The 144179-nt window shown below is 36.4% G+C and overlaps 1 protein-coding gene across 4 annotated transcripts; it reads right to left on the minus strand.

The window, feature by feature from the left end:
- Positions 1-17839: 17839 nt before the first annotated feature.
- LOC131038409 (uncharacterized) lies at positions 17840-119764 on the minus strand. 4 transcript variants are annotated; one of them, XM_057970838.2, is made up of 8 exons: positions 119273-119757; positions 94327-94459; positions 94039-94175; positions 93788-93862; positions 52557-52673; positions 52309-52410; positions 51459-51744; positions 17840-18215 (listed from the first exon to the last, which is right to left on the minus strand). In XM_057970838.2, the coding sequence occupies exons 1-8, from the start codon at positions 119552-119554 to the stop codon at positions 18136-18138; spliced, it is 1212 nt and encodes a 403-aa protein (XP_057826821.1). In that variant the 5' UTR covers positions 119555-119757; the 3' UTR covers positions 17840-18135. The 4 variants fall into 4 exon arrangements, with proteins under 4 accessions (XP_057826821.1, XP_057826820.1, XP_057826819.1 ...); XM_057970837.2 differs by lacking the exon at positions 17840-18215 and having other exon boundaries at positions 51226-51744; positions 94327-94444; positions 119273-119763; XM_057970836.2 differs by lacking the exon at positions 17840-18215 and having other exon boundaries at positions 51226-51744; positions 119273-119760.
- Positions 119765-144179: the final 24415 nt, after the last annotated feature.

Genomic DNA, 144179 nt, shown 5'->3' on the forward strand with positions numbered 1-144179 from the left:
AGTTTATGATTTATAGGGTGTACAAAAGAGGGACCAATGAAGGCTACATCATTGACCATTTGTTTGAAATAAGAGTCCAACGAGTCACATCAAATGGGATAACATGGGCATAAAAGAATTTGGCAATGGAAGACTATTGCATTCTGTGCTTGCACATTAAACATACTTGTAATTGTCCCTAGCCTCTCAACACCACTAATATTCCTCTTTCCTCTTGTGACAATATTACTAGTAGCACTACCAGCCATGGATGTCATGAGCATAGGTGATTGTCCACTAGCAAAAGAATGTGTCGGTATTGTTACACCTTGAGACCTCATTTCCATCTCCATGTGCAATCTATGAGCTTGTAACTTCTCATCCTCCTTTATATCTAGACAAAATTTAACACCACAACATGTAACAACCAATAAATGAGACTGTACCCTTATGTAGCTCCTTCTAAAAGTTGTCTTGCTAATGTGACACAACTACACCCTACTCCCCCTTGAATTTTTACTTTTGGTATCTACAATTGTCACAAGTTGGAGATGATATTTTTTTTTTGTTAAAAGGGTCCTTTGCATATTTTTCAAGACTTCTAAAGGGCACTCAAATGGATTTGGTGGCTGTCTATCTCCACCCCAACACTTCCACACTTTGACGAGGATGAAACTCTTGCATTTGTTTGAGTTTTCTCCTCTTCATTGTCACTACCGTCATTCTCACTACTGCTCACGTTGGTTTTGTGAGATTTAATGAAACTTTAAATTAAAAAATGAAAAAAATAAAATAAAAGGATAGAATGACTTACCTTTGTCAAGAAATTGTTTGCCCACTACCAAATATGCCTTGGATTCAACCTCTCTACACCTTGTCCTTCAACCTTGCTAAAATTTTGTGTTTCTCTTTCAACTTCAAACCCTACTGCTGCAATATTTTTTTAACAAACAATGAACGTAAAATGAACTCAAATGCATTGAAAAGGGGTTGGTATTCCCATTTAGGATAACCTAAGTTGTGGGGGCCCACCAAAAGAAATAAAAAAATATTTTTTTTAGAAGTGGCTGGAAAAAGGGGGACAGCCTATCGTTCCCTCTATGATTTACAGCTGTGCTCATGTTTTCGGGGCGTTCCCTGGTGTTTGGGCGAATTTGGGGACTGCTAAGGGACATCCTTGACCCATCCTCCCATCCTCTGGACGTTCTGAAAGGGCCAGGGAGGTATTAAAAAGGCTTGGGGAGGCATCCTAGTGTAACACTAAAAATAATAGAATAAAAGAAATGTGCTTTGCAAGTAGGAGCAATCAGTTATTATCTTAGGATCTATTTGGCTTTCACTAGAAGCATGCATGTGATGGATGCTTAGAGCCACCCATCATTTTAGGGTTAAATTGAATTTTACTAGTAGCATGTGAATGGCAGGAATATGGTTAAATAAGTGTTAGGTGCTAGTGTCATAAGTATGGGATGCATGTCTTGTCATCACAACTGGCAAGGAATTGGAAAAAGGAAAGAGAGATGTAGTATGAGATGAACTAGCTTTTCCTCTTTTGAACTAGTCATGATACAATGAAAGGGGTGATATTTTTGGTGAACCCCGAGGCAGAAAAAATTGATAATGTATGGTCACATTATTCTGGTTGCTAGTTGGTTACCATATGCGTACATGATATATGGTTTGGTGATAACTAGGGTGTCTATGTGTAGCTAAGTTTGTGTAATCCCCCCACTCCCCCAGTACAACCCTACCCCTTTGATAGGCCAGTTGAATCCGTTCGGTTAGAGTGGGTAGAGATTCCCTATTTACTTTAGTTGAGATTATCTTGTACCTTTGCATCCAAACCAAGAACTGATGCAAACTTACAAAGGACTTGTTTAGAGTTGATGATCGACCATTAGCTACCTGTTGTTTAAGTTGTTGGCTTTAGAACTTATTGTATGTGTTTATTATTCTAAATGTGATTTTTTGATGTATTGTTGTTTCAAACTCTCATTATAGATTGAAAGTTGTGGGATATCTTGTTGTAATTAAATGCTTGAGTTGATACATGTTATGACTATCATCTCTTAGGATGTACACATTTTTATGACTTGTAAATGTAAGCACTTCTAAGACAAAATGCGATCCTTCATGTCTTTATGTGTAAAATGAATTACTTTGCAACATTCTGTATTGGTTGATAGAATAAAGGTGATGTTCTTAATGTGTTAAATGATTTACTTCGTAGCATTCTTTATTGATTATTAGAAGAAAGATGGTGTTCTTATTGGGTCTTTACATTGGTAGATTAGTATTAATGAGTAAAGTTGCTTGGCCAATTAAGATTAGTGTTTAGAGTGTAATGAAGTGATAGTAAAATAAAAATAAAAATTAGTAGTAACTAGACAAAGTTATTACAATTACATAATTTTGGTTGACAATAAGTTGAGACGGTAAGGCTGCTCTACAAATGCAGTATGAAAGACTGGTAGATGGACTTAGATGTAGTGAAGTATGGTGGTGAAGCCGGTACTTGGACACATAGCAACGATTACAACAATTAGTGATCTAGATGTTGCTATTTGGTTCTAGATTGTTCCCTTCATGATAATAGCCAACCATGGTCGGTGTCTTTGGCATTGTAAAGGCTGAGAGCCTATATATATGTAGATATTTGTTGGCATGATTGAGACATAGAAGTTGCTGTGGAAAAACCTAAGTTGTCGATCTTTTTAGTGGCATACATATTCTGATTCTAGTCAAGAGAGTTCCATCTATTGTACTAATTTTACTTAAGTTAAACAGACCTGTGTTAGATTTAATGTAATCTTATTTATGCTACATGTGTTATTTTTCTGGTTTATTCATGACCGTCTTTTAATGCTCATTGCTTGTTTATGTTTTCAAATCCATCTTTCATAAAGACAATCTGCAAGTTTTATTGATTGTGAGGGTTTAAGGGCATGCAACTAAATTGTTTAAATGGAACTAATAAACAAAATTAATATTGCAATATTTCTTTCATGTGCGATCTTTTGAAGATGCATGTGATTATTAAATGTCAATGAAAAAGGTTGGGGGTTGTTATGTTGTTGGTTGAAATTTTTTTACACCCGGGGGATGTACAAAATTGTGGTTTTAGCCACAGTGTGTAAGTATGATACTCTCCTAATTTAGGGAAGGATCCCCCTATCTACAAATTAAGTTAATTTAATATGGGTGGGACAACAATCTTTCTTCTTCTTTCAAGAAAAACTATACTCTTTTATCTTCATAGAAAAGTAATAGCAATTGGAAATAAATAACAACAAATATAGAAATGACAGTTTTTTATAGGATTTTTGGAACATAAAGGGAAGTAAAGTCTCCATGAAGGCACAAAGACTACCATCACTTCCCCGGGACGGGAAAACATAAAGAAAGCTCAAAGTCTTCAACTATCTATTCTCCTATCAACCTTTTTAGATGATTTTCTAGGAACCAAGTACAATATGTAGCATCTCAAAGTCTAAATAATGATGCACTTCACCTTACATGCACAAATCTTAAAAATAGAAGCAACACAAAGTCTACAAGCTATCTTCCTTCTTGAACAATATTGAATTTAAATCTCTCTTGAACAATAGAACAAAAGTCACAATCAACTCCAGAAAATATCATCACATAACAACTTGAATGGGCACAAAGTCTCAACACCACTTGCCTCTTTTATTGAAAACAATCTGATTTACATCTAAGCTCAAAGTCTTAGAGTGCACATACAAACTGGCAGAATTTTGTTGCATTGCCAAAAGATATAAAATTACAATAGATTCCCCCAAGTATTTATAGGAGAGGAGCCTTGAGAAAAAGGTGGGAGGATCCTAACTAACTTGAAAAATTCTCTCAACCACCATGACTTATTCCAACTACATTCCTAATTGAACTCAACTTGTAGTCGCTTTACATGTAATTACAAAAGTGCAAGTGATGAGTTAACTTGCAATTGCAAAGTTATTTTTTTACATGTAACTTGTCAAAACAAAATTACAAATGCATAATTAAAAATATTCTATGTGTTCAAAGACATGACTCTAACTGCATCATCCTTTGTCTGTAATGATCTTCATGCTGCTTCAGGATGCTAGAACTTGAAGTATTCTGGATCGGTGAAGACATCTTGAACTAGAACAGGAATTTGCATCCTTAATGATCTTTGTGTCCTTGGCCAACTAACTTCAACCTTATCTTATTGCTTGGGGTAATACTGGCTTTTCAGGAGGGAAAGGGCTACCTTCCTCTTTTCATGTCATGACCATCTCTGTCTTGAAAGCATTCTATGCTTTCAACCATGAATTGTTGTTGCATCTCTTCTTTGTATCATCCTCCAATCTTGAAATCTACTTGCAAAATAAGGCTCATGCCTTAATCCATTGATTTGACAAATCGTGTGTACGAACAAGACTGACATGGGAAGGGATAAATTGATGCAAAAATGGGCTCACAAGTGAATTTCAGGTTTTGGAAGCTGCATTACATGTGTGGGAAAAACAAGAGCATTAACTTGCAAATGCAGAGAACAAACATGCAACTTCATATTTGTAATGGGTAAATACACATTTGCACTTGTAATTGGACCTTTAAAACTCATTTTCAAGTGTTTTTTTAGTGCATTTTGGACCAATTTCGGATCTTGGGGAATGTTTTACAAGTATACAAGTGGGGAAGAACAAATGTGCAATCGGGCTTTTGAAACCCGAATGCAAGTATACTTGTAAAAAGGAAAATGAAGTAGTGAGTGAAAAATGAGATTTTGACATGTAGGAAATGGTGAAAAAGGTATGTACGGACGATGGCAATGAATATGAGTGAAAATAAAAATATTTTGGGAAGATCATCTTTATGAAAATGGGAAGAACTTTCAACTTGTAATCAAGTTTTAAAAACCCAATTTTGAAAGGATGAACATTTTTCCAACTTTGAAATTTGGAATTTCAACAAAAGATGGTTAAGACTTTTCAACTAAAGGGGTAGATCAACTATTTTCATCTCACTTGCAATCAAGTTTTTAAATCTTGAATGCAAGCAAAGAGGGAAAATGGGGAAAGACAATGCAATTTGCAAATTGCTTTGCAAACTGAACTAAGGGGAAAACCTCTCACAAAACCGATTTTAGGCAAGAGGAAAACAAAACCAACATATATACAACTTGATCAAGGAAACTAAAACAAACTAAAACAAACTAAAACAAGAAATGAAAGCAAGAATGAGAGAAGAAAACATACCTTAATCAACAAAAATGACCCCCCAAGAACAAGAAGCAATCCTTGAAAGAAGAGAATGAATCTCTTAAATAGACAAAAGAAGATGATTCAATTCCTAGCCATGTTTTTCAAAAATTTCATATGTAGCAAAAACGCCTAACAAATGCATGAAAAATCGGTCAAATGAAGCTTCCAATCCCCACGCTTAGGTAAGAGAAGCCAAAACGACTTAGAAGAAGGAGGATTCGTGGCACTTCCAAGAGGTAAATCGTGGCATTTGAAGAACACGTGTTTGCTATTTTAACGCCTTTGAACCAGCAAAAATGACTACCATATGGCACAAAAAGAGTTTCAAAATGCATGAAATAGCTTAAGATTCATAATGCCTTCCCCCTCCTAAAATATTTCGACAAAAATTGATTAAATCCTTCAACAAATTCGACTTCAATAGCTGGTCGGGTTCTTGGAGAAGGGCAACAAGTTTAAAATTTGCAAAGAACATATGAAATCGGGTTTCTAAAACCCATTTGCAAGTTTTAATATGTTCACTTTTCATGCATTTAAGGCAAAATCAGGTTTGTAAGAGAAAACTACAAGTTTAAAATACATGTAATAGGGAAATAAAACTCCCTTTACAAGTTTTAAACACCTCAACAAAAGACTAGTAAATGGAAAATAAAACTTGCAACTTAAAGAAAATTTCCCACTTGTAGTTAGGGAGAAAAAACCCAGAATTCAAGGAAAAACATAGCAAACGAACTCAAAACATGATGAAATTTGAAACGTGGTTTGAGGATGGACCGAGGATTAGTCCAGTTCAGGGGTAGGGCAAAATTCTACCTCGGGAAGCATGCCATAAGAGTAAAATCTTCAACCTGTAGTGACTGCTTTGAAACCGAAATTGCATAAAAAGCTAGAAAAATGAAGACCAAAACTCAACAAAATTTGGACAATGATGGCAAAGACACCCTCCAATGATTTGACACTAACAAATATGAGTTTTGTACCTCGTAAAACATGCCTTGGAGACAAAAATGATACATTTTAAGCAAAAAATTGTAAGAATTGTTACATTTTTGAAAATCCAAAAATGAGGACAACATATATACGGCATGTTTTCTGTCTTATGGAAGTAGTTCTCTTGCCTTTATTTTTCACCAACTCTTTCCAAATGTTTGTATACGGGATTATACTGATAGGAAGGTTCCTTTAAGAAGGAGATATTCACGTGGACCTTGAAGCATTTGGAAGAAAAGAAGTTCAGTAGTTAATTTTCCAATCGAAAAGTTTTGGGGATGTTATAAAAGGCATGTTTCCTGTCTTATGGAAGTAGTTTTCTCTCTTTTATTTTTGACCAACTGTTTCTAAATGTTTGTACACGGGATTATACTGATATGAAGCAGACATTCACGTGGACCTTGAAGCATTTAGAAAAAGAAAGGTTTAGTTAATTTTCCAAAATCGTTTACTATGAGTTGGACATTTAATGTGCTATTTTGCAGTGTACACCCAAACATCCATTTGGAACATTCTGGGGATGGGAGAGGATGACATCCTCCAGTCCTTATTTTCCATTAAACTGGAACATACAGCAATAAGAGGAGCCTCCATATTTTAACCTAATGTTGGTGACGCCCACACTTGCACACTTTAAGCTGAAAAAAACAAAACAGTGGAAAGCTTCTCATGATTGAGAGTAAAAAGGAGAGTTAGGAATCTAGGAAGCCTTCCAGATTTAGTGAAGCTAAATTGATATTGATATCTGCTAAAATTTGTCACATGGTAAACATATATTCTTTAGCATCCATTTCCTATACAAAAGCAAGAATGTGGACATGATGGTATTGCAGGTTAGCAAAAAGGAACAGGTTTTAAAAGAGTCATATTTGAAAGTTGGGGACCGCGTGAATGGGAAGGATAGTTGTGATCTCATCTTATAGCTGGTGGTCGGCAGTTTATCTGAATGTCAGACAAGAGCCTTGTTCTAGATGGGGGTTGAATCGATTAAACTCCTTACCCTTTGCTTGTGGAAGGAAATATATTGAACTGTTCAAACCTAATATTTTTGATTAAATGATGTCTTCAATGTACTTACAAAACTACAAATTTATATCAAGAATTTATTTGTTAAATGGTGTTTTCAACTAATACAAATTTATATTGGTGGAACTGTTCAAACCTAATTTTTTTGGTTAAATTATGTCTTCAATGTGTTTACAAAACTACAAATTTATATCAAGAATTTATTTGTTAAATGGTATTCTCAACCAATACAAATTTATATTAGATTAAAATCACCAATATCATAATTAAATCTGTTTCACTTTAAGATTGTATGAGATATTTATATTTGCAATAAACATGTTCAAATATTCACATTTTTTAATTTTATAGTATTTTTTATATTATTTTAATTTATCTATGTTTTAAATATATAAATATTGATTTTCTCACTGTCTCTCAAATTAATTAATTTTTTTTTTTTTAAGGAGCTTGCAGAATTTTGAGACAGCCAAAAAGTAGCATTAAGATCCTTCAAATTCTTATAGACAAAATATAATAAAAATTCCCTAGATCCATATGAGAATGCATTACTTTTGTAGACATTTAAATTTTTCAAGTAAAACTTTGTCCTTGAAAATAAAATAACTAGCAATTGCACCTTGGTGTGCAATGGGTATGCCGAAGAGGTGTGGGTGGTCAACTAGGAATATATTTATTCTATTAGTTGCATACATTTGTGCAACATGAGTTCAATTGGCAAGCCATTTAGAAAATATTCTTTGTGCAACAAAGGTAACAATGACCTTTCACACGATTAGTGAAGTCTTTTTCTTTGTGCCCCCATTCTTGATGCATTGGTGATTTCATCTTGTATGTCATTCTGCTTATCATGATACCTTGTGTGCACATTGGTATGCAATGGAACATTGAATGTGAATGACACTTACAATGCAAACAAATTTTTTGTTTAATGTTGGTTCAATTAATGTCTTACGTAAAAGCTTGTGGCATTATATTATTGAAATGTCTAAAAAGGAGGAAGAGGGAGACATAGGGAAACAAATGTATGGAAATAGAGTGGGGACATGTCTAGAGATAGGGGGACAAATGAAGATATCGGTAGAAATTAAGTTAGAAGGAGAGAGGAAGAGGGACAAAAATAGATGCAAAGAGGCATTAGGAGAGATAAAGATAGAGATATATAGGGAGATAGAGAGATATAAAGGAAGAGGGATATGGATATATATAGGGAGGGGGAGGGGGGGAGATAGAAAGTAATATAGATGGTGAGGTAGGGTGATGAAGAAATAGAGATATAAAGAGATATAAGGATATAGAGAGAGAGAAGGGGAGAGAAAGGGAGTGACAGAGATAGATAGAGAGAAATACAAACAAAGAGAAGTAGAGATAAAGAGGGAGATTTGAGAAAGATATATGGAAAGAGAAAGATAGAGATAGAGATACATGGGAAGAGAAAGGGAGAGACATGAAGAGATAGGATATAATAAGGGATATAGAGGGAGGTAGAGATTGGGTGAGACAAAGAGTGGGAGGGAGAGATAAAGAGAGAGACAATGAGATAGATAGAGAGGCATACAAACATATAGAAGCAGAGATAGACAAATAGAGATTGAGAGAAATAGAGGGAGATAGAGAAGAACATAGAAATGAGGTGAGATAGAGATATATGGGAAGATAAAGTGAGAGAGGTAGAAATCAAGATATAGATAAGGGAGAGGGGGAGAGAGAGAGAGAGAGAGAGAGAGAGAGAGAGAGAGAGAGAGAGAGATGTAAGGAGATAGAGGTAGAGCAGGGTATGAAAAGATAGAGATAGATAGGGAGGGTTAGCATTATCATAATGTCATCAAAATACCATAAGCAATATGATCCATCATGAATAATGATCAAATATAGATCCATCATCATATCCAATACAATCATGAAATAGGGTTAGTACATACCATGATACCATCAAATCATCATAAAATAGACTAAGCTAGATCAATATATTCCTTTGATGTACAAAAAGACAACATGAATTAGTGAGGGGTACTACAAACCTACATAAAATCTACAAGGGCCATGAGGAAGCTCACCTCCCAACCATTGGCTTGCTCACAAGCCACCCCCAACCAAGAGGCCTTTAAAAGAATTGGGCACACTCAAGCAACTATGGCATGCCTCGCTATGAGGCCCAGAGGACTAAAACAATAAAAGCAATTGAAATGTGAATTTTTTTTTTAATAGATTACATTATACACATGCAAAGAGATACATTCTATAAAATAAATAATGATGCACAATTAACAACAAGCAATCATCCTCAAGGCCCCATAATGATGTAACTCAAGGTTGACATCATCCAATTAACCCAACAAAGAACTACTAATCAAAATACAACATTGTTCTATTACATAAGTACATGATACATATTAAATTGATTGAGTATAAACATATTAACATCAACTACATTACAATGGATCCACAATGATATAATCTCCAAGAGTCCCATGATGGGATGGATACATGAATCTAGTACAATAATAACAGTCTTCAATTTTCTCATGAGCCTTCTCAAACATGATGCAAGTCGAGCCAAAACCCAATGGGTACGAATAGAAATCCACCCAGCCATGTGGTACCATAAGGTCCACCCCCTATGCTAGGAGGTATCAGCCAAACCCATAAGGCAAAAACAAATATACAAGGGTACAACATGACTCACAAGAGCACCATCACACTATAAGCACAAGAGGCTCACCAGATATTCAACCAAACAAAACACACATGAGGCTCACAAGAGTAACATCATAGGAGACACAAAAGTAAAACAACCAACTTCCAGAGGCCCAAAGAAATCCACAGAAGGATAAAAAAACATAAGTTAATCGACCACTTCTAGAAGCTCAAAGAAATCCACAAAAGGACTAAAGATGCAAGTTACCACTAGGTAGAAATAGGGAAGAGTTTCATCACTGGGTTGTCATGAGTTACCCTGATAGGTCTTCACTAGGTCCCGACCCCCATCCTGGGTTACCCTGGTGACCTCTCCCGACCCCCGACCCCCGACCCCCATACAAACACTAGAGGACCACACTAACCTCTCGAAGGGACAAGATTGGTGGATGCCATTTTAGGCCTTTTCTACTCATACAAGCGTTTGTGGGAAAAAAGAGGCAACAGTTTATCTTTATTAATGTGATCTAACTACCCACCCAAGTTCATTAATTAGGTTTTCACTTGATAACCAAACTCTCATTGAGTTACCTTGGTGACCACTTTGGGTCTCAACCCTCACTGAAAGCTACTCTCCCCTATCTTGCACCCATGAATTAAAAAAAATCACAAGTCCATGACACCCAAAACATGAGGTGACAAGGTTCCAACCATAGCAAGGCTTACCCCACTTGCTAGAAAATGGTAACAATCAATATGGTTTGAAATGCAACAAGGAACAATAGAACCTATTCAGGACACCAATCTCACAACATTTGATGACGAAGGGATAACATACACAGAAAACAACTCAATCATTGGTCTAGCCTCTAGAATCTAAAAGCATTAAACAACATAACCATGGATTCACAATGAAATACAAGATCCGAAAGCAAAAGCAAGGTCTCATGAAACCAAATACAAAAGAGTTCATTCAAATCTACCTCAAATCTACCAAAGAGACCATAACAACACATGAACATCAAAAAGCTCCAAATCACCATTGATTCCACAAATCCATTAGCGCATTTTACCGACATCATATTATTTCACAAACATTGTAATCCATTCCTACAAATTTGCTTTCATTATATTTGATCAATGGCACATAAAATGGAGATTACCTAAGTTCATAAGAAAACATATGTATTTACATAGTTCTAAGAAGAACTTAACCACATGATTAGTAAGTGATAATAAGAGATAACATAAGAATAAACCTAAATACATTTACTTTCTCACAAATATATCTAATTTCTAATTAAGTCTATATTTAACATATATATATATATATATATATATATATATATATATAACTAATCTTTATACTCGAATCTAAATATCTAATTTAATCCTTTATTCTATCTAATCAAAATAAGCTTCAATATCCAGATAATGATTATATAAATATCCATCTCATCATTCTACATATATTAAAGCATCCATATTTACATGATCATAAATTGATTATATATATATATCAAACATAATATAAACAAAACTTGTTTTTTTTGTTTTTTTGTTTATAAACACAAACTATATTAAATTTTAGGTAGATAGCAAAATGATATCCCAGATACTGTGGAGTAGCGGCTCCACAGCCGTGGAGAGACCCACGAACTGTGGGTGGGGGTCCCCACAACCATGGGCTCCCACGACGTGGGTGAAGCCCCACACAACCACACATTTTTAAAAATAAAATAAAAACATAAATTTATATATGTACTTACATGTTAATAGCATAAACAATAATATATATACTAAAACCAACAAACATGATTCACAACATACATCTCAGGTATGAAAAGGATAAGTAATCGAAATCACGATTCCAAAAGTACAAATTCAACATTACAATTTGATCCAACCTCCCTTTTTTTCAAATTTAAAGCCCATTTAAAATTTACTACACCAAGCTTAGATGATATCAATTTTTTTACTTTAAAGGAAGATTTTCAGAAAGATAAAATGCATGTACACAAAGGTTTCCAATCCCCTACCTAGAAACGTACTTCTGGAAAAGATTATTGCAGAAGAGCCAACAATTCCAAAAACCAACACACACAACAACCAGAGAAGAAAACCAGGACCCTCAAATTTCAATCTCTGCTAAAATTTGTTGGCACTATGGATGAATTGATTATGTGGTTAAATCATTCTGAAGATCAAATCATTGGAGATAGGAACAAGGAAGTTATGACAAGAAGAAGATTGGCAAATGAAGAGGTATGTCTTATTTCTCGAATTGAACTGACATCTGTTATTGAAGATTGTAAAGATAAACATTGGTTAAAGGCTATGAAAGATGACTTAGATCAGATAGAGAAGAATGAGACTTGGACTTTAGTTCCCCGGCCTAAAAATAAGAATGTTATTGGAACTAAATGGGTTTTTAGGAATAAATTAAATGAGGATGGTCAAGTTGTAAGAAACAAGGTTAGATTGGTTTGTAAAGAATATTCTCAAATGGAATGAATTGATTACGGTGAGATATTTGCACCTGTAGCTAGAATTGAAGCTGTTAGACCATTTCTTGCCTATGCAGCTTACAAGAACTATAAGGTCTATCAAATGGATGTTAAATGTGCATTCTTGAATGGTGAAATTGAGGAAGATGTATACATTGAGAAGCTTGATCGATTTTCACTGACAGATGATAAAGATATGGTTTGCAGGTTAAGAGAAGCATTATATGGATTGAAACAAGCTCCTAGAGCTTGGTATGTAAGGTTGGATAAATATCTTTTGAAGCTTGGTTTTACTAAAGGCGATGCTAACATTAATTTATATTATAAGATCACTGATGATGATATTCTGATTATTGAAGTATTTGTTGATGATATCATTTTTGGAGGTGAAGATAAACTGTGCATGGAACTCTCTAATAATATGAAGAATGAATTTGAAATGTTCATGATTGGTGAGATGAGATTTTTCTTAGGTTTGCATATTACTCAAACTGACAAAGGCATTTTTATCTGTTAAACTAAGTATCTAAGGGAATTGTTGAAGAAGTTTGGTATGGATAATTTCAAACTGGTAAGTACTCCTATGGTGACAAGTGAGAAATTATCTATCAAAGACACATCTGCATTGGTAAATTCAACAAGGTATAAGTCTATGATTGGTGGCTTGTTATATCTAACTCAGACTAGACTAGATATTGTGAATGCAGTAAGTATTGTTTCAAGATATCAAAGTAATCCTAAAGAAAATCATGAATGTGCAGTAAAGAGGATATTCCATTATTTGCAAGGAACAATAGAATATGTCTTATGCTATTTTAGAGATGATAACTTCACTTTATGTGCATATAAATATTCAGATTAGGCAGGAGATATTGATGACAGGAAGAGCACTTTTGGTGGAGCTTTCTTTATTGGAAAGAAATTGGTTTCATGGATCAACAAAAAACAGTCATGCATTTCTTTATCTACTGCAGAAGTTGAATATGTTGCAGCAACAACTAATTGCATTCAAGTCTTATGGATGAAGCAAATGTTGAAGGATATCAAGGTAAATTGTAGTGAACCAGTAGTTATCTATTGTGACAACTTTGCAACTATTGACATGTCTAAGAATCTGGTATTTCATTCTAAAACTAAACACATATCAATAAAATATAACTTTCTGAAGGACAAGGTGGAAAAAAAGGAAGTCAAATTGGTTTATGTAAACACTAAAGAGAAGATTGCAGATATATTCACTAAACCACTGTCTAAGGAATCCTTTGAGTATTTGAGAGACAAGTTAGGGGTATCTACCCCTTCGACAGAAACTTAATTGATGGAGTAGGTCATCAGTCTGATATGCATCATCAACTTTATCCTTTTCTCTGGGTTGTTGTAATGGTGCTACTACTCAGGGGGAGTAGTCAAATTTGAGATTTAGAGGCTTATATTCTTGTTTTGATATTTTTGTCAGATTTTTGTCATTGATGTCAAAGGGGGAGAGATAGTGATGTGAAAAATAAATTTAAAACTTTACAAAGATTTTATTCACAGGGGGAGAGTTATTGATATTCAGAGCTATATGCAAGAGATTGTTGGTTGTCTTCCACAAGGGGAGACTTGTTTGGCATTTCTTGGTACTTAGATGTTTTTCACATCTAGTGTTGCCATCAATGCCAAAGGGGGAGATTGTTGGCAATATGGATGAATTGATTATGTGTTGCATTGATGTTTTGTCATTGATGTCAACACTATCTGTTATGGTTGGTTACCGGTAGAAGATCTTGTGTTACCGGTAAGGGTTTAAGGTTTTACCGACAAAACTTACATTGAGAATCTTTAACAAGATGTGCAAGTGGCGTTGGTGTAGCTTCAAGATGGAATTCAGGATGCGGAAGGTGATCCTTGATCGTGCCTCAACTGATTGGAGACATTGCTTTGGCGTGGTGGACCCAGATTAGGTCCGATACCTATCTAGGTTATGGACCGGTATCATGTTAATGTGTTCTCTACACGTTATCGGGATGTTCTATGGTTTGGTTATTGTTATTTTGGTCTAAAGCCGACATGGCATATCATTGTAATATAGATGTATGTAATGATCTTATTGTAATATCTTTTAGGTGGCCGACCTAATTGGTTTAGGCCTTAGGGTTTGTATAAATTGATGTAAGATCTCATTGTAGATCTTGTGTCGTGGTCATGGAATGAAATATCATATACGAAGGAGATTTGGTCGATCATAGGTGATTGAATTGGGTTTAAGTAAGAGGTCAAAGGCCTCCGGTATTGAGCTTAATCGGGACTGTAATCAGGCATGGATTCTTCTGGATTGTTGTCCAATTACCTTGAGGTGGTTATAACCCCTCTATAATCAATGAGACTCTTTTGTAATGAGCAGTACGCTCTAGGCAGTGTGCCTTCCTGCATGTGTAGGCCCCTCAATGTATCACATACTTTCTGGAGAAGTATCATTTGACTGTGGGTAGGCTTCCCACCATGGTTTTTCCCTTTACCGGGTTTTCCACGTACAAATCATGGTGTTATGTGGTATGGTTGCATTGTGTTAATTCTCTATTTCATTCTTAAGTTTGATTGCTTACCGGTATCTGTTTCTGCTATTTCGGTATTCAATGTTTATGTGCTCCGATTAAAAGTTATAAAGTGGTTTGATAAATATAATCTGTTGACAACTGATTCACCCCCCCTCCCCCTTCCCCTCCCCCTCAATCTCAGTTGTCCATTGATTATCCTAACAATTAAAATCTACCTTGACGAGAGCTTCCTCCAAAATCCAGCCAAGAAACAAAACCCCCCGAAAAACCCAATTCCATTCACAAATCCCTTCGCCAATTTTTATGTTTTTTGAAAACCAACATTTGGAGAGAAAACTTCATGGCAGACCTCCCTTTTCCAAAAAAGCCAGTCAATAAGAATAATAATGCCCCTTTACAAATAGTAGCCCCCACAATAAATTGCATGCAAAGAATCTTATTAATTAATTCCATTATTTACTTTATTTCTTTGTAACTGCCAACATGAAATTCAATGAATTTAATTTTAAACCCACAAAATAATAATTATGTTACTAATGGATTATTTCATGAAGATAATTACAACACTCCAATAAAAATTTAATCTCCTTTTAAATAACAAAATAAATATTTGAATTTCTTTAATAAATAACTCTTTTGAAATAATTAAATGATTTAAATAATTTAAATCTTTAAGTTCCACAATTTTAATTTATTAATTAATTAATCAAGGACATTCAAACATCATTAAAAATATGATAATCTTTCTCACAAAATATTATATAATTATAAAACTATACAGAGGAGCAACAAACTACGACAAATCAAAACACGAAGGACCAATAGAGATGACGAGTGACATGACCGAACAAACAAGATACCAGGATACCTGACACAGGTATCGTTCCATAGGAACGATGATACAACGAGGTTTGACTAATAACTCCGGTTTTTCACTTTACCATTGGGTCATAGAGCACACTTAGACCCAAAGATTCGGGTGGAGTCGATGCTCAGTACCTGCAATCCCGCATCACCGAGAAACACACACACACACACACACACACACACACACATATATATATCCAACATGAACAAGCACACCGATGGAGGAGAGTCGTGATAGTTTGCATCCCTCCAAAGTAGGTGACGGGAGATCATCCCCTCGAACCCCATACAGACTCATACCCATACAAGAAGATGAACACAAGAAATATTTCATACATAGAGAAGATATGTCAATCCAAGGTTAGTATATATGCATATAATCTAGCATGTAACCATCCTTCAAGATAAATTGCATAACCAACATGATAAAAACCATCACATAAGAGAGTATCATCCAGTCACATAAACCACCGCAAAAAACAACCAGAGTCAAACTAAGTTAGACAGAGTTTGATCGAGGGAGGGGCACTACAAACTACACAAAAACAATATACCATTTCACAACTCACACACACAACATGAACACCAAAAAACCTAAGGATAGACACACACACGAATATTCACAAGACTCACAAAGGAGGAGATGAGGTGACATCTTTTGCAATGAGAAAATGGTTATTTCATAATCATAAATTTTAATAATCTTTCTTCTCCATAAAACTCTTTATATTAAATCACATTTTTTTCCTTTTATCCAATTATTCTCAAATATAAGAAATTGGCACTCATAGCCAAGATTCTCCTTCTCAAAGGAAGAAGCTTTCCAGATTGAAGATTCTTTACTCACTCAACTCCATACTTGAGATTCTCTCATCAAGTGAGATATCGTATCTCATACAACCCTACCCAATCTAATGCACATCACAAAAAGGAGAAAAACAACACAAATAAAGATGAAATAACCACATTTCTAAAAATATACTCATGCACAATAACAAGTAATAAAAGAAAGCTTGGGAGTCTACCTCTCCAAGTCTTCCAAAGGATGAAATGAGTTGATGAAGATCTCCAAGAATCAACTCCACTCTACTTTTAATTCCTCTCTCACCACTCATTTTAAGAAAAATAAAAATAAAAATGTCACAAGAACCTCCCTCCTCATCCTCAAAGGGATGATAATTGGAATTCTTTTGAATTCTTGGAGTTAAACTTGTCACTCTCCCATTTGATCTCAAGCCACGTTTCCCCACAAGTGTTCACACATGTGCAAGAACTTGAGAAAATGGAGTGTACCTTTACACTCTTGCCATGGAAGTCTTACAAGATCAGCTCACACGTGTGAAACCTTGTTGACTTTTTGAAGATCATAAATGAGATTTGGAGAATGAGAGTGTAATGTGACAATACAACTAACACACACCTCCAAACCTTAAATTAGGGTGATATATAGGCCATTGTCAAATATAAGGGGTCAAAAACGTACCTCACACATAGGGACCCACCTTAATGCTCCCAAACATATAGAAGACATAAAATAAGATATTTTAAGGCCTTTTAAAAACTCATAAAAATTAAATCCAAAATTGGCAAATTTGAATGCCAACACAGCACACATTCAAATCCTAATGGCCTTAGGACACAACAAATATTAATTAAACATTCACAAATCACATTACAAACATTTCATGACAAAGAGACCACAGTCCCTCCGAATGGACTAGAGTCTAATATTATGGGTATAGCCACATTGAGGTTCCCCAAATACTTTTGATTCCATTGGCCATTGAATAAATGTAGACTCTTAAATTCACACATGAATATATCCCTAAAATATCATAGTAAAAGAAACACAATTAAAAAATGCTTGTTCACATCTATGTCCATAATTTAATTTCCATTACCTAGCTCAATGAGACTTCTCAATAACATGCCATTATTTCAATTTCAGTTAAATAAAACCCTCAAGATTCGTAATCATATTAATTGTATAAAGATATTCATTATGTTCATACAAGGTAACCATGAATAAGAATTACACAGTTCATTTAGAAATCTAAACATCTTAATTTGTCATTGCATTATAATTTAACCAAGAATAAGTATATTTAATCCAAGATAAGTAACAAATTTATCGAGTTTCCACACTAGTCCAAATTACAATGAGAATATAAGTGTCTTAAAAATGAGTCTTATAGGTAGGTGACATCCTCCCCCTAAATTTAAGCTATATTGATTTAATTAAATAAGTTTCGATTATAATTTTTATACATGTCCTCATCTTCTTGCATAACTCCTTTCTCAACACATTGTTTTCAAAGGAATTTAATTTGAATAAATCTCTTACATCATTACATACCGTGTATGTCTAGGATTGTGAGTGGAGAAACGCATATTTCGTTGGCCCCTTCTACCTCTAGTGCCTGCCAATCAATCACATATATGAAATCAAAAATATTTCTTAAGAAAAGAAACATAAAATACAATATCAATGTGTGTGGGGGAGAGAGAGAAAGAGAAGGTATCATAACTAGCCTATAAGACATACAATCTTTTCTAAGATCTCAAATGGTCTAATATATTATAAAGAGTTTGGTAAACTTGCCAAATTTTAATGAACTTTTCTATGGATGAACACAAAGAAGCACCTTGTCACCTACTATGAACTCTCTTAGAGTTCATTTTATATCTACATAACTTTTAGAGAAATCCATAAATTCCTTCAACCTCTCCCTATTTTACCTATTGTCATATTCATGGAGCAAGTTTTGTCCAATGATAAGTCAGTTTTCTAACCCATCCCATGTCATTGATGTCTTGCACTTTCTACCATAAAATCCTTCAAAGTTGCCATCTAAATGGAGGAATGGTAAGATTTATGGTTAGGAAAATCCATTAATGACAAATATTCTTCCCACCTAGTGAATTGATCCACTAGATACATTCTAAGCTTATCCTTTATTATTTTGTTTTCTCTCTTGATTTGATCATTTATTTGTATGTGTTAAGTAGTAATTAAGTTGAATTTGGTTTCAAGGGCTACCAAAAAAGTAGTCTAAAACCTAGAAGTAGTTTATCCCTATTAGATATAATTACTCCAAGTATACAATGCAATATAATTATCTCCTATATGGATCTTCTCATCAAAATGTGAGCATCAACATTAGCATTTCTGAGTATGAAGTGCATAACACTAATTAATTTGTTTTCTATCACTAAAATGTTTTCATGATTATTGTGTGTCATGGGAAAACTTATCACAAAATACATTGAAATTATTGACCATTTGTGTCATGGTAAATTATGTCATGGGTACAATATTTTTCTAGGATGGAAATGATCAACCTTAACTTGCTAGTAGTCCAAACAAATTTTCATGAAGTTAGCTACCTCCTTCATTCCCAACTGGAACTATAGAGCTTTAAAATCCACACACCTTGGCTCCCCGGGATGTGCTTGCTAGGATATTATATGACTTTTTTCAAGGAAATCCTAACTCTTAAAACACCTTGTTTGGGTACAAATATTTTCCTTGGTATTAGAGGATACCATTGTCCCTTAGGTTATAATCTAGATAAATTATCATTTCCTACAATTACAACTTCATTTTCTAATAAAAAAGGATGTTTCTCGTGTATTTGTCTAATGGTTTCATGTAACTAAAACCTTACTTGCATGATTGTTGCTATGCTGGCCCTACAACTTAAGGCATTTTCAAACTACTTCTCCTTCCCCTCAACATAGAAAATTTAAACCTGATGCATGGGCATCAACCTCATGTGTTTTCTCCCACATTCTCCATCTTTGAACACTTCCTTTTGGCTGTTGGCATTTGCATGAAGATTTCATTAATGATATGTTATGTTGTCATTGATGTCAATTGAACTGGTAATGGTATTTATGATATTGTTGTTATTGTTGTTATTGTCTTGTAACCGGTAGGAAGAGCTTTGAGGAAGATGTTGTAAACCGGTATATAAGTATGTGAGTTGAACCGGTAACCGGTGTATAAGGTTAAAGCCTTTCTATGTTATGTAACCGGTAAACCCTAACCGATTAAGTTTGCTGAAATGGTTATGTTGGTTTATTATTTGATGATGAGCGGTAATGATGATGACACGTTTGGTCATTGTAAAGATAAGTTCAGATTGTTTTGGCGTGTTTGTTTGATTGTCTAGGGAATGAGAAAAATGGATTGCATCTAATTCAAAGCGCGTGATGAGTTACAAGTCTGATGAAGCGGTGATCATGGAGCAGTTAGAATTTTCTTGAAGAGTGTGTATAGATTGCTATGTAAATCCAATAGTCACACTTGAACCGATTTGTTTGTAATCTCTATGAGAGAATTAGGTTTTTGTTGTGTTACCGACCTAATTGATTTGTATTTAAGGTCGATGAAGTTGTTTTGTAAAAGGTGTTGGCAAGAGTTGGCAGAAATCAGTTGAGTGTGTGGTTGCCTAACCAGAGAATGAATCTACAGTTTCAGTAAAGGCAGATTGAAGCTTAAAAGGATTTGATCAAGCAAATGTAGTGTTATTCAGATAGATCAAGAAAAACATGTTGTCTTCTAACAATTATAACAGAATTGAAATCCCCTAACCGGGTAAGCTCTAACAAGCTTGGTTACTTCTTAAATCCTCTAACAAGGTGGTCCATTAGCTTGGATTCTCAAATCCTCTACTGAGGTTACTCCTAACAAGGTATTTGCTTTTTATCAAGCCATTTGTAAATCCCTTAACCGGGTGATTCCTAATAGGATCATTTCTTAACATGACTTATTGTAAAAGCTTTAACAGGCTTGGCTCCTAACAGGGTGAACTTCAGAAGAGTTCAGATAGCTATCTTGTGAGTCTCATCTCACCGTGGTTTGTACCTATTTGGGTTTTCCACGTATAAACATTTATGTCATGAGGTGAATGTTTTTATTGGTTATGATCTTATTTGTTGATTTGATTAACTTTTGATAAGGCATGATAATTGGAAGCATTGAGAGATGGAGCGTGTTGATATATGATTAAGCATTTGGATGTTTACAAGATTAAAGTTGTTTACTGTTAAGTTGATATAACAATTAATCGGTTGATGTTGATTATTCTTATGAGTATTGATCTTGACAGTGAAATTTTATTGATAAGTTTACTTTGTGAGTTTGAGTTTGAGTTTGGGAAGTTTGTATCATTTTTTCAGTTTACTGATTCACCACTCCCCCTCTGAGTAATCTACCAGATACTTATTCTTTCATCATACCATCAATTGGTATTAGAGCATCTCAGGTCCTCTTAAATCTAAAAGCCTAACAGCTTGAGGAAAATATCTTGTAGATCATGACGAAGAAGGAAGGTCCAAAGTTCAACAAAGATAACTATAGGATATGAAGCGACAGAATGAAGATTTACATTAAGAGTCTGGGAAGTCAGTATTGGGATCATGTAGAAACTAAGTACATTGTAGCTACTGGAAATCTAACTGATGATTAGAAGAAAGAACAACAAGAAAATCATCAAGCATTGGAGGCTATTATCAGTTCCCTGTCTGATGTTGAATATGTAGATGTTCATGGTCTTGAAACTGCATATGAAGTATGGAAAAAACTTGAAGATATTTATAGCAGTGATGAACATGTTAAGATTGCTGAAGAGGAGAGCGTAAGAGGAAAGTTTGATGACATGAGAATGTCTGAATGTGAGAATATCCAACAGTATGATCAAAGGATAAAATAGATGGTGAAATAAAGAGTGCAAGAGGGAAAGTGGAAGATGCCACAGTGATCAGTAAGGTACTGAGAACCCTGCTACCGGTCTATGCTATCCGAGTTGCAACTATTCAGGAGCTGAATTCCATTGACAAAACTAAGCTAACTCTTGACTCTATCATTGGCAAACTTACTGCTTTTGAATTAAACTGTTATGATGGTAGTGTATAGAAATCAGAATCTGCATTTAGAGCTTTTGTCTCTAACCCATCTGTGAGAAAAAATAGAGATACTTGTCATGGCTATGAATCTAGATCCAACAGAGATGCTGATGATGAAGACAGCCTAGTGGAGCTTGAAGCATTTTGGAAAAACGACTGCCTAGAGGCACTGGGAAATATAGAGGTAAACTACCTTTAAAATGTTTTGCATGCAACAAGATTGGTCATATAGAAGCTAATTGTCCTAATGGTGAAAATGAACTCAAGAGAGACAAATTCAAGAAGTATAAGGGCAAAGGCAAGAGAGATTGTCTTATAGCGGTTGATAGTGGTATCACTAATGAAGAATCTGATGATGACGCTAGTAAAGATATTGTGTTTGTAGCTATTAAGGAAGAGATATCAGACCAGAAGGCATTAGTGTCCAGGACGGATAACTCTGATGATTGGATCATTGATAGTGGTTGTTCACATCATATGACCGGTGATCGGAGAAAATTTCTTTCCTTGAAGGAATTTGATGGCGATGTTGTCACATTTGGCAATGACTCACCCTGTATGGTTAAAGGTAAGGGAGTTATTTTTCTTAATGGAAAGAGCAGTGCTGACGATGTCTATTGGGTTGAAGGTGTAAAGCACAATCTTCTCGGTGTGGCACAACTTAATGACAAAGGATACCCACTGGATTTTAGGAATGGTATGTGCAAAATCTTTGATAATAAAGGTGAATTGATTGCAACTAGGAAACAAACCAGAGGTAATTTTTTCATCTTAATCCAAAAGTTAGCAACTATTTGATTGCAAAGATAGATGATAGCTGGCTTTAGCAAATGATATTTTGTCATATAAGCTTTGATAACATTGTTAAAGTGAGCAAGTCCAACAAAGTAAGAGGTCTGCCTCAACTAGACAAACCGGTTAATGCTCTTTGCAAAGAATGTCAGTTAGGAAAGACGACTTCTTCAACTTTCAAGAGCAAGTTGGTGCAGGAGCACCTAGGACTTAGACTATCTAGTTTTTTCAATTTTGGCTTGTACTGACCCTAGCCAAGTTAGTAGTGAATAAGGACTCCAGGAGGGTCCAAGAGTTAGTGTTTTGAGTCAATGCAGGCCTAGTTAGAGTTCATTCTTCTTAGGTTTGCATTTTTGTGTAAATAGTGGATTTGAGTAGGTAATTGACCTTCTTGATGGTCAAAAGTGTCAAAAATTGGTATAGGAACTAGGGAGGGTTAAATTAGTCTTAGCAAAGTTTAAAAATTCATGTGTAATGACTTAGAATGGGTCTTATAGGTTGGAAAGATCAAAAAGTGTAAAAGTGCAAAGTTGCAAAAAGTTGTCATGACAACTTTTGTCTTGAATTGGTTAGCGATGGAGTTAGGGATTGTCCAACACCCTAGGATGGCTCCACACATGGGAAAGATATAAGTACCCTCTCTTGCATGGTTACCAAGGTTGGAGAAGGTGTCATGTAAGTTCAACAATCTGAAACTACTCATTTTCAGACTAGTTGGCAACATTTTGACTTGATTTTACTCATTTTGTAATTGAAAATGGATTGAATCCATTGATCCAGCAATGGATTGAGTTTCTCGAGTGTGTTATAGTGTTGTTGGTTCAATTTTAAAGATTTTTAGATACTGTTCATTTGTGTTTTCTTGCTTTAGTTTGCAAACAACCAGTTTTGGCTTGTATATAGCAGTTTTTTTGTAAATATGGTTGCCCCATGAGTTCCACACGTGCTGCCATCACGGATTGTTGGGATAAGGAGGGAAACCACCTGTACAGTGTACATATGCAGGGGAAAGTTCCAGAGAAGAGTTTAAGCATGATCGTCACCTTGTTCTAGGCAAGTCCAAGAGCAACCCGACTAGAGGAAATAAGGTGAAAACATGGTGTAAAGTGCAGGGGTGAGTACCAAATAACTATCCAAGATTTTGGAGAGGTCCAAGGAGTTGGGACAAAGTTTCCAATGCAAGGAGAATCCTTGACAAGTTAATTTAATGCTCAAACCCCAACTTGACCATTCACTGTCAGCTAGAGGCCTAGAAAACCCTTCAAAACCCTCATTTTGGGGTTAGCACATTGAATGGTGGGTTAAGAAGCCAAAACCACAAAAAATATCTTGAGGTTAGATGAACCATTGAAGAAAAACTAAACTTGTTTGGGGTTCTTATGGACCATTTTCACTCAAGCCCTAAAAAACCGGTTTTAGGAGGCCTAATTGGGCTAATTCCTTGTAGCCCTTTTCTAGGCAAGATTTTGGAATGGGTAAGAAACCTATTGATTGCAAACCTCAAATGGAGCCTAAATGCATTCAAAACATGAAAGAAGACACCTCCACACCTCTACATCATATCACAATGGTAGGAGGTCAGTTAGACAACTTGAAGCCAAGAAGCCATAATTGAGCACATGGGAAGCACTGTGAATTAGTAGGGTTCCTAGCCAAAACACTTGAAGCAAACACCTTAGAAAGGTCAAGAATCAAGCCCTAGAAGAGACTGAGAAGGACTTGGAGGTCTAGAGAGAAACTAGGCCTGGTGAGTTGGTGGAATTGAGCAACACCAGCTGGATGAAGTGTTGAGCAAACTAGGTGAACCCCATCAAAGTTCATGAGTCCTTTTTGGAAGACACTATGGCAAAATCTTGGCACCAACCTCTCTTTCGGATCAGCCTACCATCCTCAAACAGATGGGCAGACCGAAGTGGTGAATAGAAGCTTGGGAAACTTATTAAGGTGCCTTACTAAGGAATATGGTCAGACATGGGATCAAGTAATCTCACAAGTTGAATATGCATATAATGACACCATGAATAGGACTATCGGCAAGGGCCCTTTTGAAGTGGTCTATGGTGTGCACCCAAGAGGCATTTTGGAGTTGAGAGACTTAGGAAGTGCAGCAACAAGAAGTGGATATGCAGAGGACTTTGCTCAATCAATGAAGGAGGTCCATGAATCAGTTAAGCAAGCATTGATGGAGAATACAAGCAAACTCAAACAAAAAGTTGATGAAAGGAGGAAGAACCTACAATTTCAAGTGGGAGATCTTGTCATGGTGCACCTAAACAAAGCAAGGCTACAACAAGGAGTGCCAAACAAGTTGCAAATGAGAAGGATAGGTCCATGTGCCATTCTAGCAAAGTATGGAGAAAATGCATACAAGGTGGATCTACCTAGTGACATAGGATTGTCACCGGTTTTTAACATAGTAGACTTAGTTGCATACAAGGGACCAATTCAAGGTTCAAATTGCAATCACTCAAAGGTTTCAGATGATGTGAACAACCTTCAGTTAGCAGCCAAACCAAATCCAAAGGTCGAGAAGGTGTTGAGTTCAAGGATCGCCAAGAAGACAAGGCATCAAGCCTATTGGGAGCACCTAACCAAATGGCATGGTATGGATGATGCTGAAGCTACATTGGTGCTTGAGACAAAGTTTAAGAAGCTTGGAATTGATCATAATCTGATTCCCAAGAAGGTGAAATGATCTTCTTTTGTTTGGGAGAATGGTGCAGGAGCACCTAGGACTTAGACTATCTAGTTTTTTTAATTTTGGCTTGTACCGACCCTAGCCAAGTCAATAGTGAATAAGAACTCCAAGAGGGTTTTGAGTCAATGTAGCCCTAGTTTGAGTTCATTCTTCTTAGGTTTGCATTTTTGTGTAAATAGTGGATATGAGTAGGTAATTGACTTTCTTGATGGTCAAAAGTGTCAAAAATAGGTATAGGCATTAGGGAGGGTTAAATTAGTCTGAGGCAAGTTTAAAAAGTCATGTGTGATGACTTAGAATGGGTCTTATAGGTTGGAAAGATAAAAAAGTGCAAAAGTGCAAAGTTGCAAAAAGTTGTCATGACAACTTTTGTCCTGAATTGGTTAGCAATGGAGTTAGGGATTGTCCAACTCCCTAGGATGGATCCACACATGGGAAAGCTATAAGTACCCTCTCTTTCATGATTACCAAGGTTGGACAAGGTGTCATGTAAGTTCAACAATCTGAAACTACTCATTTTCAGACTAGTTGGCAACATTTTGGCTTGATTTTACTCATTTTATAATTGAAAATGGATTGAATCCATTGATCTAGCAATGGATTGAGTTTCTCTAGTGTGTTACATTATTGTTGGTTCAATTTAAAGCTTTGTGGATACTGTTTATTTGTGTTTTCTTGCTTTAGTTTGCAAACAACCAGTTTTGGCTTGTATATAACAGTTTTTTGTAAATATGGTTGCCCCATGAGTTCCACACGTGCTGTCATCATGGCTTGTTGGGACATGGAGGGCAACCACCTGTACATTGTACATATGTAGGGGCAAGTGCTGGAGAAGAGTTTAAGCATGACCGTCAACTTGTTCTAGGCGAGTCCAGGAGCAACCCGGCTAGAGGAAATAAGGTGAAAACATGGTGTAAAGTGCAGGGGTGAGTAACAAATCACTATCCAAGATTTTGGAGAGGTCCAAGGAGTTGGGAAAGAGTTGACAATGCAAGGAGAAGCCATGAAAAGTTAATTTAATGCTCAAACCTCAACTTGACCATTCACTGTTGGCTAGAGGCCTAGAAAACCCTTCAAAACCCTCATTTTGGGGTTAGCACATTGAATGGTGGGTTAAGAAGCCAAAACCACAAAAATATCATGAGGTTAGATGAACCATTGAAGAAAAACCAAACTTGTTTGGGGGTCTTTTGGACTGTTTTCACTCAAGCTCTAAAAAACCGGTTTTAGGAGGCTTAATTGGGCTAATTCCTTGTAGCCCTTTTCTAGGCAAGATTTTGGAATGGGTAAGAAACCTATTGATTGAAAACCTCAAATGGACCCTAAATGCATTCAAAACATGAAAGAAGATACCTCCACACCTCTTTATCATCTCACAATGGTAGGAGGTCAGTTAGACAACTTGAAGCCAAGAAGCCATAATTGAGCACATGTGAAGCACTGTGAATTGGTAGGGTTCCTAGCCAAAAAACTTGAAGCAAACACCTTAGAAAGGTCGAGAATAAAGCCCTAGAAGAGACTGAGAAGGACTTGGAGGTCTAGAGAGCAACTAGGCCTGGTGAGTTGGTGGAATTGAGCAACACCAACTGGGTGAAGTGTTGAGCAAACTAGGTGAATCCCATCACAAGTCCTTCTCAGCAGAGCACTTGTTAGATTTGGTTCATACAGATCTATGTGGACCAATAAGAACAAGAAGCATTCAAGGTGACAGATATTTCATGATCTTCACTGATGATTGTTCAAGGATGATGTGGGTCACATTCTTAAAGGATAAGAATGAAGCTTTTGGTAAGTTCAAGGCTTTCAGGGCCTTAGCTGAGAAAGAGAGTGGCAAAAAGATAAAATGTCTGAGAACAGATCAAGGCGGTGAATTTACTTCTGATGAATTCACTAAGTATTGTGATGAGAATGGTATCAAACGACAATTTTCTGCACCAAGGACACTACAACAGAATGGTATCGTAGAGAGGAACAACCAATCAGTGGTTGAAGCTTCTAGGACAATGTTGATACATGGAGGTGTAGCGAAAACATTTTGGAGAGAAGCTGTAAGTACAACTGTCTACACAATGAACCAAGTTCTGGTGAAAAGAGGTAAGGACAAGACCCCTTATGAATATTGGTATGGAAGATCACCCGATGTTAGCTATTTTAAGATATTTGGTAGAAATGTTTTACTAAAAGAGGTGATTACATTAGCAAGTTTGAAGCTAAGAGTGATGAAGGCATATTTCTTGGTTATTCCACCAAGAGTAAGGCCTATAAATGCTTCAACAACCGGACACAAATAATTATTGAGAGTGCTGATGTTCGAGTAGAGAATGTCCTAAAGTATTAGAAGGAACCAATTCAAAGAAAAAGGATGAAGATCCTTGCATTTTGCTTTTGGAACTTGAAACTGTTAAATCAAAAACCGGTAAAGCAAATTCCGAAGCACTTGTTCAACCGGAACAAATAAATTCAGAAGAAGATGATAATGAAGAAGCTAAACCTGAAGAGAATGATCATGTTATTCCTAGGTATGTAAGACTGAACCACAGTCCTGAACAAATAAGAATGTTATAGGTACTAAATGGGTATTCAAAAACAAGTTAAATGAAGATGGTGTTGTAGATCGCAACAAGGCAAGATTAGTCTACAAGGGTTATGCGCAAGAATAAGGAGAAAATTATGGAGAAACTTTTCACCAATAGCAAGACTGGAAGGTGTCAGAACTTTACTTGCATTTGCAGCCCATAAGAAGTTCAAGGTATACCAGATGGATATTAAGTCTTAATTTTTGAATGGGATATTGGAAGAAGAGGTATACATAGAGCAGCCAGATGGTTATGCTTTGAAAGATGAGAAAGACATGGTATGCAGATTGCATAAAGCTTTGTATGGATTAAAGCAGGCACCCAGAGCATGGTATGAATGACTTCATACACACCTGATGAAGGTAGGCTTTGCAAGAGCCAATGATGATAGTAATATTTATCTCAAGTCTGAAGGAGATGAAATACTGGTCAGTGAAGTATTTGTTGATGATATTATTTTTGGAGGTAATGATGTCATAAGAAACAGTTTTGTAGATGAAATGAAAAATGAGTTTGAAATGTTTTTAGTAGGGGAAATAAAAAATTTCATAGGCTTGCAAATACAACAAATGAATAATAGTATTTTCATTACACAATCTAAGTATGTGAAAGAGGTTTTGAAGAATTTTGGCATGAGTGACTATAAACCAGTTGGAACACCAATGGTTACAGGTTGTAAGTTGTCCAAGGAAGATGAATCTAAGTTTGTTGATGAAAAGGAATACAGGTCAATGATTGGAAAATTACACTATGTTGTTCACAACAGACCAGACATTGCCCATGCGGTTGGCATAGTTGCTAGATTCCACAAGAATCCTAAGGAGGCACATCTGATAGCAACCAAGAGAATTTTTAGATATCTGAAAGGTACTGTTGACTATGGATTATGGTATCCATATGGAGAAAACTTTGATTTGAAAGCATACACAGATGGTGATTGGGCAAGAAATGTTGATGACCGGAAAAGCACTACTAGTGGAGCATTCTTTCTAGGAGGAAGGCTTGTTTCATGGAGTAGTAAGAAGTAGAGTTGTACTTCACAATCTACTGTTGAAGCTGAGTATGTTGCAGCTTATATGAATTGCACACAGGCTATTTGGATGAGGCACATTTTGGAAGGTTTTAAGATGAAAATATCAGAACCTATAAAGATGTTATGTGATAATACAAATGCCATAAATATTTCTAAGAATCATGTTTTGCACACACGAACCAAGCACATTGAATTGAAGTATTGGTTTTTGAGGGAAAAAGTTCAAAGTAAAGTTGTTATCTTAGAGCATGTTTCTACCAAGGTGCAACTTGCAGATATCTTTACCAAACATCTGCCTAAGACTACATTTGAGTGTCTTAGAAGTCAATTAGGGGTTGTACCCCTTCACTTGCAAATCTTAGAAGGATTGATGTAGAAGTGGATGTATTCCACAGGGGGAGCATCAAGTTTGCGTATGTTGTTGATGCACAGTGAAAATTTGCAATTACATTTTCAATTTGGCATTGTTGTCAAAGAGGGAGAAGAATTATGTGATTATGGCAAAGGGAAACCAACGACAAGCTGAAGACAGACAAAGCATGGTGAATACTTGGTAATGTAAACCAGGATTCCTATTCACCATTTACAGCAGCAATCAGAGGCGTTGATATTTGTATTGCCATCAATGCCAAAGGGGGAGATTGTTGGCATTTGCATGAATATTGCATTAATGATATGTTATGTTGTCATTGATGTCAACGAACCGGTAATGGTATTTATGATATTGTTGATATTGTTGTTATTGTTGTTATTGTCTTGTAACCGGTAGGAAGATCTTTGAGGAAGATGTTGTAAACCGGTATATAAGTATGTGAGTTGAACCGGTAATTGGTGTATAGGGTTAAACCCTTTCTATGTTATGTAATCGGTAAACCCTACCAGTTGTTTTTGTTAAACCCTAACCAATTAAGTTTGCTAAAATGGTTATGTTGGTTTATTATCTGATGATGAGCGATAATGATGATGACACGTGTGGTCATTGTAAAAATAAGTTCAGATTGTTTTGACGCATTTGTTTGATTGTCTAGGGAATGAGCAAAATGGATTGCATCTAATGCAAAGCGTGTGATGAGTTACAAGTCGGGTGAAGCGGTGATCATGGAGCGGTTGGAATTTTCTTGAAGAATGTGTATAGATTGCTATGTAAATCCAACGATCACACTTGAACCGATTTGTTTGTAATCTCTATGAGAAAATTAGGTTTTTGTTGTGTTACCGACCTAATTGATTTGTATTTAAGGTCGATGAAGTTGTTTTGTAAAAGGTGTTGGCAAGTGTTGGCAAAAATCAGTTGAGTGTGTGGTTGCCTAACCGGAGAATGAATCTGTAGTTTCAGTAAAGGCAGATTGGAGCTTAAAAGGATCTGATCAAGCAAATGTAGTGTTATTCATACATATGAAGAAAAACATGTTGTCTTCTAACAATTACAACAGAATTGAAATCCCCTAACCGGGTAAGCTCTAACAAGCTTGGTTACTTCTTAAATCCTCTAACAAGGTGGTTCATTAGCTTGGATTCTCAAATCCTCTACCAAGGTTACTCCTAACAAGGTATTTTCTTTTTATCAAGGCATTTGTAAATCCCTTAACCGGATGATTCCTAACAAGATCAGTTCTTAACAAGACTTATTGTAAAATCTTTAACATGCTTGGCTCCTAACAGGGCAAACTTTAGAAGAGTTCAGATTGCTATCTTGTGAGTCTCATCTCACCGTGGTTTTTACCTATTTGGGTTTTCCACGTATAAACATTTGTGTCATGCGGTGAATGTTTTTATTGGTTATGATCTTATTTGTTGATTTGATTAACTTCTGATAAGGCATGATAACTGGAAGCATTGGGAGATGGAGTGTATTGATATATGATTAAGCATTTGGATGTTTATAAGATTAAAGTTGTTTACTGTTAAGTTTCTTATAACATTTAACCGGTTGATGTTGAGTATTCTTCTGAGTATTGATCTTGATAGTGATATTTTATTGATAAGTTTACTTTGTGAGTTTGAGTTTGGGATGGAGAGAGGCAAATTAGAGGACAAATTGGGTAGGAGATGAAGACGTAGGCAAAGGAAGTGAGAAGGGGGTGCAAATAAATGAAGGAATAGAAATTTGTAATCATTCTTTTTTCCATATTGTAGAATAAGACAAACATTTTTATTTTCTTGATCATGATTGTCTTAACTAGAAGTTAGTGGTGTCATTATTTTGGTATCAGAGCCAACGAGAGATAGAGAGAGCAAGGATTGGAAAGAATGCCACCAAGAAGGATGCAATGAGGAGGTGCCAAAGGAGGTGGTTGAAGAGATCATGAAGAATTATTGTAGAACTTTATGGCAAGAATATATTCTATGGAGCATGCACAAAGGAGAGGAGCAGTAGTTGGTGATGTTAGTGACTTTGAAGAAGAAGAGAAACTGCAAGCTATCGTTGATGTTCAAGAAGAATTGAAAGGAGTTGAAGAAAGGTTGCAAAAAGTAGTTATGGGTGTTGGAGCCAAACCAAGGATAGAGGTTCCCACATATTTAAGAAGCCTCATTGGAGAAGATTCCATTGATAGGAACAATGATCTTGACAAGTAATTTGAGTACGAGCAAGTGGCAAAAGAGTGAAGAGTTGCTACACCCTTAATCCTAGAGTATACATATGGTTATGAGTAGTCAGGTTGTAGCTGCCTTAACTTCTAATTACGTCATGTAATCATTATTACATTGCTATTTAGTTAGTTAGGTCAGCCTTAGGTCTATATAGTCATATTTAGGTTTGCCAAGCTGATATAGTAGGCATAAGTAGGGTATATGTAGGAGGTAGTGTGTCTTATTTTATGATCATATTGTGAAGTGCGTTCTCATTAGAGATATTTAGGAAATTGCCCCCTCAAAGTTACTTATTATTTTCTGCTATTATATATAATTCTCAACATATTTCATATTTTATTCCTCATGTGTGCAAGTTATTTCATTACAAGTGGTTTCAGAGCATGATCTTGGCACCATGAAGGCAAGGCATTCTTCTTCAAAATGGAGGTCATTTTGGAAATTGCATATCTTTAAAATTTTTGCAATTTTTTTTTTATAATTTTTGAAGGGTTATTGAAGAATATATTGAAGAACATTTAGTCCAATTTTTAGAAAAAATTATGCAAAATTGAGCAAGTTATTGCAAAATTAGGATTCTATTCTAATTGTTTGTAAACATCCTATCTCAAATATTTCAATGGATTTAGTCCTAATTTTTTAAGGGTTTTTGGGGATTTAATTGAAAATTCTATAGTCCAAGTTTTAGAGATATTGGAGCAAAAGTAAGGGATTTATCACATAATTAGGTTTTCTAATAATTTTACTCTTAAGGTTGCAAATCTAGCTATTTCATGGAGATATTTCTAGGTAAGCGTTATTTTGACCCTAGAAAGTTACAATAAAAGTTTCCTATCATTTAAATTTCATTCATGCAATTTAACGTAAAAAAAGTTGTATCACGACGAGGCCTTCTATAAGAGGTGTAGACACCTAAAAATTAACATTTAATTAATTCAAGTCTATCAACATAATTAATTGACTTAATTGTGTTATCCTTATTCTTCTCAGTGTTAATTAAATCTAATCTAATTAATTCTATCACTATTGTCCAATAATTAATTTACCAAATAAATTAATTATTCCCCTATTCTTCTAAAGTTGCCTCCAATAATTATTTCTTCTAAACCCACTCAAATAATTAATTTTAATTAATTAACCTATTCATGTGATTCCTACAAATCACTTTTCCTAACCCCACTCAACCTAATTAATCCTTCTAGAATCTCTCATAATCATGCTTATCATTATTCTCCAATTTTTAATTCCCACTCATGTCACATCAACATTGAGTCTCTCAAAGACAATGTCAAATTTCTTTGAATCGCTCAATGCATCCTTATTTTGGAATTTTTAATTCCTCATTTTGAATTCAAATTTCCTTTCCCCACTCTTCTCAAGGAATTTTATATTCCTATTTATTTTCCCAAGGCACCCTTGATCCATGCCTTCTATCTCAATCAATCTCAACCCTCCATAAGAAAATCAATATTGACCCTTCCTTGGCCTCCTCCAATCTATAAGTTGGAGATCATTTACTCCTCAAAACAGAGATCTTCTTGATAGCATCCTCATTCTGCTTCTATCGTTTTCTATCTTCTATTAGAGCATGCCATCATAATGTCTTCATTATCCTCTATCCAATCCTCTTCTAATCCAAATACTCATCTGTCTATCACAATCCAATCCAAATATTGATCCAACAATCTTGTTGAAGCAAATGAGAGCCAACCACATCAAGCAATCTAGGAGCAAATCATCATCAAGTTGGAGGCATTTGGGCGCACTTCAACTTCATCCAAGCTCCATTGAGGAAGAAGGTGAAAGCAAGGTATAATTGGGTTTTATTGCATTGTTTGTGTTTCATGCTTTATTGCTTGTTTATTTGCAATCTAAACATCTTATTTTCCTTCTAAAGCTCTTTCCCCTCTTCAAGAGGCAAAATAGTTTTTCAACATCGAGAAAATATCTTGATAAGGATGGGGGAAAAAGTGAGGATATTATCCCTAATGAAGAAGCAAGCAAGGTTAAAGAATGCATATCATCAATGAAGGGGGATATATATCGACTACAAGGAGATGTGAAGAACCTAGGAGCAGATTTATTTGAGATAAAGAGCATGCTAACTTCTTATATGAATGGGTCAAGAAAGGAAGTCTCAAACAACCAAGGAAAATCATACAAGTCAATGAGTTTTGATTCAAATTTTAATACTCATTTGGGATCTAGGAACTGGATAACAAAACTTGATATGTGCAAGTTTGATGGCAATGTTCCTCTAACATGGATAAATCAAATGGATATTTTTTTTTATGTGCATCAAATACCAAGTGGACAAAAGGTGACTATGGAATCTTTATATATAGAGATAGAGTAATTCATTTGGTATTGATGTATATGTACTCAACAACAGGAAAAGGGTCTCACAATCTCATGGTCAATTTTAATAAAGAAGCTACAAGCGTGCTATATAGAAATAGTGGAACCAACAACTTCTTCAAGAGACTAGCTAACATTCATCAATCAGGATTTGTAGAGGATTACATTAATTTTTTTTAAAAATATATCCATTGGAGTGGATATAGTTGCAAAGGAGAACTTGAATGAATTATTTTTTGGAGGCCTCAAAGATCACATTCAACATGAGGTACACATGTTTAATCCTACCTCTACAAATGACTCTATTCTCTTAGCATGCATGGTAGAAGAGAAATATTTAATTTCTAGAAAGAAAGGGGTTAGTGGGATAAGAGAGAATGGGTTATCAATGTCTCATCCTCAATCCACTAGATTAACACCACAACAAATTGAGGAGAAGATAGTAACATGTTTATGTTTTAATTGTGATAGCAAACACAGTCAATGATTAAATGCACTGAAAATATGTTCTATATTGAAGCTCCATGTGAGGAAGAAGATGAAGAACCGATATTAGAAAGTGACAAGAGACTAGATGAGGAATTAAATGATTCTCAAGTAATTATTTTGTGCCATGCACTTGCTGGTTTTATTGCTCCAACAACACTCAAAATAATGGGTTTCTTAAAGAAGGATAAAGTGATAGAGTTGATAGACTCATATAGTACTCATAACATCATCAAAAAATAGTTGGCTATGTGTCTGAATTGTTTTATTTATCTAGCTCTAGAGTTTCAAGTTTTTATTGCAGATGGTGGTACAATTAGTTATTCCAGAAAATGCCCCGACTTTAAGTTATCCATGAGAGATTATAATCTTGATAGCCCAGTGTATGCTATCTCCATGGGTGCAACATATATTGTTTTGGGAGTACAATGACGTGACAATGGCTTACTACTTGGGGAACAATTGACATGAACTTTCAAGAATTATTCATGAGATGATAATCAAAATGAAAGAAACTGGAGCTAAGAGGGTTGTGTGCAGAATCCTCACAAATGACAAGTTCTCATCAAATGCAAAAATTGCTTAAGAAAGGAGCTAATAGATTTGTGGTCCAATTATGTTCATTGGGATCCTATCAACTAAACACCCCTATCAATCCATATTTACAAGAAATTATAGATCATAACTTAGTGGTTTTTGGAGAGACTCCTACTAAGAGGGATCATGATAATTCGATACAACTAGTGCCAGGAAGCTAACCACCCAACATTAGACCCAATCGGTACCCATATATACATAAATGTAAAATCGAACAGATTGTTCAAGAGATGTTAAAAGTAGGAATTATTAGGCATAGCCATAGTGCTTACTCCTTCCCATTTGTAATGGTGTGTAAGAAGGATGACACATGACACATGTGCCCCGACTATAGAGTGCTCAACATGTGCACCATCAAAGACAAGTTTCCTATACTAGTCATTGATGGTTTATTAGATGAATTGAATGGAGCTATGTTTTTTACGAAGTTAGATCTTAGATTGGGTTATCACCAAATTATAATTAAAGAAGAAGACATTCCCAAGACAACATTTAGGACTCATGAGGGTCATTATGAGTTTTTGGTGATGTCTTTTGGTCTTACTAATGCACCATCTGCATTTCAAAGTTTGATGAACTCCATCTTTAAGAAATTTTTGATGAAGTTTGTTTGGTGTTCTTTGATGATATATTAATTTATAACAAGACATGGGAGGAACATTTGATAAATAATGATGAACAACTAATACTCTAACCGGTATTGAGAGGGGGGGGTGAATCAGTGTGGTCAAAGACTTGCTTTAATAATTTGACACTCTCTGAACACATATAACCGGTTGTCTATATCATTGTACTTAACCATAGCAATACCGGTTAACAGAAATACTTCAGACAGCTAAACCGGTAAAACAAAAGTACTTCAAATAGCATCCAACAATTTTCAAATCTAGATACCTATTTTACCAGTTTAATCATGCATGAGTTGCATTAGTAATAACACAACCATTAGCTCTGCATGCATATACAACTGAACAAAAACTACTCAATCATCACATGAAAAATACACAACCCATGACACAAATTTTTCACGTGGAAACCCAAAATGCAAAAACCACGATGGGGATGAATACCCACAAGCTTGTTTTTGAACTCTTTTGAAGTCCGCTTTGTTAGGAACCTAGTCCGGTTAAAGACTTTACAATAAGGTTATGTTAGGAACCAATCCTGTTAGGGATCACCCGGTTAAGGGATGGCTATAAACCATGTTAAAGGTTACCTCGCTAGAGGATTTAAAGAACTCAATGAGCTTGAGTCACCTAGTTAGAGGATTTGCAACAATCCTATTAAAGCTACCTGGTCAAGGGATTTTCCTTCTGTTGAAATGGTTAGAAGACAAAAGGTAAGACTTTGATTTGATAACAACACTACTTTGCTAAGGCAAATCCTTTTTAGTTCCTCTCTTCTGCAATCACACTCTGCAGACTCCTCACTTTTGGTTTGGCAAGTATCAAAACATGCGGACACACACAACTTTTTCCAACACAAACAATAGCAAACATCATCGAACTTATAGACAACAATTAGGTCGGTAGCATAAACCCTAAATCCTAAACATTTAGGTTTTTTAGTTACAAGTGGTCCAATCCTGACTGTTAAGATGCATTGCATAGAATAAGACAATCTGAGAAAGATCTCAAGTTATTCTGCATCGTCCAATCTTCACCGCAACTGGAAAATAGTAACCCATCACGTGTTCTTCACATACCTCTAAGAAAAACGCACATTCCCGAGGTAGACATTCAATGCATTCGATATTCACCGCAAGATCCTCGAAGAAATCCTTCACGTACACATAGCTGATGTGGCATCCTGATCCTTATCCTTGTTCTTAACTAACTTAACACAAAACATCATCGGTTGCGTCGCACAAGCCAAACCAGAAACCCTAGGGCTGAACTGAGACTACCAACCAGTAGTCAAACTGTGAACCCCGACACTGGTTCACTCCATCCTGGTTGACTATAGTCGCTTCCAGTCATCATATCGGTTCATACCGGTTCACCTGCTTGAGTACCATATACCTGTTCACTTATTGACATCAATGACAACATACATTATCACTGCTTCATCATATGCCAACAATCTCCCCCTTTGGCATTGATGGCAATACTCAGTGAATCACTGCTCAGTAAAATATATACATCGGTTGACACTCTACCTATGAAACTTAAAATATCACCATCACCTGGATTGATTAGTGTGTACATGCTCAATCATCTTCAATATATATTATCCCCCTTTGACAATAATGCCAAAGTGGAGGCACAAGCTTCCAAGCTCCACTATGCTGCTCCCCCTATGGAGTAGCATCCTTCAACACATCAATCCTGTAAGATCTGACATGGTAGTAGCTGACTGATGTGGAGCACACAACTTTAGTTTACTTCATGAAGGGGCAGAACCCCTAATTCACCTCTCAAATAGGTAAATGTAGTCTTCGGTAAGGGCTTAGTGAATATGTCTGCTAGCTGCTCCTTACTGGAAACATGTTCTAATACAACCTCTTTATTCTGAACCTTTTCTCTCAAGAAATGATACTTGAGCTCAATATTCCTGGTCCCAGCATGCAATACCGATTTTTTGGAAATATTGATTGCACTAGTATTATCATAGAAAATACTCACCAGTTCAGATACAATCACTTTGAAGCCATCCAGTACATGCTTCATCCAGATTGCCTAAGTGCAGTTCATAAATGTTGCCACATACTCCGCTTCAGCTGTAGACTGGGAAATACAAAACTGCTTCTTGCTTGTCCATGAGACTAGTATTCCACCAAGGAAGAACACACCACCAGTTGTGCTCTTCCGGTCGTCCACATTACCTGCCCAATATGCATCAGTAAAAACATTGAGATCAAAGTCACCATTGTATGGATACCACAATCCATGATCAACTGTCCCTTTCAGATATCTAAGAATCCTCTTTACCACTACCAAGTGGGATTCTCTTGGATTCTTCTGAAAACAGGCCACTATGCCCACTGCATGAGCAATATTCGGTATGTTGTGCACCACATAGTGCAGCTTACCGATCATTGACCGATACTCCTTCTCATTCACCATCAATGAATCATCCTCCTTAGTCAATTTGTAGCTAGTCAACATCGGTGTTCCAACCGGTTTGTTCTCCTCCATGCCAAAGGTCTTCAATACCTCTTTGATATACTTGGACTGGGTAATGAAGATACCCTCCTTCATCTGCTGAATTTGTAGACCAATGAAGAACTTTATCTCTCCAATCAGAGACATCTCAAACTCTTTCTTCATTTCATCTGCAAATGCATGACTCATTTCATCATCTCCTCCGAAGATTATGTCATCTACAAATACTTCACAGATCAGTATCTGATCACCTTCAGATTTCAGGTAGATGTTGTTGTCCTCACTTGTTCTCTGAAATCATATCTTCACAAGATGAGATTGTAACTGCTCAAACCATGCCCTTGGTGCTTGTTTCAATCCATACAAGGCCTTGTGTAATCTACACACCATGTCACTATCCTCTGACAAAGCAAACCCATCCGGTTGCTCAATATGCACTTCTTCTTCTAGGATTACATTCAAGAATACAGACTTCACATCCATCTGGTATACCTTGAATCCTTTGAATGCTGCAAATTCAAGTAGCATTCAGACACCTTCCAGTCTAGCCACTGGGGAAAAAGTTTCTCCATAGTCTTCTCCTTCTTCCTGAGCATATCCTTTGCATACAATTATTGCCTTGTTTCTTACCACTGTGCCTTCTTCATTCAGCTTATTCCTAAAGACCCATTTGGTACCTATGACATTCCTATGCTCTGGTTTGGGTACCAAGGACCATGTTGCATTCTTCTCTATCTGGTCCATCTCCTCTTCCATTGCCTTTATCTAGTCTTCATCGGTAAGTTCCTCTCTAGTGGTCTTAGGCTCAAATTCTGAAATCATGCAAGAGTTTTCTTTCACCTTTCTCCTTGTGAGTATCCCTGCATCTTTGTCTCCAATGATCTGATTTAGATCATGATGCAGTTTTACATACCTAGGAATGACCCTAGCTGGTTCCACTTGCTTTTCCTCTTCTTCTCCCACTTCATCTTATTCTTCTCCTACTGCGGCTTCTACCGGTATAGAAACATTGAGGTCTTTGTAGTGTTTGTCACTTGTTTCTTTGGTAACCGATTCCCAAAAGGCTAAACCCGTTTCCTCTTCTGTTTGATTGTTGTCGGTTTCCTCAGGCTTCTCAGGGGATTCATCAACCCTGACATTGATACTCTCAACAATTTTCTGAGTCCTATCGTTGTAGCACTTGAGAGCTTTGCTTTTAGTGGAATATCCCAGAAATATTCCTTCATCACACTTAGCATCGAACTTGCTCAAATGCTCACCTATCCTGATATAGCACTTGCTGCCAAATACTTTGAAATAACTTACATTAGGAGTTCTCCCATTCTAGTACTCATAAGGGGTTTTGTCTTTACCTTTCTTAATGAGTACGCAGTTCATTGTATAGACTTCAGTGCTTACCACTTCTCTCCAAAATGTGTGAGCTACCTTTCCTTGGATCAACATAGTTATGGCCGCTTCCACTATAGTCCTGTTATTCCTCTTTGCTATGTCTTTCTGCTGTGGTGTCCTTGGGGCAGACAACTGCCTCTTGATGTCGTTCTCTTCACAATACTTGTTGAATTCATCAGAAGCGAATTCACCTCCCTGATCGGTTCTAAGGAATTTTATTCTTTTGTCGCTCTCCTTCTCAACCAATGCTCTAAAGGCTTTGAACTTTCCAAACGCCTCAGACTTGTCTTTCAAGAATGTGACCCACATCATTCTTGAGCAGTCATCCGTAAGAATCACGAAATACCAATCTCCCTGAATACTTCTTGTTTTCATTGGACCACACAGATCGGTGTGGACTAGATCAAGTAAGTTCTCTGTTGAAAAAGACTTACCTTTGAATGTTGAGGAAGACATCTTCCCAAGTTGACATTCTCTGCACAAGGCATTCTCCGGTTTGTTCAGCAAAGGCAATCCTCTTACTGGCCTTTACTATATTATCAAAGTTTATATGATAGAGTCTCCTATGCCATATCCAACTGTCATCAAACTTCGCCATCAGACACTGACTGATCTGGGCATTCAGCTGAAACAGGTTTCCTTTGGTCTGTTTACCACTGGCAATAAGTTCACCACTCTTTCCGATTATTTTGCAGACCCCACCTTTGAACTCCAGAATAAGTCCTTTGTCATTCAGCTGAGCAACACTCAAAAGGTTGTTCTTAAGGCCTTCCACCCAGTAGACATCATCCACACTACTCTTTCCATTCAGTGAGATGGATCCTTTTCCTTTTACCATGGAGGGTGCATCGTTGCCAAAGTGGACAACACCTCCATCATATTCTTCCAGAGTCAGAAATTTTCTCTGGTCAACAGTCATGTGGTGAGAACACCCGCTATCAATGATCCACTCATTAGAGTTGTCAATGTGAGAGACAAGGGCTTTCTGGTCAGACACCTCTTCCTTGACAGCTACAAACATTATGTCCTCACTCTCTACATCCTCAGATTCTTCATCGGTAACCTTCATCCACTGCAACAAGACAATTTCTCCTACCTCCTTCCTCCTTTATATTTTCTAAACCTTTCCGGTTTATCCTTATTGTCATTGTTAGGACAGTTAACAACTATATGTCCTATCTTATTGCAGGATAAACACTTCAAAGGAAGCTTACCTCTGTATTTTCCGGTGCCTTTTGGAAGTCTCTTAGCGAGAAGAGCTTCAAAATCCATCAGAATATCCTCATCATCCATATCTCTGCTTGGCCTGGATTCATAACTAGTGCTAACCTCTTTTCCTCTCCTAGTAGGTACGGAGGAAGCAGATGCTCTGAAAGATTACTCAGTCTTCTGAATTCTACCATCATAGCCATTCAATCCATATGCAATCAATTTAGCAATAATAGAGTCTAAGGATACCTTTGTTTTGTCGATACACGTTAGCTCTTGGATAGCGACAACCTTGATTGCATAGACCGGTAACAATGATCTCAAAACTTTACTGACAACTGTGGCATCGTCAATTGTTCCACCATTGCTCTTGATTCTCCAACCACAGTCTTGATCCTTATGCCATATTGCTAAATGGTCTCACCTTCAACCATCCTCATGTCTTCAAATTTTCCTCTGAGGCTTTCTTCCTTAGCTCGCTTGACATGCTCATCACCGCCATAAATGGTTTCCAATGTGTCCCAAACATCCTTAGGATTGTCCTTATCTTGTACATCAATGAACTCAATATCGGATAGGCTGCTAATAAGGGCTTCCACGACTTGCCCATTTTATTGAATCTCTCTTTTCTGATCATCGGTCAGAGTGGCAGTAGGGATTACATACGCATTCTCAACATAGCTTCAGTGTTGGGAACCCAAACTCTTGATATAAATCTTCATTCTGTCCTTCCATATTTTGAAGTTGTCCCTATTGAACTTAGGACCTTCCCTCTTCATCATTAAAGCAAGATCTTTTGCCTCAAGCGGTTAAGCTTATATCACCGATGACCTGGAGGTGCTCTGATATAAATTGATGAATAACTAATACTCTAACCGGTACTGAGAGGGGGGGATGAATCAGTGTGGTCAAAGACTTGCTTTAATATTTTGACACTCTCTGAACATAGATAACCGGTTGTCTATATCACTGTACTTAACCATAGCAATACCGGTTAACAGAAATACTTCAGACAACTAAACCGGTAAAACAAAAGTCCTTCAAATAGCATCCAACAATTTTCAAATCTAGATACCTATTTTACCAGTTTAATCATGCATGAGTTGCATTAGTAATATCACAACCATTAGCTCTGCATGCATATACAATTGAACAAAAACTACTCAATCATCACATGAAAAATACACAACCCATGACACAGATTTTTCACGTGGAAACCCAAATGGGAAAAACCATAGTGGGGATGAATACCCACAAGCTTGTTTTTGAACTCTTTTGAAGTCCGCTCTATTAGGAGCCTAGTTCGGTTAAAGACTTTACTATAAGGTTTTGTTAGGAACCGATCCTGTTAGGGATCACCGGGTTAAGGGATGACTATAAACCCTGTTAAAGGTTACCTCGCTAGAGGATTTAAAGAACTCAATGAGCTTGAGTCACCTGGTTAGAGGATTCACAACAAGCCTGTTAAAGATACCCGGTCAAGGGATTTTCCTTCTGTTGAAATGGTTAGAAGACAACAGGTAAGACTTTGATTTGATAACAACACTACTTTGCTAAGGCAAATCCTTTTCAGTTCCTCTCTTCTGCAAGCACACTCTGCAGACTCCTCACTTCTAGTTTGGCAAGTATCAAAACATGTGGACACACACAAATTTTGCCAACACAAACAATAGCAAACATCATCGACCTTATAGACAACAATTAGATCAGTAGCATAAACACTAAATCCTAAACATTTAGGTTTTCAGTTACAAGTAGTCCAATCCTGACCATTAAGATGCATTGCATAGAATAAGATAATCTGAGAAAGATCTCAAGTTATTCTGCATCGTCCAATCTTCACCGCAACTGGAAAACAATAACCCATCATGCATTTTTTACGTACCTCTAAGAAAAACGCACATTCCCGAGGTAGACATTCAATGCATTCGATCTTCACCGCAAGATCCTTGAAGAAATCCTTCACATACACATAGATGATGTGGCATCTTGATCCTTATCCTTGTTCTTAACTAACTCATCACAAAACATCATCGGTTGCACCGAACCGGAAACCCTAGGGCTGAACTGCGACTACCAACCGGTAGTCAAACTGTGAACCCCGACACCGGTTCACTCCATCCAGGTTGACTATAGCCGCTTCCAGTCATCATACCGGTTCATACCGGTTCACCTGCTTGAGTACCATATACCTGTTAACTTATTGACATCAATGACAACATACATTATCATTGCTCCATCATATGCCAACAACATTTACATCATGTTGATATAGTTCTACAAGTTCTTCAAGATCACCAACTATATGCTAAGCTTTCCAATAGCACTTTTGGTCTCAAGGAGGTGGAGTACTTGGGACACATAGTTTCACATGAAGGAGTAAAATTGGATCCTCAAAAAAATAAGGCTATTATGAAAAGGCCTATTCCCAAAACCATCAAGAAATTAAGGGGTTTTTTGGGGTTTATCGGGTACTATAGAATATTTGTGAAGAACTATGGTCGTATAATAGCACCACTTACAATTGTATTGAAGAAGAATTCATTTCAATGGAATGAGCTAGCTAATGTAGCATTTGGTAAATTGAAAGAGGCCACGTGCACTACTCCAATTCTTGCTACTCCCAAATTTAACAAGGATTTCGTTGTGGAATGCAATTCTTTAGGTAATGGTATTGCAACAATTATCATGTAGGACAGTTGGCCCATTGCTTTTCAGAGTTGTCAATTAAAGGGTAAGAATCAACTCAAACCTGTTTTTGAGAAGAAGATGTTATCTATTCTACATGCAGTCAACTAATGGAGGCCATATCTAATGGGAAGACACTTTAAAGTTAAGAGAGATTATGATAGCCTAAAATATTTTTTGGAACAAATACTGTCTTCAAAAGAGCAACAAAAATGAGCCACTAAGATGTTGTAGTATGACTTTGAGATCATATACAAGAAATAAAAGAAACAAATTATGGCAGATGTATTATCTAGGAAGGATGAAAAAGATGAAGCTATATTGTGTGTCATTTCAATATTACAAGTGAATTGGGTAGAAGAAGCTAAAGAAGAGTGGAAAAATGATGTTGCTACAAGCAATCTCATTCAACAATTACAGAGTGATCTCAATAGTTCAAATGAGTTTATTTAGAAGGGAGATGCCTTGTGGTATAAAGAGCAATTATACCTATGCAAGAATTCCACTCTCAAACAAAAGATTCTCACAAAACTTCATGAGTCTCAAATAGGCAGTGATTTAGGATTTTTGAAGACATATCATTGAGTCAAGCAAGACTTCTTTTGGGAAGGACTAAAAGGGGATGTTCAAAAATTTGTGGTTGAATGTTTGGTTTGTCAAATAAATAAAGGAGAGATAGTTAAGGTACTAAGTCTCTTGTAGTCCTTAGTTATTCCTAGCAAGTGTTGGAAAGAGGTATCTATGGATTTTATTACAAGTCTCCCAAGATCTCAAGGTAATGGTGGGTGGCCTCACTAAATATGCCCATTTTATTGCATTATCACATCCTTTTACAACACGTATATTGGCAAAAACATTTTTGGAGAATATACAAATCCTACATGGTATAGTTATTGGCCGTGTTCCTATCTTACTAGTAACTTTTGGACAAATTTATTCTCATGTTTTGGAAATCAATTGGCTCATAGTTCTTCATAGAATCCTCAATCTGATGGACAAACTAAGGTTATTAACAAATATTTGTAAGGATATTTACATTGTTTCACTTTAGGTAAGCAATCAAAATGGATAGATTGGCTACCACTAGCAGAATGGTGGTATAATACTTCTTTCCATAGCCCATAAAAATGACTCCTTTTATGGCACCATATATATATCAACCTCCTTCCATCAAATTATCATTAAGGGTGTCAACAAAAGTTCAAGCCGTGGAGAACCACATGCTTTATCAACAAGTACTTTCAAAACTCAAGGAGAATTTGGCCATGGCACAAAATCAAATGAAGCAACAAAACATCATATTGAAATAAGATTTGAAGTGGGGGATTGGGTATTCTTGAGATTGCAACCTTATAAGTGATTATCATTGAAGCACCAAATAGAGAATAATAAGTTGTCACCAAAATATTATGGCCCATATCAGATCATGCAAAAGATAGGTAGTGTTGCCCACAAGTTGGAGTTTCCACCAACAAGTAAGATGCATCTAGTTTTTCATGTTTCTTGTTTGAAGAAAGTAATATGGAATAACATCCCTACAAAGACAATATCGCTAGAGCTTGATGAAGAAGAAATAATCATATTAGAACTAGATTTCATTCTCTAAACATGTACAAAAAAGTTAAGGACAAGAATACTAAATGAATACCTCATTCAATGGAAAAATCTACTAATTGAAGATGCCACATGGGAAGATGAAGAGTTCATTCTCAAGAATCTACACTTAGTTAGCATTAGGAACAATGCTTCTTTGAAGAGGGGGGTCATGTTATGCCCTTAATCCTAGAGTATACATATGGTTATGAGTAGTCAGATTTTGACTACCTTAACTCCTAATTAAGTCATACTCATTATTACATTGCTTTTTAGTTAGTTAGGTTGGTCTTAGGCTTATATAGTCATATTTAGGTTGGCCAAGGTGATATACTAGGCATAAATATGGTATATAAAAGAGGAAGTCTATCTTATTTTAGGATCACATTGTGCAGTGTGTTCTCATTAGAGATATTAGGAGGTCTACCCCCTCGAAGTGGCTTATTATTTAATGCTATTATATATCATTCTCAATACATTTCATATTTTGTTTCTCATTTGTGCAAGCTATTTCATTACAAGAGTCAAGTTTGCTTGTACAAGAATCAAAGGCCACACTACTATGTGGTGGGATTATGTCCAGTTAGAAAGACGAAAGAAAAATAAGGAAACAATAACTTCTTGGGATAGGATGGTTGCCAAACTGAAGGCTAAGTTCCTTCCAGAAGATTACCAAACCAATATATTCAGAAGGTTGCTAAATCTCAAGCAAAAGGAGATGTCTATGAAAGAATATACAGACGGGTTCTACAAGTTGGTGATTAGATCAAGACATAGTGAAGAAGATATGGAGAAGGTAGCTAGATACCTTAATGGATTGAGATACATGTTGCCAGATGAGTTGATAATTTTCTATTAAAGCAGAGGAGAAGCTTATGAGAAAGAAAAATAAGCAAGGAAGAGGTAGAGGACGAGGCTATAGAGGAAGAGGAAAATTCGATAATCAAGATGAAGGGAGTAGTAGTTCCAATGGAGAAGTCAATCTGAAAATAGGAGCCTATCAAAACAGACGAGGAAGACCATTTGGAAGAGGCGGTTATCAGGGGAGAGGAATAGATTTCTTTGGGAAGTGTTTTAGATGTAACAAGTATGTTGGTCATAAATGTTGGAGTGTCTTGAGTTTCCACAAGAAGGTCACACAAGGCCTAAAAGAAGCAATCAAATTATGAAAGTAGACTAAGAAAGTGTGGGATCACCTTCTTATCACAATAAGGAACTTGAGACAAGAGAGTCTTTGTTGTTAAAAAGAGTTTTGTTGAAGTAACCAAAGAATAGACAACCAAACAAAGAAGAGATTTATTCAAGACAAAGTTCAAGGCTAAAGATAAGTGCTGCAAACTTATTATAGGCAATGGTAGTATTGAAAATATTGTGGCTATTGAAATGGTGGAAAGAATAGGCCTTAAGAGAACTAAACATCCTACACCTCACAAAGTTTCTTGGTTACAAAAGGAGCATTTGTTGTTGGTAGATGAGAAATCCTTAATAAAATTTCAAATAGGTAGCTATAAGGATAGTGTTATGTGTGATATTATGTCTATGGATGTGTGTCACGTGCTGCTATGTAGACCTTGGAAATTTGACGAGAAAGCCATACATGATGGAAGAAGTAACAATTATACTTTTGAGAAGGATGGTATCAAGCATACCTTGTTACCTTTGCAACAACAAGAAGAGAACAACAATAACAACAACAACAACATGGTAATGTTTGTAAGTGGGAAAGAGTTTCTACATGCCATGAAGGATGAAGAAGTGGGATTTGCTTTGGTAATCAAGGCTAAGATTGTGCTTACCTCTCTTAAGTTGGATGATTTTCCTAATGAGATACATGATATATGAAAGAGCACATGGACATTGTGGTAGTTAATTTTCCTAATGAGTTGCCACCCGTGAGGAGTATTAGTCACCATATAGATTTGATTCTAGGAGCTAGCCTTCCAAACAAGGTTGCAAATAGATTGACTCCTAGGGAGAATGAGGTGATTAGGGAGTAGGTTAAAAAATTACTTCAGAAAGGATTGATAAGAGAGTCTTATCCCTCGTGTTGTTCCTACAATACTAGTACTTAAGAAAGAAGGTGAATGAAGAATGCGCACAGACTCTAGAGCTATTAAAAAAATTATTATCATATATAGGTTCCTATCCCAAGGATGGATGACTTAATGGACTGTTTGAGTGGTTCTATGTGGCTATCATTAGATTAGGATCAGACTTGGGGATGAGTAGAAGACAATATTTAAAACTAATGATGGACTTTATGAATGATTGATCATGCCCTTTGGGCTCACAAATGCAACTAATACTTTTATGAGACTTATGAATGGTCTTATGAAACTGTTTGTTATAGTGTATCTTGATGATATATTGGTTTTTAGCAAGTCGAAGGAAGAACATCTATAGCACTCAAGGCTAGTTATGAAAAAGGTTGCATGAAGAGAAGGTACCGCTCAATCTTAAAATTGTGTTTATGAAGATTGAATTGATTTATTTGGGTTTTGTAGTGTCTAGGGATGGATTGAAAATGGATAAGGAGAAGATTTAGGCCATTATTGATTGGCCTACACCCAAGAGTGCATATGAGGTAAGGATATTTTATGGACTTGCCAGTTTCTATAGGAAATTTATTAAGAATTTAAGTCATATAGTTGCTACTATACTTGAAACAATCAAGGGTCACAATATGAAGTTTGAATGGACTCAAGATGCTGAAAGGAGTTTCAAATTTCTCAAACAAAAAGTCTATGAACAACTTATACTTGTATTACTTGATTTTAGCAAAGTATTCTAGGTTGAATGTGATGCTAGTGGCTTAGCAATAGGGGTTATTCTCAATCAATAAGGAAAACAATTGCTTATGCTAAGAAGAAAAAGTCACTTAGAAAGAAACTAAATGATGCTAAGAGGAAATCAACCCATGACCTTGAATTTTATGCATTGGTACAATCTTTGAAGAAGTAGAGGCACTACTTGCTTCCGAAGGAGTATGTTGTCTACAAAGATAAGCATGCAATACAATTCATTCACAACCACCAGCACAAGCTGAATCAGAGGTATGCAAAATGGGTAGAATAACTTCAAAGTTTTGATTTTATATTGAAGCATAATAGTGGGCAAGAAAATAAGGATTTTGATGTTTTGAGTCGAAGAAGTTTATTATAATGTGAGATTTAGGCTAACAATATTGGGTTTGAGAGCTTGCCGAAGGATCTATATGTGGATGATCTTGATTTCAAAGATGCATATGAAGTTTGCAACAATCCTATTAACAGGTAGAGGACCATGGACTAATTTTATCTTGCAAGAAGGTTTCCTATTCAAAATTAATCAATTGTGCATACCTAGGGGGGTGAATGAGAGAATATTTTGATGAAAAAACATTATGTTAGCTTAGTAGGATATTTTGGATATGATAAGACTTACCTATAATTGAGTACACATTATTGGCCAAGGATCCAAGCTGATGTAAAGAAGCATGTGGATCGATGCAGGGTATGCCAACATGCAAAGGTAGCTATTAAAACACTGGTTTGTACCAACCAATACCTGTTCCACATAGACCATGGGATTATGTAAGTATGAATTTTGTTGTGGGTTTTCCTAGGACTCAAATAAGAAATGATTCTATATTCATAGTTGTATATAGGTTCTCTAAAATGTTTTATTTCATTCCTTGCAAGAAGACTAGTGATGTAGAATATACCACTAATCTTTTTCAAAGAAGTGGTGAGATTACATGGTATACCCAAGAGTATAGTATTTCATAGAGACACTAAGTTTGTGGGTCACTTTTGGATAATTCTTTGGAAGAAGTTGTGTACACATCTTAGTTTTAGTTTAGCTTACCATCCCCAAACGAATGGTCGAAATGAGGTAGTCAACTTAAGTTTGAGTAATATGTTGAGGTGTCTTGTTGGGAACACACTTAAGAATTAGGATATGGTCTTAGCACAACCTTGGTTTGCTTATAATGATTCTCAAAATAGGAGTATAGGTTTCAAACCATTCTATATATTCTATGGCATGCTCCTAGGGGTTGTATTTGAGCTCAGAGATCTTGGTAATTTCAAGAGGAGAAGTGTAGACGGAGAAGACTTTGTTAAAGTCATTCATACAGTATGCTGATAAGAAGATGATGGAACTTAATTTTTAGGAGGGTGATCTTGATTTAGCTCATCTTAAGAAAGAAAGATTTCCTACAGGTGAATACAACAAACTTAAAATGAAAAATATAGGTCCTTGGAAGGTTCTCAGGATTTTTTTAGCTAAAGCCTAGATGAGATCGACCTTCCTCGAGGCATGAGTATCTCACCTATCTTTGAACAGTGTAGCTGATTTAAATTACTACAAGGGTGATGAAGATGAAGTTACAACACAGGTAGAGCTGAATTCCAATTGGGAACAACAAGTGACCAAGCTAGCTCAATTGGATATTGAGTGTATTTTGGAGAAGTATTTGTTCAAGAAGACCCACAGAAAGGAGTATTTCAAGTATTTGGTGAAATGGCAGCATCATCCTTTGGAGGATGCCACTTGGTTGTTTGTAGTTGATATCTCTCAATATGGTCATTTTATTGATGACCTCATGAGCCGAAGCTCATGATTTCTTTTGTCTCTAGGGGAGCCTGATGTAGGGGCATTGACCTTACTTGTTTTTTCCTACATTCTCTATCTCTAAACATTTCCTTTTGGCAAGATTTGGTTAATGAATTGATGGGGAAGTTATTTGATTTGGTGTGGGCAATAGTGGAGGAAGGGTCAAGGATAGTTTGTTTAGAGGATAGATCAGGCAAGACATGAAGACGCAAGTAGAGGAAGAGAGAAGGGGGCGTGAATAAATTAATGAATAAAAATTTGCAATCGTTCTTTTTTCCATTTATTGAAAAACATGACGTACATTTTGGTTTTCTTGATCTTGAATGTCTTTGTTGGAAGTTAGTGGTGTTATTAAAACATCACGTAATAACTTAGGAGTTCTAACCATCTTCTCTATCATGCATTTACATAATATTATGTGAATATATTTTGAAATCCCTTATGGTATGTATTCAATTTGAATGGTCTTCCCACAAGATAGTGCATCTAGGAGTTTAATGCATGTGCAATTGCTATGAGTTCTTGATCATAAGTAGGATAGTTGAATTCATGATCCTTCAATTTATTGGACTAAAATGTGATTACACAACCATCCCACATCAAAATTCCTCCCAATCCATCCAATGAAGTAGATCTATCCACACTACAAATTTTTACTTTAGATTTGGCACTTGCAAAATTATTGTGGTGGTAAGGGCTTGTTTCAATAGTTGGAAAGCAATTTGATACCTTTTGATCTACTCAAATCTTTTTTCTTTCCATTGGAGAAATTTTATAGGTTAGCTAATCTATAAAAATTCTCTACAAATCTTTGGTAGGACTTGGAAAAATCTGTAATACACTTTCAAAATATCTTTTAGGGTAGGATACTTGACAATTGCTTGGATCCTATGGCAGATATTATATGTCGTAGATGGTGTATCTTGAATTGAAAGGACATTTGGGTTAATTTTCTATAAATTTTATGCTCCCAATATCTACAGTACCATGAAATGCTTCTTATGCTCCCATGGCTCCTTGGAATAAATTAGAATATCATCTAAGAACACTAGTACATTTTTTTGTAAATAGTTATAGAAACATGATTCATAAAACTCATAAAGGCAAATGGTGCATTTGTCAAACCAATTGTACCTCTGATAACTCATAGTCTCCAATCTAGTTTGAAATATTTCTTTGGGATATCCTCGTTCTTAATCCTAGGTTGGTTATAACTAGATAAATTGGTCTTTTCCATTTTGAACAAAATTGTGGCCCCTTTCATTTGGTCAAATAGATCATCAATTATGGGAAGAGGGTATCTATTTGTAATCACCTTATTTGACATCTAGCAATCAATGCACAACCTTGGTCCATCTCTTTTGTTAATTAAGATCACTGAGATGGCCCATGGTGATGCCTAGATCAACCTAGGTTTTTCTCCACTAAATCCTACAACTACATTTTATACTCTTATAATTAAGTAGTATTCATTTGCTATGGAGAAGAGCCTTTAAGATAGACTCATCTTGTGGAATAAGATCAATTGAGAAATCATTTGTTGCTTTTGGGGCAAGCCTAAGAATTTCTTAAGAAAGTCATCTCAAAATTCTTGCACAATTGGATGATCTTCAACATTGGCTATTGTATCTTCACTTCCCCTCTCAATCTTGACTAAGAAAAACATGCTTCCCTTCCTTATAGCCCTCCTGATCTACATAGCTATTATCATTCTAGCTACTAATGGCCTTTGGATACCCGAAAGCACTACAAGCATTCAATCATTTTGTTAAAAAGAAAAAGCATGAATTTTGTTTTCTAAACCAATCCTTCTCGAGAATCATGCCATACATTTACTCAATTTTTGTAACAGCTAGATCAACTTGTGCTTCCCTTAAGCTGGAATATATTCTTTAAGTTTTACCAGACCAAACTCTACCTCATCTTTTCTCACCTTAAATTTTTATAATTAACATTGCATCTAATTAACACATTTGGAGAAACAAAGCTATCAATTGGTCGTAAATCTGAAAAAACAGAAATAGGTTGTCCAAGAAAAGTACTTTGAAGTTCAATGGGGGAAGCTTGATTATCTGCTGCTGTATTGATTCTAGCTCGAGCCTTCGTTGTTCTATTAGGATTTTCTGGACATTCATTCTTATGATGATCTCCGCCACAAGTCCAACATCCCCTAGCTGGTCCTTCACGCCTATTCACTGTTGCACAGATTCTGGTTGGTGGCTTGGTGGTTGTATCTGGTTTGTTTGGGCACTTATTCCTATAATGATCTCCCCCACAATTCCAACATCCTCCAGCTGGTCCTATAGTACTGCTGTTCCTCCTGAAATCCTGCATTTTATCAAATATCTGGGATTAAAAGATATTTTGTCAATTATCCGCACTCTTAATGCTTTTACAAAAAAATCAGGTTACCACGTGTCTAACAAAACTACTACCATAAAAACAATAGATTCAACAATTACAAATGTAAGAGGTGATAGTCTTCAATGTAACAAAGACTTCTTAAATCTCCTCTAATGCAAGTTTTACATCTGAATTTCAGCAGAAGCATATATGCACATCTGATCCAGAACTAACCATCGATTCAGCCTTACTGCTCTTGATTGACATGTATTATCAACTTGCTTCCTTATAATTCTTGAAATCTACCGGTGGTGAGAAAATAAATATTACAAGCATGCATCTAGCCATTAAGATGGAAAAGAAACTTTACTTAAACAAACATCCCATGTTTTGGTATGTTGTTTAATCTAGCTCCATTAGTTATTACAGCAGCAGTCATAAACGGAAAAGTTAACGGTTATAGAGATTCCAACATACCTAGAAGGCACAAGCCCAACTGTAGTATAGAGTAAAGGTCATCAACATAATAACTTATAAGTAATTACAAACCCGGTTATCTGCAAATTCATCTCCTATGGAAGCACCAGCTAAATCAGCTTCCGAAAGGACTTCAGGATTTCTTTTGTGTTTCTCATAAGTTCCGTACTGTTTCTGAAACAACAAATTCAAATATTTTTGTTTCAAATTGAAGATCAAATATTAATGAATCAAACTTTATTCTAGAATGCCTTCCTGAGGATGGACAAAACAATAGTGTAAGCAAAGAGATTTTTTCTTTAAGAAAACAAACAACATACAACTAGCGATGGCCAATCAGATGTGTGCTGGGTCCCTGCACTTTCACGTGATGAAGATTCACAACAAACATCGAATATAGAAATAAGAACGGCTGCATCAAGAGCTGCATAACGTAGCTGTACCAAAATATTGATATCAGAATATGCAAATTCCATTATAATAAAGAGAATAGACAAAGAAATAGCAGTAATATCCACAGCTGATCACAATGATAAAAACATTTTAGCCTGTCTATAGAGTATAGACTCTATACATTTATAATAACAGTAAGTGGATAAGGTATATAAGTTGAATCTGGTCTCAGAGACGAAAATAAAGTAACAAAGAATTAACGTTCACAACCAAGCAATCAATTTCCATGACAAGCAAAGGCATTAATAGAGAAGTACTGATTGTTTAGGCAGTGATTTTACACTTATTTAAATTCCATGATTCATCATCATAAAGAGGGACTTTTTTTTATAACATTACAAACTTTGCTCAATAAAGATGGGGAATCCATTGGTGGGAAGGGAGAGAACATAAAATGAGACAAAAGAGGAATAAAATTAAAATAAAACAAAAAAAAAAAGAACTCCTAAAAAATTTATTACATGTGCCACTTTAAACCATAAACTCAAAAGTTTACAACTTAGTGCTAATAATGGTTTAATCAATTCAAGTAAAATTATTGAACTATTATTATAAAGTTGGAACTGTTGTTGTAAAAATGTTTATTTGAAAGATGGTGTTACAATATCAAAGGGATGTAAGTAAATCCAAAGGAAAAAAGTGAAAGAAAGGATGTAAAGAAATAATAAACTAAAAGTTGACAGGAAAAATGTACCAAAAAATTGAACAAAAGAAACAGTTGAAAATCAAAATATGAATCTGATATACATGACATTATCAAATTAGAGATACAATTATAGAAACTAAAGGTGTATGCAATATAATAATATTATAATCAGTTGAAAGTATTAATACGATATTCTGATTAGAATAGAATACATGTAAATATAATATGGTAAGTGTGAAAGAGATAGTGGGAAGCAAAAGCATAAATCCAGTAAATTAAATATTGCAGAATAAACTATTTGTAAAGAAATAATGGGAAGAATAAAATAGAATAACAGAATAACACATAAGACATCGATTTATGTGGTAAAACCTTGACAAAATGTCGAGGAAACATCCATGGGGCAAAGTATTGGTATTCTTATTCTTCAGAGAAAACTATTACAATCCACAGCTGCTGCTATAATAATTGCATTTCTCAACTCTTCTTTGCCTTCAGGCAACAAATATATATATATATAATTTTAAAAGATAAAAACTAATTTTTTAAAAAAGATATGGTTTGTTTATTGTTTTATTGTTATATTGTTGTCAAAATCCAACAATTTCTACCTTGACAACAATTTACCTGATACCTATTCATGCCCATTCACCACCTTTTCTACAAGCCAAGAGAAACCAAACTCCACCTTAACTTCTTTAATGGTATCTTTAGCCCTTTCTCACTCATACGACCCAATTGATTGTGTCATAAACGAGCCCTTTCTTGCTCATACGACCCAACTGACTATGCCATAAATGAGTAAGCTCATTAGATATTATTGTTGCTTCATTTATCTTAGTACTCCTTTCTAACTTGTAAAGGTTTCTAGCTTTTGTAGCTTCCATGACAACTACATTGCCTTTGGACACTTTCAGTACCACCTTGACAAGAGAAATTATAACCACCAGAATCCAAAACTCCCAAGGAAACTAAATTATTTTCAGTTCAGGTACATGTCTTACCTCTATTAACGTCTTTACAACACCATCAAACATCTTACTTTTAATGCTACCAATCCCAACACTCTTACAAGAAGCATTATTTAACCAGAATCAAACAACCATTCCTCATGATTCTGCAAGATTTCTTGAATGGATAAGTAGGAGGTATTTTCCACAGCAAGTCAAACTATGATATTGCTATCAGGGTTCAACTGTGTAGTTTTTGAGTCAAACTCATTGACCCATGTTTCACGAGTGGTGGTTCACAAGAACCCATCTCTCATGAGAATGAATGGTCCACCTAGATTAACGAAAATATGATTTATGATCATGATTAATCATTGTCTTATTACATAAAAAATATTAATAAAAATTTAGTGGAAAAAAATCATTGTCTTATTACTTGTTTAGAATTATAGTTTGATGGGGGTTTGGGAGCAACACCAAAACGAGGTTGAGGGTAGCACCCCTAGCAGGGGTTTGGGTAAGAGAGAGATATAGAAATAGGTCTAGATCTCGAGGGAACAAGAAGAGAATGAGATTGAGAGAGGAGTTAGAGGAAGAGTGATAGGCCTTAAGTTGAAGGGAAACAAAGAGAGTGAGATAGAGAGAGCGAAAGAATATTGATAGGAGGTTGCTAATTACTGAAATTTGATTGTGTAAATTTTTTTAAATCTTCTAAAACCTAGAATTTGCATTCCTAAATATCTGAAACCACTCTCAAACATCCTACCAATATCTACATGAAATATAACATCAAGTATAAGTCAAATTTCAATATGTGACATATTTAAATGTTATATTTCATGTATAAATCTGATGAAGAGAATGAAACTAGCTTGAAGACAAGGATGCCATTTTCACATATTTTCCACCATTTTTGCTTATGGTTCAAATTTCTAAGTTGGGGCTATGGGAGACTCCTAGGCATCCCTGAGACAGCCAAGAGACTCCTAGGAGTCCCTGAGATGTCTAGACGTCCTGGTGTCTCTAGATGTCCCAGTGGCGGTGGTGGGATGGTGGGGGTACCCCATCCTTGTCCCCTCGTCTCAGAAACACAATTGTTAGTATTGCCCTTGTTTGGTTGTCAATCAATCCATTTTTTATTAGCTAGTCTAACCTCTCCCCTCTTCAATAGAAGCTTGAACTGGCAATTACATTATAAACAATAAAATAGATAGATAAATAAATAAAAAGAAAGAATCCTAAAGAAAATAAATCAAACTACCATGAAAAAGAATTTTAAAAAAAAGAATGGTGATTTAAAAACTATGAAAACAAACTAAAGAGGGAAGAAGTCACAACTTCCCATTGACCTGCAAGTGGGAGAGGAAAAAGTTGATGTAGGAGCATCTAGGTCCAACATCAACCAAAAACATCTCAATTTTTTCCACTTGTCTTTCCTTTGTTTTTGTTGATTTTTGGTGTTATGCTTCATGGCCAAGTTAGGGAATTTTGAAGGTTTATTGGGTTTGCAAATCAATTGTTTTGCTGAAATAGTTCACCTATTTGATCAATCATCGATGAGAAAATTGTAGATAGTTGATGTTGCGATCATGCAGCTCTAGCATGGACTTCAAAATCCAATTCAATGCCATGCACCACTGTACAAGCATTCCATGTTCATTTTTTTTCTTAGGACTGTTAGTTTGGTTCGAGTTAGTTTTTTTGTATAATTAGCATGCTTTTGTTTAATCAAATAATGCTAATAAAATGTAATATGCATCTTCTTTCTTTAAGATAGTTAACCACAGTTCTCTTCTACCACCATAGCTTTCCATGTGTTTTGTAATGTTGAGAATATAATTGTAATAGGTAGAATTGCTATCCTAAATTGGAGTCTTCGGACTATTTTTTGCAGTCATGATTTGTTCTTTGAGGCTGTAGATTCTATATATACTCAACCTTTTGTAATTTTTTGTTAAGTCGAAATAAAGAAAATCTTTGTTAAAAAATAGAGCATCTTTCTTTGAAACAGAGCAATCTGTAGTTATTCAAATTCATGTATTTTCAATTTTTACAATGTCAATTATGAGGGTCCAATAAATAAATTTATTTGATATTTGATTGTTGTTGCTATTATTACTTTCTCTCAGTTTGGTATTGTTTTGTTTATCAGCTGGTTCAGGTTTAGGGCTCCTTTCAGAATTTACAATTGGTATCAAAGCAGGTAATTTTGTTTTGGGTTGAAGTTTTGTTGTTGGAATTTCGCAAAAGTTAATCACATCAAATTCTAACCAAATGCCAGTTCTAGAATTTGATGGAAATGAGTATGATTATTGGTGCATAAAAATGATGACCTTTTTGATAGGAAAATATATGTGGGAGATTGTTGAATTAGGTTACCAAGAGCCAGCTGAATGGAATACCCTTTCCGCCAATGATAGAACAACCAAGAAGGAGGCCAGGAAGAAGAATGCTCAAGCTTTGTTTCACATTTAAATAGCTCTTGATAAGAGCTCATTTCCAAGAATTTCAGCTACAACAACAACCAAAGATGCCTAGAAGACTCTACAAGAAGCATTCCAAGGTAGTGCACAAGAAAAAAATGTCAAGCTACAAACATTGAAGAGAGAATTTGAAGCTGCAAGAAGCTGAAAGTATAAGTGACTATTGTGTTAGAGTTAAAGATGTGGTCAATAAAATGCCTACACTAGGGGAAACTATGAGAATGAGGTTTTGATCAAAAAGGTGTTGAGAACTTTGACACCAAAATGGAATCATGTTGCCACAATCATAGAAGAAAGTAAGGATTTGACAAACTTTCAATTTGATCAACTAGTTGGATCTTTGATGTTTCATGAAGAGAGATTGAGAGATTCTTTTGAAAGTGTTGAGAAAGCGTTTTCCTCCAAATTACAAATCACAAAAAATAAAGATGACAACAACACCAAAAGCAATCAAGGCCAAGATTAAGTTCAAAATCAAAATACTTTGAGAGGAAATAGAGGTAGAGGTGGCTCAAGAGGAAGATGTGGTTCTAGAGGAAGGGGTAGAGAAAAATTTGATAAGAGAAATGTTCAATGTTATCATTGTAATAGGTATGAGCACTTTGAAAGAGATTGCAGATTGAAAGAAAGTAAAAGTGTTAATTATGCACTCAAGAAGGTGACGAGAATCCTCTAGATCATTTATTTTTATCTTATGCCAAAGGTGAAAACAATAGTAAAGATGTTTGGTATTTAGATTTTGTATGCTCTAACCATATGATAGGAAATGAGAAGTTGTTTTCAACAAAGGATGAAAGTTTCAAATCCAAGATTCAGCTTGGTGATGACAAATCATTGGAGGTTGTTGCAAAAGGAGCTATGGAGGTCCACACAAAAGAGGGTATGATACTATGAAGAGTATTCAAGATATTTATTACACTCCATAGTTGAAGCATAATTTGTTAAGTGTTGGGGAATTATATGAGAAGAACTATAAAGTTGTATTTGACAATAAGAATTGTACCATCTATGATAAGGATCGAGGCAACGGGGTGGTCACTGTTGTGCCTATGACAAAGAACATGATACTCCCTTTAAAGTTTGGTGAACATAACAATAGCCTTGCCAATACGGCATATGAGGATACAAGTTGGTTATGGCATCTCAGGTATGCACGTTTAAATTTTCATAGTTTGAAGCTTCTAACATCACAAACATTAGTTTCTGGTTTGCCCAAGGTTGAAGAACACAAGGAGATTTATGAAGGATGTGCTAAAGGCAAGCATGCAAGGAAAAAATTTCAAAGGCCAATGCATGGAGGGCCCATCAACCACTTCAACTTTTTCATTTGGATATTTGTGGTCCTATGCAAACAAAGAGTTTGGGTATTTCATCATATTTTATCACTTTTATTGATGATTACTCATGAAAATGTTGGGTGTATTTTTTGAAGGCCAAAGATTAAGCCCTTGATACATTCAAGAGATTCAAAGCCCTTGTGGAAATTAAGAGAATTTTGTTCAAAAGCTCTCCAGAGTTATTGTGATATGAATAGCATCATGTGGCAACTCACCATTGCATACACACCTCAATAGAATGGGGTAGTTGAAAGGAAAAATCGTACAGTGGTTGAAATGGCAAGGATCGTGTTACAAACCAAGGGATTGAGCAATTATTATTGCGGAGATCAGTTGCTATAGTAGTGTATATCCTCAATTGAAGCCCCATTAGTGCACTAAAAAAGATGACTCCTTATGAAGCATGGCATGAGAAAAGACCTAATATTAATCATTTCAAAGTTTTTGGTTATTTGGCCAACGTACATGTACCTGATCATAATAGACAAAAGTTAGATGCAAAAAGTGAGTCATGCATTTTTGTTGGTCATAGTGAGAAAAGAAAGGCTTATAGATTGTATAATACCCTCACTAATAAGCTTATTGTCTCAAGAGATGTAGTTTTTTATGAAGAGGGAGTTTATGGTCATCAGAAAGGCCATGTTGAGAAACCAAAATCTGTTTTGAATGATGTTTTTATTGATGATATTGATCATGAGCAGCCCACTAATGTTTCTTTTTCAAGTGCTACAAATCCACCAAGGAGCCCCTTATCTAGTTCTTCAATTCAAAAAGCAAGTCAAACTTCAACTCCCAGTTCTACAAGGAAGGTAAGAAGATTGAGTAATATTTATCAAAGGAGTGCAAATCAAACACATGAAGAAACTCTAATAGGTGAGACAGTGAATTTTTCTTTATTTACTAAGACTGATTTTGAGCCATCATGTTTTGAAGATGCACGTACTAATGAGGTTTGGATGCAAGCAATAAAAGAAGAGATGGATTCCATTCACAAGAATGACACTTGGGAGCTTACATAGCTTCCACATAACAACAAGAAGATTGGCACCAAATGGTTCTACAAGACTAAGTTTAACAGTGATGAGAGTGTTGAAAGGCATAAGACAAGATTAGTCTTCACACAGAAGTATGACATTGATTATGAAGAGAATTTGCACTAGAGTAGCAAGACAAGAGACTATTAGAATCTTGATTTCATTAGCAGCTGAAAAGATTTGGAGCATGCGTCATATGGATGTGAAAAGTGCCTTCTTGAATGGGTACTTAGAAGAGGAAGTATATGTGGAACAACAACAAGGTTTTGAAGTGGAAGGAAAAAAGCATCATGTCTACAAGCTGAAGAAGGATTTGCATGGCCTCAAGCAAGCACCAAGAGCATGGTATGCTAGGATTGATGGATACTTTCAGGAAAATGGCTTCTAGAGAAGTGAGAGTGAACCTACCCTTTACTACAAACAATAAGGTAATCATTTTTTTTAATTATAAGTTTTTATGTTGATGATTTGATGTATATGGGTAGTAGTTCTAAGATGAAAGATGAATTCAAAGCTTATATGATGAATGAATTTGAAATGAAAGATCTAGGTCTCATGAAATATTTTCCCGGAATGAAGGTTTATCAAAGTAAGGATGAATTTTTTTTTTCAAACAAAGTAAGCAAAGGATATGCTTAAGAAATCTGATATGAGTGATTGTAACCCATCCTCCAATCCAAGTGTTCATGGAGTTGTGTTGTGTAGAGATGATGGTGCTGAATTAGTTGATGAGACAACTTATAGAAGTATTGTTGGGATTTTGATGTTTCTAACCCACACAAAGCTTGATATTGCATATTCAGTTTCACTTGTTTCAAAATACATGACAAATCCATCATAAATACACATGAAGGCAACCAGGAGAATTTTGAGGTCTGTGAAAGGCACTCGAAATTCTGGTATCCATTACTACTCTTCTAAAAGGTTCGGTCTTGTTTTCTTTAATGATTCGGATTGGGGAGGTAGTATGGTTGATCGCAAGTCTACATCTAGAAATTGTTTCTCATTTGGTTTTGTTTTGATTACTTGGAGCTCAAAAAAATAAAGCATTGTTGCCCTCTCATCCACAGAAGTAGAATATGTTGCAATTACTCAGCAGGTACACAAGTTCTTTGGCTTAGAAAATATTTAGAAGAAATTGGAGAGATGCAGATTCAAACTATAGTGGTTTTTTGTGACAATGTAAGTGCCATCAAATTAACAAAGAATCCGACCCATCATAGTAGAACAAAGCATTTTGATTTGAAATATCACTTCATTAGGGATTTGGTGCAGAAGAAGGAAGTTGATTTCAAACATATTAGCACTTAAGCTAGCAAACATCTTCACCAAGGTAGTTGCAAAAGCTCAGTTTTTGGCACTTCGAAATAAGATTGTGAGCCCTCTCAGCATCAAGGGGAAGTATGTAGACAATTGATGTTGCAATCATGCAACTCCAGAATAGACTTCAAACTCTAGTTCATTGCCATGCACCATTGTATAAGCAGTCCATGTTTAGTTTTTCCCTTAGGACCATTGGTTTAGTTCTTGTTTGTTTTTAATAATTAGCACGCTTTTGTTTAATCGAATATTGCAAATAAAATGCAGTATGCCTCCTCTTTCTCTAAGATAGTTAGCTACAATTATCTTTTCTCATCGTAGCTTTCCATGTGTTTTTTAATGCTGAGTATATACTTGCAATAATTAGAACTGCTATCCTAAATTAGAGTCTTTTGATTGTTTTCTGTAGTCACGATTTGTTCTTCGAGGCTGCAAATTCTACATATACACAACCTTTTGTAATTTTTTGTTAAGTTGCAATAAAGAAAATCTCTATTAAAAAATAAAGCATCTCGCTTTAAAATAAAGCAATCTGTTGTTATTCAAATTCATGTATTTTCAATTTTTATGGTGTCAATTATGAGGGTTCAATAAGTAAATTTATTTTATCTTTGATTACTGCTGCTATTATTACTTTCTCTTTGCTTGGTATCATTTTGTTTATCAGCTGGTTCAGGTTTAGGGCTCCCTTTAGAATTTACAAAAATCAATTGTCATGAAGCTTTGACAATACAAACATCTGTCAAATAGTCGACTATCAAAAACATAGTTTTAGCAAGCTTCTCAATTTCCAAAGTCTTTGGTTTGTTGAAGTGGCTCACTAGTTTGAAGTTCTGCCAAATTACTGATCGTGGAAACACAAATGATGTTATAAAGCCTTTGTTGATGCATTCCTTAGTTTGAAAACTCATGGAATCATTGAAGAAATAGAGTAAGAAACGGAACAAATGGTTTGAGAAGTGATTTGATCGAGGTCAAGTTAGCCAAATCGCTGAATCTCCAAATAGGCAAAATAGCTAAGGGAGAGAGCTTCAAAGGTTTGTGAAAGTCTTAGTTTGCCATAAGATCGAAGTGCCAAAATATTTCAAAGGTTCACGAATTCATTGGAACATTGAAGTTAGCATGGACTAAAAGCCCGATAAGGCTGAAGACGGGTGTTGACTAGGAGCAACAAATCTTGATTGTACAAGGACCCAACAAATAGAGAATCAAGGTGCTATGATAGGGGCATGGGTGGATGCATGTAAGAGGGAATTATAATGGCAAAGGTGCTGAATCAAGAGGATGATAGAGGGAGTGATGTGTGGCTTGACATGTCAAGACATGGAGCTCATGTTAGAGGGCACGACTATTAGATGACAACTGTACATACAAATTGGAGAGCAATTGTTTTGGACATGACTTCTTCCACATGTGTGAGAGTCAAGGAGATAGTATTCGTTGGAGTCAAAGATTTGAGTAGCAATGAGAAGAAAAATAATGTAGAAGATTGAGAAAGTTGAGAAGAGGGTGATGACTGGGAGAGTCTCTCGTAGAGTTTGTTGTTAAAGAAGGGGCAAAGGTTCACCTAAGAATGAAGACGACCATGCAAAAAAGGGAGAGAGTGAGGAGCAAGAGAATGAGCATGCATGTGATGTAATGTAATATATTTCTTGAAGCATATTAGTAAAAGAAAAATGTTTTGACTTTGTGCATGCGTTATCTCGTGTCTTGTGGGTTGAGTAGGCTATGTGACTAGATGTTCTCGTAAGACTACCTAGCCATGACTACATTAGATGGTATTAAAGGAGTTTCTCATTGGAGTGTGCTGGGTGAACTTACAATATGCGTTCTTACTTTTTGACTAATTTTGACACTTAGCTGAACATTTTGAAAAACCCTTCACTTTCTGACAGCTATAACTTTTAAACCCTTAAGAGTTTGAAGATGATCTAAACTAGTGATTTGTAACATCTTGTTTATAGATTATAAATATATAAATTTTTCAAATTTTTTTTTAATAAAATTTTATTGATTTTTCCATCTCCCTCAAAAATTAGTTTTTTATAGCAAATGACATTTTTTAAGAGTGATGTGCATCCCGAAACGCATAATTTTTTTTCTATAAATGATAAAAACTTAATTCTTTTTAATTTTGGTTTGTAACATCAGTACCCAGGGCATGCAGTTGGCTTGATAGTGATATGTTGAATATTTTTCATTTTATTAAGTTTTGAAGTTTGACTAATTATAATTTAGATATAGGTGTATGTTTGAACACATGACTTGTTCTATATATATCAAAATTCAATTTTTTTTTGTTAGAAATAAGGCATCAATACCCCTAGTGCATAGATATTTTTCAAAGTTTTTTTGAATTATTTTACTATTTTTCCTAATGCATTGAACAAAGAAGTTCATGTTTGGTGAAAAACCTACACTAATAAGAAATAAAATAAAAATATATTAATGAAATTAAATAAATTAAAAATTATACTATTTGGAAAGCTTATAACAAGGACTAAATACTTAAAAAAACAAAACTTATAAAGGAACTCATTTGACCCCCCAAAAGCTAATGTAAAATTGGTTTTTTATTAGCATTTGATAGATGCAAAGGAGACTCTTTTGCAAGTATGATTTAGAAGTAGAGAGCTTCTATCCAAGAAATTTTGATCTAAGAGCCTTTGATCTAACTCTCTTCAATTAATTACTTCAAATGGGACCTCTTAAAACTTAAATAATTATATTTTTTTTAAAATGTATGATTTCAACAAAAATCAGGATGTACCAAAAAGTGGGAACCAACATTGTGAGTTCACCCTGCTAAGGAGTAGGATGTGTCAAGGTGAGTTGCTGAGATGTGTTGAGTGTGTTGTGTGGGTGTGTTTTAGGAGCCTTGTAATTCTCAGGTTGTAGGCTATCCTCCAACAAGGTTGAAGTTGGGTAAAAGGTGTAGAGTTACGCCACTGAGAGAAAGTGGGTAGAGGAAGCAAGGGAGTGTGAAAGTAAGCTATGTGCTTGAATGTGCATGAGATAGCACAAAGGAAAAACATGGGTTTTTTTAGTGAGTGTTAAGAATTTCAATGCTGGTGAGGAGGGAAAGGATGTACAAATCCATAATTAGTAAGATGAAAATGATGTTGAAGGATGTTATAAATATTCAAGTAGTACTAGAAAAGGAAGGAAGAGGAAACGATGGGTAAGAGTCAGTCCCATTCATTTTCTAACAAAAGCTTATCTGTAGATGGATTTATGTGTGCAAGAAAGAACGAAGTACTTGAACCTGTATGTCTAGAGGAAGAAGAAGAGATGGTAGCATGTCTTTTCGAAGGCATAAAGGATGTGGAGATTAGGAGGTGGGGTTGTAGAAAAATGCCTCAATGAAGGCATATAGGTGTTGAAGGCTAAAGATGTGCATGGAGAATCTATTGCAAAAGTAGTCAAAGAAGGGGGTGATAGTGCAAGAGCATTTGATTGTCTTTTAGAGGATGTGAAGGCATTAGAAGAGGATAGAGTGGCTATGAGTGGAGACAGAAACGCTACAATAGACAGTGTGGAGGAAGATTTTGTAGCAGAAGATGGAGGGATGTACATAGATGAGGTGGCACAAGTGGAAAGATTACTAAAGAATATTTTTGGTGGGGAAGGCTTGAGCATAGTGAGTTGAATCCTACTATAAGAATAAGAGGAATCAAGGAAGGTGGGAAGATGAGGAGTATTGAGTGCAAAATCACTTGGAGGAGCATGTTGGACTATGGTGGGTTCAATCCCACAAGAGGAAAGAGGAATGAGGATCTGATTAGGTGAATGATGGTAATTGTCCTAGCCAAATGTAGGAAGAGGCAAGGGAAGAATATTTTTGATGAATCTGCTTTATAAATGGAATTCATTGTAGGTTGTTTGCAACCTAGAAGGATGGTTCTACTATTTGACTCCATTTTGTGAGCTATTCTCACAAACTTCTTGCTCGACATGTTTGATGTAGGAGCATCCAAGTTCATATGCAATCCAACATCAATAAAAAAATATCTCAATTTTTTCTAGTTATATTTGCTTTGTCTTTCATTGGTTTTTGGTGTTTTTCTTCAGGAGAAATTTAGGATGCAAGTTGTTCAAGTTATGGAATTTTGGATCTTTTCTTAGTTTGCAAGCCAGTCTATTCATTGAAATAGTTCATCATCAAAATAGTTTACCCTTTTGATTGAGAATCGATGAGAAAATCAAGGGAGAGAGCTTTAAAGGTTTGTGAAAGTCTCAGTTCGATGAAAGATTGAAGTGTCGAAATAGTTTGAAGGTTTTTGAATGCATCCAAACACTTTAAATATGACAAGGATTAAAACATCGATAAGGCCAAAGATGGATGCCAACTAGGAGCGATAATTATCAATTGTACAAGAATCCAATAAAAATAGAATTGGAGTACTATGACAAGGGCATGGGTGGCTATATGTCAATGGTTAATATAATGACAAAGACAATGAATCAAGATGACAATTGAGATAGTAACATGTGGCATGACCTATCAGGATGTTGAGTTCATGTCAAAGGACACAATTGCTACATTATGGTTATACATGCAAATTGGAGAGAAATTATTTTGGGTGTGACTTCTTCCACACATATGAGAGTCTAATAGATAATATTGGGTGGAGTTTGAGATTTGAGCAACGACTACAAGAAGATGAATGACATGGAATATTGAGGATATTGAGAAGAGGATGATGGTTGGGAGAATCTCTCATAGAGTTCATCATTAGAGAAGGGGTAGAGGCTCGCTAGAGAAAGAAGGCGATCGTGAGAAAAAGGGTGAGGTGAGGAGTGAGAGAATGCCTATGAAAAGAAGGCCATGCCTATAATGTAATGAGATCTATTTCCTAAGGCATATGAATAAAAGAAAAATGCTATGATGCATGTGTTGTCTCATGTCATGTGGGTCAAGTAGGCTAGATGACTACGTAGTCTAGTAAGACTCCCTTGCCACAATTGTACCAACACCTTCATTGAAGAAGTAATGCATATTCTTGACTAGGAAGGGCCATGCCATTAACTATAAATCTACTAGCAATAGTAATTTGTGATATAATAATACCGAAATTCTCTGAGTAACACCACTATTCACAAGAAGATAATTCCAAGAACTGCATATTTAACAGAGAATAAGAACACAACTCTTGGCAATCATATCCCAAAAATAGTATGTCTCATACCAGAGACATGTTTCAATACTTATGTACCATTTAAAAGGATCAACTTTTGCAAAATAGCAATCTATGTAACCAAAACTTGCTTAGTAAGAGCTTTTGAAAACACTCATAAAATAAATAAAAATGGGGGAAAATAATTGTCATCTTCAAGCAACATGCGAGCTTGTAGTTCAAAAAATTACATGCATGTAAGAAATATACCCCAGATTTATAAATGTTCTCTAGTATATCTTCATTTACTCTAAGAAGTGCATGGTAGACAACCAAGTTGCTTGAAAGGTTAAGGGTTGATGATACCAGATCCTAACCACATGGTCTTGAGGGGTTTACAACACTTATCTTTAACTACCTCAATCAACTCACCAATTACATTGGAATGCTTTCCAAGTTGTGTCCTAGGCTATTATTTTACTAGTAAGTTCTAGGCTAGGGAAGACCCAAGTGTGAACCTTTGGGATAGTGGAGTAGTAATAGCTAGTCATTGGACTGTGCCATTGATCCATTCCTAGACTATTGCTAGGGATTAGCTAACGCTTGGTTAATGGAGGTGAATAATTTCCATGGGATACATTGGATGTGTTGCATGAACAATTGTGCAGGTATTTACCCTACCACACAAGCTACAATAATTGAAACTAATTTTTGTTTCGAGAGGGTGTGCTAGAAATCATCTATAGCATGGGGGTGATAGGTTTTATGCATTACTTGAGTTATGAAGAAAATAGCTAATGATATGACTAATGTCACAAGGTCATATATGTTAAAAGCTATTTCTTCATATGTGGACAAACTCATTGTCAGTGGCCTAAAGGTGATTATAGTTGGAATTCACTAGGCTTGGTAGGCTCACTACTTGAGTATTCTCTCTTGAGTCCATTTGACCCTTAGGATGAAGAGTGGAACCCAGATTAGTATGAAATACATTGAATCCTCTTCCTAATTAAGACTTGATCAATCCAATAATCACTTCAGCGTACAACGTTGGCCTTTACAAGATTGACCTAGGATAGCTTGTTGGGTCCACTTGGTTGGGGTGGATTGGGTAGTGGTTCACTTAGTTGGGTTTGTTGCACTCCCCGAGGACACAAAAAGGGAACCTCGATAGCTAGGATGATAACATGATTATTTCAATTTATATTCTCCATGAGGTATTTGAAGTGATCCTTTATTCTGGTTTTTTAATTTCATGGTTTTGTAACTACATAAAGTTATCAAACTTGCTATTGTTTGAATATGGCTAATACATGAATACATGTTCACATTATCTTGTAAGCAAAAAAATTGGTTCTCATGGCTGGATTTTTGCATATGTATCAATGCACCTAGGTTCACCCTCTAGACCTTTGTACCGATATGATTCACATTTAATATAAATCTTCTTGAATTTTACAACCATGGGACATGGGAAGAAGGGACATCATAGAGCTTCAAGAAGAACTCGAATGAAAACAAAACCATTACCTAAACTTGGTGAGCTCAAGAAGGCTATACCAAAAATAGAAATTGAGACAATATTTGATACAAAGACTTTGGCCTCCACTTGAAGATAAAGTGAATGCAGATCAAAAAAGGAAAAGACAAACTAGGGCCCTCCAAATTTGAGAATCTATTGTCAAGATCAAACCATTTGTAAGTTTGAGACTTTCCCTTTAGATGTGGGCATTATGCTCCACTCATGAATAAATAGGTCATAGAAAAATATGATCAGGTACACTAAAAGGCAAATGTAATTGAGGAAACCTCTAAGTAAAACTCCACTAAAGAATAGAACATTGTTGTAAAATGGAAACTATATATATATATATTATAGGCTGATCAAAATCACTTTATTTAATTTTGGAGTGGTTTGAAATGAACCTTCCTTTAAGTAAATGTAATGGTATGAGTTTAACCATTAAAGAGGACTAAAACAATTTCTTGTTGTTTTCAACCACAAAGATTGAACGTATATATTATGAGGACAACCAAGAAGGGACCAAGTCCCAGCATAGCAAATATTCTATATGCTAGTGGAAACATGACACCTCCACCAAAAATGTTACCAAAAGAACTTCAAGCTGAATAATAAAACACTCTTTGAGCTAGCATACCCTCCAAGAATGTCAGCTAGAGAGATTATCAAGACATCAAGAACAAAGGACAAACCATAACATTGATTTGGGCATCGAAGAACAGGTAACTTGGAGGAAGAACCCTCAAATTTTTATCATGGGAATAACTCTCGAATACCCATTCACAATCCATCACCTATGGATCGACAAGGATATGATAAGAAGGATACCTTGATTTGGGAATTAAAGAAAATGAAGCCACCAAAATATGATGAGACATTTTGATGTAGAGTGGACAACTAGAAGGTAAGAAGACCCAAAACCATCCCTCTATGCCTTGACTGAGGCCCTATACAACCCCACAACTAGGGTTCTACACACACCAATGCAACCAATCACCTACTGCACTTCCTAAGGAGGGTTTGGACTATTCAACAGCTAAGATCACTCACCCTAGCCTTCCAACCAAGTTTGGAAGTCTCCTTTTTACACCCAGGTCAAGAAACCCCTATCTAGGCCTAATCCTAGTAGCCCTGCCAGACCGGTATTTCCCAGATCATTCAACATTTTCCCAAAAAACTCTAGGAACAAATTACAGATTTGAATACCCTTTTAGGCTTTAAATCCAATCCCAAGAGATTGAGGTTTGACTTTTCTCCAGCACCCCTAAGCACCTACTGAGTTTGCGAACCTAATAGGCCTGTTTTCCAAAGCAACTACTTGAAGATGGGGTTGTAGAACCAAGATCACCACCTAGACACGTTCCCTAGGCCTCTAATAGACCAAATCCACCATTATAACTGTCACAAAACACTCCCTAGGTGACTGTTTGTTCATTCCTCCTTGTAGGCCAAACTAAACACATTGTCTTGTTTAGCCTAGGTTTTGGTGGTAACCACACCAACCCTCACTCCCAAGTTCCACCCTTTTGAAGTCTCAGTGTACACACCCCTAACTTGCATTTTCCAAGAGGCCGTTGAATTACACAAAGGAATTTGCAAGTTAGGGCCACATCTTTGGTGAAACCCTATGAATCGGGGTTTTGAATGGCAGTTTTTGGTAAACTGACCACAACTCACTCCAAACTCTTCCAAATGGAGTCAGACCACTTGCATTTGAACCTGCACTCACACCACAATCCAACCAATTCAAAATCCCATGCAAGTAAATCCTCTGTCAGATCGTACAGTACGGAAAACAATGGGAATTGGGTAGAATCTGAGTTTTCTTGTTATTCAAACCACCAAATCTTTACATGCTACATCCAACACCAGCATGGATGATCTTAGAGGCAGAAATAGACCTTCCCCCAATGGCTACAACTGTTTTCCAATTGGTTATGGCCGTTGGAACCTCTTTTCCCAATCGGTAAAAAAATGTTGCTTAGCAACTTTTGCAACTTTTGACAATTTTGCATTTTTGACACTTTTGACATGCCAATGTCCCTAATGGAATTTTTAGACCTATCCTAGGCCTAAAACAACTCAAGAAAACTTATCAACATGCCTCCTACACTACATGAACCCCATGGCCTAATTTGGTCTCTAAGAATTTATAAATGACCTTAGAGCCATTTGGCCTTACAAATGGGTTCTTTATTACATCCAAACTGGTCCAATACATCATCCTAGGGTCTAAGACCACCTATCCAACACTCAAACAACAAATGAAAACCAAAAACCAAGAGGGTGCCCTGCACCACATTTGGAGATGTAGAAAAGCCTTGGTTAATTGGTCTCAATTATTTTAGCTTGATTAACATGGATAGCAACACTAAGGCTTGATTAGAAATATATCAACAAAAAGGAAAAACTTCCCTATGGTGGGACCATTACGTTGCCATAAAAGTACTTATTTGCTTGTCATTGTGATTAGAAAATGATGAAATTCATCACAGTAAGGAACCATGGCCATGTGCAAGTACATGGATAAATTTATAAGCTCTTGCTATGACATGTGCATTACCTAAAAGAAGAGGAAGATGGGGTGAAAAAGTTCATCTCCAGTTTGAACAAAAGCTTGATGTATGCCACTAAGCTCACTCGACCTAAGACTCTAAACTAGGCAATAGAGGAAACCACCATCACAAAAGAAAAGTGAAGAAGCAAGCAAGAAAGGAGATAGATGGCATCCACATTTTCCCATGCCAACAAAAAGGAATATAAGAAAAGTTTATAATTGGAACAAACTCCCCAAAAATTCAAAAGGAGCCAAGGAGAACATTGGAATTCTAGGGAAGCAACACCCTCAAAGAATGGAGAGGAAAGATGGCAAAAATCATATAATCATGTGGCCCCCTCAAATTCCTATAAGGACCATGGAAGGAAAGAGGAGAAATACAAAGAAGGATTTTGGTTATTTAGAGGAAATCGCTTCAAGAAAGTGTCCCAAGATGGAATATTATAACACTAAGTCAACCATCAAGATCTATGCGACCATTGATAGGCATGAGGCCAACAACCAAGATTCTCTGATAGAGATTCCATGTACTTTTCATGGGCAAACTATCATTATTTTGGTCAATTTAGGAGAAAATCATAGCTTCGTATCTCCTAACATATTGAGTAGATGCAATGTTAGTCCTAATTACCTAAGTTGAGAAAAGGTGGAAGTAGATTTTGGGTTTGGTGAGACTTAAATGATAGATTTTGTTTTTAAAGGACACAAATATTGACCTAGGAGGTACAAGGACCAAGGTAAGTTTACTGGTCACCAAGCTAGGATCATATGATGTGATACTAGGGATGGATTGGTTCAAAAAGCATAGAGCAACATTTGATTTCTACAACAAGTTAATTGAGTGCCTAGATGACCATGGAAAACTAGTGGTTCTTCAAGGCATGCCAAGGCCAATAATGATCTGAATAGTATAAACTATGCAAGCTAAACAAGATATAAGGAAGGGGTGTAAACTCCTCTTAATCAAGGTATATGAAGGGGGTGAAGATCCTATTCCAACTATAGATGACCACCCAATGCTTCAAGAGATCTAAGATGTATTTCCTAAATAACCGCTAGGATCGCCCCCTAAGCATCAATTTGACCTCTATTGAGTTGGTCTTAAGAGTTGAGCTTATTTCTAGGGCCCCTATTGAATGAACATAGTTGAGTTGCAAGAACACAAAATATAATTGGATTAATTTATATATAAGGATTTAATTTGGCCTATTGTGTCTCCATAGGGAGCTCCTTTGTTATTAATCAAGAAGAAAGATGGAACATTGTGACTATGAGTGGATTATGAAATGCTCAACAAGGTAACCATAAAAATAGATATCCTCTTCCCTGAATTGATGTTCTTCGATCAAATGAAGGGAGATACCATTTTATCTAAGATTGATTTAAGGTTTAGATATCATCAGTTGAGAATCAGGGAGGAAGACATTCCAAAGACAACCTTCAAGACTAGGTATGGCCACTACGAGTTTCCAGAGGTTCCATTCAACCTAATGAATGCTCCTTCAACATTTATGAGTCTCATAAATCACGTCTTCCATGACTTATAGATAAAAAATTCTATTGGTATTTCTAGATGGCACCCTAAATTTACTCCAAGAATTTAACAAAGCATGAAGAACACTTGAGAATCATGCTACAAAGGCTTTGTGAACATAAGCTCAATGACAAGCTAAGTGCTCCTTTCAACCCAAAATGCATTACCTAGGGCACATCCTATTTTCCAACAGGATTTCTACCGAATCATCCAAAATTTAGGCCATCACGTAATGAACCACACCTAAAAATGTGTTCAAGTAATGGAGTTTCATAGGAATGGTTAGGTATTACATAAGATTCATGGATGTCTCCAAGGTTTCCAATCCTATAACTTCATTGCAATGAAAAGAGAAAAGGTTCAAATGTTCAAAGAAATGTGAAAGGGCATTTCAACAATTAAAACAAACTTTGACCATCACACCTATTTTGCAAGTACTTGATCTCAAAAGAGATTTTGTAGTCTAGACCAATGCCCCCTTGGATGAATTAGGAGGATTATTGATGCAAGATGACTAGGTATGAGTTGTGCAAAAGAAGAGACCATGAACCCAATCATTCCACTCATGACTTCGAGTTGGCCACAATGGTGCATGCCTTTAAAATTTGGAGGCATTACTTAGTAGGGAAACCATTCAAATTAAATACAAATCACAAGGCACTCCAATAATTGTTCACATGACTTGACCTAAATGCTTGTCCAAGAAGATGGGTAGAGTTCCTAAGAAGTTATGTTTGACATCTCTTATGTAAAGGAGAAGGAAAATTGACTAACACATGAGTTGAGTTTGCAGGGTTAGTTTGGCAGCCACCACACAAGTATCTAAACAAATGCAAGGAGTGGACCCTTTATACCAACAAATGAAATGAAATTCGGAGCAAGAAATGAACCAAACAAAATATTCCCTAGGGGATGAAGATATCATTTGATACCGAGGTCAAATTCTTGTATTCAGTGAAGGGGAATTGCAAACAAGACTTTTAGAGGAAATCCACAATGCTCGCTATTAAGGCCATCTAGGGGTGATCAAGATGTATGCAAATCTAAGAGATCTCTACTTTTGGCCAAGAATGAAAAAATAAATGGCAATCTTTGTAGCAAAGTGTCTAGAGTGCCAATGGGTTTAAGCTGAGTGTTGCCATCTCACAATGGTATTATATCCACATGAAGTACCAAAGCACAAATGGTTTGTAATTTCTATGGACTTTGCGATGGGTTTACCTAAATCTCGCCTTAAGCACGATAGTATCCTAGTGGTGATTCATTGGCTAACCAAGGTAGAACACATTATACCTAGAAATGTTAAGGATGATGCTCAAGTTATAGAAAGAAAGTTCCTTAAGGAGGTAGTTAGATTGCATGGGGTTCTAGAGATAATCATCTTTGACAAGGACAAATTACTCACCTCCCAATTCTGGACTCCTCTAATGATATCCTTGTACTAATCTTAACTTCAACACATCCTACTACCCAAAAATAGATGGCCAAATTGAGAGAGTCAACCAAATTATGGAGGATATAGTGTGAGTGCATGTAATGGACCAATCAACCAAGTGGGAAGAGTACTTACCATTGACAAAATTTTCTTATAATAGAACCTACCAATCCTCCATTCAAATGATGCCCTTTGAAGCACTTTATGGTAGCAAGTGTAGGGCATGGATTGGACAATCGAATCCACATAGGGCTTGAGATACTTTAACAGTATGACTGAAAAGTAAAATCTTATCAAGGAAAGATTAAATGAATCCTTAGATCACCAAAAGAGCAATGCAAATGAAAAGATAACTCCAAGAAAATTTGAAATAGGGGACAAGGTGTTCCTTTATGTTAAAACCCAAAAGAGTAATGAAATTTGGCAAGACTACCAAATTGTCCCCACAATTCATTGGACCTTTTGACATTATAAAGAAGATTATTCATGTGGCTTACCTAGTTTCTCTTCCCTCATCTCTCTTGTATACATAATATGTTTCATCTGTCTTTGCTAAAGAAATATGTAACTAGACCGACCCATGTAATTGATTGGAAGGCACAACAGGTAGTCATCTAAGCCCAATACAATCATCAATCGTGAATAGGTACAATATCACATTGCTCAACCACACTATATAGTAGATTGAGGTCCTTTGGGACCAATATGGGGAATTTGGAGAGCTACCTAGGAAGAAAAGGGAATTAAACGAGAATACCCCTACTTATTTGACTAAGTTGGGATGGCTTTTCTCTGGGGGGGGGAATGTAACATCCTGTTGACGTGTATTTTGTACACCATCATACACAGAATAAAATACCAATAGGCATCTTATCCTCTCTTGAGAAAAAGTCTCTAACTGCTGAAGATTCGAATAAAGGATCAGTTAGGATGACTCCAAGGTTCTGGTTAGTAGCGAGGTTTTCTTTGACAGTAGGCTAAGTCTTCTTAGTCTCGCCCCTCTTAAGTAATATTTTTCCTTCCAACATGTCTTCCTTTTTGGCTGGGAAGGTTATGGTCTGGACCATGCACTCGTTTTGTTTGGATTGTCCTTGGGGATCGGCTTCCTCTTGGGTCACGTTGATAGCGGCTTGAACATTTGACCTAGCTGTACTAGACTCACTTAGGCTATGGATTACTGCTTCTTTGATTTCTGACACCTTGAGCAACTCGTAGAGTGGTAGACTCATTTGGACTTTCTTGAGTTCATCCAACACCAGTGCGGCCAATCTTTTCATTTCATTTCCCGCGGGAGGTGCAACATTCCTTTGTCTGTATTCTTGTGTGTTCTGCGGGTACTCTGGGATGTTGCTAGCTTGGGGATCCGGCGGAGTAGAGAAATTGTTTGGAGGGATCGATGTAGTTAAAGGTTCTTGATTCCTTTGATTTCTATGATAAACTCTTTGATTCACACCTCCTGAAGATTGATGAAACACCTCCTTTATTCCTTCTACTAGGACACTGTCGTTCAATGGTGGAAAATAATACTCTGAATCCTCTACAGGTCCATTTGCAGATGCAGGTGGGAATTGAGATCCTGGTGGTACCATCGGTCCATTAGCTGACTCTGGTGGAAATCTTCCATTTTGTACTTGACTAATTTCTTCTGGTGAATACTTGCAGGTTTCCACAATCATGGCTTGACCGTACTGCGTGGTTGGAACAATTTCATATCCTGTTGTGGGAGGATTTTCAGGTGGATTAGTGGTGCGCATCTCTTGTTGGAAAATGTCAGCCGCGATCTTGAATTCAGGACACTGCAGCTCAGAATGTTGGTTCGTATTGTGGAGTCTGCACCAACTGGACAAGGCTGCTTCTGCTAAAAACACTTTACTTGTAGAAGGATTTTCTTGATTCTGCGAATTTGGAGGATTATCTAGAGGCATCACCACATTTCCATTGTTGGGAGCCGTATTCCAAGGTCTCCTCTGGAAGCCTTGGTTGTTATTTCCTTGATAGTTATTTCTAAATCCTTGATTATTATTTCCTTGGTAATTTTGGTTGTGATTGATCCTTTGCATGCTTTGGAGTTGATTATTCTGGTTCCTCAAATGAGTCACCTCAGTTGATAGCTTCTTGACTTGTTCAATCAATTCTTTCATTTCGTCCTTTTCTTCTTGTGTCCTTGACGAACTTGTGGCATTTTGCAAGTACACAGGTTGTGCGGGTGGAGCTTGAGAAATTGGAGCTCCAGGGTGAAGGACCAACTGATTTGCCGGCTGTACGCTTGGATATGTTGCTTGCGGGATTGGATTCATGACTGGAGTTTGGTTGGCCAAGGCCGTACCAACTGCCTGCATCTGGTTCGGTGCTGCGACAGGTCCCATGTGTAGTAGTGGCCCAGTGATATTTTGACCCATGTGCTTACTGACTTCAATAGCCTTTGCATAGGCCGCATTTAGATCATTCGGAGTCAGGTGCGTCCTTACGAACATAGCAGTGAGATGATCTAAGGCTCCATAGTAAATTTCTCTGGGATCTGCAATGAGATAAGGAGGACGTAGCATTGTGTATGCGCGGTGAAATCTGTTGTTGAAAGAAGTAATAGGTTCATGTTCTCTCCTTCGAACCTCCACAAATTGTCTATATAACTCAGCTGGTGTGGTTGGGATACCAAATTTGGCAATGAATGCATCTTTCATCGCGTCCCAAGTCCTGATGGACCCTGTAGGCAAATGAATGAACCAAAAATATGCCTCTTCTCCCAATGAGTAGGGAAAAAGCCTACATGCCACATCTCCATATTCAATTTGTCTGTTACGAAGAAGGTCTTCGAACATCTTGATATGATCTTCTGCCGTGCGATGGAAATCACTGACATTGAACTTGGAACAAAAGTGCTCTGGATTTTTCGGCATATCATGATAAACTGCAAATTCCAACGGTGATGGATTGTTGACTAGCCAAGTCGCACCATTGAGTATATGAGGAGGAGGAGGTGGAGGTGGAGCACGTTGAGCCATCGTACTCTTTGAAACTGAACTTGATGAACTAGCTTGGCCCTTCGTTTGAGAAATTGCCTGGATACTGGATTGGATTGCTGCTTGTACTTGCTCTTGAAGAACTTGTGATGACTTAGGAGATCCTTCCAATCTTAGTTCAAATTCTTTGGGAGTGTCTTCTCTTTTGACTCTCTTCGCCTTAGAAGTAAACTGGAGTTCACTTAGATTCTTGATGCCTGGTGTTGATCTCAATAACCTTTGATGTTTCTCGGGCGAGAAAGAACCAATGCGATCCAGCGTGAAGTCTTGCGAGGATTAATGTGGGTTCCTTTGATTGCGAAGTTCTCTAGCTATGACCCTTCGATGTTCTTCGGCTCTATCTTCCTCTTGTTCCAAGATAATTCTGACTCTGTTATACTCAACTTCACTTCTCCTTGCGTTCCACGCTACTTGATTCAATTCTGAAATGATATCTTCTTGAGTATTGCCTATATGCAAATTCGGTTGTACTACTTGATTTAGTCCTTCATGTGGCAACACCATCGTACTTCATGATTACTTTTGCAATGTATTCCTCTTCAAAATGTGAGCTTTCGGAAATTCGGAAAATGGCCCCTCCTTCTAGCGCCAATTCTGTTGACGTGTATTTTGTACACTGCCTAACACAGAATAAAATACCCAAGGGTACCTTATCCTCTCTTGAATAAAGCCTCTGATTGCTGAAGATATCGCGAAAAAGGATCAATCAGGATGACTCCAAGGTTCTTTGATGTAGGGTCTCTACGTGTGGATAAGCTCGCCGTGGTATGATGTGATTTGCTGGAATCACAAGGGGACTTACATTTGATGATTGAACTTCCGATCTGCTTTGCTGGAACACAAGCTCTTACTGGCTTAGATTTAAAAAAAATGGAAAAAGGATGAGGGCGAAGAGAAGATCTAATCCTAATACTAAGAATGTAGGAGCAATGATTTGATTTTTGATGAAACTCTAACTAGGTCTTGTTTTGACATCAATGGACCATCTCCACAAGGCTAGTGCGATCTTCTAAGGGAAGCTTTATGATGTTCAAATCATCACCGCAGGCATAGACACCATCAAGTTGATGCATATCAATGAAGAAGCGACAAATTGAAATTGAGCTTAAGCTGAATGATTCCAGTTGACTACACAAGGCAAGTCTGCAATCAACAAACTGCTAGTAGTATGGATATACGAATTCCACCATTAATCAATCGCATTTCCTCCATTCATCTAATCATCTACCATCTAGGATTGAAGACTCAACAAGAAACCATGCAAATTGCAAGAAACGACACACTTCACCATTACTTCAATGAAAATGGAGTTTGTTTACAATCAATGGCAACAATTTCTTGCCTTGTCCTCCTATTTTACTCTAATTGCTATTCTATCAATTTCTAACTACTCTCTATCTACTAATTGCTTTCTATTATTTACAACTCTCTCTCTAATTATTGGTAATTGCCTTCACAAATGAAATGCCTGGGCTTATATAGTGCCCACAATACAATTTGATGGCTTAGATCAATTCAAGATCAATGGCCAAGATTCAACAATGAAAACCCTAATTAGGGTTTGTTACAACCATTACATAACATTTAATGCTTGACCAATGATAAAATTGTATTGCTTGGACACATGTCCTCTCTGGAAAAAATCGACCAATGGATAGCCAGGGTAGGTACATCGGAGTTTGTGTCACCTTCCATGAGTTAAGTACATTGAATCTGGACATGCTGAGATGGACCTCACTGATTGGAGACGTGATGACTAGGATGTCACCTCATTTGACACTTGTAACTTGGTAAATATTCAACTTGATGTTGTTGAGAAGCTAGCTTTAACTAATTCTTCTGGAACTATTTACTTCTTCAACGAGCCCTTGTTCTAACTCCTTGTGTCCTTGATGTGCAGGATGATGATGTACCTCGCCTTGGAACGTTGGATTGAAAGAGGTCGCCCCTATCCTGGCTCGATCGTCCCGGCGAAGACCGTCCTTGATCCGGCTTGATTTTCCTTGATGAGATCTCCATTCGATGCCTACACAACATTTCATAATTAGTAACTAGATATTGCAATGCATAACATAGATTAGATTAATTTTAGGAAACTTCATGATAAGTCTTTGAGTTATCATTTCCTAAAAAAAACGATTGAGCTATTACAATTCAAAATTCAAAATTCAAAATTTGAAGGCTATGACGATCAACAATCAAAATCAAAACAATAAATCCATATCGCCATACCTCACTTGAGAGCTAACTCTAGAATGCAAAACAAGGAATCTGCCTAGGCAAAATTGATATTAGATGGCTTCAACGTGATCTCTTGTTCAAATTAGGAACTTCGCCACCTTTGATATGTCCTTGACGTGATCTTCAATGTCCTTGGCAAGTTCGCTCAAGTGGAAACTAAGTTCGCACTCCTTTGATGATATTAGCGCCTTCCTTTGCTTGAAATGAAATTCGCACCTCTAACACACAATTCGCACTACTCCTTTGTCTTCCTCAAATCGCACTTGAATGATAAAATGGTAATGTGAAAATAACAATCTTCACCACCCTTTATAAGCGCTTACCTCTCATCACCATATAAGCCGACTTTTGTAAAAATAAAGCAATTTAAACGATTTTTAATAAATAACAAGGGCCGACCTTCATAAAACAAATAAATACCAAGCGCTCCATTTAATTTTTTTTTTTATTAATTAATAATTAATTATTAAATGCCTTTATCATTTAAATTATCAAATTCGATTTTTTACAAAGGCAAAAATAATTAATAAATATCAAGCGCAATATTTAAATGCTAATTAATTGAATCTTTTAATTTATCGAATTTTAGCATTTAAAATAGATTCAAAAATATTTGTTTAAGCGCCAAATTTTGAAGATGAACAATACATACCTCATCGCCCTGGTCCCTGACTGAGGGACAGGAGCGATCCATTAACTTTGTCTTGATCCTTGCATTTTTGACTTTCAAAGTCTTCATCTCCACGTTGAATTTGCCATTTTCGTTGGGTTCTTCGAGCTTGATTGATTTGTTTTTGCAAACGAATGCCCTTTAGATGTGATATCGCCCTGGTCCCTTGGAGAGGGACAGGAGCGATCTTCATGCTTTCTCCTAGATCTTACATCTTCAATCTCCAATTTCCATCATAAGGCGAATAATAACATTGTTTCTTCATTCCACGCTTGTCTCACTTGACTTCTACAAGACGTATTTGATGTTTGGAAGGTTATCGCCCTGGTCCCTGGGAGAGGGACAGGAGCGATCCTTGTCTTCTAGCTTGAAATTCTTCGTTCTTGATTTCAACTCCTCGTTCATCACCTTTCAAAAGATGTTTCAATCCCTTTGCAACTTTGTTTTGACATAATCTTCGAAGGATGTCAAGTGTTCTAACAAATATCGCCCTGGTCCCTTGGTGAGGGACAGGAGCGATCCTAGTGTCCTAGCTCAAATTTGCAAACTTTTAACCTTTGCTTCTTTGTTCATCACTTTCCAAATGGCGTCCTTGATCTTGCCTATCCTTGCCTTGTCTTGATTTTGGAGGAAAATGAATGATCCTATGCAAATCGCCCTGGTCCCTGACTGAGGGACAGGAGCGAATTTGATGTTTCAAGCTCAACTACACTTGGCCACCTTCAAAAATTATCTTCAATGGTCTTATTGTGCCCCATTTTATTCATCTTTGGCTTGGAAATCATTCAAATTTGGCAAGAAATTCATCTAAGACAAAAATCGCTCAGGTCCCTCCCTAAGGGACAGGAGCGAACTTGAGCATTTGGGTCCCTTGTTGATGTTTCATAATCTTCAATTTGTCTTCAACGGGTTCAACTCACCTCCTTTCTTGCCTTCGAACATAAAACTTGCTTGATCTTTGCCCAGTGCATACCCTATGAAGAATTTCGCTCTGGTCCCTGGGAGAGGGACAGGAGCTACAATAGACTTCGCCCTGGTCCCTGACTGAGGGACAGGAGCGATTTTTGCATTTTGGTTCATTTTTCTTCACGACGGCACTTCAAGTTATATTCATTTGGTAAAATGCATCTCTTTGGACTTCTTCAAATCATCAAGTCGTTAAAATCCTGCGAGGACAAAGCAATGTCAGACTTTAAGCTCCGGTCCTTCACTGAGGGACAGGAGCGAAATTTGCTCTCTAGGCCAAATCGTTACAATTTTCATCAAAAAAAGTCTTGGCTAAGGAAGATATCATCTTACTTAATGCTATGAATAAAAGTTAATGTCCAAAAAAGGTCTAAAATTGTGCATATAAAGAAAATCGCTCTGGTCCTTCAGTGAGGGACAGGAGCGAATTTGACCTTCTAGGCAAAACCTTCATCATTTCATTGTTTTTGATCAAGTCTGGATGCTCTATCATGCTCATTTCGTCCTTCACCATGCCTTTGATGTCTCAATTCGTCCAAACAAGGTCAGGAATGGCTCAAATAAGTATTATCGCTCTGGACCCTTGGTGAGGGACAGGAGCGCTTCGCCTTGGTCCTCCTGGGAGGGACAGGAGCGAAATTCGCTCTGGATCCTTAGTGAAGGACGGGAGCGAAATTTGACTTTTGAGACTCTCTATCAGGACAATTTTTATGGGATATAACATTTAAGTATAAGTGACATTTCCTTCTATGTTTCTTCTTTCTTATACTTTAAGTTATATTCCATATATACTTTCAGGATGTTTGAGAGTGGTTTCAGACCTCCAGGAGTTATATTGCAAAATCTAGTTTTTTGAGGTTTTTCAGTTTCCAGACTTAGTCAAATTTCAGGATCAGGACATTCCAGACTTAGCCGAATTTCAGGATCAGGACCTCAGACTTAGCCAAATTTCAGGAAACTCCAGACTTAGCCAAATTTCAGGGTCAAGACATCACTCAAGCCGGACTTGCTATCCCATTGATCTCCCCGAAAGCACTCAAAATGCAAAGGCTAACTGACAAAACCCTAAAAGACCTAAAAAGACAAACCCTAAAAAGCAAAAAAAAGCAAGGGTCCCCATTTGCAATGGGGCGATGTGTGAAAACGTCACAACATCTAGCGCCACCTTGAATAAATGTTGAAAAACATTTCAGAGATAAAGACTCTCCAGCCAGGCGTCTATAGCCCTGATGGAGTTATCCGTATATTCCCTTTAGCCAATTTTGATATTTCATTTCATTTCATTTTTTTTTATTTTTCTCTTTCATTTTCTCTTTTTTTTTCTTTTGATATTGCTTTTTCACTCCGTCAATTCCTTTGACTCGTAAGCAGTGAAGCTTACTAGGGTTTGAGGATTGCGGTGGCGCTGAAGCCAGATTTTAGATTTTTCACCAATCACAGCTTTGCCTGAAAACCATAATGACTCGGAGTCTATTAATGTGTGAAGATTTATGCAATAGTACCTGATGCGGCAGTCAAGACTCTTCTCATGCAAAATGAACTAGGAGAAAGAAGAGGTAAATGGGTCGCCATTATCCAAGAATTTGATATTGAAATACAGCCCATGAAACTTGTTCGAGGACCATCCACAGCAGAGCAGACATTGGAGATACAAACTTAGGCAACTTTAGCACGAAGAAATTTCGAGAGGTCCCTTACATTGGCAAGCCATCACCTGTCGCTCGGAGAATAATCGAGAGTGGCATCATTAAGGCGGCCGACTTTCCTCCAGCTGTTCAGTGCCATGAGTTGATGATCGAGTGTGCTCGTCACTATGATCCACAGTCCAGAACGATCGTGTCCAATGAGGGAAACACTTTGGCGTACCTTTCAGAGGAAGCTATAAGTGAAGCTTTCCATCTTCCAGAGCACAGGGACATGATATATAAGAGCATAGAAGGAGCCACATCAATGTACGAAGATGATCCAGATGCTTGCCTAAGCATAATTAACAAGAACTGGTTACTCAAGAGCCGTCCCCGTCTGAGCAAGATCCCGAACACACCACACAGGATTGATTTCCAGGAGGAGTACAGAGATTTGATTACAATGCTCAACCGAGTTACAGGAGCCCCTCATGCCTTCTATTTTGAGAAGTGGATGTTCTACTTCATCCAGGTGATCGTTCAAGGGAAAGGTACGATACATTGGGCTAGAATGATTAGCCATTGCTTAGACGTACAGTTGAGGAGACTCAAGGCTACTAAGTCCTTCCACATTGTTCATACGTCATCTATGCCTTGATCAGGAGTGTTGAGTACGCAGGACTACCTCACAGAGGAGTGATTGGAAGAGGACCCGGCGAGGTCAGAGCTTGTGATTCCTATGCCTACTTGCATCATCCGCCAGGAAGCAACTACAAGCTAGTTAATGATACCTTCACGATGAACATCACAAGGACGTTGCAAGGTGGGATTCACAACAGATTATCTCAAGATGCACAGGATTTAATCAAGAGGTACGGTGCTTGGTTCATTCAGTTTCCCAAGTTCACTTATATTAGAGTGCATGGATGTCCTTTACCTCCATACATGTTGCCGAGATATCCGACAGACAGAATTGTGTTACTTGAAGTAACAAGGCAGTTGGCAGCATATGCGAAGGCATTCAGACACAGACATCAGAATGGAGTTCCAGTACCTATCATTTTGGGCAATTCAGTTGAGGTATGTCCTAATGCTTTAGCCATGGATGACGCAGAGAAGGAGTTAGCCTTGTATTCTTTTTCATCTTTTGCTTTGAGAGAAAGCTTTGATCCACATGGACATTTAGAGGAGACGGTCGGCAGAAGGTTTAAGCATGAGTACCAAATAGAAGATTTTATGATGAATCTCTTAGATGATCTTGAAGTGAAACGGAAAATGCATTCTAGATTGCCTTTGGATTTCATCAGGAAATGCAGGATTTACAGAGTGGCCGACCAAGCTCAGGACAGTGGCAGACATATCCAGTCATCATATGATCGAGAAAGCAAATCAGTAAGGTTAGATTGGAATGAGCCCGAGGTCGTGGATTTAGATGCTTTAATGGCTCCAGTTTTGTCTTGTACTCGCAGATGGGTTGACGTACAACATCAGAAGTTGAGAGAGCAAGGCATAGCTATGACTTTCACTTTGGAAGAGAGACCAGCCGAAGGTGGAGCTAGTGTGAGTGAAGGCAATCCTAATCCTAGAAATTCAGGTGAAGGTAACCTTCGATGTGCCAGTGAGGGCAATCTCCATCCGAGAGGTTCGAAGAGGAAAGAGAGACCTGGAAAGAGAGAATCTTCCAAGAAGAAACAAGAGGCCAACCGAGATCGTTCATCCGGTACATCTTCTAGACCAGAGAAGAGGACACTTCAAGTGGAAGAATCCATGGAGTCGATGGTACAAAATGACAGGCAGGAAGAAGGACAGGCACAGCAAGGGTCACCAGATGGATCTCTCCAAGATTATGAGTTAGATGAAGATAAAGAAGACAATGAAATGACATCTCCTCCCAGACAAGAGGAAATAGTGCATAAAGAAATTCAAGTTCAAGAGACAAGATCGGCTATCCCAGATTGGTTGAAGGAAAGATTAACCAAGGTGATCGTAGTGGAGGACGAGGACAATGCAATTGATTTAGAGAGCCTTGTTGGACGTTCACACGAAGTAACAGAAAAGAGGAAGGCTACCAAGATGTCCAAGATGATTCGAGATGAGACTGGATCCAGAAAACTGCAGATAGCTACACCGGCAGTAGACAAATATGAGGGAGAAATCTTACAGAAGAATATGATATACAGACATTTTTGCAAGGACGCAAATGTTACAGATGAGCAATATGATCAGATGTTTGCCACCATGCTCCTGATTGAAAGAACGAAGGAACTTGAACCTACTTGGGACGCAGCTCTTCTAGATGCATTCAATCAGGTCATCCACTTGGAAGAGAGTATGAAGAATCTTCCTGAGATTCCAATTGCAGAAATCGAAGGAATCGTGACAAGATTCGTTGCATATGCCAAAAAAGAACATTGGAAAGGGAATAAGATTCTAGATGAAAGGTTGTTATAGATGACGTGGCATCTTATTTGTCATTGGTTCATGTCTCCTAGGTTTTTGTGCCAAATTTAATATTTGGCTATGTATTTAATATTGTTCAGTAAAAAGGAGGCCATTTGTAACAAACCCTAATTAGGGTTTAGGTGTCATGATCTTGACCGTTGATCTACTTTCAATCTGGACCTTTCATTGTACTTGAGGATGCTATTTATACCCTCATTTTTCATTTCATTTGTAACTAGAAAAATAGTTAGATATCAAAGAGTTTATTGTATTAGAGAATTTAGAGCTAGAAGCAATTTTATTTTGTAGCAAGATTGAGTTTTGAGGAAAGGAATTCAAGCAATTGTTGTACATGATGACTTTGAAATCAATGAAATATTGAAGTTATGGTGTTTTGTTGCAACTTTCTTGGTTATCTTCATGGTTGTTTAACCTACTTGAATCATGCTCAATCAAAGTAGTGTGTTAATTTGAAGGACATAGTGTGAGACTTGATCTTTGGTAGGATTCGTAATCCAAACCACTAGCTTCTTGCTGATTGTAGGAACGCCTTGCGTGGTCGACTGGAGAATACTTTGAGTCCCTTAATCTTCAATCATTATTGTATCTTGGATATGTACCTTCGTGGTAGTGTCTTTGATCTTTGATACATTGAATATCATTTTGTTACCTTAGAAGATCGCATCAATTTCAATTGAGTTGTTATCTTATGGCAAAATTGAAATTGGTTGAATCTTGCCAAGTCTTGTTCACACGAAGTCATTCTTAGGGTTAGATTAGATTAGACCTCTTTCAAACCCTACTCTTTTGTTATTTTTGAAAAGTTTCTTTAGTTTAGCAAATCTTGAACTTTCGGAATGCGTAAGACCCCTTGAAGGAAACAGCAAATCACATCATACCGCTGGAAGCTTGTCCACACGTAGAGACCCTACTAACCAGAACCTTGGAGTCTTCCTAACTGATCCTTTATGCGAATCTTCAGCAGTTAGAGGCTTTTTCTCAAGAGAGGATAAGATGCCTATTGGTATTTTATTCTGTGTATGATGGTGTACAAAATACACGTCAACACATCCCAATACAAATTATACTTTATTTTAGTTGAACACTTGTCCTGATGCAATTTGGATGAAGCAAAAACCCTAATCTTAAGACTATGTTCACACCTATTATTTTGGATGTTTGTAAGGACAATGATTAATGTAGTATACTGATTTAGATCGCCAATTGGAACAGTTATTAAATAAATAAAATTTATAAACTTAATAGTTTCATTTTATCTTTTCAACACATCCAATTACATCGATATATTTGTCGTACTAACCCATTGACATGCGAGTGCAAGAATTTGATGAGTTTGGCAGGTGCTCGAGGTGCAGTAAGGTAGGCTTGGAAACCTACATTGGGAACAAACCTTAAACCTTGCTACCTAGTTCGCAATTAGAAGTCAAGGCACTCTAACTAGACCACCTCCCTCCCCCTACTGTCAGGAATTGTTCATCCTTGTTAGTAATAGGCTCGTTTGGTGATTAGTTAGTCCACTCTAGTTCATTAGCTGGTCTAACCTCTCCCCTCTTTGGTAGATGCATGCATTGACAATTATATTATAAACAATAAAATGCATAAATAAATGAATAAAATAAATGGAAAGAAAGAATCCAAAAGAAAAATCAAACTACTATCAAAACAAAAAAAGAGAACGGTGATTTAAAAACTATGAAAACAAAACTAAAGAGGGAAGAAGTCATGGCTGCCCATTGGCATGTAGGAGGGCATTAAATAGGAAACCACTAGCATTTGAGAAGAAAGGTACATGCTTGACTGGGAAGGGCCTTACCACTAATGGGCACGATGTCCCAATTCCTAGGCCACCAAAACTTATCAAGCTAGGTGGAAAAAGGGCACCTAAGATTTTATAAACACCCCCATGACCCCTTGCCTATAGACACACAATTTTAGGAGAAAAGCGAGAGAGAGAGGGGGTGTAAAAAAGAAGGAAAGGGATTTGGAGTGTTGGCATGTTAGAAAGGAAGGATAAGAGCAAGCATGGCATTTTAATATTGTGCCCCAAAATTTGCAAACACCCTCATTAGGTTCCCATCAAGCTATTTTAATTTGATAATCTCTACATTTCATGTTAATTTGACCTCTATACTTGCTTGAAATTTCTTAGGGTTAAGGATTCTAGAGCTATATTTATGATGCAAAATTATCACATTAGTTTCCTCATTACTAGGCATTATTTATGCTCATATATACCAACAATATAATAGAAAATAGATAGACATGTAATGGTATCGTGATGCAGAAGAAAATAGATTCCTAGTAATTTTTTTGATGCCTCTATATCCTTAGTTGGGCGCTACATATGGCAATATGGGATAACCCTACTTAGGTTGATGCATAATGAAACCTATTGTACAAGGGATTTGTGTTATATCTACCCTTGTATGCATATATTTTCTTAACTCCCATTATACTAGACCCATAGGTAGATGCTTTATTATTGAAAGGGAGGGTCATCATATTATGGTTCTCAAATATTCAAATAGGTTACAAACTTGTGAAGCCTATTGTATTTATGACAGTTTAGTTCAACATCATAAATTGCATCCTCATACAATTTCATACTCACTTAGGCCTCACTTCAGTATTTCTGCCTTCTATGCCTTGATTCTGCTCACACCAATGCGAAATCTGTGATACTCATTCAATGCTCTGATTTTTGGGCCTTCTTTCAACCTAGATGGACTAGACTAGGGAACCTAGCACCCTGTCCTTCTAGAATAGGCGCCTAGTGCCATAGTCTAGACCAAAAGGGCCTATTTTTGAACCCTCTTAATGGTTGGAAAATATTGAGTGGGAATTGATTTCTGATGTTAACTTTCTTCGTAATTTTCAATATGTTTCATGAGGATGGGTATAAAAGAAAGTCTTATTCCTTCATTTGAAATATATCTTAAACATATCTCAAGCATCTCTCGATTACAATTCCTCAAGAGCAATTCAAATTCAAGCGAGCAAGCAGTCAAGCATCATTAAAGCACTGAAAGAGAAGTCAAGCATTTAGATTTCAAACATTAAAGATGGCATCCATGATCAAGTTATTATGAAGACATCCGTGAATTCCTACATGAAAGCATCAACCTTTTTATAAAGGCTTCAAAACAAAGGAGATTCATAAAGAAGGTATAAATTCCAATTCAACATTTTATTTCCAGATCGAGCTCTTTTTAATTTTATTCATCATAGGGTTAATTCCAAACCTGGGGTTTGACCTAGGCAAACCCCTAGATCTAAAATGTACAGATTGGGACAAATTGAACGAGATTTTGAAGAACTAGAAAACTCTAGCCATTGACAATCAACAAACAATGTCCCAACACTTTTTTTAATGAAATTTCAGGAGGAGAATTTGAGCACATTCTGATCTCAAAAATATTTTCAACATTTGAATTTGACATCTTCAAGACTAGGTCACCTAACCCCATAGTCCAACTTTTTCAAGCTCAAATTTTAGATACAGGTTCCTCTTTGTTTCCCATTTCCAAATTTGTACTTAGTGTCTACATATCTTCTCTAAAACTCTCCATTCATGATAATTTCTCACAATTTTGCATCATTATCCCTAGTTCTTGTTCTATCTTATCCAATTGCAACAAATTCAACTCAAGCAAGGTGAACAAGATGTCAATAGCCCAACCCTTTCCACTAGGATTGAGGTTGGGCCTATTGACATTTTCATTCACCTTAATGTGATGGAGTGTTGTAAATGGGTTTGATTCATAGATTGTATGTATAGACTAGTGAACCCCATTTTTCAACATTATAGATAGCATCTTTTCTGCCATCTTTTAGCAATATAACCCTAAAATCAACAACAGACTTTCCTCCCTTTTGTTTGACCATAGCACCTAAATGGTGAGGTGACTTGCTATCATTATCTAGCAGCAGTAGTCTTCATTTTGGAATCCCAACTATGAGTATTGACCTGCTATTGACTTTTATCTTGATCAACTTAAGGTATTGGGTGTTGGTTTGCTCATGACCTCAATTTCTTGATCCTCTAGGGCTGCTTGAATGAAAAAGCATTAATTCTGAATTAGTTTTAAAGTCCCTTATTAAAGTTTAAATATAAATCTACCAGTGATTGTAAGTTGTGATAGAATAATACAAAAGTTCTTTGGGGAAGATTGTTGTTCACAAGAATATAATTCCAAAAACTTCATATTGAAGAAAGAATAAGAACATAACTCTTGGTAGTTACACCTCTAATACTAACAATAGTTTTGGTTATCCCAAGACTAGTATGTCTCATACCAAAGACATGTTCTAGTACGTATGTACCGTTTAAAAGGATCAACTTCTTTAATTTAGCAATCTATGTAATGAAAACTCACCTAATAAGACCTTATGAAAACACTCTTAAGATCAAGAAAAAGGGGTGGGAGAAATAAGTGTCATATTCAAGCAAATATGCTCACAGTTGCACTTCAACATATTACATGCATGTAAGAAGTGTACCCCATATTTATACATGTGCTTGAGTATATATTCATTTACTCTAAGAAGTGCATTTGGTAAACAACCAAGTTGCTTGAAAGGTTAAGGATTGGATGATACTAATTCTTAACCATGAGTGCTTAGAAGGGTTTACAACACCATCTTTAATTGCCTCAATCAACACACAAATTACCCTTGGAATCTAAGCCAGGTTGTGTCATATGTTATTAGTTTACTAATAAGACCTGGGCTAGAGAAGATCCAAACATGAACATCCGAGATACTAGAGCAATGATAGAAAATCATTGGACTATGTCAATGATAAATTCTTGGACTATTGCTAGGGATTACCTAGTAGTTACTTTAATGTAACTATCGTATCTTCCAAGATAGAAAAAATCTATTTGTAACAGTTGAGTAGTTGTGGGGCTCCTATATTCTCTTTAGTTGTTTTCTTTTTTTTTAGCTAATCTTGTTCATTGATTTTTGGTCAATTCGTCAATCCTATTTTAGGTTTCCTCTCTCATTATTTGAAGAGAGTTTTGGCTTCCTTTTGCAATAGGAAAAAAATATGGATGCTCGAAGGTTTATTTTATCTTGGCTATGTAGATGCTAGAAATTTTAAGGATTTTAATATCAATGAATTCTCAGTTTTGTGTTACTATTGTTTCAACATGATTTGTTTTATGCATTTAAAAAATAATAGTTTAGATTTAGATTTATACTTGTTTCAATTAGAAATGTTAGTATTTGTTTATTTTTAGCAACTATGTGTGGTTATGGAGTTTTAATATAGGAGTTGACCAACATCTTTTTAGAGATTGGTTTGGAGAGGACGAAGGTCTTAATTTGCACACCACTTGGTTCATAGAGATGAAGAATTGCTAAGGGCCACCTTGGATATGATATGGGAATAATTGCATGAGTAGTTACTCTATCATGGAGGTAACAATAACCAAATCTAATTATTGTGTCAAGGGGGTATGTGTAATGTTCCTTTTATTTAGACCTTGGAATATAATTAAATGATTAAAATTATGTCGTTGAAAATAAGTAAATATGGTGATGACTAATTTTAATTATTTAATAAGGTCACAAAGTAATTAACTCCTAAGTTTTAAGTGACCTCTTTTATGTCAATGAGAAATTATAAGAGAGCCGCTTTATTATTTTCCAAGTCAAAATTTAAAATTAAAAAGAAAGGAAAACATGAAAAAGAGAGGGGAATGTGAAAAGGAGAATGTGAAGAGTTTGTCTAGTGAGTTATAAAAGAATTGTGAGAGACTCATTTGAAACATGTTCAGTTTATTCATTTTTTTTTGTGATTGTAACCCTTGTGATTCTCGAGTTTGAAGTATGGATTTGATGAAGCTTAGCCTCTTGAGAATACAAGCCCTCTTGAAAGATTAGTTTTGGTGGTGAAACTATCCACCATAGCTGTTGATTGACAAAATCACTCATATTTCACAATTGAATCCAACATTCGAGGTTTGGATATTTTATGGAGCAGGTTTCATGATATTTTGGTGTTCTTTTGTAATATTAAATTAGATACCATAGTTAAACAAATTCAATATTATGCTAGAATCGACTTGTGTGAAGAGTTGTTTTGAATAATGTTATAAGCCCATCAATGAATGTTGGACGCCATTGTTTATATTTACCAAATTTTATTGAAATCCAATAAGTGGAATAATGATAAGTGTGGAGATACTCTTGGCATGAGAAGGCGTGGCTTTGTTTATGCCTTGAACTGAGACAGAGGTATGGCTTTGTTTATGGATTGAACTGAGACAAAGGTAATCTTAGTACTGTTTACTGATAGGAATTTTGGAAGTGGGAAGTCCCAACATAAGGTGCATGATATATATATCTCAGCACACGGCAAAATTCTGTTCTAATGTATGATACTCCTGGACATCACTAGTAGCAGATTGAATTTGAATCAGCAAAAATGGTCAGTACCTTGTATTTCTAATTATTTCACTATTTTTGCTGAAGAATATTGTTAGAACATTGTTTGTCATTGAGAGCTTTCATTGTTCAGTTTATATGTTTATTTCTATAATTCTGAGGAAGATTCACAATGACATAAATATCAACTTGAATCTGTTCTCCTTACCTCTATCATACAAACCCGCGAGCTATGTGTTGGACATAATCCTGCGAGCTAAGTGTTGGACATAATTCTGAGGAGTTAAAAGAGTAAAATTTTTGGCAAGATTTCTCTAGGGTTCTTCCAGTATGCTAGCAATCACTGTAGCACAGGTGCGATAAATGTTATGCAATACCCGGGTTGTGAAGATGGTAGTTGACAATATCGCTAAGGCCACAATGTTATATATGTTGAAAGATACTTCTTCCTATACGGACAAACTCATAACCTATGGCCTAAAGGCGATTATAGGGAATCCACCTGGCTAGGTAGGCTCACTACTTGGGTATTCTCTCTTGAGCCCATATGACCCTTGAGATGGAGGGTGGATCCCCTAGGTAGTAAGGGATACATTTAATACTCTATCCACTTGAGCCTTAATCTATCCAATCATCACTTAAACCTACAACCTTGGCCTTTACAAAATTGTTCCTAGGATATTTTGTTGGGTCCACTTGGTTGGGGTGGACTATGCAGTGGTTCACTTGGTTGGGTTTGTTGCATCCAATAAGAACGCAAAAAGGGAATCCAGACAGTCAAGATGATAACATGATCATTTCAGTTCATATTATCCTCCAGGTATCTGAAGCTATGATCCTTTATTATGGTTTTATAATTTCATTGTATTGTAGTAGTGCAAACTTACCTAACTTGCTGCCTTTTGAATATGGTTATTGTATGAATACATGCTAATTTTATCTTGTTACCAAAAAAATCTCTCTCCTGGCTGGGTTTTTACAGATTTACACAAGCTATATATTGGTCAGATACTATATGAGGAAAATGAAGAAGATAAAGTTCAATGCTCACCATGTAACTACCTAAGGTACCGCACAGCCTAACTGATGTAACGTGATGTGTAGTACACAAGATATAACCAAAATATTTTTACTGAACTTTGCAGTAGCAGTAGGACAATATGGGTGTTCCATAAATCTATTTTTTTTAGGTTGTCCAAATTTTATCACTGGGAATGTTCAACATCATCAGGAACCATTTAACATACTTTGAAGCAAATCTGGAAAGGCTTGACCAAGTAACAGCAATTAACAGTGAAGGCCTGTAAAAATTGCAAATAGTCTGCGAAACTTTGCTGAACAGTAGCAAACCAACCTGGAAGAGTCTTCAAATTTCTAAAATATGGGAAGCAGCACACATTATATGATTTGATTCCATATGACCAAAAAATTTTAAAAACGATCCTAGGAAGATAATGCCCAGATGACTCAAAAATGTTAATGAGACAGGGAGGAAGAGTGGAATCAACATCCGCAATATTAATTTCATCCTTCACAAAGAGAAGGAAATCATCTATGCATGGATCCATAGACTCATGCCCTTCCTATCATAGATAGGGGAAGAGCAGGAGTAGTATAAGGTGCTGAAATTACTCAAGAGAAGTACTCGAAATACATGGTGCAGTAAACTATATCTCTCTCCACTCCTAGAGGAGATTTGTCTGGTCACATTCCCCAGAGTAGAGGAGTGAAACAATGGCAGGCGAAAGTATGAGGAAGGAGCTGCAGAATTCAGTGTTAATTGATTACAGGTCTCCTCATCCTTCAAAGAGGGTAATATCTTTGAAAGTACCTATAAGATTACATATTTTAAGGAAATGGAAAAGTATATCTTTTCCCATGAAGTTGTTTTTCCCAATGAGTATAGATACAGTGTCCTTATCAGGTATAAAGATCTAAAGTTTTGAAATTCAATTCCATTATTTGTTGTATATGGAGAAGTTATCAATTGAATTCCAATTGTCATGGATTTCCACAATATGTTGTCTTCACCACCATCAACACTGAAATCAATAGCATAGAAATTTAAGCATTTGTAGAGATTTGTGTCAGCAATAGGTTGTGAAATTACAGGCCAGACATGTTATCGAAGCAGTTTCCCAGATTACATGAGGGTTTGTGAAAAATTACTGATGAAAATTGAAAAGATAAGACCTTGAGATCATTGGTAAGCATACAATTGCTACAATCCACATCGGAAAAGAAAGATTCCAAAATGTCCAAGGGTGAACTTGTGTTGGGAAAGGCGTAGTCTTTGCTCGAGATAGGCTTCAGGATAAACCAAGCATAAAACTTCCAGAGAGAAGTACAACAAATGGAAACTCACAAAGAAGGTCAAAGGGAATTGCTAAGGAGTTAAAGGTGCACATTAACATCAGAAAACATCCCACAAATTTGGAACAAATCTAGAAATGTTTAACCATGTAACAAGAAAAACTGCCAAACACTAGCAGAGCTGTATGCAGATTTTTTCTGAACGTTAGTGAACTGTGAAACTACAGCAGTAAGTCCTTGGATGACTTGAAAAGTTGAAACCCACAAATTAATCGGTAGAATTAATGATTCAAAAACATACAAGACAGCAGATGAAACAATACCCCAAGAAGGCCAGATTACACACTCAAGTTGAGGTAACACCCAGATGAGTCTAAAATGTTAAGGAAACACATAGTAAGAGTCAAAACACTTGAACCATAAAGCAATCATTTCCAAGTTGAAGGGAATCATCCATGCAAGATCTCCTAAATTCCTCAATGCGAGGGACATTGGAAGAGGAAAACCAAGAACAGGAAAAAAGCAAGGTGCTTAGGAGACTCCAAATGAGTAGTAGCAGAAATCTAAGACTTCGTAGAGAGCATAATCTCTATTTCCACTCCTATAAAGGATCGTCTTGGACATTTTCTTCATAATAGGAAGGAATGAAGCAAAAGCATCCAATGCAAATTTAAAGAACGGTAACCCAAAAACAAAACTGTAACATTATCACTATTACATGACACACTCTTGCAAATAATTGCGATGGAACAACTAAGGAACCTATCCCTCCCAAAGCCTAGCAAAGAAGAGTGATTTGGAACCATATGAATTCAATTAGAGTTTTGAAAAGAACGTTACGAAAAAATTGGAACCCTAAATTTACTTAGCAAAGAATAGCTTTCTTCGTTGACAAAAATGATTTGCAAACACTCATTGAGCCAAGAATCTAAACCAACAAAGATGCACAAACGTGCACACATTAATGAAAACATGAAATGGCAAACTAGCACATTGATAACATACAATAGTCAAACCAAACATAATAGTAGCATTTAGAGAGTGGAAACTTTGTGATCATAATGTTTTTAGAAGCATATTATTTATTATTGACTAATGTTTGGTGGAGGTACCTAGTTCAAGCAATAACTTTGCAACTTCACATGACATTTGGCTTTTAACAATTGTTCACAAGAAAACTAGGTCCAGAAATCATGGCTTACTTAGTCACAAAACAATAAGAAAGGAACAATTCCATATAAAGTTTATATACGATTCTATGAATACACACCCAACAGAGCATATCAGGGCTTCAAGTTTCAACTACTATCTATATTAATTTTTTTCTAAGGCAATCGTGGATTGATCACAGATTTTTGGATGAAAAGCTTCCAAACAAGTAGCTAGCAATGACTTGGCAATATCATTTATGGCCTATTATATTTACCAGCGATGTCCATCATTGGAAGCTAACTCAATAGTAATCAATATACCTGGCTAGAGGTCAAGGGGCGCTGCTCCCAATTACTCATCCGTCTTCCTTTGTTTAACTCACTTCCTAATACAGTCTGGTTCAAAAAGAGCTGTGGCTGTCAACTTCATAATTAATGGGAAGTGGAGAGAATATGTTCATTGATGTGAATTTAAATTGTTTCCATTTTAACTTAAGTATATAAGCTGGTCAAAAGAAAATATAAAATTGGAATACTTATTAGTTATAACACAAAATTTTGTAATGACACACCTTTGCAAGGCCAGAAAGGCCACCCTTAGAGGTTATGTGAAGCTCTTGAAGATCCAAAACACCATCACAGAAGTAAAAACACTCTAGAGCTTCATATGACTCAGAAAGCTGCTTTAGATCGTGGTGAAAGGAATAACCTTGAAGAAACTCAACCAAAAAATTATTCAATCTATAACTAATACACAAATCACCTGTCTAACAAATCAAGAATATTCTTCCCATATAAAATTTAACTGTGTTCTTGTACAGAAAAATGAAAAAAGCTACCTAAACTTTGAAGCATCATACCTAACTTTAAAATCTTAGGAGAATGAAAAACAACTTTGAGGCAGGTGTCCAATGCATTAGGTTCTCTCTCAAATAGTCCTATCAAGTCAATTATTAGTACTTTTTTCCGAGTAGCAATCTGTAAAATAGAAACCTGTAAGAAAGTCATTTATGAAACATGTCAAATTGGAATGTGTCCATTTCTCGATTCTTTACATGGCATCTTAAACACTAATTGATATAAATTGAAAGTCTCTTTTGACAGGTACAAACTGGAACATGATAGTCAGCTACTATTTGACATTTTCTTAAAAGTCTATTTGAGAAGAAGCTAGGTAGTTTAGAAAGCGACAGAGGCATCTGGAAGTAGCTTACATGAGAATAAGAAGAAAACCATCAACTAGGAAAAAAAAGTCAAACAAGTTACTGTTGAATATCATAATCAATTTCAAAAGATGTCATCTGTCTAAATTAACCATAAAACTAATATTATAAAGGCTGAAACAAAGTACGAACTTAATAGAATGTCATTTTTATTCCTTGTTGACCTCCATTGACAACCATCTAATAGAAATTGCCAAATCAAATTGACACATATAAATATCTAACTACCATTTTAGATCTAACTTCTCATACTATTTCAGTAAGCTCAGCCTTATCTCATCTCCTTTTAATGGTTCTGATTTCCTCTTCATCACCGTCTAATTAATCATCAACCAAAAATTTCAATATCATTTTCTTGGCAATAAGATTTTTGCCTGTGTTTTTTCAAAGGCAAGTTCTTAAGACTAACTGATCAATATCAGCAACTGTGCCTATCTCAGTTATGCAAAATTCAAACCCACTTTTCTCCAAATGAAATTCCGTGTACCTATTCTTCAAACTATGATATTCCACTTTCCCAAAATGTAACGTATATTAAGTTTTCCATAACTTCTCCTGATCTAGAGAAAAACACAATGAAAGTTCCTTCTTCCATGCCTCGGATGATTTTTTTTTTTAAAAGACCTTTGTCGAATTAATAACAACATAGAATTCTCATGTTCTGTTTTACAAGTGGCAAATTATAGTTGTCAGGTTGTGAATTTAAAGGGCAACGTAAATTTCACAATAACATCCACTGATGTAAAGATGAATTGCGGTGATTCCTTCATTGGATGGTCATTAACAGTAAAACAATATAATAAAATAAATTCTTACAGAAGAAGACAGAAAAAAGCAGAATACATGGCACCAATTTTATATTGAATTTAATGGTACTATTTTTATTGTTTATCAATAAAAATGGAAATTCATATCACTCTATTTTTTGAACAAATTTTTTGTGGATCTCATTTACACACCCTCCAAAGGTAATAAAATTAACAGGGGATCAGGGCCATGGTGAAACCCATAAAACGTTGCAAACCTATAAAATATTAGTATTTCTCTGCAGGAAGCCTTAACTCACATCTCTATCCATAATTGTATTGTTTCCTGAAAACAAAGGGCATAAAAGTGACCAAAGAACTCTGGCAATGAACGGTGTTTCTCCCACACAAATGTGATGTTTAAACCTGTGTGAATAGTCTGCCAACAACGATGAAAAAGATATCCACATATATGCAATTGTCGATTGATGTTCTTTTTAAATATCTGGCATATTTCCAAGGGTGTTTGCAGGCACAAAGCTCATTCTAAAGTTGTTGCTCTTAGTAATTATTGCTATGTATGCCTTTCATATGAACTTAATTGTGGTTCATCACTTGTGTAATATTGTTTTCAGGCACGAGATCCTGAATTTGCCTTGTTAATTTTTTTTCTAGTTACCTCCCTATATAGACATTCTCCTTAGGAACCTCAAGAGGTGAACCTCTCTTGTTCAACATCCTCGTTACTTAAATTGTTGGAGGCAAGTTTGTCTAACGTACTGAAAATGTCTAGTGGGGGCTACCTTCTCTAATTATGGAAGTAGCATACCTTTGACATCCTTGTTGGGCTAACCTGATCTCAGCAAATTGCCTTCTTTGTTCCCAGTGGGAGTGAGGGTATGGGCAATCATGTTCTTACCAACATGCATCATTCCCCTCACTTTCAATATTTTCATATCTTCAATCAATGACTCCCTTTGTTCATATTGTGTGTGGATGGTGATGGCTCTATCAAGCATAACCATCACCCTTATCAACTACCTATGATCAATTCAACATTGACAATATAGTTTGGCTTCATATTGAGAAGGTAAGATTCACAAAAGCTTAAGGTTCCCTGCCATATCCTTACATCGTCATCAAACATGTCAAATAAAGATTTCAAGTTTGATCTTGCAAGTTACCTTGGTCTTCATCTAATCTTCAGAACTGAGTGTTGACGTGTATTTTGTACACTATCAAACACAAAATAAAATACCTAAGGGTACCTTATCCTCTCTTGAATAAAGCCTCTGATTGCTGAAGATATCGCGAAAAAGGATCAATCAGGATGACTCCAAGGTTCTTGTATGTAGGGTCTCTACGTGTGGATAAGCTCTCTGTGGTATGATGTGATTTGCTGGAATCACAAGGGGACTTACATTCAATGATTGAACGTCTGATCTGCTTTGAATATTGCTAGAACACAGGCTCTTACTAACTTTGACTTGAAAAAAAGGAAAAAAGAGGAGGGCGAGGAGAGAATCTAATCCTAATACTAAGGAATGTAGGAGCAATGATTGATCTTTGATGAAATTCTATCTAGGTCTTGTTTTGACATCGCAGGACCATCTCTACAAGGCTAGTGCGATCTTCGAAGGAAAGCTTTATGATGTTCAAATCATCACTGCAGGCATAGACACCATCAGGTTGATGCATATCAATGAAGAAGCGACAATTGAAGTTAAGCTTAAGCTGAATGATTCCAGTTGACTACGCAAGGCAAGTCTGCAATCAACAAACTGCTAGTAGTATGGATATACGAATTCCACCATCAATCAAGCACATTTCTTCCATTCATCTAATAACATGAAATCAAATATGAGAAGTATAAAGACCATGCAAATTGTCAAATCGACCCATAAATTTCACCATTTCTTCAATGAAGTTACAAGTCTTTTACAACAACATCTTGGCAACAATCTTTGCCTTCTCTCTCTACTCTACTCTAATTGCTTCCAACTATTCTCTAACTATTCTAACTATTTTCAACTCTCTAACTATTGCTAATTGCCTTTACAAAATGAAATGTCAGGGCTTATATAGTGCCCACAATACAATTTGATGGCTAAGATCAATTTGAGATCAATGGCCAGGATTCAATAATAAAAACCCTAATTAGGGTTTGTTACAACCATTACATAACATTTAATGCTTGACCAATGATAAAATTGTATTGCTTGGACACATGTCCTCTCTAGAAAATTCCACCAATGGATAGCTAGGGTAGGTACATCGGAGTTTGTGCCACCTTCCATGAGTTAGGTACATTGAATCTGGAAATGCTGAGGTGGACCACACTGATTGGAGAAGTGATGACTAGGATGCCACCTCGTCTGACACTTGTAACTTGGTAGATATTCAACTTGATGTTGTTGAGAAGCTAACTTTAATTAATTCATCTAGTACTATTTGCTTCTTCAACGAACCCTTGTTCTAACTTCTTGTGTCCTTGATGTGCAGGATGATTGATGTACCTCGCCTTGGAATACTGGATTGGAGAAGTTGCCCTTGATGACGTTAGTCCAAAGAAGGCCGTCCTTGTCGATGCTAGACTGGATCGAAGAAGGTCGTCCTTGTCCTTGCTTGATCGTCCTTGATCTGGCTTGATTTTCCTTGAGGAGAGTCTTCCAACTTGTAGATCTTTCGATCTTGGAGTCACCATCTTGATACCTACACAACATTTCACAATTAATAATATATCTTGAGATCTAAAAATTAAACTTTAAAAAAAGATTCAAGATTTTAATTAGGAGACTTCATGATAAATCTTGAGTTATCATTTCCTAATTTAGGATTCAAAGCAAAATTTAAATCTTCAAAAATGGTGCCAAGGTGATTACGCCATACCCCCTCTTGAGTTTTAAACTCTAAGAAATGATGTAAAAATAGATGAATTTTGCTAGGCAAAGTGTAGATCAAAGCTCTCCCTTGGATAAAATGCACCTCCTTTAGCTTGGAAAAGAACTCCATCTTCCACTAGCTTCTTCAAGATTTGGAAATTCGCCTTCAAATGTCTTCAAAAATCTGGAAATTATCCTCCAATCTAGCAAGAAATACGCCTCTCCAATAGCCTTCAAGATGAATTTCGCCCTTCTTAGTCTCCACTCCTGGTAGAAATTCGCTCCTCAAATTGCTCTTCCAAATCGCACTTGAAATGATGAGTGAATGATTTGAATAATGAAAAACATGCCTCAAATATATAGAGCGCTCACCATTTTAATTACCTCTAGGCCGACTTGAAAATAAGGCAAATAATAACAAAAATTTAAAATAAAAGGAGGCCGACTCTTGTATAAATATAAAAATAAAACCCAAGCGCTCTCCCTCTTATTTAATTAAATTAATAATTAATTAATTAAATGCCTTCGTAATTAATGATTTTTAAAAGGCTAAATTAATCAATTAAATGCCTTGTGCGCACCTATTAAATGCCGATTTTTAATTAAAAATATCAAGGTTCATCGAAATTTAGCATTTAATGCATTTGAAAATGATGTTGGCGCCTAAACATGGGAGATATAAGGGATACAAACCACATCGCTCTGGTCCCTGGGAGAGGGACAGGAGCGCCTTAGCATTTTGTTCTTGAATTTCTCGCTTTTTACGTTCAAAGTCACTTCCTCTACGTTGAAACTGGCATTTTAAATAGGAACCTTGAGCTTGATTGATTCAATGTTTTGAAATGAATGCCTCCTAGACCATTTTCGCTCTGGTCCCTAACTGAGGGACAGGAGCGAACTTCCATTTGCAAGCTTATTCGTGTTTTGCCAACCTTCAAATTTGTCTTCAATAGATTTATTATGCTCCCCTTCACTCATTTTTGACATGAAACTCGCTTCAACTTGGTGGGAAATTTGTCTTAGGAGAAAATCGCTCTGGTCCCTGGGAGAGGGACAGGAGCGCCTAGGCAAATATGGGCTTACTTGGCATCTTGCGATCTTCAAAATTATCTTCAATAGAGTGGTTACGCCTTGTTTCATTTGCCTCAAACTCAAAACTCACTTCACCTTCGCCCAAAACTTGTCTTTTAAGCAAATCGCTCTCGTCCCTTGGAGAGGGACAGGAGCTATCATTGAAATTCACCCTGGTCCCTGGGAGAGGGATAGGAGCGATTTTGACTCTTTGAGTAGATTTTCTCCATCGAGGTGCACTCAAATTATATTCAACTGATAAAACACATTTTCTTTGTTCTCCTTAAATCGCGAAATCATTAAAATCTTGCAAGGACAAAGCAATCTTGGATTTCAAGCTCCGGTCCTTCAGTGAGGGACAGGAGCGAATTTTGCTCTCTAGGCCAAATCGTTACAATTTTCATCAAAAAAAATCTTGGCTAAGGAAGATATCATCTTACTTCATGCTATGAATAAAAGTTAATGTCCAAAAAAGGTCTAAAATTGTGCATATAAATAAAAACGCTCTGGTCCTTCGGTGAGGGACAGGAGCGAATTTGACCTTCTAGGCAAAAAATTCATCATTTCATTGTTTTTGATCAAGTCTGGATGCTCTATCATGCTCATTTCATCCTTCACCATGCTTTTGATGTCTCAATTTAACCAAACAAGGCCAGGAATGGCTCAAATAAGTATTTTCGCCCTGGTCCCTTGGTGAGGGACAGGAGCGCTTTGCCTTGGTCCCTTGGAGAAGGACAGGAGCGAAATTTGCTCTGGGTCCTCAGTGAAGGACAGGAGCGAAATTTGACTTTTTGAACTCTCTATCAGGATAATTTTTATGGAATATAACATTTAAGTATAAGAATACTTTAAGTTATATTCCATATTTACTTTCAGGATGTTTGAGAGTGGTTTCAGACCTCCAGGAGTTATATTGCAAAATCTAGTTTTTTGAGGTTTTTCAGTTTCCAGACTTAGTCAAATTTCAGGATCAGGACATTCCAGACTTAGCCAAATTTCAGGATCAAGACATCACTCAAGCCGGACTTGCTATCCTATTGATCTCCCCAACAACACTCAAAATGCAAAGGCTAACTAACAAAACCCTAAAAGACCAAAAAAACAAACCCTAAAAAGCAAAAAAGCAAGGGTCCCCATTTGCAATGGGGCGATGTGTGAAAACGTCACAAAACTGAGTTAGGTCAATTACCTTCAAACTCTTTTGGAGTGATTCTTCCTGCAGATTAAGAGGGAAAATTGGTGGCTTACGAAAGCATCGAATGAATGCCATTGCAAGAGTAAAAACCTAACCATGCATTTGGACGAAATACTTAGAAAAAGACATAAATGTTGATTTTGGATTGTAACTTTCCAAGTACTTCTGAAAATGTTGTAACTGCATATATTATCTTGTGTAATTTGTTGTTTTGTAACTATGAAAGAAAATAGGGCTGGGCCCTCACGCTACAAGAGGTAGCGTGTCCCTTTAAGGCCGACCCTAAAGGGATAACACGCCTCACCTTATCAAACAGCAAACAAATATAATGTGTGGCCCCAAAAGGATTATCGGCAAAATAATAAAAGGGTTTTTGGCGCCAAAGTTTATGAGGCCGACCCCATATTGCATCCCCAGCAGCTCATATAAATAAAGAACATTTTGGTTGCAAATGAAATTAATTAAGTTCGATCTGCTCTTCAAAGGAAAGGTGCGAACCTGCTCAAACAAGTGCGAATTATCTCCACAAGGGTGTGAATTGTTTTGAAGCCTCTCCTTCCAAGGTGATGGTTGACGAATCATCTTTAGGCCTGTATGCTGGTGAAGAAGAAGATCTGTAGACTTTGTTGTATCAGATCTGAACATTGCTGTTTGAATTCTACACAAAACTGAAGGTGATAGGTGCTGCTCTTATCTACTATTAAGGTGCTGTAACAAAAGCCCTATCTATGCATTGTATTGTTACAATTTAAAGTGAATACATAGTCAGACTTGTGTGTCTTTATAGCTGGGTTTTTCCTCATCAGAGGTTTTCCCAGGTAAATGTTTTGAGACTCTTGTGCACTTGCTTTGTTTTCATGCCTACTTGTTTCAACTTAATCTGAAATTCATTTTATTAATTCTGATTTTTGATCTGAGACACAAAATTCTACATGGTATCAGAGCCAGGTCATACTAACATCAGATTTCAGTAAGGTCATTTTTGTTGCATCTAGTTGCTGTTTGTTTTCAGATTAAAATGTCAGGTTTGAAGGGTGAAGACAGACTTGATGGAGCCCTTGATTTTGCTGCCTGGAAAGTTCGCATTCAACTCATACTTGAGGAGAATGAGCTTCTCAAATTTGTTGAAGAAGAAAAGTTGTCCCCTCCTGAAGATGCAGAGGAACTAAAACAGTTCAAGAAGGATTCAGCCAAAGCTAGGAAGATTGTTATTGAATCCGTTAGAAATCATCTTGTTCCTGTCATATTGAAGTTTGCTTCCGCCAGGGAAATAATCAAACACTTGGAAGGAATGTTTGAAGTCAAAAATCTCAGCAGAGTCCTTGCTCTAAGGCAGCAGCTACTTCATATCAAAATGAAAGAAGAGGACTCAATCATGGCCTACTTTATGAAGATCAATGAACTAAAGGATAAACTAAGTACTCTTGATTGTGAAGTTCCAGACAAAGATCTTGTTCTAATTGCATTAAATGGTCTACCTGATGAATGGGATCTCTTCATTCGTAGCATTGGCGGGAGAGCTGAACGTCCCAACTATGAGTGTCTTCAAGCTGATTGCATTGAAGTGAGGGGAAAACACAAGAACTCTCACAAAGATGATAATCATGTTCTTACGGCTAAGTCTAAGAAAGGTGGGAATTGGAAGAAAGATAAGACAAGCAAGGATTTCAGACCTCCTTCCTACGATCCAAGAAAGAAGTCAAGAGATTCCTCTCATATTCGTTGTTTCAGATGTGACAAGTATGGTCACTATGCTAGAGACTGTCAGAATGAACCTAAGGAAAGGGAAGCAAATTTAAACGAAGTCTCTGAACAAAATGAGGACTATCTTCTTATCTCTGTCTTATCAAGCAATGTTCCTACAGACAGTAATACTTGGATAGTTGACAATGGAGCCTCCAGACACATCTCAGGTTACCATGAACATCTTTCAGATCTGATAGAAAAGGACACCAATCTTCATGTGGTAATTGGTGATGATGCTCGATACTCTGTAAAAGGTTCTGGTACTACTTTAAAACTAGATTCTGGTATTTCCTTACAACTCAGTGATATTCTTTTTGTAGATTTTAGACCTTAGGTATGTTAATCAGACTTAGATAATTAACTATGCCCTAGTTTGTAATCAGATTCACAGTATTTTAATAGACCAGCAGAAATTAAATATGCCCTAGATTGTAATCAGATTTGCAGTATTTAACAAGTCAACATAAATCATAAATAAAACAGTAGACAACAAGCATACCTTGGGAAAACCTCTAATGAGGAAAAACCCAACATGAAAGACCCACAGGTCAGATTATATATTCTCCTCTTAAAATGCACAATTACAATACTTAGCTCTTTCTATCAGATCTGATCTATTTGTGTAGCAGATCTGCTCTTTCATGTTCTTCAAGATGCACAACATCACCTAGGTTATCTTGCACCAATTCGCATAAGTCTGAAAGAGTTCGCCTTCTTCCTTGTCAATTCGCACTTGATAAGCGGAGCTGTTTTCCCATTCGCATAGGTGAATAATGAATGAATGTGTAATAACTTGCAATTTGTCACTTATTTATATATGCATCTTTTATTCCTTGAAATGCAAGTCGGCCTCCTTGGGTTTTGGCGCTAATATTAAATGGTGAGTATTTTTGCATAGCGTGGTAATTGTTTGTGCATAAGATAGGGTCACGTTACCCTAGGATAGGACCCGGTCCTAAATGGGGTTCGGATGTTGCCTTAAGGCAATCCGAACCCATATAACCCTAGTTATAATCAACACTCCCTCTTAACTAGGGAGGAGGAGAATACATAATCTGAACCTTTAAGTTCCATCTAGCACACAAGCATAGAATGGATCTAGCACACAAGCATAGAATTACATCTTCCACCTAGCACACAAGCATAGAAAGTGTAATACACCAGTGGGTCTTTACATTATTACAATTATCCATCTAGCACACAAGCATAGATTGGATGTAATTCATTCTTGCACACAAGCAAAGAATGACTCAAAGTGCTACCAATAGTCACTGAGATTGAAGCTCCCTCTCAATCAGGGTTCCGTTTTCCATGACACCAAGTCTATCTCTGAAGTACTCGAACTTCACTCTGGATAACGGTTTGGTGAGGATGTCAGCAATCTGTTCATCTGTGCTAATGTACTTTAGATGAATGGTACCTCTCTGCACCATATCCCGAATGTAATGATAGTGTGTTTCCACATGTTTGGACCAATCATGAAATACAGGATTTACTGACATCTTTATACAGCTTTGATTATCACAATGAATGGTGGTAGAATCATTGACTTGAACAAATAATCCAACAAGAAGCTTACGAAGCCATACTGCTTCTCTGGATGCAATAGATGCGGCAATGTACTCAGCTTCTGCAGTGCTTAATGCTACCGAAGATTGCTTTCTGCATGCCCAAGAGATCACTGCGGAGCCCAAGTTGAAGCAGATGCCTGAGGTGCTTTTCCTGTCCTTGACGCTTCCTGCCCAATCTGAATCTGAGTAGCCTTTCAAGAGGATTGGGGTATTAAGTGAATACTTCAGCCCATAACCAATCGTGCCACGTAGGTATCTTAGAATGTGCTTGGCAGCAACCAGGTGAACATGTTTAGGTGAGCTCATGAACTGACTGAGAGCATTCACAGCATAACAGATATCTAGCCTAGTATTGACTAGGTACATCAGGGAGCCAATCAACTGCCTGTACTCAGAGGGATCTGCAAAATCCAAGTTAGCTGCAGAAACACTTAACTTCTTTAAGTTAGATTCCATAGGAGTACGCATAGGTTTACAATCTATCATTCTAAATCTTTTCAAAATATCAATAGTGTATTTTCCCTGACTTAGAAAGATTTCATTAGTTCTTTGCCATACTTCTAACCCTAGGAAGTAGTGCATTAGACCTAAATCCTTCATTTCAAATTCTGAGGCTAATTCCTTTTTGCATCTTAGGATTAATTTATTTTCACTCGTGAGAAATAAATCATCTACATACAAAACTAAAATAAGCATCTCATCATTATAAACTTTCAAGTAAATGTTAACATCAACATCATTCTTGGAAAACCCTAAACTTAGTAAGTACTTATCAATTCTTTCATACCAAGCGTGAGGAGCTTGTTTGAGCCCATATAAGGCTTTCTTCAACCTACAAACATGAGAATCTCTTTTATGGATTACATAGCCTTCTGGTTGCTCAATATAGACTTCCTCCTCAATGACACCATTAAGGAAGGCTGTCGTAACGTCCATTTGATGCAACTCCCAACCTTTGGTTGCAGCAATAGCTATTATAGACCTAATAGAGGTATATCTAGCAATAGGGGCAAAGGTTTCTTCATAATCTATTCCTTCCTTTTGAGAAAAACCACGTGCTACAAACCTAGCTTTATATTTTTCAATACTACCATCAGCATTATGTTTAATTTTAAACAACCATTTAGAGGAAACGACAGACTTACCTTTGGGTCTGGGTACAATGTCCCGGACATCATTCTTGATGATAGACCCATACTCTTCATCCATGGCCAATTTCCAAGCATGATGGGACATAGCTTCTCCGATATTGTGGGGTTCATACTCAATTATATTGCACATCACAAAAATGTAGTTGGCGTGATTTTGAAAACTCTTGCTATTTCTGAAGGTTCCTCTGGGAGCAGCAAACCCTTCAACATCTTGAATCGTATTTCTAACCCAAAGTGGTCTCTTCTTGCAGACCACAATATCCTGAGGTATATCAGTAGATTGCATGGGTTCTGATGAGTCATTCTGAACTTCCTGATCTGGGAGATCAGTAGACTCCTCCTATAACTCAGGGTTAGCATCAACAATTGAATCTTGTTTTTCCATCACCATATCATCATTGTTGATTAATGAACCTTTAGATCTTTTGAAAGCAATATCTTCTTCAAAAGTTACATCTCTACTTACCTCAACATACCTTTAACCTGAAATGTAGATCCTGAAGGCTTTGGAAGATTCGTTGTATCCTACTAGGATGCCTTTCTTTCCAGATGGATCCAGCTTGGTTTGTTTTTCTTTAGGCACATGAACATACACAGGGCTTCCGAATATCCTTAGGTGACTGATGTCTGGTTTGATTCCTGAAAAGGCTTCTTCAGGTGTCACATCCTTTAGGACTCGATGAGGACATCTATTCTGAATATAAACTGTGGTTTTGGATGCTTCTGCCCATAGAAAAGGTTGCAAGTCCTGATCATGTATCATGGCTCTTGCAGCTTCAACAATGGTCCTGTTCTTTCTTTCAGCAACTCCATTTTGCTGAGGGTTGTAGGGAACACAGAACTCCCTCTTAATTCCTGCTTTAACACAAAAGTCATAGAAGCTACCTGAGGTGTATTCACCTCCACTGTCAGACCTTAAACATTTGATTCGATTTCCTGTAGTATTTTCAACTAAGGCTTTGAATTCTTTAAATCTGTATAGGACTTCTTCAGACTCTTTAGTTTTAAGAAAATAGATCCATGTTTTCCTAGAGAAATCATCTATGAAGATAACATAATATAGGAAACCGCTAGGAGATGCTACTGACATAGGACCACATAAATCTAAATGAATAAGCTCTAACCTTTCTTTAGCCCTACTATCGCTTTTATGAAAGGGATTCTTTACATTCTTACCCATTACACAACCTTTACAAGCATCATCATGAGATAAACTGAGTTTAGGCATACCTTTGACCATTTTACCGAGAGTGGGAAGAGCTTGAAAGTGAAGATGACCCAATCTTCTATGCCATAGCTCGCATGATTCAGGGGTCTCATGAATGAGAGCTTGAATTGGATTAGCTGCAAGCTTATATAAACTATCACATCTATTTCCAATAATACAAGCAGATTTGAAGTTAGATTTCTTAGACCAGGCTAGTACTTTCCCTTCAGAAAATGCTATTTGCAAACCTTTATCTTCTAAAGCCGAAATGGAAATAAGATTTCTTGTAATACCAGGTACAAATAGAATATCACAGAGTTGTAAGGAAATACCATAATCTAGTTTTAAAGAGGTAGTGCCAGAACCTTTTACCGAGTATCGAGCATCATCACCGATTACTACATGAAGATTGGTGTCTTTTTCAATCAGATCTGAGAGATGCTCACGAAATCCTGAGATGTGCCTGGAGGCACCACTGTCAAGTATCCACGTATTGCTGTCCGTAGGAACATTGCTGGAAAGAGCAAAGATAAGAAGGTAGTCTTCACTTTGTTCGGCAACTTCATTTAAGTTAGCTTCCCTTTCCTTTGGGTCATTCTGACAATCTCTGGCATAGTGACCATACTTGTCACATCTGAAGCAACGAATGTGAGGAATCTCTTGACTTTTTCCTTGGATCATAGGAGGAGGATCTAAAATCTTTGCTTCTCTTTTCTTTCTTCCAATGACCACCTTTCCTAGATTTAGATAAGAGAACATGATTATCGTTGAAAGAGTTCTTGAGTTTTCCTCTTACCTCAATTCGAGATTCCTCTTCGATGCAATCAAATTGAAGACGCTCAAAGTTGGGACGATCGGCTCTTCCACCAATGCTATGAATGAATGGTTCCCATTCATCAAGTAGACCATTTAATGCAATCATAACAAGGTCTTTATCTGAGATTTGGCAATCAAGAGTGCTTAGCTTGTCCTTTAGTTCATTGATCTTCATGAAGTAGGTTATGATTGAGTCTTCTTCTTTCATTTTCATGTGTAGAAGTTGTTGTCTTAGGGCAAGAGCCTTGCTGAGATTGTTGACTTCGTAGATCCCTTCCAAGTGTTTGATCATTTCTCTGGCAGATGTAAACTTTGATATGAAAGTGACAAGATGATTCTTGACGGACTCAATTATGATCCTTCTAGCCTTGAGGGAATCTTTCTTGAACAGTTTCAGCTCTTCAGCATCTTCAGGAGGAGACAACCTTTCTTCTTCTACAAATTTCAGTAGGTCATTTTCTTCAAGGATCAACAAAATACGAACTTTCCAAGCAGCAAAGTCAATGGCTCCCTCAAGCCTATCTTCAGCCTTCAAACCTGACATCTTTAATCTGAAAACAACCAACAGCTATATGCAACAATTGATTTGCTAAACTCAGAAGTTAATGACACCTTAGCTCTGATACCATGTAGATTTTAGACCTTAGGTATGTTAATCAGACTTAGATAATTAACTATGCCCTAGTTTGTAATCAGATTCACAGTATTTTAATAGACCAGCAGAAATTAAATATGCCCTAGATTGTAATCAGATTTGCAGTATTTAACAAGTCAACATTAATCAGAAATAAAACAGTAGACAACAAGCATACCCTGGGAAAACCTCTAATGAGGAAAAGCCCAACATGAAAGACCCACAGGTCAGATTATATATTCTCCTCTTAAAATGCACAATTACAATACTTAGCTCTTTCTATCAGATCTGATCTATTTGTGTAGCAGATCTGCTCTTTCATGTTCTTCAAGATGCACAACATCACCTAGGTTATCTTGCACCAATTCACATAAGTCTGAAAGAGTTCGCCTTCTTCCTTGTCAATTCGCACTTGATAAGCAGAGCTATTTTCCCATTCGCATAGGTGAATAATGAATGAATGTGTAATAACTTGCAATTTGTCACTTATTTGTATATGCATCTTTTATTCCTTGAAATGCAAGTCGGCCTCCTTGGGTTTTGGCACTAATATTAAATGGTGAGTATTTTTGCATAGCGTGGTAATTGTTTGTGCATAAGATAGGGACACGTTACCCTAGGATAGGACCCGGTCCTTAATGGGGTTTGGATGTTGCCTTAAGGCAATCCGAACCCATATAACCCTAGTTATAATCAACACTTTTTGTACCTGGAATTAAAAGAAATCTTATTTCCATTTCTGCTTTAGAAGATAAGGGTTTGCGAGTAGCATTTTCTGAAGGTAAAGTACTTGCTTGGTCTAAGAAATCTAGTTTTCATGTGGTAATTGGTGATGATGCTCGATACTCTATAAAAGGTTCTGGTACTACTTCTTTAAAACTAGATTCTGGTATTTCCTTACAACTCAATGATATTCTTTTTGTACCTGGAATTAAAAGAAATCTTATTTCCATTTCTGCTTTAGAAGATAAGGGTTTGCAAGTAGCATTTTCTGAAGGTAAAGTACTTGCTTGGTCTAAGAAATCTAGTTTCAAATCTGCTCATGTTATTGGAAATAAATATGATAGTTTGTATAAGCTTGCAGCTAACCCATTTCAAGCCCTCATTCATGAGGTTCCTGAATCATGCGAGCTATGGCATAGAAGACTTGGACATTTGCACTTCTAGGCTCTCCCCACTCTTGGTAAAATGGTTAAAGGTATGCCTAAACTCAGTTTATCCCATGATGATGCATGTAAAGGTTGTGCAATGGGTAAGAATGTGAAGAGTCCATTTCATAAAAGTGATAGTAGGGCTAAACAAAAGTTAGAGCTTATCCATTCAGATCTATGTGGTCCTATGTTTGTAGCCTCTCCTAGCGGTTTCTTTTATTATGTTATCTTCATAGATGATTTTTCTAGGAAAACATGGATTTACTTTCTTAAATCTAAAGAGTCTGGCGAAGTCTAAAATAGATAAAAAGAATTCAAAGCCTTGGTTGAAAATATTTCTAGAAAGCGAATTAAATGTTTAAGGTCTGACAATGGAGGTGAGTACACCTCAACTAGTTTTCATGATTTTTGTGTTGAGACAGGAATTAAGAGGGAGTTTTGTGTTTCCTACAATCCTCAGCAAAATGGAGTTGCTGAAAGAAATAACAGGTCCATCGTTGAAGCTACAAGAGCCATGATTCATGATCAAGACTTGCAACCCTTCCTATGGGCGGAGGCATCCAAAACAACAGTTTACATTCAGAATAGATGTCCTCATCGTGCTCTAAAGAATGTAACTCCTAAAGAAGCCTTTACAGGAATCAAACCTGACATCAACCACTTAAGGATTTTCAGGAGCCCTGTGTATGTTCATGTGCCTAAGGAAAAGCGAACCAAGTTGGATCCCTCTGGAAAGAAAGGTATCTTAGTAGGATACAGTGAATCTTCCAAAGCCTTCAGAATCTACATTTCAGGTCAAAGGTATGTTGAGGTAAGTAGAGATGTAACTTTTGAAGAAGATATTGCATTCAAAAGATCTAAAGGTTCATTATTTGATGATGATAATATTGTGACTGAAAATCAAGAATCAAATGTTGATACTAACCCTGAGATACAAAAGGAGTCTATTGACCCCCTAGAACAGGAAGTTCAGGATGATCCAACTGAACCCATGGATTCTACAGATATACCTAAGGATATTGTGGTCAGCAAGAAGAGGCCACTTTGGGTTAGAAACACCATTCAAGATGCTGAAAGATTTGTTGCTCCCAGAGGAACCTTCAGAGATAGCAAGAGACCTCAAAATCATGCCAACTACATTTCAGTAATGTGCAACATCATTGAGTCTGAACCTCACAATGTCGAAGAAGCTATGAATCACCATGCGTGGAAGTTAGCCATGGATGAAGAGTATGAGTCTATCTTCAAGAATGATGTTTGGGACATTGTACTTAGACCCAAAGGTAAGTCTGTTGTTTCCTCTAAATGGTTATTTAAAATTAAGCATAATGCTGATGGTAGTATTGAGAAATATAAAGCTAGATTAGTAGCTCGTGGTTTTTCTCAAAAGGAAGGAATAGATTATGAAAAAACATTCGCTCCTGTTGCTAGATATACTTCTATTAGATCTATAATAGCTATTGCTGCAGCTAAAGGTTGGAAACTACATCAAATGGATGTTAAGACAACTTTTCTAAATGGAGTTATTGAGGAAGAAGTCTACATTGAGCAACCAGAAGGTTATGTAATACATAGAAGAGACTCTCATGTTTGCAGATTGAAGAAAGCCTTATATGGACTCAAACAGGCTCCTCGTGCTTGGTATGAAAGAATTGATAAATACTTACTAAGCTTAGGGTTTTGTAAGAATGATGCTGATGCTAATCTTTACCTTAAAATATGCAATAATGATATGCTCATTCTAGTTTTATATGTGGATGATTTATTTCTCACTGGTGAAGATAAACTGATTATGAGATGCAAGAAAGAATCAGCCTCATAATTTGAAATGAAGGATTTAGGGTTAATGCATTACTTCCTAGGGTTAGAAGTATGGCAGAAATCTAATGAAATTATCCTAAGTCAAGGAAAGTACACTATTGATATTTTGAAAAAATTTAGAATGATGGATTGTAAACCTATGTTTACTCCTATGGAATCTAACTTAAAGAAGTTGAGCATCTCTGCAGCTAACTTTGATTTTGCAGATCCATCTGAGTACAGACAATTGATCGGATCTTTGATGTATCTAGTTAACACTAGACCGGATATCTATTATGTAGTGAATGCTCTTAGTTAGTTCATAAGCATGCCTAAGCATGTTCACCTTGTTGCAGCTAAACATATACTGAGATATCTGCGAGGCACTATTGGTTATGGACTGAAGTATTCACTCAATACTTCAGTCTCCTTGGGAGGCTATTCAAACTCAGACTGGGTAGGAAGTGTCAAAGACAGGAAAAGTACTTTGGGTATCTGCAGTAATCTCTTGGGCCTGTAGAAAACAATCTTCTGTAGCATTAAGTACTGCAAAAGTTGAGTACATTGCACCATCTATTGCATCCAAAGAAGCAGTATGGCTCTGCAAACTTTTTGTTGGATTGTTTGGACAACCTAGTGATCCTACTACCATTCATTGTCATAATCAGAGTTGCATAAAGATGTCTGTCAACCCAGTATTTCATGACAGGTCAAAACATGTGGAAACTCATTATCACTACATTCGGGATATGGTTCAAAGAGGCGCCATTCAGCTAAAGTATATCAGCACAGATGAACAGGTTGCAGATATTCTTACCAAGCCCTTGTCCAGAGTGAAGTTTGAATACTTCAGAGACAGACTCGGTATTGTGGAAAATGAAGTCCAGGTTGAGAGGGAGCCTCAACCTCAGTATTTCACTATGGATCAAGAATGGTCCATTCTTCACTTGTGTGCAAGAATGGAAGGTTCCAATCTATGCTTGTGTGCTAGATGGAAGGTTGTAATTGTATAAAGACCCACTTGTGTATTACACTTTCTATGCTTGTGTGCTAGAACCATCCTATGCTTGTGTGCTAGGTTGAAGATGTAATTCTATGCTTGTGTGCTAGATGGAACTCTAAAGGTTCTAATTATGTATTCATTTTCTTCCTAGTAAAGAGGAAGTGTTGTTTGGTAACTATGAAAGAAAATAGGGTTGGGCCCTCATGCTACAAGAGGTAGTGTGTCCCTTTAGGGCCGACCCGAAAGGGAGAACACACCTCACCTTATCAAACAGCAAACAAATATAACGTGTGGCCCCAAAAGGATTATCGGCAAAATAATAAAAGGGTTTTTGGCGCCAAAGTTTATGAGGCCGACCCCATATTGCATCCTTAGCAGCTCATATAAATAAAGAACATTCTGGTTGCAAATGAAATTAATTAAGTTCGATCTGCTCTTCAAAAGAAAGGTGCGAACCTGCTCAAACAAGTGCGAATTATCTCCAGAAGGGTGCGAATTGTTTTGAAGCCTCTCCTTCCAAGGTGATGGTTGATGAATCATCTTTAGGCCTGTATGTTGGTGAAGAAGAAGATCTGTAGACTTTGTTGTATCAGATCTGAACATTGCTGTTTGAATTATTAATTTTGTGCCCTAGATCAGTAATCAGATTTATGTCTTTTAATTATGCCCTAGTTTGTTAATCAGATTTGTATTAAAACCATAATTCAGTAAACTCAGAAATGAAACAAGTAAACAAGAGACAAATGCAAATACCCTGGGAAAACCTCTGAGGAAAAACCCAACATTAAAGACCCATAGGTCAGATTATATATTCTCTCTTAATTGCACAAATACAATACTTAGCTTGCTTCTCCAGATCTGATCCCTTTTGTATGTTAGATCTACACTTCTAAACACTTCAAGTCTACACCAAAAGAGGCCTATATCCTCTTGGACAAGTTCGCACAATCCTTGACAAGTTCGCACAATCCTTGGATAAATTCGCACTTTTATTAGCAGAGCTAATTCGCTGATTGCATTGATGATTGAATTGTGTTTGCACTTTAACTTTATTTATATGGATCTTTTGACCAAGGTCGACCTCAATCCTTTTTGGCGCCAATTTATATTTTGTGGCGTGAGTCCTTTTTGGTGTAGCGTGGAGGATGGGGCTGGACTTGTCTTGGGGCCACGCTACCCCTTAAGGATAGGACCCAGTCCTAAATGGGTTCGGATGTTGCCTTAAGGCAATCCGAACCCATCTTTCCCTAGTTATAAACAACATGAATTCTACACAAAACTGAAGGTGATAGGTGCTGCTCTCATCTGCTGTTAAGGTGCTGTAACAAAAGCCCTATCTATGCATTGTATTGTTACAATTTAAAGTGAATACATAGTCAGACCTGTGGGTCTTTATAGCTGGGTTTTTCCTCATCAGAGGTTTTCCCAAGGTAAATGTTTTGAGACTCTTGTGCACTTGCTTTGTTTTCATGCCTACTTGTTTCAACTTAATCTGAGATTCATTTTATTAATTTTGATCTCTGATCTGAGACACAAAATTCTACATAATTTTGGTTTATTTTGAAGCCTTGTTTAGTAGTGAAGGAGAGTTTAATTTTATTTTTAATATGGGAAGGTCTGAAATAGGATTTCATATGGCTTCTACTGGATCGATCCAAGCTCTTAGACTTGACCAAATTTGCTTGTGTAACAATGCAAATATCTATTCTCGAGCAAAGTATAAACATCTAAATTTACAATACTTATTTGCTATAACTTTGAGTAGCCCTGATTAGATATTTACTGCATTAATATCTCATAATTTCATGAATAGATACATATATAAAGTACTTTATTTTACTTGTAAAAGATGATCCAAAATTCCAAGATCTAAATTATGCTTTCTTTCCCAAGGATGAAAGCCTTTCTAGTCTTTTAGTACAATTCCACACAAGTATTGATAGTGTGCTCGAGCTGAAAAAGATTTCCAATTGTAGTAGCTTGTGTTTGGTGTGAATTTCTTTTTAAATTTGTACTGAAGTGATATCATTTTATTATTTACTTGTTTTTCAATGATTTTGGTGAGGGTAATCCCCATGCAGGCTGTACCATTTTAGATATATCATTGTTGGCTACATTGTGAAGTTTAGCAATAATATTTGTTGATTATATTCCACTAATTGGTCATACTAGTTGCAACCATGAATCTGGCTATGCATTTGCAAGAAACTGGAAACAAATTGTGTAAGTTGTCCATATGATGTTTAGGCACTATTTGATGCTAATATCCTCCCGTATTAGGCTACCACTTTCCGTTTGTGTTTTACCTGACTAGGATCCAACTGTACTAATTTAAGAGGGAAGGTGAAATAACCATTTAATGGTTCATTTCCTTCAGAACATCTATTTGTGATCTACTGTACTACCAGAGGTTTATATGAGACCCATCTGCACATTGTCTAGTAGTCCGTATGACATCAAATCTGATCTCTTCTTCCACACAAGTTGTACACCTCTTATAAGGCCATAGAGTTCGATTAGTCACCTTTATTTCAATCTACAGTTTGAACTTTCTGACCTAAACATTATATAAATATTTCTCCAAGAAATGATCATAGTTTTGGGCATTGGGTCACCATGAATAGATATTGAGTTACTTCCAAATTTTGGAGTATTAATTATAGTAATTTCAGATTTGCAAAATAAGCATTATATCCCATCTTCTTGAAAAAATCAAATATTGTGAAAATTGGTTCGTTTAGCACCAATAGTTTATACAATTCTTGAAGGTCCTAGATAGTCACCCTGAATAGCTACTCTTCATTGTAAAAGATCGTGATCGGTTTATCTGATGGATCCATTTTATTTTCAGCATATCAGTCACTATCTTGGCATGTATCTGAATCAAGTGATATAGTCTGCCATGTTGGCATTGACACTTTGAAATTTGCATATCATTATTTGCCATTTTAGCATTGAACCATTCTATGACTTTTCTTACAATGTAATTTAGTCAGCTAGTTGCCACTATCCTTTCCATTGTCATCATTCTAGTTTTTGTATGCTCTCACTTTTCCCACATTGAGAACTTGGTGTTCAGAAAAAGGTAGGATTCAAGTGACTGCAAAAATTTCTTATCGATTTGAAGTAATGCCATACTAGGGACATTACAGCGGTATAAAAGTTTGCGGTCTTGCAGCTTATTTTCATAAGCTAATCGTTTTCATGCAAAGCTATATTTCATATGCATCCCAATTACAAAGCAAACAGATTATTATAGGAAAATCAAAAAAACATTCCAAAGAATCAACAATCAACAAGTTGAGTTTCCATCTTCCAAATTTGTATTAGAAGAAACAAATATGGAAAAAATAGAAAAGAGAGATACGGGGGAAGAAGACTTTGTAGAGGCAAGGCATATCAAACTTGTGCAAGGGTAAGAGCACCCTACAGACATGCTAGCCCAATCACTTCATAGCACGCAAAATAATATAACTATGCATAGACCTCAAAATGATGAAGCACTTTTGGAGTCAATAATCCTAATAACACCCGCACAAGATTATTGTTGGTTCAGCTGCTAGATCTTTCCAACCTACTTTTCTTCATAGGAAGAAAGTTCTTGAATTATAAGCCCAAAATTTGATGGTGGATGACCTCATAGCTTGTTATGCTAAATACAAAGCTCTACCAAATGAGATCCAAAATGAAATGTCTCTTGGTAGAGTTTAGTCATCTCATTCTCCTCTTGGACATCATTACTACCTACACATGCACTTTTGCTCATGGTAGCACATGACAATCAATCCTCTGCAGTAGAGGTGTACTCTATTTCATTCACCTTCTTGCTAGAAGAAGCATTCTTATTCTTTTTGTACTCCTTAAAAGGGTGCTTTTTTTGATGGAGCATTCAATAAGCCTCTAGTATGGCCTTTGTCACAATGCTTGCAAAAATAATCTTCATTTTCCTTAACCTTGGTCTTTATGCTGATGTTAGCATCGTTTTACCTTTAACTTTTCTTTCCCTTTGCTGGAGTCTCCACCTTGTTTCTTTTCCTTCCCCCCCTACAATTTTGGTTGATAAGTGGAGTTCGTCTTCTGTCACTTAGGATGAGTTCAAGCTTAAAGAACGCTTTGATACATTTTAATCTTTCCCAAAGTCCAAAAGGTCACCACAACATCCTCTTCCAACTTCCTAGACCTTTCTTCTCCATCATCCATATCGTTGTGTCCTACTTTGGCCATTCTTCTCTCTGCTCTATTCCACTACCTAGTACCAATCTCAATCTCAAATGGACTCAAATCACCTCTTTCACTTGACCTATTAATAGGCATGACAACCCTATTATTTCACCAAACAACTAAAAAATCAATGCCAAGAAGTAATTCTAATCTGCTGTAATATCACTTGATCCATATACAAGGTGGATATTCCACACACTACACATCAACATTATTTTACTCTAACATCATTTTAAGTATGGAGATTAACAAGGAAACATAGAAACAATACAAGAAAGTGGAGATATATAGAAACATGTGACAATTACTAAAACATACTAGGTTGCCCTTGAGAAACCATAAAAGGGGAGAAAACACTACCAAAAGTGAGAAATTTTCTCTTTAATCCACTATGCACTAGTTGAATACACAGTGACAAGTTGACAACATGTTTGCACAACTTACAAAACCCTATAATCTATCTCCGAACCATTGGCATAAATGATAACCTTGCAAAATGAGCATTGCAAAAGGATAATGAGAAAGCTAATCCTTGCACATGATTTACAATAGTATATTATAGACCTCCAATGACTATAGAGGAAATAAAAAACATGCTTCCCCATACCTGGAAGATAAAATGAACTATTTTAACCCTTCACGTTCCATGCTCTATTTGCACAATGGCAAAATCATCACTTCTTATAGGAAGCATTTTTCAAATTGCCACTTTCTCTAGGGGCAAATTTGAAAGAGTCATGGTTGAGGTATATTTGAAACCTCTGGAAACCAATCATTTTGTCATAAGACAAATATCACTTCTTTTTGTTGCCTATACACCTACATTTGACTTCTCAAGATGCTTCAGATCATCCCGAGGCCTCAAGTAACCTATACACAAGCATTTGAATCTCTAAAACTAACAACCATTGTTCTCCTTATGATGTCCTAAATCACTCTTCGTCTCTGATTGATTGTGGATATGTGCAACGGTCCAATCATGAACAATGATCTGTTTTATGGATCTTTAATAGATAGGTTGCGTTGAACATTTGGAATGATAATATCAAGGCCTTTTAATGTACCTCGAAAAATGCTATCTGCCTATGTTCTCACTATAGTTTTGGGTTTATTTTGGAGCCTTATTTTAGTAAATCAAGAAGAAATTTATTTTAAATTGCATTTTACATCAATTGGGAAAGGTTTATAATAGTAGTTCATACAGCCTGTAATAAATCTTCTTCAAGGTGTTCAACTCTACCAACTTTCTAAATGTTCAGCCTATGTTTTTTGTTTTAGAAAAATGCAAATATCTACTCCCAAGAATTATAAAGACATAATTTTCTAATGTCTAATTGCTAAAACTTCAAGAAGCACTGATTTGGATGTTTGCTACATAAACATTTCTTGAATAGAAGTATGCAAAATCAATAATGTATTTTATTTTACTTATAAAGAAATATCTAAAAGGCCTAGATGTAAAATTATGCTTTCTTCCTAAGTTGAAGGGTTCGCCCCCCTAGGCCCCTGGTACCGGTCCAGTCTGGTCCTGGTTCGGGGTCCTGGTCTGGTCTGCCTGTGGTCCGGACAGAGTCCGTGCTTCACAGGCCTGGTTTGGACCAGGTCGAACCCAGGTGGACCCAGGTTGAACCCGGGCGTCTGGCGGCCCAAAAACCAAGTAGCCTCACAACGGGTAACACTAGCCCTAGTATTCCATTGAATATTAGTGAATAGAAAATCTATGAATATATCTTCTATGGAGTCCTAGATAATTTGGACAATCAATAACAGCATACAAAATCTTCCAAAGCTTCTCATAATAATGATCTTGCATCCTAGGACTAAGAGGCTGCAGGAAGAAAAATTCACCTCAAGAAACTGCTAATAAGTAACATTATTGGAGGATTGGACACAATACACAGTACTGGCAGTTGGTTTTTATTTTCAGTTTTCATAAAAAGAACATGATTCTTTTCAACTCTTCACTAGTAAAGGGATCCTTTCCAGTTAAATAAAAGAAGTCAATCAATTTAGACTGTTATATTATACAGCAATAATTGCAATATAGAATGTACTACATCTCTCTACACTAATGTCCCGCTTCAGGTCATAGCGATTGCTTTTTACTTCAAAGTGTCTTGAAGTCCACTGTTTTATAGAAATTAGCATACAATCTACTTAGTATAATTTTGTTTTCATAAATTTTAGTTGTATAGAGTATCCTACGGTTTAACTCAGTGCTGGATGGTTTGTATTTTGCACATGTTTTAAGCTAACATCAGAAACTTTGAATTGCAACAGTTTTTTATTGTGTCTGCTTATTGATGAATGCTTGAGTAATGCTTTGGTTAGAACAGGTTGAAACTTATAATCCAGTATAATTGCTTAGTGTTGGATGGATTGTTTTGAGCGTGTGGAATGCTAATATCACAGCCTTTATATTGGAAGAAATTCTGATTTCATGTGCTCATTAGTGGATATTTGAGTAACAATTTGGTTAGAAGATGCTGGAACTTGGATAAACAGAGTAATCAATCAAATAGGACTATGAAAGCCCCAGAGAGTGTGTCTAGAATTAAAGTCTTTAATCTCTTTAAGGAACAAAGCCAAGAGATAACAGCTGAAAAAAGTACAAAAAATAGAAGGAATTATTATAGTCTCAAAAGGTATAATGGTACCTAAAAGTCTTCAATGATACCCTGGATAATTTGGGCGATCATTAAGGGCACATGAAATCTGCTAATTCTTGAGCGACTCAGTGGCTGAGTAAAGAGGCAATTCAACACACTAGACTGCTAATAAGCAACATCACTGAGAGATTGGATACACTACACCGTGATAGCAGTTGGTTTTATTTTCAATTTTTGTACAAACATAAGAAGAACGTGATTCTTTCGACCAGTTCTCCTCCATAAAGTAGAAAAGCTATCATTCAAATCTGATGGCTCTTAGCTAGCATTATTTGTAATATACAATTTACTGCAATTTGTAGTTTAATTCAAAGTGACCTAAAACTCATGCTTCTACAGTAATTAATATACCATCTACTTCAAATATATTTAATTTTGTAGAAAGTTTCATTTATAATTTATTTTATATTCTGGCTTTCCAGAACCTATTTCAATACGAGTGCACATTTTGCATATGACCTTTCTCTCATGTACACTGGATATATTGGCATAGGCAAAAGGACCTACAGAGCACACAAGCACCTCTAAACAGAATTAATGGTGGAGAGTTAAAGCAACACACAGAAGCACATCTAGGTGAAGAAGATGTTAAACATATCAACTCAGGGACTTTTACCCTGCTACAAATGATTTAAGCTAAGAATGAAAATCTCAAAATCAGAACCATTTCTTAAATTTAAAAAAGATGATCTGGGAAACTTGCAATGAAGAAAATGTGACCTGATTTGGGTCCGCTCCTTTCACAAAGTTTGGCTTCCACTCGCAATCCATTCCAACCAGCTCGACCTCAGCTGAGCTAAAATAGTTTGTAGCATTCACTAACTCCTCAATTGTATCAACCCACCATATAACATTTTCTTCTGAACCAACCACATCCGACAATTGCAGGTAATTGTGGGAATGGTGTGACTTCTTCCCCCATTGCTGCCAATTCTGCATTTGCTCTGTTGCCGCCTCCCAACCGTACCGTGCATCTCCTTTATGAGCATTTGCCTTCTCCATTTTACGCCAATCCGACGCCAAAATCAACTTAGGCAGAAACAACGGTTAGCAAGGTTAGAATTTTCTAGACTCAAAGGATTTAACAGGGGTAAAGTAAAATACACCCTTTCCCTATGCTACAGCAATAAGGGGCCGATTCATAAACATCGTGACCGTATTGATTAATTACTTGGAATTCAGAACATAATATTATTAAATACTTTCAAAATCTGCATAGTCTGATTTTTAAATAAGATAAATTAGATCATTTAAATTTGAAAACAAATGGATTTCATTGAGTGAAATTTTTTTCCTTCTCTCACTCACTTTCAGATATTTTTTAAATAAAAATAAAATATAAAATTATTATTTACTTTTTAGCTGTTAGAATTATAGTTAAATACAATTTAGAAAGATTCTTTCTGGGACCACAGACATATGCATTTGAATTGATATAAATGATCACATTCAACAATATTTTAAATCATATTCAAATTGATCATATTTTAAATATAATTTATTCATTTGAATTGATATTTCTAATCACACTTAAAATCAATAATTTTTTTTTTCTAAATTATAAACAAATGCAATAAAAACTAACCAAACAACTTGTGGAAACGTTTTATATCATTAACCTTTCAAGTTCTCTGTACGCTGGAGGGGGAAGTTTTTATTTCCCTGAAACGTTTTGAAGATAAAATCTCATCACGTTTTCACTAATATATTTATTGTTTTTATAATTTAGTCATACATATCGAAGATAAGTAGTCGAGTAGAATTTTAAAAAATTACAGTTATTATTTTTTGTGTCTACGTCTCAAGGGATTTACAGTAAGAATAAATGGTCCGCGTAGGCTGTAGTTTACCGTCAAGTTGCTTTTTCATGTGTATGATAATAAAGTAGCTAATGATATTCATAAAAAATAAATATATATTTTAAAATAATTTTTTAATTATCAAATAATTATCAATAGTGGCATGTTGTGATGGTTAAGTTGTTGTGTTGTTGTTCTTGACATCAAAGTTCAAGTCCTGCTGGTTCATAGCTCGGGTTAAAAGCGTTTACCCCTTAAAATAAAATAAAAATTATCAAAAACTTAAAAAGTAAAAAAAAATTTAATTATTTGAAGTATGTATAAATAAATAATTATAGTTGTTTTTATTCATTTTTTTCAATAAATAACTGAAATTAATGAAATATTCAATAATTTGTAAATAGATTTTTTATTATATTTTTTATTTTTAAAGTTAATTTAGTTTATTCTAATAATTATAATATATTTTATAAAATCTAATAACATATAAATTTATAATACTAGAAGTTTATTTGGTAATGTGATGGTTAAGTATGTATACATAAATAATTATAGTTGTTTTTATTCATTTTTTTAATAAATAACTAAAATTAATGAAGTATTCAATAATTTGTAAATAGATTTTTTATTATATTTTTTATTTTTAAAGTTAATTTAGTTTATTCTAATAATTCTAATATATTATATAAAATCTAATAACATATAAATTTATAATACTAGAAGTTTATTTGGTAATGTGATGGTTAAGTTGTGATATTATTGCTATTATCACTAAAATTTCTTAAAAATTCGTTGTAATTAATAATAATAATAATAGTAAATAAAATTAGCATTGATTTATAAAAAATAAAAATTAATTTGATATTTAATATTTATTTAATTAATATTTTTTAATAAAAAATATATTGATAAATTGATTTAAAACAATATATTAAAAAAAAAACATAAATATATATTAATAGACAAATTATTTTAATAATTAATGTTAATGAATATTACTTTATAGAGGATGTGTAGAGGAGAAGAAGATACAATGATATGATCTTTAAAATGTTGATTTAAATTTTTGAAGACATGGTGAGTAACTATTTATAGAGAAAAAATATTTGAGAGTTTTAGTTGAAAATGGGCTTGGAAGATGATAATGATGATGATGGCAACAAACATTTCACAAGTAACAATTGTTAAAGTTTTTTCTTTTACAATTTAAGTATTTCTTTTAGAAAAGAAGTAAGATAAAAGAAATAAAAGTATTTCTCTGATTCTTGACATTTATTATCAATAATATTTATTATATCTTTAAAATAGAAAAAAATATATATATTTTTAAAAAAATTTAATATAAAATATTTAAGCTTAAAGAAGATTAATAATTTCACGATATTTTTCAACAATATCTATAAAGTATAAAAATACATAGAATATTTGGTCATCTGATATGTATTTTAAATTGAAAAGACAAACAGTAATTATGTACTTCTATTTCTTTCCTTGTAAGGTATAATAAATAGATTTATTCAAAATATAAAATTATAAAGTGTTTTGGCATTGATATAGTTAGGAGGAACACAATTATTGGTTGCTTATTATTCTTTTCTTCACATGTAAAAAATAAATTTATTCTTATATAAAGTATATGAAGTGTTTGGACATCTATATGGTAGAAAGAAAACACAATTATTCTTTGCTTTATTATTCTTTTCTTCACATATAATAAATGAATTTATTCGTAATATAAAGTAATACAAAGTATATAAAGTATTTAAGCATCTCATATCTATTTTAAAAGTAGAAAGAAAAAACAGTACTTCGATATCTGTTTTCCTTTTCTTCAAGATAACGTGTTCATTCATATGATAAAATTTAAAGAGTACTCAAGTATCTGACATTTAGTTTAAAGTAGAAAGCAGAAGCAATAATTTAATATTTGTGTTTCTTTTGAATACTTCATAATAATTTATTATTGATATAAATTATTTAGATATCTGACATTACTTCAAACTATAAAAAAGAAATAGTATTTTGATGTTTTTTTTCAATTTAATAAATAATTTCATAAATATTTTTTAAATCGAACTTCATTATCAACTTTAAAGTGAAAAGAAATAGCAAAATTTTATAATTTATTTTTAATATAAAATATTTAAGCATCCTGTATCTATTTTAGAGTGAATAGAAGCAGCAGTAATTTTAATAACTATGTAATAATTTAATGAATGACATCTTTATTGGTGAACTAATTGACTTTACCTTATTTAATGGCTATGGTCTGTGGTGTTTTCTTCATTAAAATAAATTTCTGCTCTTTTCGGTTTTTTTCTGATTGGCCCCTTTATTTTACCCAAAACAGTCTTTGACAAATAAAAAACAAACATAAGAAAATTTAATGATTTCTAATGTATTGAGCACGTTTTACGAATTTTCTATGCTTCCACATTTTGCAAGCATGTTTGCTAGGGTTAGCTCCATAATTCCTTTCCTTCCACAAATGCACCTTCGATTCATTTTATTCAGACCTGTGACTGATCTGAGAAGCAGAAACGGATAGAACAGAATGAGAATAGTGCAGTGCAGTTTGCCATTTTACAGTTTTTTCATAGACTCGGCATGGAAAGTTTTTGGTCCATTTTTTTCCCCCAAAAATCGTTTTAAATAAATTGTGCTTAATCTGAGGTTGACTAATATATCACTCAGTTCAACCATATTTTTTGATTTCAGGCGAAACATTGAATATTAGAATGTTTGTCATTGTTTTTGTTCACACTAGAAAGGAGAGATTTTGTCGGGAAGACTTTGCATAGCAGGTTTTTCAAGTCCAAAGATTTTCAAGCAGGGTTCAGAGATTTTCATCTTTCTGGTTCAGATGAATTTCTTCTTTTATTTATTGAATTCCTGGTAATTTCATATTTTTGCTACTAAGATTTAACTGTTATTTTTCTTTTAAATCATTTAACGATTGATTTATTTAACCGTTAAATAAGTTTTCAAAAGAAAATTCTGCTTATTTTAACAGTTAAATTTGCTCTGAATTAATTTCAAGATTGAGGGATTGAGGTGAGTTGCTTGCCATAGTTTCAGCAAGTTTTTTAATATATCTGTACTCAGCAGATCATTTTTTGTTCTATTTTATTTCTTTCTCAGAGTCTTTCTTTGAATGTCTGCTCAATAATTAGACAATATCCAGATTTCGACATGTTACTGAATCATTGGGAAGTAAATCAATTCAGTGATATCAATCTTTTAGCTGGAGCAGTTCTATTGAAATTAAATCCCTCATTTTTAAAAGCCATTATATAGCCACAGACGAACCGACTGCTAATAATGTTAGACCCCTCTATCATCAGGAGATGCATGCTGTCTATTAATTGTTAGGTTATTCCTCATTTCATGATCCCTGTTTGCTACATCTGCATTTGAAACTCCGTGTTCTATAGGCGATCTAATTATTGGCTTTGTGTGTGGTCTCAATTCTGCACTGAATCTTGCTATTGGGGGAATTATATCAGGATTCAAATGGGATTCATGTGCATCCCTAACCATCTCTTTTGCTTGGAAATGTTGTATAAATGTCACCGCAATTGCATTTGCCTGGTCTTCAACCTCAGGTGTTACAGGTTGTGAGGCATCTTGGTTGTCAGTCACAGGCCGACTAAGTTCAGGTGCAAGAGTCGCCTTTTTCAACATATATTAATGAAAGAAAATAGTTAAGTCATTAGAACAAAGAACTATAAGGTGTGTTACAATATATGCAAAATCAACAAACATGAATTGCAAAAAAATGTAACTAAGTCCAAATGTAAAACTCAAAACGACATTAAAACAAACCTCGTGAATTAGTTTCTGTCGGTCTGAGTTCCCACACTATTTAAAGGATCCCAGTAAACTTTGTTGGGAAGTGTCACATTGTTGTGGAAGAGAATGAGGATTCAACAATATGACAATTCCCAACAGAGTTTACCTTAACCTGTACCAAACCGTCTGGCACCTCCTCCTCTTCCGCATCCCAATTCTCAAATCTTGAAGTTCTCGAGATAGCAGGTTCCATCCACACCAGCTCTCCGCCTTTCTTCCGAGAGCAGAATTTTGGCTTGTCTAATTTTTATTTCCTTCAGTCTTTTATCTTTTCTCGGATTTTTAGTCTCTCTTTTCAAAGCAGAGACTGATGTTTTTAATTTTTTTAATGCACTTTTTAAAATTAATCTCTGTTTTTTTGCTTTTTTCTGTTTTTTTGGTTACTTTTGAACAATTAACACTCAGCTAACAACAGTTGCACGGTTGCACCTCCTTTCTTGCATGCTCTTTCATCAAATTAACTCCAAAAAATTTCACAGTAAAGAAGCAATCACTTTCACTCTTAAGTTTTTGAGGCACAATCTTTTTCACTCTTAAGTTTTTTTAGAGGCACAATCAACTCACTCTTTTTTAGGAGGCGCTTCAAGTTTTGTTTTTTCTTTCAGTTCACTTCAAATTTTTTTCTTTTGAAATTCAAATAATTTTACTTTGATTTCAAAAAATCATTTTCTATCAATCTTTCATGCTCTCCCATTTCTTTCTTATTTTTTTTGCTTACATTATATTTAGTATGTTTAAATTTTCTTTATATATATACGTGTATATATACACGTGTATATATAAATGTATGTACATACATATGTATATGTATATATGTATGTATATACATATATATGTATGTATATATATATACATACATGTATATATATATACATACATATATATAATTGGTTATTGGAGTGATTTCTATATTTTGCATTTAATTGATATATGTATGTATATATATATATGTATGTACATACATATATATAATTTGTTATTGGAGTGATTTCTATATTTTGCATTTAATTGGTTATTAAAAATATTTATTTGAATTAATTGAATACAAGTATTTTTTATGTTTAATCTTATATTGTTTCAAGGGTTTTAATATATTGAGATTTTTAATTCATTTCCTCTCATTACAAGCCTAAACTTCAAAAGAGAGCACTACATATGAAATTGTATGCAATAATGGATTTGTAAATTATTATTATAATAATACATAAATTACTTTTTAAATAATTAAAATTAATTAATTATTATTATTATTAAATTTAATTTCAAAAATATTAAATAATAAGAATTAATTTTAAAAACACATATTTAAGGGGATGCTAAATTTCACTTTTAAAATATATAAAATTAATTAATAATAATTATTATTTAATTTAATTTCAAAAATATTAAATAAGAATTAATATTACAAACACTTATTTAAGGGGATGCAAAATTTCAAACTAAAATTAAATAATTAAACATGTGTCACATAATGGTTAGTATATACCTTATATATATATATATATATATATATATATATATATATATATATATATATATATATATATATATATATATATATATATATATATATATATTGAAAAAAGGGGATAAAGATTTATTCAGAAATCAAAGAATTACAAAGAAGAGGCATCAGGTCCACTAAGACAACAACAAAAACTAAAAGGAACCACCAGCACCACCACTACAAATTCCAGTGACCACAGAAATAGATCCGACCATCGGATTTCTGAAGATAATACCTTTTCGGAAAGTTCTCAGAAAGATGATGTGCCACAAAGTAGGGTCAAAGGCTAGCTACTTTGGAATTACACAAAAAATCAGGCTCATTCGGAGCCTCGAAGGGCCTCAAAAATGACAATGAAAATGAAACAAACATAAAAGAGAAATAGATCCTACACCACAGGGTGCTCTTGCAACATCCTGTCTTCCAGCATTAACCTGTCTAAAGTTTCCAGATAATCTTGAGGTATACCATCCCTTCCACTAAAATCCCAACCATCAACATGCTCTGAAGCCCACTTGGCCAAACAATCAGCCACTCTATTCCACTCCCTGGGAATATGACAAAAGGAGACAAACTCCAATGTGTTATACATTTGCAAAATCTGTCTGACCACAGAAGCTAATTGTCAACTCACATCATTCAAATTTTGTTTGTTCAACATGTCCACAACAATCTGAGAGTCTGACTCACAAATAATCTTCCTCCATCCTAAAGAACAACCCCGCTCAACAACAATCTTACTAGCTAGGGCCTCCATAAGATTGTTGGAGTGCTGCCCTGTATAAATAGAGAAGAAAAAAATTGCACAACCATCCTCACCTCTACCTATACCTCCAATACCTGCATGTCTAGGATTCCCATGAGAAGAGCCATCAGTATTAATTTTTAAGATTCCTACAGGAGGGGGAATCCACCTTCCAACTCTACTTATCTGTTGCTTTGCATGATGAGATCTATTTCCAGCAGCATAGTCAATTTTAATGTTTTCCAATTGCAGATTCCTTATAATAGCATAATCACTTGGATCAACATTTACAGACAAATTGCATTTAGCCGAGATTGTCTCTTGAAGCCTATTAACTATATTCTACCACAGCTGAGAACTCCCTATATGTGAATCACAAAAGACCCTCTGATTCCTTTCCAGCCATAAATTCCAGATAATAAGAGCTGGCCCAATAGCCCAGGCCACTTGAAGAAAAGAGGTCTTTGTTGGGGGTCTGCCCAAGCTATCTCAAAATTCAATTAAGGAGGTAGCATGAAAACAAGCATGTTGCCAAGCCTCTCACCACTTGTGCCAAATATCCCTAGAGAAAGGGCATAGAAAAAACAAGTGGGAGCAGTCTTCCTCATTGCGCATACAAAGATAGCAGATAGATAGTCCCTGGAAGCCTCTCCTACGAAGATTCTCCACATGAGGCATTTCCTCTGAGAAACCAACCATATGAAGAAATTACATTTCGGCCAAGAAAAGCTATTCCATACCTTCTTCCACTAGGGAACATCCATCAGGCCATGCAATTGCCTATCAAGCTGAGCATAACCTTCAGCAACAGAAAACTTGCCTTTTGGATTAGGACCCCAAGCCAGAATATCTCTCTCCTTGAGGGAATTACATAACCTACCCTCCAAGATATTAAACAACACTGCACGATCTTCATCTGAACCACCCAAGGGCCATTCAAGAGGATCTTTCCAACAAGTCATCTCAACCTGTCCAATGTGCCTAACCATTTTGAAATTCTCCACCTTAACCCATCCAGCATTAGTGAAAATGTTGGAAAGAGGTTGAAGTTGTGGATAACTAGACACAATAGGAGGGTGACCATCCCAAGAGTCCTGCCAAAAAAGAGCTTCAGAGCCTCTATTACAAATCTAGAAAAGACCATCTTTAATAAGTTGGGCACCTTTTTTAAGAGTATCCCAGATACAAGAGCCCCTGCCCACTAAACTAAGACGAGGCACCTCATGATCATTAGCACTAGGGAGATACTTGTGGGTTAAAATATTGGCCCAGTCCTGATCCTGACTGTTACACCACCTCCAATACAGCTTAGCCGCCAAGGCCTTGCTAACCAATGCAATAGATCTGAGGCCAAGACCCCCAACCTATCTCGGTCTACAAACAGAGTCCCATTTAACTAAACTCCACTTAGAAGAAAGAAAACTACCAGACCAAAGAAATTGACGAGAAAGAGCATCGAAAGAGCATCAAACTCTCTCGCAAAGCTGGAGGGGGGAGCCTACACAAAACACCTATAAATGGGAAGTGATTGCACCATAGTCTTCAAAAGAATCACTCTTCCAGCAGAGGATAACCACCTGTAGGTCCAATGATTAACCTTACAACGAAATTTATCCAAAATTTCTTGCCAAAAATCTCTGCACTGACCCCCCAAATCTAAAGGAATCCCAAGGTACAACAAAGGAAGAGACCCCGTCTGAAATTTGAGGATCTTGGCAATCCTATTTTGAACAAGCCGAGGGGTATTAAAGAAATATATGGATGATTTATCTTCATTAATTTTCTGACCTAAGGCTTTACAATAGATATCCAAAGCTCTCCTGAAATTCACCGCCTCAGTGATTCTAGCCCTGCCATCAAACCTGTGTCATCCACAAACTGAAGATGGGAGTAGGGAGGTAAAACATTATTCCAACTCCAGCCCTGAATAAGACCATTTCTCACCTGGGAAGTGAGAAATCTGTCAAGACCTTCAGCCATGAGAATAAATAAATAGGGAGATAAAGGGTCCCCTTGTCGAAGCCCTTGCGAAGCGCTAAACAATTTTGAGGGTTCCCCATTAATAAGAACAAAGAAAGAGGTAGAAGTCACACAACTAAGAACCCAATTCACCCATTCTTCTCCAAAACCAAAAGCCAAAAGGATCTTCTGTAAGAAATCCCAACTCACCCTATCATAAGCTTTGGCCATGTCAAATTTAATAAACATAGCCTTCTCCTTAGAGGAAGCCATCAAATGAATAGCCTCCATTGCTATCACAACTCCATCAAGGATTTGTCTTTCGTTAATGAAACCACCTTGCTCCTTAGAAACCAAAGTGCAAAGGAGAGGTTTGAGTCATTTAGCAATCAATTTAGTGATTATCTTGTAGACAACATTACATAGAGCAATAGGCCTATACTGATCCAAGCTATTAGTCCCCTCCTTCTTAGGAATGAGAGCCAAGAAGGTAGAATTCATAGATTTGAGCATTTGTTTATTCCTATGAGATTCTTGAACCACATCTAGAAGATCATACTTTATAATCTCCCAAAATTCTTGAAAAAACTCAATAGGAAACCCGTCAGGGCCAGGAGCCTTGCCTTTTTTCATTTGAAACACAACCCCCTCAAGTTCAAACAACAAAATGGGGCGCAAGAGAGCATCATTCATTTCAACAGAGACAAGAGGGGAATACAATTCAGGATGGCCCTCTCTTCCACCATAGCTTCAGGATCCTCTTTGGTAAACAAATTAGAAAAAAAACTGACAGCTTTCGTAGCAATTTCTTCTTTAGATGAAAGATGAACCCCTTCTAAAGAAATGAGAGAGGTAATAGAGCTACCATACCTATGAGCCTTAACAGAATTATGAAAAAAAATAGTGTTTCTATCACCTTCTTGGAGCCAATCCACACGAGACTTTTATTTCCAGAAAATCTCCTCACACAACTCCCACTCTTCTAAGTCCTTTAGAGCAAGGGACTCGGCCATACTAAGCTCCACTGTCATCCCTTGATCCCTTATTTGATGCGTAGCCTCATCCAACTTGGATTGAGCTTCCATCTTGTGTCTATGCAGGTTCCCAAAACATTGTTTATTCCACCTTTTCAGCCTATATTTTAAATGTTGTAATCTCTTCCCAAAGGAGTACATAGCCCGCCCATGGGCAGGCACCCCTTCATACCACCAATCAACCATAAGCTCCCTCAATGACTGATCACAAAGCCACATTAATTGAAATTTGAAAGATGGATTTTTGGAGGTTCTAAAAGATGTAATAGAAAGCTTAATAGGCCAATAATCAGAACCCCTCCAATCAAGAATTTCTGAACTGGTGGACCACCTATCATGCACCCAAAAGCAAGAAACCAAAAATCTATCAAGCCTTTCGGAGATAGCCTCAACACCACTCCTCCTATTATTCCAAGTAAAGATACCATTAATTGGCTTCACATCAATGAGATTCAAGAGACCAATATTATCTCTGAGTAAATTTGAGGAAGGATCAAGCTTGAATAACCCACCTCGCTTTTCCTCCAAACTAGTAACGACATTAAAATCTCCAGCTAAAATCCAGGGTAGAAAAGGATCCTGAGCCCGAACAAAATTGATGTGAGCCCAAAGATTAGACTTACCCACAAGATCCGTAGGAGCATAAATATTAGAGAAGAGGCATCTTCTCCTGTGTCAAAGCTAGAAGCGACCATAGAAATGGAAGACCTGCTAGAAAACTACCATAAAGGGGAAACTTTCCTTGGGTTCTAGAAGCAAGCAACCCCCCCTAAACTACCATGAGAGCTCACTCCCTACCAAAGGCCCTGCGGCTAGACACAGCAAGCACAACTGGCCAAACCATCCACTGAAAGCTTGGTTTCCTAAATAAAAACAACATCAGGAGACTCAGAGTCAATTAATCTACGAACAACTTTTTGTCTAGGGATGTTGTTCAACCCCCTTACATTCCATGAGAGCGCAATCATTTATGTGGTTGAGAGAAGTGAGAATCAATGGGCTTTACAGACCCCAACTCAACCAAAGTATCACCAATAAGCTTAACCTTTTCCTAATCCATCTTTCGTCCACTCCTTAAAGGTTTGTCTAAAGAACCCTTTTTGAGGATCTTCTGCTGCAAGCCTAAAACAAGTGGGGCTTTGTTACTCTTCACTGAACTTGAGGCCACAATAGTGGAAGGAGGAGTAGACGCCATGACCACTGCATCTTCAGGGACTTGTGACTCCCTAAAATCTCTGTTGTCTTGAACATGGGAAGGCAAATCTGTAACCATTTGAACATCCTATTGATTCTCCAAAGATAGGGCCGGTCCCTCTTTCTTGGAATCCCCATCCAAAACCTCATGCTGAAACTGGGCACCCAAGTATATTTCAACTGGAACTCCTTCCTCTTGGACCAAATCCTCTAGAGCCTCAAACCTATTTAGGGTGACATCATTTTGCCTATCCAACCAGGTTCTCTTCTTTCTCTTGTCTTTATTTCGAGGTTTCACAGGAATGAAGCCATCTTTACCAACAGAACCATTAGGCATATGGGCTTTCCCCTTATCTTCCCCCAAAACAAAGTGAGGAGGATCGAAAACAGTCGGTTTAGAAGATTTATTTCTGGGGCATCTCCGCTGTAAATGACCATATTCATGACAAATTCTGCATCTAAATGGTAGGGTTTCATAGTCCAACTGTTGGATCCAAGAAGATGTCCCCAAATAGATTTCCATAGAGTCTGGCAAAGGATTATTTAAATCAACTTCTACACATATGCGAGCATAGGAGATTACCTTTCGATCTTGAGTTTGTGAAGCCGAACCCACAGGTTTACCAATAAGCAGTGAGATTGAGTGAAGAATTTCTTCTCTCCAGAACTCCAGCGGAAGCCTCGATAATCGAATCCACACAGGCACACGAGAGGGAAGCTCCTCAACAGAATTAAAGCCAATATGCCAAGGTTTGATAAAGAGTCCCACCCAGTTGAAAAAATAAGGGCCACCTTCAAAAGCCTTGTTCCTATCTGCCAGGTTGGAAAAAATAACCAAAAAATAGTTATTGGCTGCCATAAGTAGCTCCATGTCTCCTTTAGGATTCCAAACACGGCATGCCCAAGACTCTAAAACAGGTATAGAGAGGCAAAGATCGATGAATTTGCATATGAGAGCATGGTTGCACCAATATTCAACATCCTCTGAAATTTGCTCAGGTTGAATAACCAGAACTGGATGATCTTGGGATCTCTCCAAACAACCATTCAACTTTTTCATGCGAAAAGGCTCTTTCGAAGAAGAAGTGCCTACCCCAGATTGGGAATGACCAATGTTTTCCTTTCCACATGCATGCATCAAATGAGACAGATCTGCCATATCCAGATCTCTAGAGACCATCTGAGAAGAGGATACTCCTCTATTCTCCATGGATCCAAAGAAAATACCAAAAGAAGAAAAATAAAAGGGGCCGAAAACCCAACCCCAAAACCCCACAAACCCCAATGACAACCCAGAGCAGAAGAAATAGAAGAGGGTTGCAAAAAAACCCTACGGTAGCCCAAAAAACCCGACCATGAGTAAGCAAAAGTCGACCCCTAGCAAGCAAGAACTCCCCCCCTAGAACGAAGCAAGCAAAGCACAAATCACAGGCTAGGGCACTTCAGCCCTAGCAAGACATCCACGCACACGCAGAGCCATGAATAGTCTGTGCATCCGAACCCTGATTCTGCCATAGTATCAATCCATAAATATATATTTTTAAATTTATAGATTTTTTTATTTTATTTTTATTGGTAATAGGCCAAGGGCTGGAAATTTTTTATTGATTTAAAGTATTTTACATCTCGGTTCAATGTGGGCACTGGTAGGAAAGAACCGAGGCAAGAAAACCTCCAGTCTAGCCCAAGGAAGATTGACTTCCTAGAAAAATGTATAGAATCTTATGATGGTATTTCTACCTTACATTGCTTGGCAATATTGCCATTAAAATATGAATGTAAAAATTATACAAATGTTGTGGAATTTATGAAAGTTCTGGAAGCTTTATATTTTCTCTCTGATATTGATTGTGGGTTGAGGCTTGAAAGATACTATCATTCCCTCCTGGTATCCTTGCCTTGCAAAACAAACCAACCACCCCAAAAAACACAACACCATGCACTTGAAAAGTCTACAAACATCTTAAATTACCATGTCAACATATGTTAGTCTAAAATCCAGCAACACATTGAAATGGATCGCCATGTTATAGCGAATGTCATGGTGATAATCAGAAAATGCTCCAGTCAGGTCAAATAATTCCAAAGTTTTATCCTAGGACTAGGAGAATTATAAAATTTTACCTATGATTCATAGACCATTCGTCCACAAGTGACCAATACAAAGCATATAACTTCATATGTATATAATTCTTGTATTTCATCTTTCATATAAATCCCATTCTATACAATTTTTAGTCTTAATCCAATAGGATATTATTCCTACCAAAAAAACACGGTATGATTAATTATAAAGGTCTGGATGCCATAGATGTCTTCACTGCCTAATCAAAATTGAAAATGTAGTAGACACAACAAAAAATAAGTATCAACCAAGCATGTCTTTCCCATATTACTTAGCAGAGGCTAATAGGTTAGAGAGACCTCTGTATCAACTATACTATATCCTAGACCGTACCAAAGAAAGGGGTTGTATAGCAAAATAACAACGGGGTGGTGAGTTAATCTTCTTGTCCTTGGGAGTCTGAGCTAACAGGCTCCCCACCTAGCTCAATACCCTGCAGATTCAGGTAATCTTCAAACCAAGAGTCCTTGCTTGGAGCACGTAGGTGAAAAAGGTAGAAGGGGAACGCAAGGCTCCTACGGATTTCATCAGTTCTGGCATTGAAGGTGGTTGGGTCTTCAATAACCATAATATGCTTCCTAGGCATCAGGTTATTGTTAATGATCAAGATGTCATAATGCTTAGGCCTTGGGATGGTTAGTTCGTCACTGATATTGACAAGAACCCTCTCCATCTCCCCCAGAATGGTTGCTTTGAAGATATCCCTACATAGGGCGGTCGTGACCTCTTTGTCCTTCTCAAAATACATTGTAACAACTAGGAACATGGCCATTATATCCTGGTTGGCCCTAATGCGACCCTCATTATTGAGATATTCCTGCCCTAGAACTCTTTCGATGACATAAATCACCACCTCATGAGGGAGACGGATAATCCTTCTCAGCCTATCCTTCATGATCACTCCATAGAAGGCCATCTATTTTTTAACACTTATCAATCTAACCAGGGTATCCATGGTTGGAATTCACTTTTGATAAGCCTGAGTAAGTCGGGAAGGCCAATCTGAGAGCTCTTATTAAATAAGGGGAGAACCAATGTCTTAGCAAAACTAAGGACATGGAGTAATGATTACATGACACTTAGCTCATTTTACTTAAGATTTCAGGTGATATGTCGATGCAATTAAGATTTGAAATTATTGATATGACAGATCTATCTCGTTGTTCACATATTCGTGTAATCATTAAAGATCAAGATAGTAATTACATTCTAGTACTTATCATGCCCGCCCCTTAATCGTATGATTTGTGTGTTAGGCATTTTCGAATAAAGGGGAGGGGAACTCCAAGTTAATCCACTAGATACGGTCGAACCTTATGATAAGGCTAACTTTTAAGAGTTAATGAGGATGATGTTCCAAACCCCTTCTAAGTTTAAAAAAGGAAAATTAAGTTTAAAGGTTGTAATTCTAGCTAAAATTTGAATATGACAGATACATCAGGGGTAATCAGGGTGTCCTAGCATGATGTTGATGGAGGAGAAACCATCCGCATCTTTATTTGCTGGCTGATTCGCTCTGGAGTTGCCTTCTCTATAAATATGGTTAAAGGTGATTTCATCCAAGGACTAAATGTCAATCATGATATTTGAAAGGATAACATTGAGTTTCCAATTAGGCATATTTCCTTTTCTAAGGGCATTAATAACGATAGCTGAGTCCCCTTCTATGTTGATTTTTCCAATTTTTAGGATTTTGCGTAATTTTATACCTTAATGTAGGGCTCTTAGCTCTGCTTCATTTTTGGAGCTTATACCCGTTGGTGAGGCTAGGGCTGCAATTTCTTCCCCTTTCAAATTATGTATACAACATGCAATACTCGAAATACCAGGATTCCCTCTGGAAGCCCCATCAAAGTTTAGCTTAAACCAGCCATCTTTAGGGGGGACCACTTGCACTCCTTTCATTTTTGTAGGTGATGGATGGCCCATCTCCAACATATGGGGGGATTTTCAAACCAATCCATTTTAGTCTCATTTCCCCATTCCATTCAATCATCTCCAAATTTTTCTAACCCTTCATTGATTGACAGTTGATGCTCTCCAAAATACACAATGGTCAGAATAAAACCTGTGGTCGTATAACACACACAAACAACAAGAAACACAGATCAAAGTTAGTGTTATTCAACCAAAGATTAATCTAAGCAGGCATATCAAAAGAGATACTAAGATCATGCTAACATATTTAACTAGGAAAACAAATACAACAAGGCATCTCCAAATGCATTTTAACATGCTCTTAGCTCCTTCTCCTTTGTTCGTCTCCTCTCCAAGCTCCAAATTAGTGTAACTCTCAATAGCTTTTTGCACTATGGATGCTTATGGAGGTTCAAGATTGAAATGTTTTAACTATGATATGCAAGTGTAAAAAAAACTTAATTAGATATGCTGTGAAAATGAACTAAGATTTATTTTAGTCCAAAATGACAATATATGTGATTTATGTTAAATGCTCTCTAAAATTCACTATAGATTAAATGCATACAAGTTTTCAGGATTATGACTATGAATGCTAAATGCTCGAGGCTTTGAAAATGAGGAATGCGAGTTCTATTTATAGGTAAAATGGAGCAATGGATGGTTGAGATTGAGTAATCTCAACAAGGGTTAGGATTGAATTATATTCAATACATGTGAGGGCTTTCAACCCAATCCCAGGATGACAAGTGTCAACATGAGAGGGGTTGAGAGGAGAGGGAATAAACATTAAATGCTTGACAAGACCTGAGAGTTAACTTGGGAGTTAAGGTCAAGGTTTGGTTGAATGAATAATTTCTTTATTCAAAGAATAAAACTTTTATCCAATGGGTAAATTCTTGTGCAAAGGTAAAAGGGATAACCATGGTCAAAGCAATAAATGCTCGAAGAGACACATGAGTCACATGAGGGTTGAGTTAAGGGTTAAACATAAATGGTCATGTAAGAGCCATAAGTGGTTTAGAAGACTTTAGAGGTTAAATTGTTGAACACACAAAGCATTTAATGCCTTTCAAAGACTTTGAAGTCTTTGAGAAGTGACTCCAAGTTGCTTAGGAATGCGACAATAATTAGGAGATGGATTAGGCTAATTAGGAAGGGTTTAGAAGAATCTAGAAGGGGGTTTAGGAGTGCAAAAGGATTTGGTGGGTGAGGGAAAATAGGATTTTATTAAAATAAAAATTTATTTATTTCAATAAATGTGTGCAAGTTGCATTTGTAGGAAAATGCAAGTGGGGGGGATTTAATGATTTAAATAAATGTTTTATTTAATTTATTTAAAAGAGGAAAAGGGGATTAAATTGAATAAATAGAATTTATTCATTTAATTGATTGCGAATTTGGTTTAATGAATTAATTAAAATAAATTGAATAATTTATTTAATTAATAGGAGAATATTTGAAGACAAATTAATTAAATATTAATTTAATTAACTGATGGCTAGTGGATTTTTAATCAAATAACTAGCAAATATTCATTTAATTAAACTGGACAGATTTATGTGACTACATTTGCCCCTCTTTGAGACGGTGTGGTTTATCACGTCGTTTCAAAGAAAGAAAAATAGGTGTGAGGAAATGCCCCATAAAATGTTAATTTAATGGGTGGTATGCCCCCTCGAGAGATGGGCCAAAAAATTTCTAAAAATCGGGCGATCTCTCGAAAAAGTATGAAAATTAGTAGGGTGGTAGAAGAGAAAAAGTTAGCAATGCTGGTGAAAAATAGAAGAAATTGGAGATAAAATGGGGAAATATGAGGTTCAGGAAGTTCACGGGGACCACGGTGGTGAGCGGGGGAAAATTAGGGTTACGACGAAGGGTTTATATGGGGAGAAAGGGGTGAAAACAGGCTCATTTGCATTCGCGTCCATAGTGAAATTTTAGCTCTAATAGTGACTTTTCGGAAGAGCAAGGAGCAGTCAGGATGTCGGTTTCCATAGCAGAGCACCATTTAGAGCGAGTCTGTCGATTCCAGCGGCCAGACGACTACGGACCAGCGGTATGTGAATTTGAATCTTTGATTTTTGTGCATTTTTTATATGTTTTTAGCTAGGTCCAAGTTGAGTCAAGACAATAGTTTTAGAGCTGTTGTCAAATAAATGAGCACTTTTGTGCTGCTATGGTGCTATTGCGTAGTAGTTGTATGCGGGAAAAGAGGGTCGATAAAACTCAATATGTGAAAATTGTTCCAAAATAACTTGTCCACACACACACACAAGACTTCTTGGTGCAAGCTATGGAGTAATGAAGTATTATTTAGCTTCACAAGGTTGGTCCCATGGTTCTCTGTCTTACAATGTCCCTCAAACCAATAGTTTTGCTCTCAGATCACTGAGCAAAATGGTTTAGGGATGGAAAATGCAAGAACGAGGGATGCTTTGATAGATTTTAGAATGAAATGCATCCTAAGCTATGCATGATTCTAGAAATACAATAAACTAACTATAAGATGACAAGGTTAGCATGAATACTATCCTAACATGATATATTATTCTACGGTTGAGCTAAATGATAAAGAAAGTACTATAAACATGCATATTTAGACTAATTTCTAGTTAAAAGAGGCTAAAATGATGAACATATATGGAATGAAAGCTTGAATGTATTTGAGCATAAGTGTGATACTATAAACTTTGGAAGATCATCAAAATGGAAGAATGAGAGCTCTATTTATAGCAAAAATAGGACAATGGATGGTCAGGATTAAAAGAGTTAATCAAGGGCTAAGTTTGAAAGTTGGGGATCCATGTTTGCAATTTGCACCAATGAAATGGTGACAAGTGTCAACATAGGGTTGGGTTGAGAGAAGGGGTTGGAGGCATTAAATGCCTGAGAAGACCTCATGGTCATCTACAGATAAGGGTTAAGCTTAAGTTAGGCTTACCCAATGGATTAAGAGTTAATCCAAGGATAAACCTTTGTGCAAATGATTAAGAGATAATCATGGTCAAAGCATTAAAGGATTGATGAGACCCTTGGGTTGGGTGAAGGTTGAGTTAAAATAAATTCTTTAACCATGTAAGAGGGTTTGAGTTAACCATTAATGGTTATGAAGACTTTGGGGAATTAAGTGGTTGAAGACTTGAAGCCTTTAATGGTTATCAAAGACTTTGAGGTTTTGAGAAGTGACCTCCCTTTGCTTAGGGATGTGACAAAGTTTAGAAGATGGGTTAGGCTAATTAGAAGCAATTAGAAGGATCTAGAAAAATTTAGGAAGGGGTTAGGAAGCAAGTGGGAGATGTAGGAAAGTGCTGGTGGATGGAGGGATAATAGAATTTAATTGAAATAAAGTTAATTTAATTCAATTTGGTTGTTATTTGGGGAAATTAAATAAATTAGATTTATTCAATTTAGGACAACTATTTAATTAAAATTGAATTTAATTAAAAGTGGATAGGAGGATTTAATTGAATAAAATGATTTATTCATTAAATGGTAAAAAGAAGTCTAGTGAATTTAATTTAAATAAATTGAGTAATTTACTTAATTAAATAGAGGAATGAGGGTAATTTAATTAAATTAGATCTAATTAAGTAGAGAAATGAACATAAAATATTCATTTAGGAATATGGTCATTTTTATACGTCTACATTTTGCCCCTCTTTGAAGTGACATGTGTGCACATGTTATTTCAAAGAAAATGATGCATTATCGTGATTTATGATCAAATGCAATTTTTGTGTCGCTCTTATGATTTGCAAGTCGTGCCCCAGATTTGATATTTGATGGTGATGCCCCCTCGGGAGATGAATCAATATTTTAAAATTTTTGATTGGATTTGATGAGTTGTGTGTGATGTGTATGATTTCGTCTATGTGAAATGTGTGTAAATTGATTCATCTCCCGATAATTTACAAATGTTAGGGTATAGGGGAGACCGTGATCGCATTATAGGTCCGTTTGGCTAACCCTAATTTTCACTTTCCTCCTATAAAAAGGGAAAAGGGCTTTGATTTTATTCATTTGTGCCTTGTTGACTTTGGAGAAAGAGAATTTGGTCTGAAGTCAAAATGCCTATTCCGTATCATAGACACCGTTTTGAGCGCATTCGGAGGTACCGAAGACCTGCAACATATGGACCACCAGTAAGTCAACACTTTTGATTTTTTATTTGGTCATTTTTGGTCCTTTTTTGATTTTTAAAATTCGGTTTTAGCATTTTAGTGCGTCCAAGTCATAGATTAGCGCATACGAAATTTTAAGTAGCGCATCAAGCTTATTTGTAGGGCTGTGTCCGAAAAAAATAGGGTAGCGCATAGGAAATATAGGCTAGCATAGGGGGTTAAAATAGTGCATGTCGAGCGTAGGGTAGCATGTCAGGTCAGTAGGGTAGCACGTAGGGTAGACCTAGTGCATAGGGGCCGCAGGGGTTCGCATGGGTAAGGGGTTTTAATGCGTAGGGTAGACCTAGCGCATAGGGTCTCATAGGTAGTGCCAGCAAGGTGTAGGTTAGCGCATGGATAGGTTTTAGTGCATAGGGTAGGTTAGGTGGCGCATGGGGGAAAAAGATTAGCGCGTAGAGTCAGTCTAGTGCATATGGGAAATAGATTAGTGCGTAGGATAAACAACCTAGCACGTGGGCGAATTTTAGCGCAACGGGAGTCTGTTTTAGTGCATCTGAAAAAAAAATTTCAAGATGAGGTGATTTGTGAATTTGTTGTGTCGTGTTGTCATGAGTTTATGGATTTGTCCAATATGAGTGTCGATATAACTTGTTTTGATTTGCGATATTTCAAGTTATGTATAGATATCAATGTGGAGTTTTGATCAAAATATGATTTATTTGCGTACTCTGTTTCAAGTTCAATGTGTGAAGCCTGATTTGTGTTACAAGCTTGATATGGGTTGGAAACTTGAGTTGTTTTACAAGATGATATGGGTGGGAAACTTGAGTTGTTTTACAAGTTTATGTGATTGTGGAGACTTGAGTTGTGTTACAAGTTTTGATATGGTTTTTGAGAACTTGAGTTGTTTTACAAGTTGATATGAAATGATAAGATTTTGAACTTGATGTAGATGAGCAAATTGTTTCATGTTATTGATGTGAGTTTGATTTTGATATTTTTGTTTTGATGTGGAAACTGATATTGGATTTGGTTTGCTTGTTAACAGGGGCGATTGGGTGTGGTGCAGTCGCGGGAGAGATTTTTGAGGCCATGGACATTGATACCGCGGTTGTCTCAGGCCGACCTCGATATTATCGAGAGATGTGGGTTGACCTCCCTTTTGGATATGCCTCGGTTCACTATGAACCGGGGGCTACTAACAACACTTGCAGAGAGGTGGCATAGCGACACAAACACCTTTCATTTTTCCACTGGAGAGATGACAGTCACCCCAGAGGACTGTTACAGGATCTTGTGCATTCCCGTAGTAGGTGCACTACTACCATATGAACAGTCGAAGGAGGGTGGTACAGAGGCACTGCGCTGCATTTTCCATGATGATACAGTCTGCGGCTATGAGATCCCGTGGTAGGAGTTCTTAGACCTGGATTATGCACCACTGCCATCCGTACTAGCAGGGTTTATTGGTGGATTCCTTTATCCTGATCGCAGGTCAAAGGGATTCTCTATGGGATGGGGGCTAGTATTAGAGGAGATGGTCACACAGGGCCAAAGGTTTTCATGGGGATCAGCTATGCTGGCCCATCTGTACAGGGGTCTTCATAAGGTGGTATACCTTGGTTATGACAGTTTGTTAGCTGGCGTGACACTATTACAGGTATGGTGCTGGGAGCACATTCCAGCTGCGAGGCCATTAGCAGGCAGAGACAGGCCCATGGGATGCGCATATGCATACAAATACAGAGGTCTAGTTGTCCAGCACAAGCTAGGCAAACTAGAGCATTGGAGGAGAGTATTAGATGATATTGATACGGTCACATGGCGACCGTATACAGGATGCGAGGTGTGGGCGGAGGATGGGCTGGAGATGCCCTTTGTATTTATGACCAGATACCTGATCAGGAGGACCCCTTTTGTTATAGAGAGGTTTGTGGTGACCCGAGTTTTGAGACAGTTTGGGTGCCAGTAGGGTATTCCTCAGGGAGCTTGCCTATATGCACGACGGAGGCAGGATGTAGCTAATTGGGGCCCAACCATCGATAGTGAAGTGGCGGTGGAGGATTTTGTCGGGTTGGCGGGGTAGATATGGAATTATGCCCCAGAGATTCTAGATGCAGGCATGACCGATGAGTTTGCCAGATTGTTTGCTGCGTGGGCGGTGGCCAGGATATCAGATCCAGAGGAGATGAGGCCAGCCTTTGATGATGATGATGAGGAGGGAGAGGGAGATGATGATGATGATGATGATGGAGATGATGGAGGAGATGGAGGATGAGGGAGAGGAGCCAGAGGGAGGCGGGGAGATAGAGGGAGGAGAGGAGGTAGAGGGGTGGAGAGAGCGGTGAGACAGGCGGCGATAGACAGGGGGAGAGGTGGATTGGCTATTGGAGCCAGTGGAGAGGGGAGAGCGGAGGAGGTATTAGCTGCAGTGGGTGGCACAGATGAGGCTAGGCGACCAGTGCAGAGGAGGAGGACGGATGTGCTCCCACCTCCAGCACCGAGGATAGGCAAAGTGGGAGGGGTTGCCCTAGCACAGGTACCGCTACGGGTTCGGGTCCCTAGTCACATTGAGGATGCTTAGATTCGGACCCTACAGGTGATTGTACAGCAACTGCAGGCACAGGTGTTTACATATCAGCGGCAGATTGCATAGTTGACTACTGAGTGAGATACGGAGATAGAGCAGAGGGGGCGAGCGGAGGAGCTGGAATCTAGTATGCAGAGAGCAACAGCAGGTGGTCTGATGAGAGACACCTTGAGAGAGCTGGCATTGAGAGCTCAGGAGGCGGAGTACTACCGGCGGCACTATGAGGCGACAGTACCCAGGGATCGTCAAGTACAGAGCTTTGCATAGTCGAGATCTAGTCGATCTCGAGATACTGGGTCGTGATCTGAGAGCTGAGGTGTCATAGGGCCACCGAGACAAGACCCTCCTGGAGATCCAGGGGCGAAGACATCCGGAGCGAGACCATCTCCGTCAGGGGATAGTCATACTTGAGAGACGTGGTCTCTGTTGTATTTTTTATCATTGTATTCTTTGTATTGGACATAGTGTTGATACATTTTGTACATTTTGATCATTTTGGAGAGATATATATATATACAACACCATTTTCTTTGATCATGTTGTGTGTTTATATGGATGCATGTTTTGTGGGTTATTTCTTTACTTTATGATGATGTAATGCTTAAATATATGATATAATGTATGATGCAGGATGTATACTTTTCTATGTTGTGAGATGTATCTTGAGAATGATAATGATATGCTGTGAGATGTATCTTGAAAATGAGATGTATGATTTGATATGCTGTGAGATATATCTTGAAAATGAGATGTATGATTTGATATGCTGTGAGATGTATCTTGAAAATGAGATGTATGATAATGATATGCAACTAAATGTAAAATGATATGCAAGTAATTGTAAAATGATATGCAGCTATTTTAAAATGATATGCAATTATGTTTTTGGTAGCATCCTCATTCTGTATTTGCCATCCGATATAGCCATATGTTGTTTGCTTTCTTTGTAGGTATCATCATTGAGCATTGATTTGTTCAGGATATGTTGAAAATTTATACAAGCATAATGGTATAATTGAACCATGATGACCTGAGAAAAATTTACATGATGTTTGATTTTGCAAGATAGCACAAGCGTTAGGGTATAATTGAACAAGGACGACCTGAGTGCGTATTGCGTAAACAAACAAGATTAAATCATTTGTATGTGTGAAGTGGAATCAGGCCTTGAGTGATATTCAATGTATCACGTCCCGAGGCAAGTATTCACACAGTACGAGTGATGGCTTCCCAAACAAAAGACTAAGAAAATATTGGAAGTTCCCCATGATCTCTAGCGTTGAAGCATTTAGTGAGAAAAGGAAGAGAATCCAATAATTTAAAAAGTTCAAAATGCAAAAATAGTCAAGATTTTTATGCGATAATGCAACATTTAGTACTTCAGAAAATCATCCATCCTTGGTATTTCTGTGAATTGTTTTGTTTTGTTTTGCGATGAAGCGTAGTTTTAGTTGTTGGATGTCATGCTTCTGAGTTTTGCAAATAGTTTTGATGTCTTGACTGTTTGCAAGTTTTGAACGATTTAATGCCCCTAGCTGAGTGTGCTTCTTGATATGATTATGTACAGTGATATCCAAGCCATGGTGGAATGTGGTAAGAGGATATATATGGATAACCTAGGATAGTGACTACGCTAAGTATTCCTTGAATGGATATGTGCTAAGTGTCAAGCGATGGCGAATAATGTTTTTACGGATACGGATACAAATGGTATATATAAATAGATAGAGGAGCCGTTCTTTCACAAGAGCGCCTGTTTACCAGGTTTTCACCATTTGTTTTTATTGTACTTTGTTTTTGCTTTTTCTGGATTTTTTGATTTTTTTTTTTTTATTATTCTTGGCTTTTGCCGTGCACTAGGCTACTTAAGTATAGTACTTCTTTAGATGGATGTTGTTAGCTGGTTCGTCGAGCACATCTCCTTCTAAATTTGTTAGCTGATAGGCACCTGATCCATAGACTGATATGATGACATAGGGGCCCAACCAGTTAGGTTCAAATTTCCCTTTCTTTTCTCGATCTTGTTGATTTCTCGGATTTTCTTTGAGGACTAGGTCACCAACTTTGAAGTTTCTGGGAATGACCTTGTGATTGTAGCTTCTGCACATGCGTTGTTGATATGCTTTGAGATGAGTGTAAGCATGTTGGCATCTTTCATCTAATAGTTTGAGTTCTTGCAGTCGGTTAACTCGATACTCTTCATCTGGGATTAAACCCTTCAAAGAGACTCTGAGAGATGGGATTTCTACCTCTAGGTGTAAAATGGCCTCTGATCCATATACCAATGAGTATGGTGTTGCTCCTGTAGGTGTGCAGATGCTGGTTCTGTATGCCCAAAGTGCTGGATTGAGTTGTACATGCCAATATTTGCCTGCATCATTCACTGTTTTCTTTAAGATTTTCAAGATTGTCTTGTTGGATGCTTCTACTTGACCATTGCCCTGTGGGTAGTATGGTGTAGAAAACCGATGTTGGATTTTGTACTTTTCACATAGTTCTTGTACATCTTGGTTTTTGAAAGGTCGTCCATTATCTATGATGATCAAACTTGGAATACCATATTTGCAGATTAGATAATTTAGGATAAAAGAGGCAATTTGTTTCCCAGTCACTGTGGTCATGGGAACTGCTTCGATCCATTTGGTAAAGTATTCTGTTGCAATTATAATGAACTTGTGTCCATTTGAAGATGAAGGATGAATTTTGCCAACTAAGTCTAGTCCCCACTAACAAAAGGGGCAGGATGTTGTAAATGGCTGCAGTTCTTGTGCTGGTGCATGT

Source organism: Cryptomeria japonica, chromosome 2 (assembly GCF_030272615.1).
Source record: "Cryptomeria japonica chromosome 2, Sugi_1.0, whole genome shotgun sequence".
Lineage (NCBI taxonomy): Eukaryota > Viridiplantae > Streptophyta > Pinopsida > Cupressales > Cupressaceae > Cryptomeria > Cryptomeria japonica.

Bases quoted from the DNA above. Each gene is read 5' to 3' on its own strand.
- LOC131038409 (XM_057970836.2), bottom strand. From the start codon at position 119,554: ATGGAGAAGGCAAATGCTCATAAAGGAGATGCACGGTACGGTTGGGAG. The intron at 93,863-94,038 runs GTGTGTCATTAC...TTTTTGAACCAG, and splicing joins GCCTTTCTGGCCTTGCAAAG to ACTGTATTAGGAAGTGAGTT. The intron at 52,411-52,556 runs GTATGTTGTTTG...TTGTTGTTTCAG, and splicing joins CTGATTGGCCATCGCTAGTT to AAACAGTACGGAACTTATGA.